At 36.1% G+C, this 144,179-nt stretch overlaps 3 protein-coding genes across 4 annotated transcripts in view; all 3 read right to left on the reverse strand.

The window, feature by feature from the left end:
- Positions 1-38,601, reverse strand: part of LOC136030360 (uncharacterized) — a 74,034-nt gene extending 35,433 nt beyond the window's left edge. Inside the window, exons 1-2 of one of the 2 annotated variants that reach the window (XM_065709282.1) lie at positions 38,550-38,595; positions 10,480-18,533 (exon numbers count right to left, since the gene is read on the reverse strand). In XM_065709282.1, the coding sequence (XP_065565354.1) occupies positions 15,135-15,974 (840 nt within the window). In that variant the 5' untranslated portion in view covers positions 15,975-18,533; positions 38,550-38,595 and the 3' untranslated portion in view covers positions 10,480-15,134. Of the gene's footprint in view, positions 1-10,479; positions 18,534-38,549 lie in introns of both variants that reach the window. The other variant, XR_010618262.1, reaches the window with a different exon arrangement.
- Positions 38,602-45,950: 7,349 nt separating this feature from the next.
- LOC136030361 (uncharacterized) lies at positions 45,951-57,502 on the reverse strand. Its single transcript, XM_065709283.1, has 3 exons — positions 55,989-57,502; positions 51,267-54,564; positions 45,951-46,166 (listed from the first exon to the last, which is right to left on the reverse strand). The coding sequence occupies exons 1-3, from the start codon at positions 56,448-56,450 to the stop codon at positions 46,156-46,158; spliced, it is 3,771 nt and encodes a 1,256-aa protein (XP_065565355.1). The 5' UTR covers positions 56,451-57,502; the 3' UTR covers positions 45,951-46,155.
- On the reverse strand, positions 56,732-115,060 carry LOC136030666 (uncharacterized). The gene is made up of 5 exons (XM_065709733.1): positions 115,008-115,060; positions 104,160-104,301; positions 92,378-93,216; positions 71,902-73,162; positions 56,732-58,165 (listed from the first exon to the last, which is right to left on the reverse strand). Exons 3-5 carry the CDS (start codon positions 93,169-93,171, stop codon positions 56,732-56,734), a joined length of 3,489 nt encoding a protein of 1,162 aa, XP_065565805.1. The 5' UTR covers positions 93,172-93,216; positions 104,160-104,301; positions 115,008-115,060.
- Between the last annotated feature and the right edge of the window lie 29,119 nt (positions 115,061-144,179).

The following is a 144,179-nucleotide window of genomic DNA, read 5'->3' on the forward strand; positions in this document are numbered from 1 at the left end:
GTTAAAAATTTTAGAAACGTATGTTTAAACAATTATAAACAAGATCCACTGCACTTCCTCTCAGCACCATGACTAACATGGGAAGCTTTTTTCAGACACTCTAAAGCTAAAATTCCATTATTTTCTAACGAAGATATGTATAACTTCATTGAAAAATGAATAAGAGGAGGTTTATGAAAAGATATTCTATAGCAAATAATAAATATATGAAAAACTTCAATGAAACACACTCTTCAAATTAGTTAATTTATTTAGATGCTAATATTTTATATGGTTGGACAATGTCACAAAATCTACCTGAAAAAGACTGAGCCATTTACGGGGTTTCTTTTTAGAATATCTAAGAGAGTTACACAATTTACATATAGTTTTACCACTAGCTTCTGAACAACTTCAATATAAATGAATTACAACTTTAACTACTAAAATTAATTATGTTGTGCATTATGAGAATTTAAAATTTTATTTAGAACATGGCTTAGTATTGAAAAACGTACATAGAATACGATCATTTTGCTGAGTCACCCTATTTAAAAGAATATATCAATCATAATACTAAATTGAGACAAAAGGAAATAAATGGTTTCGAGAATTAATAGAAAAAGGGCTAATATTGAAATAATCACTATTGATAAACAAAGACAAAAAGTAGTTAAAAAACATATCTTTAGATAGGAAATAATTCATAGCGAGAATTTCTCGGTAGCCAGAATGTCCAAGTCAAAAATAAATCTAGATAAACCATTTATATTGGATTTGCTGTATTCTAAGTTATCTAAGATACTGGTGTATGAATTTCAGTATGATTAAAAGAAACCAAAATATAGTGAACACGTTGTCTTATGTTATATGGATACGGATAGCTTTATTTATGATATTCCAACGGAGTATTTTTATGAAGACATTAAAGCTGACCTCCAACAAAAGTTTAATACTTCAGATTATGGGAAAGATAATCCCTATAACTTCCCTGCAGTCAATAAAAAATTGATATGGATGATGAAGGATGAACTATCTCGAACAATAATGTCCGAGTTTGTAGGTTTAAGATCCAAAGAATATGCTTATTTAAAAGAGGGTGACGATGAACCAAAGCAAAGAAAAAATTGAATGGTATCAAAACGAATATTGTTAAAGGTAAAATAACATTACAAAATTATAAAGATGTATTATTTGGAAAATTGAAAAGCTTATCAGAAACTCAGTATACTTTAAGAGCAAACAATGTTCTTAGTAAAACAAAATAAAAGAGCTCTATGCCCAAATGACACTAAGAGAAAGACTTTGAAAAATAAAGTAAACACGGTACCCTTGGGATTTAATTCTTTGAAGTTATAAGCTATAATCTATGAAGTTCAGCTATAAGCTTCAAAACTATAATCTTCAAATCTATAAGCTTCAAAGCTATAATCTTCAAAGCTATAAGCTCCAAAGCTCAAGATATAAGCTTCATAGTTGAAACTTACTTAGCAGAAAATTGTACCTAGTAAATGGATGGAAAAGCTCCTATCAAAGTATATGGAATGTGTAAAAAATAAAGATATTTTTAAAAATAAACATTTACTAACACCTCAATAGCCGTTTTCACTATGGATTTTTGTTTTTACTTTGGATGTGGTAAAACCAATTTACTTTTGAACTTGATTTATGATTATCTATATTTTCAAAAAATTTATCTGTATGCTAAAGATCTTGAAGAAGATAAATATAAAGATTTAATAATTAGCATGAATGTCTTGGTAGAAAAACTGACATGGATATGTTTTTGTGAGTAATGATAAGTAATATCATTGATGTAGAAGACTTAGATCCCAAGTTCAAAATTTAGTTATCTTTTACAATTTTGTATCAAAAAAAGATTAGAAAAATTGAAGATTTATTCGTGGCAGGTAGAAAACGATATACATCAATAATCTATATTTCTCGGGGCTATTTTGATGCACCTAAAATTATACGATTAAACTGTAACTATTTTATATTTTCGTGGTTCGTAATCCAAAAAAATAGATAGAATAAGACAAAACCATGCATCTGACTTGAAAAAAGGAAAATTTATTAACTACTTTAATGAGGCAAGAAATAATCATAGATTTTTACTAATAGATTTGAAAAGAAATGATGGATCTCTCAAGTACAGAAAGAACTAGGATATTCACTTAACTAGTTTTTTTTTCTACTAAATGAACAAGTTTGGAAGCTTAAAGAGTAAATGTTGGAAGTATACAAGTAACGAAAGCAGATTACTGGATAGTGATGGTAATCATGATTTACAATTGGAACGTTTAACTAATCAAGGTGATCAAAAATCAGAGAAAGATGCAATAAATTTCCAAAACGTGAACCCATAAAAACGAAAATCCAAAAAATGATGCAAATTAAGTTAATCTTTCAACGTTAAACGATTTCAAGCATGAAATTGTTAACCAACAAATTCTTGCAAACATGAAGTTGTTAACCAACAAATTCTTACAAGTCAATATTTAAGTGAGGATATTAATAGATTGACTAAAATGTATAAATTGCCTGACAATATATTCACTAGAGTTGATGACAAAGGACTATTAATAAAAGTTACCTAAAAAGTAACAAAAGAAGATATTCATGCAGAAAATAGAAGAATTAGAAATGTTGCAAACCCGAAAAATGGGGCAGATGCAGTTAATTTTTCAACTGTGTTGGTATACTCGAAGGGCCTTATGCAGTTATCTGATTGTTTAGGCAATTTGAAGAATGTTATTGTAAATATACTTGAAAAACCTCCTGATGAAGTATTTCAAAAGAGAATGAAAGGAAGATTGAAGTAAAAATTAAGCCTATGAAGTTTTTTGAAAAGAGTATTGCGAAAATCTTTACCTTGGTTTTCGATATATAGAAATAGTTCTCTAATAAATGGAAGAATATACAATTTATTTATCAGAATTTCAAAAACAAAAAATTAAAACCTGTTTCGATTCAAAACGGAACTTTAAAGTGCGAATAACGCATAAAAAAGTGAATAAACGAGAACCTGTTAGACTATTACCTCGTAAAAGACAGGTGACTAAGATTGAAAAATATAAAAATGAAAATAAAGGATGCGATATCGATCTATCCTTCTAACAACTACTTCAAAATCATCCAAGATTATCGTTCTTATCTCTTCTAGACAAATTTGAAATCAATAAAAAAAAACCGACTTTATTGAATGCACAATTCATTTATCCGCTCTTCAAAGAGTAAAAATTAACATTTTTTTTTTAGAAAAAAGAAAATTCAAAATTCGTATAGACAATATTCTTATTGTTGGTAAAGAACCTACTAAATTATTTCTTAAAAGAAAACAAACTGGAAAGGAAAAAATTAAGAATAAAGATGCCCATTTAATTATTTCGTATCATCAACTAATTCAAATTTTGGTGTACTTGAAGGTTTAACATTACCGGCGACTTTATCGAAAGGTTGAGGTTTAGAATTGCCAGGTACACACAAAATTGTTGGATCTGAATTGGAAGTGGTTGTTGAAGCTCCCAAAAAACGGGATAGACACAAGAAAATACAATTAAAAGTGGTCAAAGTACCTAAACAGCGTGGAAGACCCAGATAAGTTGCTGAAGCTGAGATTTCACAATTCAAAGAATGCTCGCTTTCAAAATACGGAGAACTTAAGAAAAAATCAAAAATCATATGATACCGTTGACAAATATTGATATATCGAATGAACTAGGTCATCTATATATATAAAAATAAGTTGTCTGTGTGTGTGTCGAGTGACGTCATGTTTGTGTGTCGACTGACGTCATGTTTGTTGATTGACGAAATTAAACACCGGGACATCGGGACACAAATGACGACCGGGACACTGGGACATAGGGAATATAAATGACAACCGGGACACTCAAAGAGAAAGCGACCGGGACACAAGGAACGTTCGATTAGCAATCACCATCAACAAAGCACCGGGACACAAATGACAACCGGGACACAGGGAATATAAATGACGACCAGGACACTCAAAGAGAAATTACAGACCGGGACACCGGAACACAAATGACGACCGGGTCAAAAATGACGACCGGGACACAGGGAATATAAATGACGACCAGGACACTCAAAGAGAAATTACAGACCGGGACACCGGAACACAAATGACGACCGGGACACAGGGAATATAAATGACGACCAGGACACTGAAAGAGAAATTACAGACCGGGACACCGGAACACAAATGACGACCGGGACACAGGGAAACAACAACAACGGGGACGCCGGGGGGCACAGGGGGATATATAAATGACGACGGGGACACAGGGAATGTTCGATTAGCAATCACCATCAACAAAGCTCAAGGGCAATCATTAGAATAATGAGGTATAGATCTGAATACAGATTGTTTTTCCCATGGACAATTATATGTTGCATGTTCAACTTCAACTTTCAACTTTTTCTTTATTCAACTAAAAAAATACACAAACAATATTATGCCCCAACAGAGAGCAGAGCTCGTAAGGCTGGGACAGTGCAAAAACATAAGAAAAAACATCAACATATCATCGTAATAATGATTTCAAATTATAATACGGTAGAAGACACACAAAATAGAAAAAAAAAACTCATAAAAGATAAGTAAATATATAAATATCGGGCAGGAGGGGCGTGGGAGGCCGTCCCAGACACAGGGACACAAAAACAAACAAACAAATAAGAAGATCAAATAATTTAAATTCAATTTAAATTTAATAATTCAAGAGTCGGTAAACCTGACAATCTATTTATATACACAGACAATGAGACAGCCAAGAATGTTGTATATTCGCAAGTTTTCCGTAGTTAAAAATATATATATATCTATCTATATTAACAGGTGGGACACAGGGACACAACTACAATGGCGCGTAACGACTTACGCGCGCGGGGGGCTTGGGGGGGCGCGAAGCGCCTCTACCAACCAGGTGTTGGGGTGGCGCGAAGCGCCACCCCAACACCTAGTATTCTATGTAAACAAAGGGGAAAGCCCTTCTCTCAGGGACTTTCGGGGATCAAGTTCTCTTCAAAGACATAGTTATTAGATTTTTCGACTATCTTGAACAAAATGACTATCTCAAAATTAATCCAGCGAGTTTTGGAAAAAAATGAGCGTGGTATGAGAAATGAGCGTGTTGCCTAGTTGCCCTCCAGTTTTTTGGTCACTTAAATAGGGTACCAGAACTTTTAATTTCCATTAGAATGAGCCCTCTCACGACATTCTATGGCCACTGGGTCGTTACGATCATTCCTTGGAAAAAACCAACAACAAAAAACAATTAAAAATATATCCGTAATCTTTCTTCTGGTCAAAAAAAAAAAAATCAAAATTCCACATTTTTGCAGATAGGTTCTTGAAATCTCTACAGTAGGGTTCTCTGATACCCTGAACCTGATGGTTTGATTTATAATAAAATTGTTTTACTTTCAGTGCGTGTTTTCTCTTTCTGCCAGGCAAATTTTGAAGATTCTATGACTTTTAGAGGATGTTCCTCCCTGCTTTCGAAAATATAGAAAATTTCCTCAGAGTTGTAACTTTTGATGGGTAAGACTAAAGTTGATCAAACTTACCTATTTAAAATCAGCGTAAAAATCGTACTCTTTTGATGTATGTATTGGTATAAAAATTTAGCTTTTTAGAGTTTCGGTTACTATTGAGCCAGGTTGCTCCTTACTACAGTTCGTTGCTACAAACTGTTTGATGAGTAATCGGACAATTCAGATGCTTATGAAAACTGTCTTTAACATAGTGTGCATTTACGTATCATTTCAGGCAGGATAAGACTTTCTATAACTGCTTAAAACACTTCAAACAGTAATAGGCGGTAAATACAACAAAAATTCGCAATTTTTTCCTTTTTTCAAATATTTGTTGTTGTGCTAGAACCAAGTGAATCAGTGCTTGACCTATATCAGTAGGCTAATCATTTGAAATAAAAGCTTCAGATGCTCATCGAGTTCAGACGCACTTGCGTACAGACGCACTTGCGTTTTGAAGGTGTTACGACGTGATACCGTCTAACTACAGGGAGCTTTGCGACGCCTGACAAGCCTGTCACCCTGATCATCACTTTTAGAAACAAGAAACATGTTACATTTATGCAATAGAGGGCCAAGTCTACTTTTTAATAAGGCATCACTTCTAGTGTTTAAATTCGAATCACGGGAGCCAAACGTAGGAGAACAGTGGCGAAACCATTATTCACTATTTATTTTTTTTTTTCTAGAGGCATTTCATATGGAAGGGATGGCTGTATAAAATTTGGAGAAGGCTCATTCGATTAGAGAACCCTTCAAAGCTTTTTTACCGAAATGCATCCGATAAAAAATATAAGGTAACCATTTTGTCCACAAATATTTTAAATATGAGATAAAACAACTCTAGGGTTGACACAACCCCGGAGAGCCCGAGGCTGGCGTTGTAAGATATGCCCTAAAAAAGAGATCAAAGAGCAATTAGATCCCCCCTCAAAACATATCCGAAAGAAAAATTGTGATAGCCATTTTGTTAAAAATAATTCAAACATTAAATAACAAAATCTCTGGGGTTGACACAGCTCCCCAAATTCCGGAGGCTAGTGCTTTAAGTTATGCTCAGTAGGAATGTAATGTTTTATAAACTTCAGAGGTGGCGCGTTTTATTAGAAATCGAAAGCTCTGGTTACTTTTATATGAGTCGAAAGTGATTGGAGGGCATCTACTCTCCCCCCATATGTACACCCTTTTTCCCCCAAAAGCATGTGAAAAAATTTGAGATTCTCATTTTGTTTGAAATAGTCCAACGATTAGGTAACAAAAACTTCGGGTCATCATAACCCCCCGTGCCGAGGAGAAGGGTTCTAACTTATGCCCCGGGGTATATGAGATTTTTATGGAAGAGATCGTCGTATAAGCTTCAAATGGGATTCAAATGATTAGAAATTGAAATTTGGGATTCCTTTTTTAAGAGTCAAAAGGGATCCAATGGCAACTTGCACAATCCCCCCCCTACCGTCTTTTATCTGAATGCGTCAGATCAAATTTTGTCTATAGTCTTTTTGTTTAAAATAAACCAAAGATCATATAACAAAACTTGAGGGATAACATAGCTCCCTCTCCCAAAAAAAAGCAAGGGGCAAAGGTTGTAATTTATGCCCAAGGGTCATATAAGGCTCTTATGAAAGAGGTAATTGTGTAAACTTTGGAGGTGGCTCATTCGATTGAAACTCGGAATTTCTAGTGCCCTGTCAAAAGTGATGGGAGGGCAACTAGCCCCCTAGCCAAGGCCATTTTTTCTCAATTGCTTCTGATCATAGTTTGAGATAGCTATTTTGTTAAAAATATTTTAAAGGTCAAATAACAAAAGCTCTGGAATCGATACAATTCAAAGAGCCCGGGGGGCAAGTGTTGTAAGTCGTACCGTGGGGACATATGAGGTTTTATTTAACGCATGGTCATATAGACTTCAGAGATGGCTCATTTGATTGATTAAACAAAAAGTTTTTATTAACAGCAAGTAAGAAGCGACATTGAAACTTAAAACGAACAGAAATGATTTCGTATATGAAAGGGGTTGCCCCCTCCTCAACGCCTGGGTCTTCACGCTACATTTATCCTTAAGAATCACCCCTGAATCACAAAGGCCGTAGAATAAATAGTTGAAATAACTAATAATGCTTTAGCGTAAAGAGTAAGGTATTGTGGAGGAACCCCCTTATATGCGTAATATACGTGGAACCCCCTTATATACGTAATATTTTATGTTCGTTTTAAGTTTTAATGCTGCTCATTATTTCCAGTTGAAAAAAATTATTTATTTTCTTATTGTTTTTTTTTTTAATAATGCTAGAAAATCCTGCGCCCCCTTCATGGAAATTCTCTTCCCTCATGATAAATTCCTCCATGGAAAGATCCTCCCACTTAACCCCCGACCCATCCCCACCCCAACGCGAAAAAGTCCCCCCTAAAACGTCTGTACACTTCATAATAACCATTACTATATGTAAACAATTGTCAAAGTTTGTAACTTGTAGCCCTTCCCCCGAGAAATGTGGGGCATTAAGTTGTCCCCAAAGACATAGTTATTAGGTTTTTCGACTACGCTGACACAGAGTGGCTATCTCAAAATTTTGATCTGGTGACTATGGTGGAAAATGTGCGTGGGAGGGGGTCTAGATGTCTTCCAATTATTTTGTTCGCTTAAAAACGGTACTATAACTTTTAATTACTGTTAGAATGAGCTCTCTCGCGACATTTTAGGACCACTGGGTCGATACGATCACTTCTGAGGAGAAAAAAAACGAACAAATAAACACGCATCCGTTATTTGTCCTCCGGCAAAAAATACGAAATTCCATATTTTTGTAGATAAGAGCTTGAAACTTCTATTGTATGGTTTTCTGATACGCTGAATCTGATGGTGTGATTTTTTAGGGGGTATTTTCCCCTATTTTCTAAAATAAGGCAAATTTTCTCAGGCTTGTCACTTTTGATTGATACAACTAAACTTGATGAAACTTAATATTTAAAATCAGCATTAAAATCCGATTCTTTTGATGTAACTATTGGTATCAAAATTACGTTTTTAGGGTTTCGGTTTCTATTGAGCCGGGTCGCTACTTACTAGAGTTCGTTACCACGAACTGTTTAAAAACTGAAAGTTCTAATTACCTTTTTAAGTGTCATCAAAAGTGATCAGATGGCATATATCCCCCCCCACTCACACAGACGACTTCCCCCCTTACTTTTCCCTAAATGTATCCGATCCAAACTTGGAGATAGCCATTTTGTTTGAAACAGTCCAACGATCGTACGACAAAAGCTTTGAGGTTAATTTAGCCCCCCCCCCCCCCAAAGCTCAGGGAAGGGTTTTAACTTATTCCCCGGGGTCACACACGGTTTTTATGGAAGACGTGTTCGTATAAACTTTTTAGGGAACTCAAATGATTAGAAATAGAAAGTTGTACTTCGCTTTTTTCAGTCAAAAGCAATCTTAGGGCAACTAGTCTTCTCTCACCAAGCCTAAGACCATAAGGCTCCAATGTCGTTGTTTTTTTTCCAGAGCCACTCCTTATAGAAAGGATGGTCGCATAAACTTTCAAGGTGGCTCATTCTATTGAAAATCAGAAGTTGCAGTGTCCTTTTTATGAGTCAAAAGTGATCAAAGGACATTTACCCCCCCCCCCCACACACACCCTTTTTTCCCCAAATGCACCCGATCCAAGTTTTGGGATAGCCATTTTGTTTGAAATATTCTGACAGTCAGATGACAAAAACTTCGGGGTCAACATAACTCCCATAGAACCCTGGGGAAGGGTTGTAACTTATGCCCTATTTAATTTGTATTATACAAGACTGTTGAAAACATATATAGTTTTTACTAAGCTTCAATGACGCCGTAGGTTTTAGACTTAAAGGGAGAGGAGGCACAACCCAAACTGTTGTTTATAGTGATTTCTGTTCGTTTCAAGCTTGCATATTTGTATTTTCAATTTAAGTTTTACTCGTTTCAAGATTTCTTTGTTCATGAATAGTACTATCTATTGTATATTGATTTGTTATGATTATTTATTTTTAATTTCTGTTCGTTTCGGGTTTTATTTATACTTCAATAGCAAAATACTTGTGTTCGTTTCAAGCTTGATTTGTATATTATTATTCATTTGTATTAGTACATATTGTATGTTTTTTGCTACGATTGTTTCTTTAATCTCTGGTCGTTTTGAGTTCGAGATGTTGCAGATTTCTATTTCCTCTGACTTTAAGTTTGATATGATCTTTACTTTTCTTTAAAAAACTTCTTTTTCGGAAAGTTTTTTAGTTAATATAATGAATTATCAACGAGTTGTTGATGAAAGAAAGCAGATTTTGAAAATAACTGAATTGTTATCCAAGTATTATCAAATGTTAAAGTTTATCAAACGTTATTTTAAAAACAGTTAAAGCCAATGTAATTGACAAAAACAAAAAATTTTTAAAGTTCTTTTCTAATATGTAAAGAGTGTCTCTAGCATATATTCTATTACACCTCAAACGAAAGTCTGGCCTGTAGTCACTAGGACTACTAGGGGAGTTGATTTAACGGGGAAGTAGCATGGTGGTGTCTGTATTGTTCTTATTTGTCCCGCACACAGTTTGTTAAATTTTCATCATTTGTAATCAGACGTTAAGGCTAATATAAATTTACAGACTTTAAGATAACAACAGGAGTTGTGTTTTTAAAAGACGATGAAATTTTCGACATTCCTCTTCAAGGCAAATACTTTATAAACACCCCTTCCGTGACAGTCTGGAGGCTGATTTTCCTGCCTGGCTTTTGGGGAGTAGTAAAGTACCTCTACCCTTCCCGAATTCAAAATTTGAGGTCTATTTGAGCCCCTCACTGAATATTCAACAAAAGTTGCATATCCTTCTTAAGCCCAACCCTCGGCTAAAGTGCGATAAGATAGTATTTGTTGGCTTAAAAACATGTTCATTCACCAAAGTAGCGAATATGTGTACCGTTAACATGAATTGTGAAGATCCTTGACTCTTTTTAACCTAACATTTCTCTTTTTAGGAGAGAGTTATAAATACTCTAGAGTCTCACCAGCTGCTGGTAGTCGATGAAGTATCGAGTGTTGAAGAAAACTGTTCTATGTTTTTGAAAACCATCCCGATTACATTTCGCACCAGTTCTTATACAAGTGGTAAATCAGTCGCTGATGCATAAGCGGAACTTTGTGAATTATTGGATTTTACTGTCGAAAATGACCCAAACCTCAGGATTTGGTCGCGTCTTCAACTACCTAGAAAGACTGAAAGATCAAGTTGGAAACTTATTGGTTTGTCGTTTGGTAGTTTTGTGAATGAGCAGACTTTTGAAGAAGCGGTTATTCTTCAGTATCCTGAGCTTGAAATGATGTTGTGCATAGATAATAATCGAACCTTGGAAATCAAGATCGATGGAAGCGGATATAACTGAAAAATCATAATCAGCTTATCAGGTATTCTGGACTTTGCGTTGCTAGATTCGACTAAAAAAGGCATTAGTAAGCTGTATCTACCATATACACAAGTACCAGCTTTGATGTCGAATGGCAAAAAATTGAGCATTTGAATTTAGATTTCAGATCCGGATTGGAACCACGTGATAAAAAGACTCTCCGTGCTTTTGTGGATAACGTAGTTTTAGCCCTTTCGTTAGAAGAGAACAATTCTAAAAAAGATAGGAGTTGCTCACTAAGAGCCATTTTGAATAATCCTAACAACTTTCCATTTAGAGTGTACGATTCTTGTGTTAGAGTAGTGTCTTGTGACCATGACGATGCGTACGACTATGACAATAATCTAGAAGATCAAGATTATTTATGGGATTTATTTTTGACAGCCTCTGCAAAGACCAAAGATGTTTTTTTCGCTTGCTTGGAATTTTTCTGTCATCATTAGTCAAAAAACTGCTGCTCTTTCAAAAACAGCTCTGAGAAAAATATTGGTAAGTTTGGCTAGTAAAAACTATTCAGAAGAAACTCAAATGGCATTGAATTTTCATCTGTTCACTGAAATGCATTTATGTTATTGGTTTGACTACGATTCCATACTAAAAACAAGCGGTGATATTGTTTTAGATAGTAGCATAAGAGACATTCTGAACGCCAATAATTTTCTCGTTGGCAGTGTTGCTGTAACTCCAACAAGAGCAGTGTATTATCCAGTGATGCCTGTTAAGATGAATAGACTGTTTAGAAAATTTTCCGATTACGAATTTGTTATTGTTAACTTTCGTGATGAAAATCTAAGGAAGCTTCAAGGTGAAAAATCATTTGACTTCGTGAACATTGTGTTAAATAATGGACTTGAACTAAATGGAAAAGTATATTATTTTTTTTGTGCTAGTGCCAGTGAGCAAAGAAGTCACAGGGCTCTATTTATAGATTGCAACAGCATAGAAGAAGCTACTAAATTGAGGAGTCAGATAATTCTGAACCAACATGAGTTTGATTCCGTTCCCCAGTATTTATCTAGACTTAGCCTTTTTTGCTCTGCAGATACTCCCACCTTTGATATACTTCCTGAAAAATGGGCTTTTGTTGAAGATGTATATGCAGAAAACGGTGATTGTCTTACAGAGGGTGCTGGATTGATCGGATTTTCTCTCGCGTGCCGAATCGCTGATCTACTTCAATGTAGTGACATTCCCTCTGCATATCAGATTCGAATTAGTGGCGTGAAAGGTGTTCTTTTAGCTGTGGATGATGCGTTTTTTAACAAAGTGGCAGGAACCGATAAGGATATTTTGGAGAGAAAATCTATGAAAAGATTTGAAAGTGATGATTATAACTTAGGTGTCGTTTCTTATTCCAGATTCCTTCCAGCTACACTCAATCGTGAAATTATAACTCTTCTGGAATCGATTCATTCTGATGTTGTTGAGGAATTGCATGTTTTGCATGAGAGAGTACTTTCTAGAAATATTGAAATGCTAATAGATCCAAGATTAGCTGCTAGAAAACTAGAAACGCTGCAAATTTCCTGGAAGGTTAAACAAGTTCAGCAATATTTTGATCTGCTCAATGAACCATTTTGGCTGCGGGTTTTGAAAAAGCTTTTTGAAGTTAACTGACATTGTCAAAAAGACCAAGATACCCTTAAAGGATGCAGCTCTGGTCCTTGGCGTTTCTGATCCATTTCACATCCTTGGCCAAGAAGAAGTTTTTCTTCAAATTCAAAGAGATGAGGATGAAAATTCAAGTGTTGTAGATGGATTGGTAAGTCTTGTTGTTATTCCAACTCTTTGTATAGCTGGTGTCCAATTTTGTTTATGCGCATTACATCATCAAAACGTCACACAACCTAATGTGACCTTCTAATAACGTCCCAATTTTTAAGAGGACTGGATTCTGCGATCCTGATTCATGGCCTCTAATACGATAATAATACGGACAATGCGACCAGAAGCTCATTTTTACCCTTTTAAGGCCTTTGTGTGGTATCATGATCTTGTCACCTAATTTGTTGCCTCTTTTTATGGCCCTTTATATTTACCAAGTGACAAATAGCGATCTCAAATTCTGTCGGTCCTGGTTTTGCTAGTTTAGGCATTTCCAGGTAAGCTAGGACGATGAAATTTAGCAGGGGTATCAGGAACCAGAGCATATTAAATTAGAAATAGTTGTTTCCCCGATTTGACCATCTGAGGGGGAGTGGGGGGACGATTAATTCGGAAAAACTAGAAAAAATCAGGCATTTTTATGGGTGATTGGATCTTATTGAAATTTGATATTTAGAAGGATATCGTGTCTCAGAGTTCGTGCAACCACATAACACTAAGTAAATCAATGGAGTTACCCTTTCTAACAATCGTGGAATAAAAACTTTTGTTCTAAAAAAAATTCAAAAACAACTTTGAGTTGCGGTCAAGACGTATTTCCTTCATAAATGGTAGGAAGGGCAAGCATTTGACAAGTGCCGAGCATAAGTTTCATTCCCGAACATGAACAAGTTTCTTCTTTTTTTTTACAAAATTGACATGGCCATTTTTATTTTACAAAGCGTGGCACGGCATCAGAAATAGCTTCACATAATTCTAAGGAAGAGATAAAAACATGGCAAGCAAACTTCCGAAGGCCAGAACTATTTTTTGCAATAACAACTTCTCTAAGTTTTTATCATTAAAATGCAAAGTTAACTTGCACAATGGATTTGACAGTAATGTGTTTCTTCCCTGGTATGTAGTTCCTGAAGATACAGTCGCCCAGCAGTTTTCCTTTACAAAAGATACACTTGATTTAAAATGTAAAAGTTGCCTAGGCGAGTCGTAATTTTAAGGGAGTCAACTAGACAACGATTGGAGGCAGGAAACGAGGCGAGTTGACATAGTAGGTGAGAAACGAAGTTTTCTAAGGCTACTTGCTTCCAATCAGCTAAGAACGTATCACAAGTAAGTTTAAGTGTAGATCTGGCATTAAGAGAATGAGTTAGCTCAAACGGACCATTAGAATTTACAACTTTATTTGCAAGCTTGAGGGGTCTGCATTACGAACGATGAATATATCCGAGTTTTTCATATGGTACTTGTTCCGTTTCACTCGATTAAAATGACAGTTATTCCTCATGGTATGATTTAGATTTTGTATTTCTTCATATACCCTAAATATTTCTGAACGCGTTCCGAGGGCATTCAGTGTCAGCTGAACTTGGCTATCAGTCTTATGTAGAATCACTTCTGCACCTGTTTGGTCTTTAAGCCATTTGGAATGAAATGATAAAGAATCATGCAAAACCCTGCTTAGACTGAACGGCAGTTTGATGCAGGATCGGATCATAATGCTTGATTGACTTCCAAGTGTTTTAATCAGAAATGAGCAGCTTCTTGAAGAAATTAGTCTGTAGTATGCGTGAAGATTTATCCAGGCAACTTGTTTCATTATATCTGCATTAATTGTATTACTTGGAATCTCTTGGTCCTTCCAAATAATTGTGAAAGATTCGCTGATCTTCGAAAGTTTCTTGAAGAAACCTACAACATACTGTCCAATGATTCCATAATCCGTGGAAGTCATGTGGCTGATGGAGTCCACAAGATCACTGTGCAACTCTATTAAAGGTATTTCCGTTTGTTTCTTTGGAAAACCGATTTGAAGCAAAGAGATAACTAACCCATAAAAATCTCCTGTAGCCATTAGAGCGAAATACGCTTGAATTCGATTGTCTTTCAAGATACCAGTGATTTTTGCCCACTTAGTGAGGAACCAAAATACTGGCAGTATGTTCGGTTGCTCAATAAAGATAGATTGAATTAAGGAAGTTTTCAGCAAGCCAACTGAGTTAACTGATATGTCCACGTTCACAATTCCTTCATTGTCTAATACTGAACATTTGATGTGTGGTACCTGAGAATTCGTAAGGTCTACAACTGATTCAGCTTCATTACTTAAGGATGGCATGGCATAACAATTGTACGAAGATAGTGCGATGGCAAGAATTGCTTATCATTTGAATCATTCACAATCAATGACAAATCTACATCAGAGTAAAAATTACACGTAAATATAGTCACTGACCCAAATGGTCTAATTTCAATTTGCTCTTTATAAACTTTTGTGGCGTAATCACGAATCACAGCTGTGAGTCGGTTTCCAATAAGGATTCTTCGAGCAATAGTAGCGCTTAAAATGTCAGCAGTTTCCAAGAAAGTTTTTTACTTGCTCACCAATTTCCAAGAAAACCGCGTTTTCACGAACACGCTGAACATCAGAATCCTTTGACAGTTTAATTTCACACAAAATGTCTGAGACTATCCAGGCAACACTACGAAAAGTTACAGAATCAGGCACAGATTGATTGTACGCAACGTAGTACCAAGCGGACGCTTTCGCTTTTTGGTCACTTTTATCAAAATCTTGGAAAAACTTGGAAGTCATAAGCTTTTTGAGCTTAAGGAACGAATCCTCAATTAAATTAGATGAGTTCTGTGGGTGTGAAATCGTAAATTTCGAACATGACGAACGTCCAAGAATAATTTCGCATTCGTCTTGAAGTCCATATTGATACATTATCTGTTTCATATACATGGAATAAATTAGATAATCTCTTTTAGCTGCTGGAATAAACTTCTCATCGCCACTAACAATCAGCTCTGGGTCAGCAAAAATTCGGTTTGAAAGCAAGACTTCACTACCTAAAGATGAGGCATTACGATACAGCTTTCCAAGAACTTTCCTTGAAGCATATGATAGTCTTTTGTTCTTTTCCATAAAGTCAGGATAACCAGAAGCTGCCACTATAGCAAAAGCATCTTTTGGTACATTTGGTGGTATGCCTGTTTTTGGAAAATCAACAGCGACAGCTTGTGATTCAGCAAGTTTCATTGCAAGTGGATCACAAGCTCCTTTTTCCATACGGTCACATAATGCAACATGTAGATGAGCAACTTGTCCAAGTGCATCACTACTTAGAGATTCTGCATAAAAGTTAGAAAGAGCCTCATGTTTGCAAGGGTTAGGGTGTTTTGGCATACCGTGCTTCAGTCCTGAATAATCAAGAGGAGGGAAAAGAGATAATTGAGGTGGAACCAACTTGGGATTCCACACCACCGAAAAGAGGTCTCCGTCCAAGTCTCCGCCACTGCAAGCTGTCGAAAGAGAGTACTTGCAACTAGAACTAGCAGGAAATATTAACACATTTTTGTAGTTTCTAAACTCGGGCTTGTCAATGGCCCTAATACTACGCACATCACCAGGATGAAGACATGGGTTGCGATATATTATCACCTAAAAGAAAAAACAAATGCATTAGGAATGCATGTCTAAACATAAAATAACGATGAAAAAGTAAAAAAAAGTGAAAAAAAAAACAATTTTCATTTTCTTAAACATAAAAGAGAACCGATGTCTTTCTTACCCAATTCTAAAACTTCGAACAATTCTAAAACATTATTTTCTCTACTTGCAAAGCCATAAAAATGCGTTATCGACCCCCCAAAAGTTTAAACACGAAGAGAGATCTAGGTAAGCGAAAAAATAATATTCACGCTACATATCCGCCACTACACTGAGCAATACATATTCAGAGATAGCTAGAGTACAGCAAATTATTAAAGTTAGTGGGTTTCTAGATTGTAAACATTGCAATGAAAAGTACTAACTATTCTTTAAAAAATTAATTTTTTTGTGTTACGGCCCCTGGCCCTAAAGATCAGATAAATACCCTTTTTGTAAACTTACTTTCTTTCTTCTCTAATTTTGATATGTCAACACCAGTTCTACCTATTATTAAATATCTTTTTGTCCTGATATTATTTTTCTCTAGGTTAACTGAATATGACACATGTTGAAAGATTTTGTAAATTAGCTAGACTCTGAAAAATGTAGGCAACGGGGGACTCATACAGGAAACAAAATACAGGAGACACATACATACTCATACAGGAAACACTAATTCGAATCTGATATGCAGAGGGAATGTCACTACATTGAAGTAGATCAGCGATTCGGCACGCGAGAGAAAATCTGATCAATCCAGCAGCCCTCTGTAAGACAATCACCGTTTTCTGCATATACATCTTCAACAAAAGCCCATTTTTCAGGAAGTATATCAAAGGTGGGAGTATCTGCAGAGCAAAAAAGGCTAAGTCTAGATAAATACTGGGGAACGGAATCAAACTCATGTTGGTTCAGAATTATCTGAATCCTCAATTTAGTAGCTTCTTCTATGCTGTTGTAATCCATAAATAGAGCCCTGTGACTTCTTTGCTCACAGGCACTAGCACAAAAAAAATAATATAGTTTTCCATTTAGTTCAAGTCCATTATTTAACACAATGCTCACGAAGTCAAATGATTTTTCACCTTGAAGCTTCCTTAGATTTTCATCACGAAGGTTAACAATAACAAATTCGTAATCGGAAAATTTTCTAAACAGTCTATTCATCTTAACAGGCATCACTGGATAATACACTACTCTTGTTGGAGTTACAGCAACACTGCCAACGAGAAAATTATTGGCGTTCAGAATGTCTCTTATGCTACTATCTAAAACAATATCACCGCTTGTTTTTAGAATGGAATCGTAGTCAAACCAATAACATAAATGCATTTCAGTGAACAGATGAAAATTCAATGCCATTAGAGTTTCTTCTGAATAGTTTTTACTAGCCAAACTTACCAATATTTTTCTCAGAGCTGTTTTTGAAAGAGCAACAGTTTTTTGACTTATGATGACAGAAAAATTCCAAGCAAGCGAAAAAACATCTTTGGTCTTTGCAGAGGCTGTAAAAAAAAATCCCATAAATAATCTTGATCTTCTAGATTATTGTCATAGTCGTACGCATCATCATGGTCACAAGACACTACTCTAACACAAGAATCGTACACTCTAAATGGAAAGTTGTTAGGATTATTCAAAATGGCTCTTAGTGAGCAACTCCTATCTTTTTTAGAATTGTTCTCTTCTAACGAAAGGGCTAAAACTGCGTTATCCACAAAAGCACGGAGAGTCTTTTCATCACGTGGTTCCAATCCAGATCTGAAATCTAAATTCAAATACTCAATTTTTTTGCCATTCGACATCAAAGCTGGTACTTGTGTATATGGTAGATACAGCTTACTAATGCCTTTTTTAGTCGAATCTAGCAACGCAAAGTCGAGAATACCTGATAAGCTGATTATGATTTTTCGGTTATATCCGCTTCCATCGATCTTGATTTCCAAGGTTCGATTATTATCTATTCACATCATCATTTCAAGCTCAGGATACTGAAGAATAACCGCTTCTTCAAAAGTCTGCTCATTCACAAAACTACCCAACGACAAACCAATAAGTTTCCAACTTGATCTTTCAGTCTTTCTAGGTAGTTGAAGACGCGACCAAATCCTGAGGTTTGGGTCATTTTCGACAGTAAAATCCCATAATTCACAAAGTTCCGCATATGCATCAGCGACTGATTTACCACTTGTATAAGAACTTGTGCGAAATGTAATCGGGATGGTTTTCAAAAACATAGAACAGTTTTCTTCAACACTCGATACTTCATCGACTACCAGCAATTGGTGAGACTAGAGTGTTTATAACTCTCTCCTAAAAAGAGAAATGTTAGGTTAAAAAGAGTCAAGGATCTTCACAATTCATGTTAACGATACACATATTCGCTACTTTGGCGAATGAACATGTTTTTAAGCCAACAAATACTGTCTTATCGCACTTTAGCCGAGGGTTGGGCTTAAGAAGGATATGCAACTTTTGTTGAATATTCAGTGAGGGGCTCAAATAGACCTCAAATTTTGAATTCGGGAGGGGTAGAGGTACTTTACTACTCCCCAAAAGCCAAGCAGGAAAATCAGCCTCCAGACTGTCACGGAAGGGGTGTTTATAAAGTATTTGCCTTGGAGAGGAATGTCGAAAATTTCATCGTCTTTTAAAACACAACTCCTGTTGTTATCTTAAAGTCTGTAAATTTATATTAGCCTTAACGTCTGATTACAAATGATGAAAATTTTACAAACTGTGTGCGGGACAAATAAGAACAATACAGACACCACCATGCTACTTCCCCGTTAAATCAACTCCCCTAGTAGTCCTAGTCAGGGCTTCCACTCTCGAATCTCAAAATTCGAGGACAAGTTTAAAAAATTCGGGGAGTTTTCGGGGACAAGTCTTCAAGATTCGGGGAATTTTCGGGGGCAAGTTCAAAATGGAATTTTATTACCAAATTTGGGAGCCAAAATTGGTTACAGCTTCTTTTTCAGGCTCAAGTAGGGCTTGGATCCGCGTACTAAATCAAGTTTTTAGCAGAGTAGGTTCTAGAGCTAGAGTACAGGATTGGACCCCATAGCTAAAAACGATTTTTGTTGGCACTGCAGACGAAACCTCAGAACTATTTTTAAATAAATTAAAAAAAATAGGCTGAATGACACTCTGGAACTTTGTTGCTTTAGGTTCTATATTACCTTTGCTGCTTTATTCCCATAGCCCGAAAACGAGATTTTTATGTCATTTATTTTCAGAAAGACGACGAAAATAAAGTAGCCTGTAGAAAGGTCCCATACAAAGCAAAAACATGTGCAATGATTTCTCGAAATAAATGAATATTCTTCGGCAAGCAAACATGAACTTACACCAGAAATTTAATTTTAAAAAATCACCTGAAAGCAAGGAACATAATTAAAAATTAAAACGAATAGAAACGATAACATAGTAAGAGGACTGTTCCCTTCTAAACGCCAAACTATTCATGCTGAAATTTTTTAGTACTTAAGCTTCTCATTTTCCAATTGTTTTGGAAGTTGTTCTTACAGAATCGGGACTAAATATGAACTTAAGTATAAAGAAAAAGGGGGCTATCCCCTTCAAATATATAATATTTTTTGTTCATTTTAATGTTGCTCCTTGGGCGTACTTTAATTACGGAAAGAATCTTATTTTATTTCCAACAGTTTTTTTAAAATGCCAGGAAATCCAGCTCCATCTCCACAGAAAAATTATTCCTCATCCCGGAAAAATCGTCTAGACAATTCAATACCGTTAAAAATTTATCCCGGACAAATACCATAAAGGTCTGCACGCGTAAGATTCGGTTTACAAAGATAAACTTACAATAAATAAAAAGAATTTTGTTTAGGAATCCTGGCAAATCCGTTTTTTCTACAGGTTTTATTTTCTTGACTGGTGTTTCAAAAGCCTTTTCGGTCCGGCGGTTCTACCTAGCTTCAAACACTTAGGCCTGCTTAAATCCTAGAGTGGAAATCAGCTTTTTCAATTTCTTCTGCACCAAAAAGGCAGTATTTTGGGATGGGAAAGCAAAAAGAATTTTTCGAATGATCCAACATGTATTTGCAACAAACCTTGTTTGTACTAGACTGTGCAGGAAAAAATAAAGTTTCAATTATATAAAAAAAAAAAAAATATGTAATTGAAAATTGCCACAAAGAGGCTCAATATCAGCTAAACCAAGCACACTACCTACGACCTAGGGAGCCACAAAACCAGAAATAAGCGTAGCTGCTTCTTCAGCAGTTGTAGAAGCCTTAACATTTGACAGAAGCTTTGCCATTTCACGGTCATGGACAAGAGAAGAGGAACTGAGAATGAGTCTCTTCATTCCCACTTAGGTCTGAAGACTACACGCAACCGATATTGTCGCCAAACAGTTTGTTTATCTGTTTTCAAATCTTTGAGGGCACTGAACAAGCGTTCTGCTGTAGCGTTAGAAAATGGCAGTGTACACGTGTAATTATTATTATTAATTTATTACCCGTCAAAAACGGAAAAGACGGAGTATATAAAAGAAAAAGAAAGAAAAGCACAAAAATTTAAATAGACTTCCACTACACATATTATAAAATAGCACTAGTCCAGGGTGATTGGCTCTTAAAACATTGGTACTGAATTTTGAGATTCTTCTCTCTATGGCCATGGAAGGGTTGGTGACCTCATATTTCCTGGAGATGTCGCCATTGCTGTGCCACAAAGGGAGACGCAGGAGAAACTTAGCATATCTGTAAAATGCGCTGCAAATGGCTTTCTTTTCGGTAGCTGTGAATATTTTCCTGAAGGGAACCAGAGCAAGCAGATGGGGGGTAGTAAAAGCATTGCATAGCCGGGCAAGGAGAGGACGGTTGAAACGATACTTATTGGCAACAAGTAATCCGTAAGACGCTCGTAGACGGGAACAGAGGTGGTTTGTCAGTGCTGAGCGTGTTTCCTTCAATGTAGAAGAAATAGGAAGGCCAAGATACGTAAGGGACTCACAAGGCTTAATCAGAGTTTTGCCAATTTTAACGGAGAGGTTAATAGAAAACTCATTTTTTGAACCATTGAAGAAAATAAGTTCTGTTTTAGATTCGTTGAATTCAAGTCCGATCTGCTTGTATGCCGCTGCAAGTGAGTCGTAATTTTGTTGAAATAAAGATATCGAACGAGAAACATGAAGAATGTCATCAACAAAGTTCAGCAGCGAAAGAATAATCCCACGGAAAAGGCACGATGGCTTTATTACTTGCTGTGCTTCGATAATAGCGTTATTAAACAGTGATGGAGAAGTTTTGCCACCTTGACGTACGCCTCTCTTGACACTCAGCGTTTTTTTAGAAGGAAAAATGCCGGACGGAGAGGGGATCAGGATGACAGCCGAGAGCTTGTTGTACATACTGTAAACAGGGGAAAGGATGCAAGAGGAAACACCTCGCTGAAGGGCTTTGAGCAGGATATGGCCATGGATGCCAGAATAGAAGGCTCTACTAACATCAAGTCCTCCAAAGACGAGAAGATCACCATTTTTATCTGCATCAATAAGAAGATTTGCAAGAACGCTGTGAACGTGTTCCCGTCCTGAGTGTTTTTTGAACCCAAACTGGTCGTCCAGAGTAGTGCATCGAAGTGCAATTTCATCAAAAATAAGGATATTCAAATAGCTTACAAAAAAACAGTTGAAACAGTGATCGGACAATATGAAGCGCACTGGTCAGCTGGTTTACCTTTTTCGAGAATAGGATGAACCAATCCAACACCAAAGCTGTCTGGAACAATGCCAGTAACGAAAATCATTCGAAATAGCAGAGAAAGGTGCTCTAGGAGAAGATTGCTGGCAAACCTTAAATGAGTACCAGATATACCATCGATGCCCTTAGATTTCTTTTTTTTAACTTATCAATTTGGGAACGCATCAAGGACGGAGTGACCAGGACACCAATATCCTTAACTGTAAACTGAAGCTCCTTATCGAGGGCCTGGCAAAAGGTGTTATCTAGGTAGGAATTAGGGGCTGAAAATTGGTCTCTGAAGCAGTCGCACCAGTCTTTTTCTGGCATGCAGGGCGGGCCATTGGAAGATTTGTTCTTAGCTCGAAGATGCCATAAAGCAGGAGGCGAATTATCGACAATCTTGCTGGTACGGGCAATTTCGTTATCCTTATGCTGTGTTATGGCTTTTGAAAATTTACGTTTCGTGTAAATACGAACAGCGTTGACTACTCCGGAGCGCGGCTTCCCACAATCTGCCCATAATTGTAGCCAGAATTTTGCTGAATCACATGCGGCCAGGAGATTAGGATTATTCCGCCAGTTACGCACTTCCGTGCCGTGGCGAATTTTGCGGACCGAAACTGGAATTTTCTCAGCTGTATGGATAGCATGCGTTATCTCAGAACAGTAGATGTTTAGTAGGATTTTTTTTTTTCTGAGTCTGCTGTCATGTTTGGACAACAGAAAAGTGCGAAAGGAATTCGGATCTTCGACAGTATGTAGTCACATGAACTCTGGTACGAATCAATGTTAGCAGCTTCCCAATTGAGGCTGAACAACCATTTAGGTGGGGAATTTGTGGGTGAAATTTGCGGCAAGGGCTTTACTTGAAAAGAATTACAGATAGGCATGTGGTCGGATATGGAGTAATCAAAAAGAACCGTTGTATTAGAGGTGGGTTTAATCATAGAAGAGCAATAGAAATAGTCCAACTGAGACACGGAGCCAGACTGATGGATGTACGTAAAATCACGATCATTTCCAACATAGGTGAGACTTGGACAAGCATGGAGCAAGATCTGAGATCTATTGTTTTCAGCGTCAGACAGTTCACAGTTAAAGTCACCAAACAGGAGACAACTTAGGCCTTCATGTTCATATTTTGATACTAGCTTGGCAATAGATGTACATGTGAGAGAGAACTTCCTCTCAGACATATCATTACAGTAATTAATAAGAAAATAAACGACGAATATGACCACATTCGAAACTTCAACCACAAGGAAACTGTCAGACTTAGCAACTAGATTACCAAGTAGCTCTTTCCGTATCATCAGGGCCAAACCACCTGAAGGCCTACCGCAAGTGGACTTAGCATGGTGGAAAAACAGATTATGAGAAGACGTGAACTCCAACAGTTGACGACTATTGCTTGACAAGAAGTGTTCCTGAAGACCCACCACGTCAAACCGCAAGCAAAGTTCAGAAAGTAGGTGATGTTTCGGTAGAACTTTCCCATTGATGTTCCACGATCCTATTTTTAAGGTTTATTCAGGTATTGGAATTCTTTAGAAGAGACTGAGTGACAGGACATTTAAAAGTGTAATATGGGTGGTCGGAGGAATTGCAAAGAGCACACTTAAGTGCCTTGGTACAAGGATTATCTTTGGTTGTGGAGTGGCCAGCCTCAACACACCTGGAACATTTTTGGGTACCTCAGCACGCAGACGTAAAATGACCATATGACTGGCAAGAAAAGCATTGGGGTGGCAAGCGTTAAAATATACTAATGGGGAGTCTTTCGTACCCTATGATGGGTGGAAAGCGAATAAAAGGCTCAAGGTCGTCTTTAGACTCAAAAAGAAACTTAAACGAACGGGTGTTTCGGATTTGAGTTGCTTTCAAACAGTTGGCAATCAGATCACATAGGCTATTTTAATGCAGATCTTCAGGAACATAACGGATAATACCGAAAAGGGAGGGGCATTGGAGTTTGGGCTCGACTTCAGGGTTATTCCCGGTTATGCGTGACATAATAGATTCGGCACCACTTTTATCCTTTGTGACTTCTTTCCAGGCGTCTCTACTAGGACGAAGCTCGATTATATTCCCACTAGCTTCTCCACAAACATGCTCCAGATAAGCTTTACGGCAGTCAGGCTTTTTAAGGTCTAAGGGGGACTTCTTGAGAAGAACTGCATAGCAAGGCTTGGCCGGGGGAGTGACTAATTGATTCATGGATGTAGCAAGTTTCTCAGCTGCACGGGCTTTTTTCTCACTTTCAATAAAATCCTTCAAATTATTGGAGATTTCTGTCACTTTTTGAGGAACAATAGCACCCAATTCACCAGGCGTAGTTGGGACCTCCGTAGGATCAAAAATTACGAATTTCGGCAATTTGATCCGGTTAGTCTCACATAACTGAATCAGTTTCAGCATATCTAACACATTATCGGCAATCTTTTGGCGAGCAACGTTGCGACTCGAAGTATTTGAATAGTGCCAAAGTGTATCCTTAGCTCTTATAATCGTATCCTTGTCATATAATCCCACTGCCTTTTCGCAAATTTCATCAGTCTTATTTGCTTGGAGCGCTCGCGATAAATAATTTAGCAAAGCATTATGCACAAGTCTTTCTATCACATTATGCTAATTTAGAAGTCCAGACACATTCAATAGGAAAAAATAACTGGTTACTTTTTGCACGCGACAAGAGCTCATTAGTAATCTAGTACTATAGTCAATAATCTAGTAATCAGTACTAAAATCAGTAATCTAAAACCTTTCTTAGGTTTTCAAACCTCGGCTTTCCACATGGGTATGTCTGCTTACAGATAAACTTCCAATACTTCTCCACGGATATCGTACATATGTCTAAACCCGCCAAAGAAACAGTGCTCTGTTCGCGCCATTCCTAGTCAATTAGAGCCTTGTTCCACGAAGGCAACCCACGACTTCTTAGAAAATTTGCTAAGGTAGTTGGGTTCAAGTTTAGAGCATTGACACGATCAAGTAGACTTGTGAACTCATAAACGTCACATTCAAACGTAAAGCGTCTCTGTATCTGGATAATGGCCTCCTTGTAAAAGTCTCTTGCTGTTATGTAGACCTTCCTCACCTCCAACTGTGAGATATCTGGACTAGACGAGACCAAGGATGCCAACTCCTCTTCTGCAGTATACCAGAGATAGGCCTTCTGAACGTCAACATAATGGCTCTCGTCTGTTACGTCAAGAGCCAAAAGATCAGTACAGTTTCTGACGTAGGTTCCATCCATATAGTTTATAGCCAAGGTTGCAATAAGCTTAAGTATTTCCGTATTCAGCTTATAGAAAATTGGTGACTTCGATTGAAATAATACATTAAAGCAGTTCAAAGGGCCTAGAGCGTAATCAACAAACATCATTAGAACCTTCATAAGAGGATTTTTCAGAGCACTAAGGCCAAGTTCGTTGCCATGGGTGGGGTAATCAAAATTGGCACTAGTGAACGAGGGACAATGCGCTCCACTGTTCAAGAATTCTTCGCACACATGCATGGAGGGACAGCCACCGGGTTTGTCCAGGGGCTAGAATTTTGTGATCTGGTGTAGCCGAGAAATCTTGAAATTCTTTCTGCAACTCGCTTAGCGCTCATAGAGAAATGACTATAAACGTGGCGACATAAGTCTTCCAGAGTTTTGGTAAGCTTCTTGCAGGCATACGAAGCGCAAAGATGAATGGAGTGGTAACTACACTGGACAAATACCACCCACGGATAATTGTCACTGATCAGCTTTGCTACCGAATTATGACATCCCATCATTGAGTTTGTTGTGTCGGCACAGAAACCAGTCCAATTTCACAGAGTCACTTGGTTTTCTATTGTTTTCAATGGGCACTGGTCTGATTGGTGTTTCTCTGAGCACCTCAAACAGACTGACTGACTCTTTAGCTCTGCATTCTTTTTGAGTGTGTTCATATTCCTGGGACTTATAACACTGAAGGACTCTGCAATAGTACTGATATACAATATACCTCCCTCTTTCTTCCAAAGCACCAAACATTTGGTGCTTGCGTATATATTGTTGCACTTTGTCCTTTAGGGAGGATTCCAAATAGAGGTTGAGAGTAGGGGGGATGGAAATTTTGGGTGGGACCAAGTAGACCCTGGTTAGGTAACTGAAGCATTCAGCTGCAATCACAATTGTCTAAAGTGTAAGTATGGTAAAATAATCAAGGAAATACGAAGAATCACCAATACTCACGAGATAATTATAACTTGAAGCAGAAGATATTATATCCAACCGGTTAATTTTGAACTTTCCAATGCTTAGAAGATTTGAATTTCCAAACTATAAGCTCAATTCCGTTTTAAATTTTTCAAAATCATACGTTCGCCAGCGTACCATAGTATAAAGGTGCAAGACAATATTAAAATTGTGGAACAAACAGTGAGCCTTCCACTAACTCTATTTCGGGTAGATCATGGGAAAAGAAAGATTTTCGGGGAGTTTTCGGGGATTCGGGGAACGACATTTTTTTGGGGGGATTTTTCTCGATTTTCGGGGAAATCCCCGAATATTCGGGGACAATGGAAGCACTGGTCCTAGTGACCACAGCTTCCAGACTGTCACGGAAGGGGTGTTTATAAAGTATTTGCCTTGAAGAGGAATATCGAAAATTTCATCGTCTTTTAAAAACACAACTCCTGTTGTTATCTTAAAGTCTGTAAATTTATATTAGCCTTAACGTCTGATTACAAATGATGCAAATTTTACAAACTGTGTGCAGGACAAATAAGAACAATACAGACACCACCATGCTACTTCCCCGTTAAATCAACTCCCTTAGTAGTCCTAGTGACCACAGGCCAGACTTTCGCTTGAGGTGTAATAGAATATATGCTAGAGACACTCTTTACATATTAAAAAAATTTTTTTAATTTTAAAAGTTTTAGCACAATCAAGAACATAGTGCTTTGATTGTGCTCGGCATTCAACATTTCCTTAAGTATCACCTTGATCCCCTCAGCCTCAAATAGACCTTAAATTTTGAATTCGGGAGGGGTAGAGGTACTTTACTACTCCCCAAAAGCCAGGCAGGAAAATCAGCCTCCAGACTGTCACGGAAGGGGTGTTTATAAAGTATTTGCCTTGAAGAGGAATGTCGAAAATTTCATCGTCTTTTAAAAACACAACTCCTGTTGTTATCTTAAAGTCTGTAAATTTATATTAGCCTTAAAGTCTGATTACAAACGATGAAAATTTTACAAACTGTGTGCAGGACAAATAAGAACAATACAGACACCACCATGCTACTTCCCCGTTAAATCAACTCCCCTAGTAGTCCTAGTGACCACAGGCCAGACTTCCGCTTGAGGTGTAATAGAATATATGCTAGAGACACTCTTTACATATTAAAAAAAAACTTTTAAAAATCTTAAAAGTTTTAGCACAATCAAGAACATAGTGCTTTGATTGTGCTCGGCATTCAACATTTCCTTAAGTGTCACCTTGATCCCCTCAGCCTTTTTGGTGACCTAGTAGAGCCATAGCCCCAAGGACTGGAAGGGTGTCAATGCCGGAGGCATAGTTAACTGACCTTTGGACTATTCTGAACAAAATGACAATCTCAAAATTATGGATCGAATATATTTGGAAAAAAGAGCGTAAGGGGAGGGGGGAACTGAATTCCCTCCGATCCCATTGACTCTTAAAATATGCAAGAAACCTTTCAACTCCAATTGAATGGGCCCCTTCCAAAGTTTATATGACCAACCCTTCCATAAAAAACCTAACATTTTAACAATGGACTACTTGTGTAACTTACAGTCCGTGCCTTTGGGGCTGTGGGGGCTTTGTCAACCCTGAAGGCATAGTTATATGACCTTTGTACTATTTTGAAAAAAAATTCGGTAAAATTCTAGTTAATTGACTTCTTGCTATCTCGGATAGGATTTAGGTTAGTAAAATGAAACTTTTAGGGATGGATCTACAGGCTAAAGTATGTCCCGTGAAGGTATTTTAAAGTACCCACCTCCACTCCTTCTCCCTCTAGAGGGCCCTGAAATTTGCCTACATGACAGGTCTATACCTATTGAAATTGTGACAAAACAACATTTTACCTCAATTTTCAGTTACTAGTTGCTTTTTCTCTGCCTTTAGTTCTGAAAATGCAATTCCTGTTATTTGAGTAGAATTCTGAGCCATGTCAACATTTACCAAACCTGTCATTTAGTCAAATTTCAGGGCCCTCTAGAGTGAGAAGGGGTGGAGGTGGGTACTTTACAGTACCTTCCCAATATATACTTTAGCCTGTAGACCCATCCCTGAAAGTTTCACTTTCCTAACCTAAACCCTTTCCGAGATAGCAAGAAGTCAATTAACTAGAATTTTACCAAAATTTCATCTCAAAATTTTAATCTAACATATTTGGCGATCTGAGGGGGGATCTGGTTGTCATTGTCTATATGCTTTGTTCGCACCATGTACTATGTTTGCAATTTTTGATCTTGATTTTTACATGACTGCATTTAGATTTCTTGTTTGTTCAGCAGAGGATAATTCAGACTAATCTTATTCAGTAGGGAATCCTCTCTCCACCTTCTAGCTCTTTGCAGGTATAAGTGAGAATATAACCTTTTTTCTTACACAAAATATCATCTTGTTGGTATTCTAAGGTGTTTTAATTTCTGCAACATAAACTTGACTAGCCTACTACATTGTGGATTATGAGGATTTCTGGGAGGTGCTGAACATGACTAAAGAACTCGCACTGAGGACTAATTGAATGTAATTCTACATCAATAATTTTTTTTAGAACAAGGCAATGGTTTTACTGAAAATTATTGGGTATGAGCAAAGGTAAATGACCTCGTTCAAACACTGCTTTTTACTGTAAAATAAACTTTGATCAATAGCTTCTTGCCTACAATCAACATTTAAAGTGAAAAAACAAAACAAAATAGGAATTATTTTGAAATACAACACAAAGATAGACAAAATATCTAAGAAATTCACAATAATTTAAAAAAACAGGAAGTTTATTCTTGGAAAAGTGTGCCTTTTTTTTATTTTAAGAAAAAAATGAATAAGAAAATTATATATTTTTTATGTATCTCACATGCTTGAGGCATGCAGCAGAATGAATTATAGTTGCACATTTTTTTTTGCTGTTTTTTCATCCAGAGGGGACAAACTGCTGCTCTTGTCTATCTTATATTTACACTGTGACAAAGTTTGAGTCTGCTATGTTTTGAAGTACCTGAGCAAACCATTCATGTAACCTACTGCAGTAGACCAATCCCCAGGTCTAATTGACTTGCTAGCTAGACACACCAAACTTAATGATGCTTGCAAGACCCTGTTAGTCTGTTGCTTCATTTCAAGCATGCAGAAAGACAGTAGAAAATTATTTTAAAATTTCTTATTACAAATACAAAAACTACAAAGATATATAGAACCGGGAATACTATTTTGATTTTTGGTAATTATGTTTGAAAGCAAAGAATGAGCTGACAAAAAAAAATTACTTATCATTTTATTTTTCCCTTCTAGGTGGAAGATTTTCATTTTGTCAAGTCACACACTTTGTTTAAGATTTTTAGGTAAGTTTGCAGTTTTCAATATAATTAGTTAGGATGAAAGTGGATACATCACTAAATACCTTTTCATTAGTTCGGTTATTGTTTCTGGGGCAATTTTTATTTTGAAACCTTAATGGGACCCCAAAAGGTTAAAGCAGTCTATAGCAGCAAAAATAAAATAAATCTTTAAAAAACTGGCTAGTGAGAAAGAATTGTCATATGTAGTTCATTCACAATAGGTAATTATTATTTTCTGTAATCTCAATAGGAAAATGTTATCTTGAAAATGAACTTGTATGAGTTCTTAAAAAGAGCCTAAAACCCCTTGAAAATATTGTCACAGCAAAACTGACATAGTTTCTTGGGGGTTTCTAGTTCTTTTTAGAAATTTATTTAAATTGGATGTCAAGATAACATTTTACTACAAAAACTAATGAAGATAATAATTACCACTTCTGATTCAGCTACAAATGACAATTTTTTCTCACTAGCCAGTCTTTTTTTTTAAGAAACATACTTTTCAACTGGTTACTATGGGCTGTTATAAGCCCTTTAAGGGCTCAAAATGTAATTTCACCAAAAAGCAATTACTGAATTATGAACAAGTGTAAAAAAGACAAGAAGTGATAAATTACTATCATTCTAGCTAAACTAAGATGTAAACTGAAAATTTACCAATTTTTGGTGGCCTGAGAATTTTCAGTTCTATGATTTTAAAGCTTTTCTATCAATCCATTGAGATGCTTTTGAATACTATAAACAATTCAGCTGGCTGGATTAAAACAGAGGAAGACATGGTCTACAGTTTTGTGCATAGGCAATTGATTGAGGAAGGAGGTCATGATCAACTTGAAAAATTCATGAAAATAGGTTAGAACAATAGGAAAAAAAATTTCTAAGAAATATGTAGAGCCATTAGTCCATCTTAAATGTGCAAAAAATATAATCTGTCAAAAATCTTTAGGATTCTTAAATTCTCAAAGAGCAAGAACAAACTTAAAAACTTGAAATGCAATTTGTATACAAGCTTTGAATCTAAGCTTGAAGATCAAGCTAAAACAAACCCATAGAAATTATGGCAATATGTCTCTAGCCAAGATTATAATAGACAAGGCATCAGGAAAGTGGTGTCAGAGGAAGATGAAGATATAACTGACATCAACAAACTTTCAAACTTACTAAATCAGCAATTAGTTTCTGTTTATACTACTGAGCCAAATGGTCCTTTACTTCCTACACCAGAACAGATTGTAAAAACCCCAATGGATAGCATCACTTTATCACTCACAGAGATTCTCAGACGCTTAGAGATGTTAGATACTAACAAGTTGCCAGGACCTGATAACCTACATCCCAAGCTTTTTGTAAAAGAAACTGCAGCAATCATAGCAGAACCACTTAGGAAAATTTTCCAGAAATCACTTACTTCTAGAGAGCTGCCAGCAGACTAGAAAATAGCCAATATTACACCAGTTTTCAAGAAATAAAACCATTCAAAGCCTGAAAATTATCAGCCTATTAGCCTGACCTCAGTTGTAGTCAAAATACTCAAGCACATATATCCACTGTAGGTATCAGTCAGGCTGTTGTAGACTGGTCAATGAAATTTCTTACAAATTGCAAGCAGAAGGTTTGCTTATTTGCAACAGATGACTAATTAATTTACTCTGACAAGGCCCAAGTAATGAGCAGAGTACCACAGGATACTGTACTGGGTGCAACTCTCTTTCTGATTTACATCAATGACATATTTAACCATATGAACAATGGCATGCCCCTATTCACTGATGGTGTCAAACTCTTTGGTATTGCATACCCCCAAAGCATCCAACATGACATAGATGAGCTACAAGATTGGACCCAAGACTGACTTCTCCAATTTAACACAGGCAAATGCTCTGCATTACACTTTGGACCTAATAACCCAATGGCTAACTATACAATCTATAATCCCACCACAAAAGTAAGAGAGCAGAGCAGAAGAAAGGGATCTTGACATGATCATTGGTGATAAGTTTAAATTTCATAGCCATGTTCAGGATGTTGTTTCCTGTGCAAGCTCTAGTCTTGGATTACTAAATGGACTATTAATAGCAGACATGGATCTATATTTAAAAAACTATGTAAAGCTCTTGGTACAATTATAGCAAACAGTATTACTGGCTTTCATATAAAGTGAATATACCACTCAATGCCTTTTTTTATGCTCTTTACAAATATAATAGTCGCTTCTATCGGAAATTCAGATTTGAGCACTTTTTGACCTTTTAAAAATGACCTAAATATGGGGTATAAAATGGCAAAGAAAATTGGTCTCGAACCTTAAATACCTTATAACATTGATCTCAAACTTACTGTTTCATTATAAATCAATTTTTTTTAATGTTATATAATCCACAAGCACTGATTTTCCAATATTAATTTGGATAAATTAATTTTTCAAATGTTATGACGTTTTCTTCTTCCTTGACATCAAATTTTAAATAAAAGCATGCGTTTTTGGTCGAAAATATGAAAGCCAGCTATTATGAACGCCAGTTATACTGTTTGCTATAAATTTAACTATATTAAATGCAGCAATGGTTAGTTTACGGATTTAATATATGCTATGCTTTACCCCCACCCCCTGATGTGCAAATATATAGCCCAAATTTGTTTCTAAACTATTACAGATTTGCAATTTCAAATATCCTATCATTTTGTAAAAAAACGACCAAAAACGCATGCTATAATTGAAATTTCGGTGACAGGGAAGAAGAAAATACCATAACATTGATAAAATTTATTTATCCAATTTAATTGTGGAAAATCAGTGCTTGTGGATAATATAACATTAAAAAATGGATTTATAATGAAACAGTAAGTTTGAGTTCAATGTTATAAGTTTGAGACCAATGTTTTAAGCCTTTTTTATACCCCATATTTAGGTCATTTTTAAGAGGTTAAAAAGTGCTTAAATATGAATTTCTGGTAGAAGCGATTATTATATTTGTAAAGAGCATAAAAAAGGCATTAAGTGGTATATTCACTTTATACGAAAGCCTGTAATACTGTTTGCTATAATTTTACCAAGCTCTTGTCAGACCCCATCTCAATTTTGGCTTGTGTCTTGCTGGTTCTTCTTATTGACAAGATGTGAGGCTCATCAAAAATGTACAGAGACAAGCAACAAAATACATAAAAAGTCTTACATCAACCTCATGTGAGGACCACCTCAGGTACCTTGAACTACCCACTTTAGTTTACAGATACTTTGCAGCAATATGATACATACTTACAAGCTGCAGATTGAAAAGTCAGCAATTTTTGACAGCAATCTCAGTTCCAGCCAGCATAACACAAGAGGACAATCCAAAAAGCTACCAAAGTCAAGCTCCTGATCAAGAACTTGCCAATCATTCTTTTTGAGAAGAGTCATAAACCACTGGAATCAATTAAAAATTCAACTGTCAGTGCTCTCTCCATCCAGTACTTCAAAAAACAACTTGAAAAGGAGTAGGAGAAGAAGCAGTGGAGATTCAATGGGCAGTAATCAACACAAGAGCACTAAAGGTCTGGAAGACCTCAAAGCTTTCAGACAGATTAAGATGAATTAGGGATTTCTAGACCAAAATAACAAATTTATTAAAACAAAAGTGAAGACAGATAGATACATCAGGAGGGAGGGGGTCAGGGTCCTCCTAGATCTAGTTTACCAGTGGTCTGCCAATGAATTCTAAAACAACAAGAGCAGGACATTATTGAAAATGGAGATTATTTTTTCAAATATTTTTCAACTGAACCTTATGTCAGGGTTTACCTTTAGGATGGTATTAAGATGACTCTTCATCCAAGAATAGAGGCAATTTCTTGGAACTAAGTCAAGTTTTCTTTAAGTATAACACACATTCTTGAATTCACTTTGAAAAACATCTGAATTTTCATAGTCAAGATAACCAAATTGAGATCATTGATTTGACAGTATGTTTAACTATAGAGGTAATTGTGAGCTTTTCTGCTAGGTTTAGGAAGATATCATGCTTTGTGTGAGAGTATGCAATAATATCAGTTAAACAAGGTTTCACCAATGCACCCCTTATTAAATTGATTGATAACTTCTAAAGTTTGTCAACTTCACTAAAAAACTTCAAATCTTAAATTGGATGGGCCTTGCTAAAAACTAAGACCACAATATAACTTTCCACCAGCTGGTTGGTTGCCTTGGACTGCCCTCATCCTATACCAAATATCCTTAGCAATGTTAATGTAGGCCCTATATATGCCAATGTCAATGTAGGTGAGTGACATGCTACTCACATTTAAATTTGTTGACCAGCCCCAAAACAAGCTCTTTAACCAGTTACCCAACAAAAGGCTATTCAAGAAGTTTCATAGGTATGGTTTTAACTGTAGAATCAGATAAGACTTCTTTAGCCAAAGGGTCATCAATGATTAGATCTGTTTAAGTGAGGAGACATGAGACTTGAAAAAGAATGGGAAGCCAAACCTTTAATATACAACAGGAGACATCATGTCTCATAAATAGTGATTAACATATAGACCTATGTAGCCTGGAATGAAAATTTGTGCTAGGATGCTGATGCTGCTTGTCATACCCAACCAACTCACACTATCAGAAATTGATGTTGTGCCTACTCTAAACTACATAAGATGGTAAAATTCTAGTTAATTGACTTCTTGCTATCTCAGACAGGGTTTAGGTTAGGGAAATGAAACTTTCAGGGATGAATCTACAGACTAAAGTATGTCCCGGGAAGGTATTTTGAAGCAACTACCTATACTCCTTCTCCCTCTAGAGGGCCCTGATTTTTGATGACCTTTAAAAATATGTGTGTTATAAAAGTGAAACCTTGCATAACCTTGCTCAATTCCATTTTATAAGGTTTTAAAGATATGCAAATACATTTCCTAACTTTTGAAAAAAAAACATTGATATGACTCCAAATTCTACTCAAATAACAGGAATTGCATTTTCAGAACTAAAGGCAGAGAAAAGCAACTAGTAACTGAACAATAAGGTAAAATGTTGTTTTGTCAAAATTTCAATATGTATAGACCTGTCATGTAGACAAATTTCAGGGCCCTCTAGAGGGAGAAGGAGTGGAGGTGGGTACTTTAAAATACCTTTCTGGGCCATACTTTAGCCTGTAGACCCATCCCTGAAAGTTTCATTTTCCTAACCAAAACCCTTTCCAAGATAGCAAGAAGTCAATTAACTAGAATTTTACCCAGAAGATAAGAATAATAAACTACAGAAGATACTCTAAACTACAGAATGGTTCCCTTTATAATCCCTATCTGTGGTCACTATTACTAAGTGGGCTTATATTGCATCTATCCTAGCACACTCTTAATTGAAAGGCATGGCACTGAGCTGGAAGCACAAACAAAGTCAAAATGCTGTTCTTTCATATTTTGGGTAAAAAATTTTGGTAAAATTCTAGTAAAAAAAAAAAAAAAATAAAATTAATTCCACCATAGCCGGTTCCAAGTCTGGTTGCAAAAGGAAGAGGGTTGGGGCGATAGGCTTGCTACCTGTCCCTGCAAAAAGAAATCAGCAACTGAATCATCAACTTTAGCCTCGGATATGACTACTACTTCCCTAACAACCTCAGCATGCCCCCAGACCCAATTTTTGACTACAAAGCAACAACTGAAGCTCGGATTTTGGAATGTGAGAACAATGAGCCAGATCTCAAAAATTGAACAGATACTGAAAGAAGTGATACAGTACAATATAGACATAACAGCAATTAGTGAAACTAGATGGCTTGGTAGCAGGATGGAACCCCTACAAGATGGCTATGTCCTTGCATACAGTGGACATGAAAACAGACGCCAAGCAGGTATGGGTGTACTGATGTCACCTGCAGCTAGGCGAGCAATGCTAAAATGGACACCTGTAAACAAAAGAATCATTTACACACAATTTTGGTCAGCTCATGGAAAACTCTCAATTGTTGCCTGCTATGCACCAACTAACAAAGCGGATGAAATAGAGAAAGACAACTTTTATGAAACACTACAAAGTGTTATTGCAGAAATTCCTAGACACAATATCATATGTGTCGTAGGTGATCTCAATGCAAAAGTAGGATCTTGTCACAATTACTGTTTTGAAGTCATGGGACAACATGGAATAGGTGATATGAACAAAAACGGAGCACTACTTGTCGACTTTGCCCTGAACAACAACCTTGTCATAGGAGGTACATTGTTTCAACACAAGACCATTCACAAATATACATGGACTTCACCAGATGGCCGCACGTGCAATCAAATTGATCACCTCTTCTTTTCACACAAATGGCAGAATAGTCTACTCGACATGAGAGGCTACAGAGGCGCTGATATACAATCAGACCACAACCTCATGGTTGCTAAGATCCATTTAAAGTTAAAAGCAACACAGAAAAACAATAAACTGACAACACAAAAACCCTTCAATGTTGGGAAACTAACAACAAGGGAACAGCATGAATGTTCCAATTAGAACTTTCAAATAGATTTGAAGCTCTGCAATTGGAATTAGAACCAAGGGCTGATGTCACACGCAAGTGAGAGAAACTTAAAACCACGTCCAGAGAAGTTACAGAGGAGAAATTAGGCTATAAGAAGAAAAAGAAAGAAAGATGGATTTCTGAACAAACCTGGAAACTAATTGATGTAAGAAAATCAGCCAAACTTTCCATTCTGGCGGCCTCAGACACATCTGAATTAATTGTTCTGCAAGTCTCATAAAGAGAAATAGACAAACAAGTAAAGAAGAGTGCCCGGACTGACAAGAGGCAATTTATTGAACAGAAAGCAGTTTTGGCAGAAGAAGCAGCAAAGAAGGGAGATTCAAAAACAGTCCATAGATTAACCAATGAGATGATTGGAGTCAAACCTAACAGGACTAATCTAGTAAAGGACGAGAATGGAGCCCTTTTGACAGACCCTTTGATGATTGACAAGAGGTGGGCAACCCACTTTGAGAACCTACTAAATAAACCAAGATCTAATTCCTGACACTCCATTTATGATTCTTAATGTAAATGAAGAACCACTGTCTTCAGAAGAAATCATAACCACTGTTAGAAAGCTAAGGAATGGAAGAATGCCAAGAGTAGATGGCATTACATCTGAGATGCTGAAAACTTCAGTCTGTGACTGCATGACAGTTTGGGTTGAGCTACTAACTCAAGATATGGAGTGAACAGAAAATGCCCAGTGACTGGACAAAAGGAACCATTATTAGGCTCTTCAAAAAAGGCAATGCACTTGTTTGTGGCAACTGGAGAGGTATTAACATAATGTCAATACCTAGTAAACTTTTGTCAATTATTATATAAGATCAATTAAAGCTGCTATTTGATAAAATCTCAGAAAAAGCCCTAGAGGTTGGATTGTTGATCAACATTGATAAATCAAAAAGTATGTCCACATCTGGCTCCCCCTAACTCTTCAATGCTCCAATAAATCTGTTGAACAGGTCCAAGAATTTAAATACTTAGGAAGCTGGATAGAAAATACTGGCAATGTAACATTTGAAATCAAGAGAAGGAGTGTAACATTTGAAATCAAGAGAAGGATTGGACAAGCATCAGGCACCTTCAACAGAATAACACAAATTTGGAGAAGCAACAAATACTCACTTCATTTAAAATTGCACCTGTTCAACAGCAATGTGTTGTCTATATTGATGTACGCCAGTGAATGTTGGAAACTCAACCAACAACTTGAGAAATGTATCCTTGGATTTGAAAACATTTGCCTTTGAAAGATCCTCAAAAGCAGTTGGCATCAGAAAATTACCAATAGGGAAATGAAACAAACCGGAAACTGGCTGAAAACAAACTATCCCATAGTGACCAAAGTTTTGAAGAAACAAAGATGGACATATTTGAGTCATGTTTTACGCATGCCCAAAGACAGACTTCCCTCTAGAGTGTATCAATGGCAGCCGGAAGGAAGACAAAGATGAGGCCAACCAAAACACACACTGCATAGGCAGCATGATCGGGACCTAAAAAAGGCAAAAACTTCCCTCACTCTGCAATGGGAAGATATCACTGCAGCTGCACAGCTTCGTGATGGATGGAGAGACTTTGTTGATGCCCTATGTGCCACTGATGGCTCAGAAGGGTCTAAGGTAAGGTCTAGTTAATTGACTTCTTGTTATCTCAGAAAGGGTTTAGGTTAGGAAAATGAAACTTTCAGGGATGAATCTATAGGCTGCAGTATGTCCCAGGAAGGTATTTTGAAGCAACTACCTCCACTCCTTCTCCCTCTGACCTTTGATGACCTTTAAAAATATGTGTGTTATGTAAATGAAACCTTGCAAAATAGATCTTCTGCTTAATTGAAGTACAACAAAATTGTTTTCAGCTTCATAACTTTGCTCAATTCCATTTTATAAGGTTTTAAAGATATGCAAATACATTTCCTAAATTTTGAAAAAAGAACATTGATATGGCTCAGAATTCTACTCAAATAACAGGAATTGTATTTCCAAAACTACAGGCAGAGAAAAAGCAACTAGTAACTGAAAATTGAGGTAAAATGTTGTTTTGTCACAATTTCAATAGGTATAGACCTGTCATGTAGGCAAATTTCAGGGCCCTCTAAAGGGAGAAGGAGTGGAGGTGGGTACTTTAAAATACCTTCCTGGGACATACTTTAGCCTGTAGACCCATCCTTAAAAGTTCCATTTTCCTAACCTAAACCTTTTCCAAGATAGCAAGAAGTCAATTAACTAGAATTTTACCAAAATTTGTAACTCACACCTCAACAACAGATCAAACATTGGACCTTATTCTGCTCTAAGTGCAAATTAAGGTAATATAACTTGGGCTACATAGTTGTATATTAGATGGAGGGAGTTAAATTACAGTGAACTTGCAGTCAAAATGTGTTAGTTACAATTAATCTGCAAGTTTTATTTTCTTAACATGTTTCCTTCTCAATATCATCTAATCTAGAACCACTTTCATCCTAGCTAATTTATAGTGTCAGCTACAAATTCAAAATGTAAGTAGCCCAGAGATACCAATATACTTTCCCCGGGCATAATTTAGACTTTATTTACCATATCAAACAGTGCACAGTAGGAATTTTAATGTTGTATCTTCCTTTTCTTCTTAAGAAGTTCAGGTGAAAATAAATAATTGTCCTCTTCCAATAATCACCAAACGACAAATTAGCTGTGAAATTAATGGTTTACTAGACATTTCTGTATCTATGAAACTAATCAATTAATAAAGTATTATTTATGCCTAATATTTAGTTGTTAACTCAAATATATTAAAAACTAAAATTCTCATCCTTATTAATTTAGGCATTATCAGGCTTCTAGAAAGTCCACGTCAGTTCAAAAATCCAAAGATAGTCTAGTAGAGATTGTTAAAGGAAATTAGGGTAAAATTCTAGTTGAGTGACTTCTAGCTATCTCAGAAAGGGGTTAGGTTAGGAAAATGAAACTTTCAGGGATGGGTCTACAGGCTAAAGTATCCCGGGAAGGTATTTTAAAGTACCCACCTCCACTCCTTCTCCCTCTAGAGAGGCCTGAAATTTGCCTAACGACAGGCTGAAATTTGACAAAACAACATTTTACCTTAATTTTCACTTACCAGCTGCTTTTTTGTTGCCTTTGGTTCTGAAAATGCAATAGCTATAATTTGAGTAGATTTCTGAGCCATATCAATGTTTTTTTCTTCAAAATTTAAGAAATGGATTTGCATATCTTTAAAATCTTATAAATTGGAGCGAAGTTGTGAATCTGAAAACAATTTCGTTGTACTTCATTCAAGCAGAAGATCTATTTCGCAAGGTTTCACTTTTATAACTCACATATTCTTGAAGGTCATCGAAGGTCAGGGCCCTCTAGAGGGAGAAGGAGTGGAGGTAGATACTTCAAAATATGTTACCAAGACACACTTTAGCCTGTAAACCGATCCCTGAAAAGTTATTTTCCTAACCTAACCCCTTTCCGAAATAGCAAGAAGTCAATAAACTAGACTTTTACCGATATTAGCGCCACGCCGAATTTTTGTGTATGAGCAAACCCCCCTCCCTCCCCCTTAGTATATTGCCCATGTTATGTATTTTCCATCTGTCACCGTTTTGTTTCCACTTGACACCCAGCAATTGTATCAACGTTGATGAAATGAAAAACAGGAAATTGCTGTGTAAAGTATTTTGTGAATCTCTATCAATTTCCAAAGATATTATTGTCAAATGTCCAGTCACTTAAAAATAAAATGGCAAGATCGAATTTTGCTAGAAAAGTAAACAATTTCTTGTATTTGTGAATTGTTGTCTGTGGCTGAGGAGTTAGTTGCACTTGGCAATTAAACTACCTGTTTCCGTCCAATATTAATGCCTGATAGTATTACAGCAATGCATGGTTATAGTATTAGTATCATTTGTGTATTATGAATAAAAAGCAGAGTTCTTAATTTTAATAATATACAAATTAAACACGGTTTTGATTGTTTGCTAATATCTACGCTTTGCCAATTATCATCGAGACCTAGTAACTTGTGAGTGTACTTGCACGTAATTTTTACTTACAACAATGCACAGACAATGCATGATCCTTGTATTTTAATTCTGGTACAATAATACGAGTTGACTTTACCGATTTAGATCCCAAACGGCTAAGCCCTTCTTTGTTCCTTAAGCCAGTTGTCAATATGCCAAAAAAGGTAATCTTATATTGAATTTCATATTTCGCACCTGGCCCAAATATTACAATAACCCATTTACAATCTCGAATTCACTTCTCAGAGCATGGAATTAGTTCCAAGTTGGAAAATTTGGAAAATAGGGTTTGAAAGGTGATCGAAACTTTCATCGCTTCAAATTTTTAGTGCATGCTTCAGCGTTTAGACGGGATGGATTGTGGAAATGCTGGGTAATAGAGGAGACAAAAAACTGTCGATAAAAACTGGACTATAATGGAAGGCAGTAAAGGATGCAAAAAGAAAGAAAAGCAAATTAGGTGAGACTGAAGGAGAGCGGGGATTCGAAAAGGGAGGAAAACGACACAGGATTGCGATTAATGGATAATTCTTCTGGGCTGGGTCTGTTTAGACGGGCATTTTCAGGCTGAAAATCCTCTTCTTAGCTAGTTTATCTACTATAAGCTGCCTCCCCGTAGTCGCATAATATTTGTAGGCATGAAAACATAATGAGAAGAGATAATAGGTTTGAGACTGTCTGTTCAAGATTTCAACTCTTGTTGATAGAAGAGCATCGCCAAGTGCTGAAAACAATGTTGTGACCAAAGGGGGCCTAGGTTCGCGCAAGACCTCCATTCTTCATACTGGAGGTCTCAGAGGCTTCTTGCTTTCTGGTTTTTAAGCAGGCTTAAGTACTTCGACATAGATTTGAGAAGAAATGTGATACCCGTCCTGCACTGGTATCCGAGATCATTGCTTTTCTCGAGGCCAAAATAACTTAAATGTTTTAAAGAACATGAACATTGGAACTTGGTATGCTACCACGTTAAAAATAATTACTGTATCGACATTTTGACTGACGAATACAGACGATTCGAACTGGACTTATTAGGAGTTTCAGAAAAACATATGCCACATGGGTACCGTGTTGGCCTAGAGTGGATTTGTGCTGTGCTGAGTTGTTAGTAGCGGTAGAAGTAATAGAAGGAGAGAAGAGGAGACTGAGAATGTCAGAAAAGGACTCTGAAAGGCAGAATAGCCCTATCGAAATTAAAAAAAAATGTCAGAACAGATTAAAGGAACTTGGAAGCCAGGAAGGAAGTAGAAGAGGACTTAACGCAGCGGAAGAACGTCAAAAAAGGATTATGAGCCTTAGATTATCCTATGGGAGGGAGGAAAGAAATAAAAACAGTCTGTAAAGATGAGAGAAAGCTGAAGGCAAGCAATTATATTGAATGGAACCAAAGGAGGCTCAGAGGAACAACTAAAAAAGGATTATGAAGGATAGAACAGCATAAGGGAGTTTTTAAGCCCCTGCAACAATATTGTTCTTCCACCTTAAAGTTACTCAAAGATATAATACCTACCAAACATCTCATCCAAATCAAATGCTAGTCAACAATCCTTTCCAATATCACATTATTACAGGTAGTATCTACACATAAAATTAAATGATAAAGTTAGCATTTTTGGTTGGGGGAGGTATCTGGCTAAATATGACAGGGTTCTTAGTATAACGAATTAAAGAAAGATACAAGATATTTAAAAATCCAAGCTAGTTGATAAAAGATCAGAGAAGGTGTGGCCTCCACGAGATACTTTTATGTGTTAAACTAAAACTTTTCTGAACAACTTCAAATGCAACAAAACAAAAATATTATGTGCATTTATTGTCCTTGAATGGTTAGGGAGAATCGGGCCTGAACAAGACCAATTATAATAAATCAACATTCTTTAATAGGGTAGGTCTTATGCAGGTAGACCTGCAGTATGCACCTGGAAGATGCATTACTAGCTAAGCCAGGTTAAGAAACCACAAAATAGCCAGTGTTGTAGATAGTACTACGGTACTCTTGGCGGACGGGACTCTCAACTGTAGCCGATGAGCTCGGGAGTTACTCAGATTAAAATATTTTGTCGTCGGAAGTGACACCTTTTGTGTCATTTGATTTGGTGTTAACCTTTGTGCTAGTTTATGCGCTCTTTGGACTTTTTAGATGTTCATTCTGTCTCTTGATTTGACACAAGATGCCCCTCATTTGATAACCTAGACAATTTTCGTCATTACTGATTAGTTCAACACCTCCAAAAGTTTGAACTTAATACCCTTACCATTTCCTGAGATATTGCAGATAAACCTTTTGACATCCCAGGTACTCGCAATATCGTTAGATTTATTTCAAGACTCTTTCAACATTTCCCAAAAGTTCCAGCTTAATGACTTTAAACCTAATCCTCAGTTAATTGTAAACTTAATACTTTTAGCCGTTCCTGAGGCATTGTTGATGCACCTATCTGACAACCTGGATGCCCACAATGTCTTTTGATTTAGTCCGTCAGCACAGAAACTGACAAATTATTACCCTAAGTTGTTACTGATATATCGCAGTATGGCCGAATCAAGAACATGGATACACATACTTTTGTTTGGTTAATTAAAACTTTCCTAAGGTTTCAATTTGATACCCTTGGGTGTTAAGTTTGTATATACTTAAATATACTTGTATAGCACGCCATGCAGTAATTGATTCTTAACTATCATATTTCTATCTGATATTTTGTCTTTTAGGGGTCCACTTCTAATCTTAGTAATGGACCATTCTATTCTCGTCACCATTAATCTTTGCCAAGATAGGTTACCTCATGTTCATCAAACTGGTCGGAACTAACATTAAGCATCCTAATTGTGCTTTTTGGGGTCTAAATCTTTTCAAAATTTTTTCAAAAACTTTCCAAATAGTAGAAGGGATAAAATTATCTATATATATAAAAATAAGTTGTCTGTGTGTCTGTCGAGTGACGTCATGTTTGTGTGTCGACTGACGAAATTACAGACCGGGACATGGGACACAAATGACGACCGGGACACCGGGACATAGGGAATATAAATGACGACTGGGACACTCAAAGAGAAAGCGACCGGGACACAAGGAATGTTCGATTAGCAATCACCATCAACAAAGCACCGGGACACAAATGACGACCGGGACACAGGGAATATAAATGACGACCAGGACACTCAAAAAGAAATTAGAGACCGGGACACCGGAACACAAATGACGACCAGGATAAAAATAACGACCGGGACACCGGGAATATAAATGACGACCGCGACACTCAAAGAGAAATTACAGACTGGGACACCGGGACACAAATGACGACCAGGACACAGGGAAACAACAACAACGGGAACACCGGGGGGTACAGGGGGATATATAAATGACGACGTTGACACAGGGAATGTTCGATTAGCAATCAGCATCAACAAAGCTCAAGGGCAATCATTAGAATAATGAGGTATAGATCTGAATACAGATTGTTTTTCCCATGGACAATTATATGTTGCATGTTCAAGAGTCGGTAAACCTGACAATCTATTTATATGCACAGACAATGGGACAGCCAAGAATGTTGTATATTCGCAAGTTTTACATAGTTAAAAATATATATACATCTATCTATATTCACAGGTGCAATGGCGCGTAACGACTTACGCGCGCGGGGGGAGCTTGGGGGGCGCGAAGCGCCCCACTAACTAGGTGTTGGAATGGGGCGAAGTGCCACCCCAACAGCTAGTATCAGATAAGAACAGCTGTCAGAGAAGGATTTTCATGTTCTACCAGTGTGGGATGGTTTGACCTATTTGGCAGCAGAGGAGAGGCGCCCCAGAGTTTTCCCTGGGGTGCACGAGAGCTAGTCTCTTTATTGTCTTTTACAACCAAATTCTGTTCCAATTTCCGTGAGGGGGGGGGGGTGAAGGATACAAGTCTTTTTTGTTTTCTTAATCAATAGGTGGGTTGGCAGGAATCATAAAAAAAAACAAAACAAAAAAACTAGTCGACAGCTACAATCATGGTCTCAGGTGTCTATACTCAACAAGACCTCTAAGAGAATTAAAAAAAAACAAAAAAAACAAGTGTTTGTAACGGTAAGTAAGGAGCGACATTAAAACTTAAAACGAACAGAAATTACTCCGTATATGAAAGGGGCTTTTCCTCCTCAAAGCCCCGCTCTTTACGCTAAGGTTTCTTACTGTTTTAAAAAGTAGAGTTAAGAGAAAGGGTCAAACTTTAGCGTAAAGAGCGGGGCGTTGAGGAGGAACAGCCCCTTTCATATACGGAGTAATTTTTGTTCGTTTTAAGTTTTAATGTCGCTCCTTACTTACCGTTACAAAAACTTGTTTTTTTTATTTAATTTCTGGACGTTTTTGAATTAATGCATGTTTTGATCTTGGCTCTCCGCACATAAATGATTAAAACGAAATTTGCATATTAATTAATTGCAATTAATCGAAAGATTTTGAGAAAAAAGAAGCGAAGGAGGAGGCCTAGTTGCCCTCCAAGTTTTTGATTACTTAAAAAAGCAACTATAACTTTTATTTTTTTACAAACATTTTCATTGGTAAAAAATATACGTAACTTACAAATTAACTTACGTAATGAACTTCTATATTCGTATACTTTTATTGCGTATATGAAGGGGTTCAACCCTCGTCGATAACTCGCTCTTTACACTAAAGCTTAGATTGTGTGCCAATTCCTTAAGAATGACCTCTGAATAACAAAGGCCGTAGAATAAATAGTTGAAATTACTAAAAATACTTTAGCGGAAAAAGTGAGGTATAACGAGGAAGTAAACCCCTCATGTGCGTAATAATTTTTGCTCGTTTTAAGTTTTAATGCTGCTCCTTACTTTCAGTAGAAAAAAACTTTTCATATTTATTTTTTCATTGTTTTTTTTTTAAATAATGCTAGGAAATCCTGCGCTCCCTTCATTGAAATTTTCTTTTACCATGAGACGTCTCTCCATGGAAATATCCTCCCATGTAACCCCCCCCCCTAAACCCAAAAAATCCACCTGAAAACGTCTGTACACTTCCCAGTAACCATTACTATATGTAAACACAGGTCAAAGTTTTCAACTTGCAGCCACTCCCACGGGGACTGCGGGGGATTAAGTTATCCCTAAAGACATAGTTATTAGGTTTTGCGACTATGGTGAATAAAATGGCTATCTAAGAATTTTGATCTGGTGACTTTGGGGAAAAAATGAGCGTGGCAGGGGGCCTAGGTGCCCTCCAATTTTTTGGTCACTTAAAAAGGGCACTAGAACTTTTAATTTCCGTTAAAATGAGCCCTCTCGCAAAATTCTAGGACCACTCAGTCGATACGATCACCTCTGGGAAAAAAAACAAAATAACAAGAAAACAAATAAACGCGTATCCGTGATCCGTCTTCTGGCAAAAAATGCAAAATTCCACATTTTTGTAGATAGGAGCTTGAAACTTCACCAAAAAGGTTCTCTGATACGCTGAATCTGATGGTGTGATTTTCGTTAAGATTGTATGGCTTTTAGAGGATGTTTCTCCCTATTTTCTAAAATGATACAAATTTTCTCAGGCTTGTAACTTTTGATGGGTATATCTCATCTTGATGAAACTTGTATATTTAAAATCAGCATTAAAATGCGATTCTTTTGATGTAACTATTGGTATCAAAATTCGATTTTTTAGAGTTTCGGTTACTATTGAGCCGGGTCGCTCCTTACTACAGTTCGTTACCACGAACTGTTTGACAACCACATTCCCGTCGCCTTCAGTCATAAGAATGGTCTATTGGAGCCCCATTAAATTTGATAAGAGTTCACTGCTAGGACTTCTCCGACCGTAGACTGTTTGATTCTACCGACAGGTATTAGCCAAAATTATAACTCAAGTTTCAACAGCCTGTCACTGGGCCCTAGCCACAAAGGTCTAGTAATTACTGCCTTAAAGTTGAAAACAATAATTTTTTAGCTAAACATAAGGCTTAGAACAGTATTTTAATCAAAAAGTACAAAATCAGGTATTTTCTTGTAAAAAAGAGAGGAAATAGAATATCAGCATATAATGTCATGTATATAAAAACAACTTTTGGGCACAAATCGACAGTTAAGTTCAAATTGCCAAGATCCATTTCTGGCTTAAAAAACTCTACGAATAATTTTCCCAGATGGAGCCACGTTGACATTCGGTCAGGAATTACCTGTCAGTTACATTACCAGTTAAGTAAATAATCAATTATGTATAATAATGCTATTATATCAATGTTAAAATAGTATAATTACTTCCTGTCATTTTTCAAAGCTTTCAAGATAGAAAATTTTCGAGAGGGGAAAGTTTCCAGGATGAGAGGTTTTCTATAGCCTCATGGGCTTTATATTATCTCTTGGTAAATTTGTTTAGATGAATCATGATGTCCTGGTTAATGCAATTTTGTACGAAGTTCGATTGAGCACTTTGCACATTTGATTGGAAGAATTCGGAGGATTTTGGTAGGGGGTCTACAAACTTCGCTGGAGTCAGGGAACATCCATTTGTTAAGTGTGGATGGCTTCTTCCAAATTGATTGGATAAGAAGCATCCTTACATATGCAGTATGCAAATGAATATGCATATTGAGCATATAGAGATATGGAGTAATATTATGGATCCTTCTTTAGATTTATTATTCCCTAAGAATTTCTTTTTATTAGCCAAAGGATATTAGTACTGAAATGTTGCTTAAGATGATTAGGCAAGAAGAAATATTAAAATAGTTCGGTAAACTCTATGAAGTGAGACTGATTTTTTTTTCTGTTGCGGGGAGGGAGCAAGCATTCAAAATAACAAATTTTGGCGCAAAATCTCAGAAAATACAATTTTCGCTTGGAAAAATCTTTTCAAATTTCCATTTCAAATAAACATGGTTGACATTATTTTTATTTTCTAGTTGAATCAGTATAATCAGAGTATAAACTTCGGGAATAATTCCGTAAAAAACTGTACTCGCTCTTGGATTCATCTTTTAATATAATGGCCTTCATTTTTAAATGAAAAGTCAAAAATATGCATGGCATTATCTTGCTAAGGTTTTTGAATTGCATATGACATATTTTGGTTTTAAAACACATTACAATTTATCATATTCTTGCATTTTAAAAAGCAAAACGAAAATTAGGATGTATATATTAACATTTCACGCTTAGAATAAGCGGGCCTCCATTTAGATGCATCTGCTTAGGAATCTTTTGGAAGTTGTAATGATGGATGGCAATAAGCTTACCTAAGGGATATATGAGATTCCTTGCAGCTGTGGTGATACCTATATAGGCCGTACCATGAGACCTCTACATCACCAATTAAAAGAACATGCTTGATTCAATTGATGCCTGCCTTAAAGACAAAGCTAAAGGAGGAAGATAATTTTTCTGCATTGGCCCAACATATTTTTGAAAACCCTTCTTACTCCATTAAGTTTGAACCGGCCCAACTTATTGCTATTGTCCCACAGCCCTTAAAACAAAAAATCGGATAAGCTCTAGAAATTGCTAAAAATAAACAAGCCATCAATAAAGACAATGGTGAGTTCCAAATTAGCGAAATTTGGGAGCCCATCACCCACAGACTGAAAACTCATAAAAAACTCCACCCCTCTCCTACAGGCCCAACCTCTTTAAGATCTACTAGGATAGCGGCCATCAATACCTCTACCAAAATTCGGGCCATGGCACAACAATAATCCCAGGTTTGGCTCATTATTAGTGTTGTTCAGTTTTTAGTTTTATTCATTTAGTAATTTTACTTTCTGGCACGAAATTTGAATTTAAACCTGATGACAGGCGCAGGTCCTGTCGAAATTATTGTTCGAAAAATCAATCACATGAAATCCATAGCTTAGATAAGCTTATTACTATCCATCTTACTATGTATGAGAGTCCGGTTGGCCTCAGAGAATATACTTTTGGAAGTTATACCAGTCATCGGTTCCTAGAACGCCTCATTATCAGCAAATATACATAAAAAAGATCATTTAATTTCCTGTGACCCCGTTTTGACATTATGGCTTTTGCAGAAATCATCTATGCCAGAAAGAAAGAAAAATAAAGAGAAAGGGTTAACCAGGTCTTTATAAACTATGCAACTAAAGGCCTGACAATACATTCTCCTTATGTGAGTAAAAACTAGGACAATTTGAACTTGGCTTAAACACTCTTCAAATACAACCAGTAAAATAAAACATTAAAAAATAACAATAAAGCAAAATCAAAAGATAAAACAGAAACACTGACAAAGTATAATTTGAAAAATTGCATAGTAAACTACTACAAATATAGTAATTTCAGTATACCTAAAAGTTAATGAAATACAGTAAATCTAGACTTAGACTGGTGGGCAAACTTAGCTCCAGCAGCTAGATTTAAAGATGTCCAATTAAAAATGTCTTAAAAGGATATATTCAGCTGGCTTCTAAATTCAGACCCGAATCAAGAATCTGTTTTCCGTCCAGTACCATAGTTTTTTTCAATACATGACGGCTCCTAGTTTAAACCAATTTAAAAATGTACTGTAGGGAGACAAGTACATAAAAAAGGGGGGGGAGGTTCGAGCCAAGTCTTACTGCAAAATCTTAATTTTTCCCATTTTTTAGTCATTTCTTAATCAAATAATATTTTTTTTTATTATACCCCCCTCCCCTATTAAAAAGGCCATGAATACATGGCTGACAATTAGTGTTCCTTTATATATGTAATCTTCTTCCGAAAGATTTCCGAACCAAGGAATTGCTCTTTCAATCAGAGAGTGATTTTATGAATATTTCCGTTTCACGAAACCTGGTGGCACATTTTCACGGAGTACGTACAACATGATTTGAAACCTTTCTATTCTTTGCCGCTAAAGGGGCCATTTTAAAGATTTCCTGCAACTCATTGAATAATTGAGTAGGTTGGGTATAGGGGGAATATAACTTACAATCTCAACCTTACCCTTAAATCAACCCATAGCCTTGTTTAGCAAGCATTTCGATGAAGTTTTTCTTTTAAAGCAGTTTGGAGAAATATATTTATGCATTCTCTAAAAAAAAGAAAAAAGGAAACAAAAGGACACCGATGTCAAAACGTGAAATGTGTCACCCAAATTAATACAGTGAAACTTTTGGTTTTTTACACTCGACAAGACTTTCCATCTTCTGCTGGAACTTAACTAAACATACTTTAATTAATAAATGAACTACAGACTTCGAAGATCAATAAGGAACTTTGGGATTCAAACGAAGTACAAGCTCTTTAATAGTCATATACACATAAAAGTCAGGTGGTAAGAAAGTAAACTCCATTTGAAATTCTTCCTTTGGGCATCATTCCATTAGGCCTTTTACGGAAAAAATTGGAAAGCGAATCAACACGGCGAGGAGAAGTTTTATCAGTTTCATTGGTTTATTTAAAATCAACTGAGAAAAAAATTACAATTTACAATTATTTAAAGTATAGTTTACAATTTTTAATTATTTACAACTTGATTTACAATTATGTAACACGTAAGTCCCTTTGCTCCTCTTCAATATAACTATTCAGATAACTTTTATTATTAACTAATTAAATTTAAGTCTAATTCTAAAAATTATGTAATTAATATTAATCATTTAAAACCTGAGGGCTCATCCAACCTAATGCAAAAATAGATGTGGTCCTGTTCTATATCAAAATAAATAATAAATAATAATTAAGATAAAAGCCATCACCCAATTTTTCACCACTTTTGGTTGATAGATATTGAAAATCTTTCACTGTATTTCTAAGGTTTCAGAAAAAAAAAACTATTTTTATGACCAAAAAATACATTTCTGTTGTTTTTGAAACGGTAAAATATTGTTTTTTCCCTTTGCTCCTCACCAATATAGCTATTCATATAACTTTTATTATTAACTGATTAAATTTAAATCTAATGCTAAAAATTATACAATTAATATTCATCATTTAAAACCTGAGGGCTCATCCAACCTAATGCTAAAATAGATGTGGTCCTGTTCTATATCAAAATAAATAATTAAATACTAATTAACATCAAAGCCATCACCCGATTTTTCACCACTTTTGGTTGATAGATATTGAAAATCTTTCACTGTATTTCTAAGGTTTCAGAAGAAAAAAAACTATTTTTATGACCAAAAAATACATTTCTGTTGTTTTTGAAACGGTAAAATATTGTTTTTTCCCTTTGCTCCTCACCAATATAGCTATTAATATAACTTTTTCATTAACATTAACTGAAGGGCTAAATTTAATATCTAATTCTAAAAATTATGCAATTAATATTCATCATTTAAAACCTGAGGGCTCATCCAACCTAATGCAAAAATAGATGTGGTCCTGTTCTATATCAAAATGAATAATTAAATAATAATTAAGATCAAAGCCGTCACCCGATTTTTCACCACTTTTGGTTGATAGATATTGAAAATCTTTCACTGTATTTCTAAGGTTTCAGAAAAAAAAAACTATTTTTATGACCAAAAAATACATTTCTGTTGTTTTTGAAACGGTAAAATATTGTGTGATTTTTAGAATATGTTTGATATGAATATTCCTGAAATTAGGATTCGAGCTTACTATCAAAACTTTTTCTGAAAAAACTACACAAAACAGAACAAACAAAGCACATGTTACTAACTCTTTCAGTTGGTGGGGTTACAAGAAAAAACATTGAATAGATGACAAATTCCGTAAATTACAGAAAAAAGGCTAGAATCTTGGGATTAGTGAATTTACTAGCATTTTAAATTTATTTTTAGGGAGAATTGTTTTTAGCCTTCATATATCTGAAAAAACATTATTTTTACAGAAAAGCTCCAATATCTTTCTATTTTTGAAAAAAGCAACATCTATATAACATCTTCTACAGAAAGAGTATATATATTCAAATATATGAAACACTAAATATGGCAACCAAAATAACACTAAGAAAGTCAATGGAGTTACCCTTTTTAACAATCGTGGAATAAAAACTTTTGTTCTAAAAAAATTCAAAAACAACTTTGAGTTGCGGTCAAGATGTATTTCCTTCATAAATGGTAGGAAGGGCAAGCATTTGACAAGTGCCGGGCATAAGTTTCATTCCCGAACATGAAGAAGTTTCTTCTTTTTTTTATTACAAAATTGACAAGGCCACTTTTATTTTACAAAGCGTGGCACGGCATCAGAAATAGCTTCGCATAATTCTAAGGAAGAGAAAAAAACATGGCAAGCAAACTTCCGAAGGCCGGAACTATTTTTTGCAACAACAACTTCTCTAAGTTTTTTATCATTAAAATGCAAAGTTAACTTACACAATGGATTTGACAGTAATGTGTTTCTTCCCTGGTATATAGTTCCTGAAGATACAGTCGCCCAGCAGTTTTCCTTTACAAAAGATACACTTGACCCCTTTTGAATAATAAAACGAATTTTATTCTTAACATGGTCTTCCAAACGATTACTTATCACAAGACTCTTAGCGTTTAACCCTAAGTCCTTGAATTCAAGAGGACAACGGCCGTCAGGAACCAACTGTTTTATATACGAGTCACTAAGGGGATCGCTTGTGACACATGAAATACGACCATCAACATTTTCCATTATCTTTAATTTAGTTGACGGCCCACGTCCGTGCAAAATGTAACAGTTAGCCCATCTTAAGTCTCTTTCGCTGGCTCCAATAACATTCATGTCTCTATCAAATGAAACTGAACCTTCAACACTTTTTGACATAATCGCCGATATCAGGTACGCATATGTAGGCTGGTAGTTTGGTTCTGTGACGTAGTCCAGTTTTTTCAAAGCCTCGAAATAAATTAGTTCAATTACTTCTAAGGCATCTTTATCTTTATTATTCTCTGTGTTCATTCCAACACAAAATGAAGAGGCCAACCTTGTTTTCTTCTTCTTGTTTCCCAAACAAGGTTTGAAATGTTCTCTCGTTAATGGATGATGAATATTAGGATTGAGCGTAACAAGCTCCATTTCTTTTTCCAGAGGACTTTGATCTATGCTTTCGTCATTTTCTTCGAAACAATAATCCTTTCTCTTTGCTCTCAATGCCAAAGCATATTCCAGCTCAGGCAGCGATAGTGAAGTTCTTGTTTCGGGCAGAGCAGTTGATGCATTTAAAATGTAAAAGTTGCCTAGGCGAGTCGTAATTTTAAGGGAGTCAACTAGCCAACGATTGGAGGCAGGAAACGAGGCGAGTTGACATAGTAGGTGAGAAACGAAGTTTTCTAAGGCTACTTGCTTCCAATCAGCTAAGAACGTATCACAAGTAAGTTTAAGTGTAGATCTGGCATTAAGAGAATGAGTTAGCTCAAACGGACCATTAGAATTTACAAACTTTATTTGCAAGCTTGAGGGGTCTGCATTACGAACGATGAATATATCCGAGTTTTTCATATGGTACTTGTTCCGTTTCACTCGATTAAAATGACAGTTATTCCTCATGGTATGATTTAGATTTTGTATTTCTTCATATACCCTAAATATTTCTGAACGCGTTCCGAGGGCATTCAGTGTCAGCTGAACTTGGCTATCAGTCTTATGTAGAATCACTTCTGCACCTGTTTGGTCTTTAAGCCATTTGGAATGAAATGATAAAGAATCATGCAAAACCCTGCTTAGACTGAACGGCAGTTTGATGCAGGATGGGATCATAATGCTTGATTGACTTCCAAGTGTTTTAATCAGAAATGAGCAGCTTCTTGAAGAAATTAGTCTGTAGTATGCTTGAAGACTTATCCAGGCAACTTGTTTCATTATGTCTGCATTAATTGTATTACTTGGAATCTCTTGGTCCTTCCAAATAATTGTGAAAGATTCGTTGATCTTCGAAAGTTTCTTGAAGAAACCTACAACATACTGTCCAATGATTCCATAATCCGTGGAAGTCATGTGGCTGATGGAGTCCACAAGATCACTGTACAACTCCATTAAAGGTATTTCCGTTTGTTTCTTTGGAAAACCGATTTGAAGCAAAGAGATAACTAACCCATAAAAATCTCCTGTAGCCATTAGAGCCAAATCCGCTTGAATTCGATTGTCTTTCAAGATACCAGTGATTTTTGCCCACTTAGTGAGGAACCAAAATACTGGCAGTATGTTCGGTTGCTCAATAAAGATAGATTGAATTAAGGAAGTTTTCAGCAAGCCAACTGAGTTAACTGATAAGTCCACGTTCACAATTCCTTCATTGTCTAATACTGAACATTTGATGTGTGGTACCTGAGAATTCGTAAGGTCTACGACTGATTCAGCTTCATTACTTAAGGATGGCAAAACAATTGTACGAAGACAGTGCGATGGCAAGAATTGCTTATCATTTGAATCATTCACAATCAATGACAAATCTAAATCAGAGTAAAAATTACATGTAAATATAGTCACTGACCCAAATGGTCTAATTTCAATTTGCTCTTTATAAACTTTTGTGGCGTAATCACGAATCACAGCTGTGAGTCGGTTTCCAATAAGGATTCTTCGAGCAATAGTAGCGCTTAAAATGTCAGCAGTTTCCAAGAAATAGTTTGTTACTTCCTCGCCAATTTCCAAGAAAACCGCGTTTTCACGAACACGCTGAACATCAGAAGCCTTTGACAGTTTAATTTCACACAAAATGTCTGAGACAATCCAGGCAAAACTACGAAAAGTTACAGAATCAGGCACAGATTGATTGTACGCAACGTAGTACCAAGCGGACGCTTTTGCTTTTTGGTCACTTTTATCAAAATCTTGGAAAAACTTGGAAGTCATAAGCTTTTTGAGCTTAAAGAACGAATCCTCAATTAAACTAGATGAGTTCTGTGGGTGTGAAATCGTAAATTTCGAACATGACGAATGTCCAAGAATAATTTCGCATTCGTCTTGAAGTCCATATTGATACATTATCTGTTTCATATACATGGAATAAATTAGATAATCTCTTTTAGCTGCTGGAATAAACTTCTCATAGCCACTAACAATCAGCTCTGGGTCAGCAAAAATTCGGTTTGAAAGCAAGACTTCACTACCTAAAGATGATGCATTACGATACAGCTGTCCAAGAACTTTCTTTGAAGCATATGATGTTCTTTCGTTCTTTTCCATAAAGTCAGGATAACCAGAAGCTGCCACTATAGCAAAAGCATCTTTTGGTACATTTGGTGGTATGCCTGTTTTTGGAAAATCAACAGCGACAGCTTGTGACTCAGCAAGTTTTATTGCAAGTGGATCACAAGCTCCTTTTTCCATACGGTCACATAATGCAACATGTAGATGAGCAACTTGTCCAAGTACATCACTACTTAGAGATTCTGCATAAAAGTTAGAAAGAGCTTCATGTTTGCAAGGGTTAGGGTGTTTTGGCATACCGTGCTTCAGTCCTGAATAATCAAGAGGAGGGAAAAGAGATAATTGAGGTGGAACCAACTTGGGATTCCACACCACCGAAAAGAGGTCTCCGTCCAAGTCTCCGCCACTGCAAGCAGTCGAAAGAGAGTACTTGCAACTAGAACTAGCAGGAAATATTAACACATTTTTGTAGTTTCTAAACTCGGGCTTGTTAACGGCCCTAACACTACGCACATCGCCAGGATGAAGACATGGGTTGCGATATATTATCACCTAAAAGAAAAAAACAAATGCATTAGGAATGCATGTCTAAACATAAAATAACGATGAAAAAGTAAAAAAAAAGTGAAAAAAAAATTCATTTTCTTAAACATAAAAGAGAACCGATGTCTTTCTTACCCAATTCTAAAACTTCGAACAATTCTAAAACAATTCTAAAACATTATTTTCCCTACTTGCAAAGCCATAGAAATGCGTTATCAACCCCCCAAAAGTTTAAACACGAAGAGAGATCTAGGTAAGCGAAAAAATAACATTCACGCTACATATCCGCCACTACACTGAGCAATACATATTCAGAGATAGCTAGAATACAGCAAATTATTAAAGTTAGTGAGTTTCTAGATTGTAAACATTGCAATGAAAAGTACTAACTTTTCTTTAAAAATAAATTTCTTTGTGTTACGGCCGCTGGCCCTAAAGATCAGATTAATACCCTTTTTGTAAACTTACTTTCTTTCTTCTTTAATTTTGATACGTCAACACCAGTTCTACCTATTATTAAATATCTTTTTGTCCTGATATTATTTTTCTCTAGGTTAACTGAATATGACACATGTTGAAAGATTTTGCAAATTAGCTAGACTCTGAAAAATGTAGGCTACGGGGGACTCATACAGGAAACAAAATAGACTAAAAAGCCCAGGGTAAGTTTTGTACTTCAATTGGCACAGACACACATTTAAAAATTTTCAGAATTACCCCCCCCCCCAGCTCCCCCAAAGAGGACGGATCTGTTCCAGTTATGTCAATCACGTATCTGGGACTTGTGCTTATTTTCCCACCAAGTTTCATCCCGACCCCTCCACTCTAAGCGTTTTCCAAGATTTTAGGTTTCCCCCTAATGTCACTGGATCTTGTCGGGATTTGAAATACGAACTCTGAGACGCGATATCCTTCTAAATATCAAATTTCAATAAGATCCAATCACCAATAAAAATGCTTCATTTTTTCTAATTTTTCCGAATTAATCGTCCCCTCACTCCCCCTCAAATGGTCGAATCGGGGAAACAACTATTTCTAATTTAATATGGTCTGGTCCCTGATACTCCTGCCAAATTTCATCGTCCTAGCTTACCTGGAAATGCCTAAACTAGCTAAACCAGGACCGACAGAATTTACGATCGCTATTTGTCACTTGGCAAATATAAAGGGCCATAAAAAGAGGCAACAAATTAGGTGACAATATCATGATACCACACAAAGACCTTAAAAGGGTAAAAATGAGCTTCTGGTCGCATTGTCCATTTTATTATCGCATTAGAGGCCATGAATCAGGATCGCAGAATCCAGTCCTCTTAAAAATTGGGACGTTATTAGAAGGTCACATTAGGTTGTGTGACGTTTTGATGATGTAATATGCATAAACAAAATTGGGCACCAGCTATACAAAGAGTTGGAATAACAACAAGACTTACCAATCCATCTACAACACTTGAATTTTCATCCTCATCTCTTTGAATTTGAAGAAAAACTTCTTCTTGGCCAAGGATGTGAAATGGATCAGAAACGCCAAGGACCAGAGCTGCATCCTTTAAGGGTATTTTGGTCTTTTTGGCAATGTCAGTTGCATCAACTTCAAATAGCTTTTTCAAAACCCGCAGCCAAAATGGTTCATTGAGCAGATCAAAATATTGCTGAACTTGTTTAACCTTCCAGTAAATTTGCAGCGTTTCTAGTTTTCTAGCAGCTAATCTTGGATCTATTAGCATTTCAATATTTCTAGAAAGTACTCTCTCATGCAAAACATGCAATTCCTCAACAACATCAGAATGAATCGATTCCAGAAGAGTTATAATTTCACGATTCAGTGTAGCTGGAAGGAATCTGGAATAAGAAACGACACCTAAGTTATAATCATCACTTTCAAATCTTTTCATGGATTTTCTCACCAAAATATCCTTATTGATTCCTGCCACTTTATTAAAAAACGCATCATCCACAGCTAAAAGAACACCTTTCACGCCACTAATTCGAATCTGATATGCAGAGGGAATGTCACTACATTGAAGTAGATCAGCGATTCGGCACGCGAGAGAAAATCTGATCAATCCAGCATCCTCTGTAAGACAGTCACCGTTTTCTGCATATACATCTTCAACAAAAGCCCATTTTTCAGGAAGTATATCTCCAGAGTAAAAAGGCTAAGTCTGGATAAATACTAGGGAACGGAATCAAACTCATGTTGGTTCAGAATTATCTGACTCCTCAATTTAGTAGCTTCTTCTATGCTGTTGCAATCTATAAATAGAGCCCTGTGATTTCTTTGCTCACTGGCACTAGCACAAAAAAAATAATATACTTTTCCATTTAGTTCAAGTCCATTATTTAACACAATATTCACGAAGTCAAATGATTTTTCACCTTGAAGCTTCCTTAGATTTTCATCACGAAAGTTAACAATAACAAATTCGTAATCGGAAAATTTTCTAAACAGCCTATTCATCTTAACAGGCATCACTGGATAATACACTACTCTTGTTGGAGTTACAGCAACACTGCCAACGAGAAAATTATTGGCGTTCAGAATGTCTCTTATGCTACTATCTAAAACAATATCACCGCTTGTTTTTAGAATGGAATCGTAGTCAAACCAATAACATAAATGCATTTCAGTGAACAGATGAAAATTCAATGCCATTTGAGTTTCTTCTGAATAGTTTTTACTAGCCAAACTTACCAATATTTTTCTCAGAGCTGTTTTTGAAAGAGCAACAGTTTTTTGACTAATGATGACAGAAAAATTCCAAGCAAGCGAAAAAACATCTTTGGTCTTTGCAGAGGCTGTCAAAAATGAATCCCATAAATAATCTTGATCTTCTAGATTATTGTCATAGTCGTACGCATAATCATGGTCACAAGACACTACTCTAACACAAGAATCGTACACTCTAAATGGAAAGTTGTAAGGATTATTCGAAATGGCTCTTAGTGAGCAACTCATATCTTTTTTAGAATTGTTCTCTTCTAACGAAAGGGCTAAAACTGCGTTATCCACAAAAGCACGGAGAGTCTTTTCATCACGTGGTTCCAATCCGGATCTGAAATCTAAATTCAAATACTCAATTTTTTTACCATTCGACATCAAAGCTGGTACTTGTGTATATGGTAGATACAGCTTACTAATGCCTTTTTTAGTCGAATCTAGCAACGCAAAGTCAAGAATGCCTGATAGGCTGATTATGATTTTTCGGTTATATCCGCTTCCATCGATCTTGATTTCCAAGGTTCTATTATTATCTATGCACAACATCATTTCAAGCTCAGGATACTGAAGAATAACCGCTTCTTCAAAAGTCTGCTCATTCACAAAACTACCAAACGACAAACCAATAAGTTTCCAACTTGATCTTTCAGTCTTTCTAGGTAGTTGAAGACGCGACCAAATCCTGAGGTTTGGGTCATTTTCGACAGTAAAATCCCATAATTCACAAAGTTCCGCATACGCATCAGCGACTGATTTACCACTTGTATAAGAACTTGTGCGAAATGTAATCGGGATGGTTTTCAAAAACATAGAACAGTTTTCTTCAACACTCGATACTTCATCGACTACCAGCAGCTGGTAAGACTCTAGAGTGTTTAAAACTCTCTCCTAAAAAGAGAAATGTTAGGTTAAAAAGAGTCCAGGATCTTCACAATTCATGTTAACGGTATACATATTCGCTACTTTGGCGAATGAACATGTTTTTAAGCCAACAAATACTGTCTTATCGCACTTTAGCCGAGGGTTGGGCTTAAGAAGGATATGCAACTTTTGTTGAATATTCAGTGAGGGACTCAGATAGACCTCAAATTTTGAATTCGGGAGGGGTAGAGGTACTTTACTACTCCCCAAAAGCAGCCTCCAGACTGTCACGGAAGGGGTGTTTATAAAGTATTTGCCTTGAAGAGGAATGTCGAAAATTTCATCGTCTTTTAAAAACACAACTCCTATTCTTATCTTAAAGTCTGTAAATTTATATTAGCCTTAACGTCTGATTACAAATGATGAAAATTTTACAAACTGTGTGCGGGACAAATAAGAACGATACTGACACCACTATGCTACTTCTCCGTTAAATCAACTCCCCTAGTAGTCCTAGTGACCACAGGCCAGACTTTCGCTTGAAGTGTAATAGAATATATGCTAGAGACACTCTTTGCATATTAAAAAAAAAACTCCTAAAAATTTTTGTTTTTGTCAATTACATTGGCTTTAACTGTTTTTAAAATAACGTTTGATAAACTTTAACATTTGATAATACTTGGATAACAATTCAGTTATTTTCAAAATCTGCTTTCTTTCATCAACAACTCGTTGATAATTCATTATATTAATTAAAAAACTTTGCGAAAAAGAAGTTTTTTAAAGAAAAGTAAAGATCATGTCAAACTTAAAGTCAGAAGAAATAGAAATCTGCCACATCTCGAACTCAAAACGACCAGAGATTAAAGAAACAATCGTAGCAAAAAACATACAATATGTACTAATATAAATGAATAATAATATACAAATCAAGCTTGAAACAAACACAAGTATTTTGCTATTGAAGTATAAATAAATGACCGTCAGAATATTTCAAACAAAATGGCTATCCCATAACTTTGATCGGGTGCATTTGGGGAAAAAAGGGTGTGTGTGTGGGGGGGGGGGTAAATGTCCTCTGATCCCTTTTGACTCATAAAAAGGACACTACAACTTCTGATTTTCAATAGAATGAGCCACCTTGAAAGTTTATACGACCATCCTTTCTATATGGAGTGGCTCCGGAAAAAAAACAACGACATTGGAGCCTTATGGCCTTAGGGTTGGTGAGAGAAGACTAGTTGCCCTGAGATTGCTTTTGACTGAAAAAAGCGAAGTAGAACTTTCTATTTCTAATCATTTGAGTCCCCTAAAAAGTTTATACGACCATGTCGTCCATAAAAACCGTATGTGACCCCGGGGAATAAGTTACAACCCTTCCCTGAGCTTTGGGGGGGGGGCTAAATTAACCTCAAAGCTTTTGTCATACGATCGTTGAACTGTTTCAAACAAAATGGCTATCTCCAAGTTTGGATCGGATACATTTAAGGAAAAGTAAGGGGGGAAGTCGTCTGTGTGAGTGGGGGGGGGATATATGCCATCTGATCACTTTTGATGACACTTAAAAAGGTAATTAGAACTTTCAGTTTTTAAACAGTTCGTGGTAACGAACTCTAGTAAGGAGCGACCCGGCTCAATAGAAACCGAAACTCTAAAAAGGAATTTTGATGCCAATAGTTACATCAAAAGAATCGCATTTTAATGCTGATTTTAAATATATAGGTTTCACCAAGTTTAGTTTTGTCAATCAAAAGTGACGAGCCTGAGAAAATTTACCTTATTTTAGAAAATAGGGGAAAATACCCCCTAAAAAATCACACCATCAGATTCAGCGTATCAGAAAACCATACAATAGAAGTTTCAAGTTCTTATCTACAAAAATGTGGAATTCCGTATTTTTTGCCGGAGGACAAATTAATAACCGTATTTTTTGCCGGAGGATAAATTAATGCCGGAGGACAAAAAAATAACGGATACGTGTTTATTTGTTCGTTTTTTTCCTCAGGAGTGATCGTATCGATCCAGTGGTCCTAAAATGTCGCGAGAGAGCTCATTCTAACAGTAATTAAAAGTTGTAGTGCCGTTTTTAAGCGACCAAAAAAATTGGAAGGCATCTAGGCCCCCCACGCACATTTTCCACCATAGTCACCAGATCAAAATTTTGAGATAGCCATTCTGTGTCAGTGTAGTCGAAAAACCTAATAACTATGTCTTTGGGGACAACTTAATGCCCCACATTTCCCGGGGGAAGGGCTACAAGTTACAAACTTTGACAATTGTTTACATATAGTAATGGTTATTATGAAGTGTACAGACGTTTTCGGGGAGACTTTTTCGCGTTGGGGTGGGGATGGGTCGGGGGTTAAGTGGGAGGATCTTTCCATGGAGGAATTTATCATGAGGGAAGAGAATTTCTATGAAGGGGGTGCAGGATTTTCTAGCATTATTTAAAAAAACAATAAAAAAATAAATAATTTTTTTCAACTGTAAGTAATGAGCAGCATTAAAACTTAAAACGAACATAAAATATTGCGTATATAAGGGGGCTCGTCTCCTCCACAATACCTTAATCTTTACGCTAAAGCATTATTAGTTATTTCAACTATTTCTTCTACGGCCTTTGTGATTCAGGGGCCATTCTTGAGGATAAATGTAGCGTGAAGAGCCAGGCGTTGAGGAGGGGGCAACCCCTTTCATATACGAAATCATTTCTGTTCGTTTTAAGTTTTAATGTCGCTTCTTACTTGCAGTTAATAAAAACTATTTTTGTTTAATCATTCAAATGAGCCATCTCTGTAGTCTATATGACCATGCGTTAAATAAAACCTTATATGTCCCAACGGTACGACTTACAACACTTGCCCCCGGGCTCTTTGGGATTGTATCGATTCCAGAGCTTTTGTTATTTGACCTTTAAGATATTTTTAACAAAATAGCTACCTCAAACTATGATCAGAAGCAATTGAGGAAAAAAGGGCCTTGGCTAGGGGGCTAGTTGCCCTCCCATCACTTTTGACAGGGCACTAAAAATCCCGAGTTTCAATCGAATGAGCCACCTTCAAAGTTTACACAACCACCTCTTTCATAATAGCCTTATATGACCCTTGGGCATAAATTACAACCTTTGCCCCTTGTTTTTTTTGGGGGGAGGGAGCTATATTATCCCTCAAGTTTTGTTATATGATCTTTGGTTTATTTTAAATAAAAAGACTATAGAAAAAATTTTATCTGACGCATTCAGATAAAAGACGGTGGGGGGGGGATTGTGCAAGTTGCCATTGGATCCCTTTTGACTCTTAAAAAGGAATCCCAAATTTCAATTTCTAATCATTTGAATCCCCTTTGAAGCTTATACGACCATCTCTTCCATAAGAATCTCATATACCCCGGGGCATAAGTTAGAACCCTCTCCCCGGCACTGGGTTATGATGACCCGAAGTTTTTGTTACCTAATCGTTGGAGTATTTCAAACAAAATGAGAATCTCAAATTTTTTCACATGCTTTTGGGGGAAAAAGGGTGTACATATGGAGGGAGAGTAGATGCCCTCCAATCACTTTCGACTCATATAAAAGTAACCAGAGCTTTCGATTTCTAATAAAACGCGCCACCTCTGAAGTTTATAAAACATTACATTCCTACTGAGCATAACTTAAAGCACTAGCCTCCGGAATTTGGGGAGCTGTGTCAACCCCAGAGTTTTTGTTATTTAATGTTTGAATTATTTTTAACAAAATGGCTATCACAATTTTTCTTTCGGATATGCTTGGAGGGGGGGATCTAATTGCTCTTTGATCTCTTTTTTAGGGCATATCTTACAACGCCAGCCTCGGGCAAAAATGGCTACCTCATATTTTTTATCGGATGCATTTCGGTAAAAAAGCTTTGAAGGGTTCTCTAATCGAATGAGCCCCCTTCAAATTTTATACAGCCACCCCTTCCATATGAAATGCCTCTAGAAAAAAATAATAATAAATAGTGAATAATGGTTTCGCCATTGTTCTCCTACGTTTGGCTCCCGTGATTCGAATTTAAACACTAGAAGTGATGCCTTATTAAAAAGTAGACTTGGCCCTCTATTGCATAAATGTAACATGTTTCTTGTTTCTAAAAGTGATGATCAGGGTGACAGGCTTGTCAGGCGTCGCAAAGCTCCCTGTAGTTAGACGGTATCACGTCGTAACACCTTCAAAACGCAAGTGCGTCTGTGCGCAAGTGCGTCTGAACTCGATGAGCATCTGAAGCTTTTATTTCAAATGATTAGACCACTGATATAGGTCAAGCACTGATTCACCTGGTTCTAGCATAACAAAAATACTTGAAAAAAGGAAAAAATTGCGAATTTTTGTTGTATTTACCTCCTATTACTGTTTGAAGTGTTTTAAGCAGTTATAGAAAGTCTTATCCTGCCTGAAATGATACGTAAATGCACACTATGTTAAAGACAGTTTTCATAAGCATCTGAATTGTCCAATTGCTCATCAAACAGTTTGTAGCAACGAACTGTAGTAAGGAGCGACCCGGCTCAATAGTAACCGAAACTCTAAAAAACGAAATTTTGATACCAATACATGCATCAAAAGAGTACGATTTTTACGCTGATTTTAAATATGTAAGTTTGATCAACTTTAGTCTTACCCATCAAAAGTTACAACTCTGAGAAAATTTTCTATATTTTCGAAAGCAGGGAGAAACACCCTCTGAAAGTCATAGAATCTTCAAAATTTGCCTGGCAGAAAGAGAAAACACGCACTGAAAGTAAAACAATTTTATTAAAAATCAAACCATCAGGTTCAGGGTACCAGAGAACCCTACTGTAGAGATTTCAAGAACCTATCTGCAAAAATGTAGAATTTTGATTTTTTTTTTGTCCAGAAGAAAGATTACGGATATATTTTTAATTGTTTTTTGTTGCTATTTTTTTTTTTCCAAGGAATGATCGTAACGACCCAGTGGCCATAGAATGTCGTGAGAGGGCTCATTCTAATGGAAATTAAGTTCTGGTACCCTATTTAAGTGACCAAAAAACTGGAGGGCAACTAGGCAACACGCTCATTTCTCATACCACGCTCATTTTTTTCCAAAACTCACTGCATCAATTTTGAGATAGTCATTTTGTTCAAGTTAGTCGAAAAATCTAATAGCTATGACTTTGAAGAGAACTTGATCCCCGAAAGTCCCTGAGAGAAGGGCTTTCCCCTTTGTTTACATACAGTATTGGTAATTGGGAAGTATAGACATTTTCAGGAAGATTTTTTTTGTGGTGGTGAGGGAAGGGTTACTTGAGAGGATCTTTCCATGGAGGAGTATATCATGGGGGAAGAGAATATCCATGAAGGGGTGCTGGATTCTCCAACAATATTCAAAAAACAATGAGAAATTCGATAAAAAAACAAGTTTTTTCAACTGAAAGAAAGGAGCAACATTAAAACTTAAAATGAACATAAAATTATGACGTATATTGGGGTTCGTTCCCTCCTCAATACCTTGCTCTTTACTCCAAAGTATTTTTAGTAATTTCAAAAGAGCTATTTTATTCTAATTAAACGGCGGAATTCGAACTTCAGTGAAAAGAATAAGGCATTGACGAAGAGGCGAACCCCCTCATACACGTAATAAAAATGTACGAATATAGAAGTTTGTTACGTAAGTTAACTTGTAAATTACGTATATTTATTAAAATAAAGAAGTTCGTAAAAAAATCAAAAGTTTTAGAGGTATTTTTAATTAAACAAAAAAATTGGAGGGCAACTGGCGCCCCTCCCCTGCCCCTTTTCTTAAAATCTTCTGATCAAAACTTTGAAAAAGCCATTTAGCCAAAAAATTAAAATGCAAATTTCGTTTTAATTATTCACATGCGATGAGCCATTCACATACGATATCACCCTCTTCTCAACCCCTCCACCAACCAAAAAATCCACCTGAAAACGTCTATACACTTCCCAATACCCATTACTATATGTAAGCACTGATCAAAGTTCGTAACTTGTAGCCCCTCCCACGGGGACGGTGAGGGAGTAAGTCGTCCCCAAAAACATAGTTATAAGGGTTTTCGACTACGCTGAATAAGATGGCTATCTCAGAATTTTAATCCGTTGACTTTGGGAAAATAATTAGCGTGGGAGAGGCCTAGGTGCCCTCCAATTTATTTGGTCACTTAAAAAGGGCATTAGAACTTTTCATTTCCGTTAGAATGAGCCCTCTCGCAACATTCTAGGACAACTGGGTCGATACGATGACCCCTGAAAAAAAAAAATAAACACGCACCCGTGATTTGTCTTCTGGCAAAAAATACAAAATTCCACATTTTTGTAGATAGGAGCTTGAAACTTCTACAGTAGGGTTCTCTGATACGCTGAATCTGATGATGTCATTTTCGTTAAGATCCTACGACTTTTAGGGGGTGTTTCCCCCTATTTTCCTAAATAAGGCAAATTTTCTCAGGCTCGTAACTAAGTATGTCGCAAGAGGGCTCATTCTAACGGAAATGAAAAGTTCTAGTGCCCTTTTTAAGTGACCAAAAAAATTGGAGGGCATCTAGGCCCCCTCCCACGCTCATTTTTTCCCAAAGTCAACGGATCAAAATTTTGAGATAGCCATTTTGTTCAGCATAGTCGAAAACCATAATAACTATGTCTTTGGGATGACTTACTCCCCCACAATCCCTGGGGGAGGGGCTGCAAGTTACAAACTTTGACCAGTGTTTACAAATAGTAATGGTTATTGGGAAGTGTATAGACGTTTTCAGGGGGATTTTATTTTGTTTGGGGGTGGGGCTGAGCAGAGGGGGCTATGTTGGAGGATCTTTCCTTAGAGGAATCTGTCATGGGGGATGAAAAATTCAATGAAAAGGGCGCAGGATTCTCTAGCATTACTATAAGAAAACAATGAAAAATAAACATGAAAACTTTTTTTCAAATGAAAGGAAGAAGTAGCATTGAAACTTAAAACGAACAGAGATTATTACGCATATGAGGGGTTCTAAAAATACTTTAGCATAAAGAGCGAGGTATTTAAGAGATAAATACCTTGCTCTTTATGCTAAAGTATTTATAGTAATTTCAACTATTTATTCTACGGCCTTTCTGATTCAGGGGTCATTCTTAAAGAATTGGGAGAAAAGTTAAGATTTAGTGTAAAGAGCGAGGTATTAACGAGGGTACAAACCCCCTCGTATACATAATAAAAATATATGGTCATGAAAGTTTGTTACGTAAGTTAATTCTTAAGTTACGTATATTTTTTACTAATAAAAACGTTCCTTAAAAATTAAAAGTTCTAGTAGCCTTTTTAAGTAACCGAAAAATTGGAGGGCAAATAGGCCTCCTTCTCCACCCCTTATTTCTCAAAATCGTCTGATCAAAACTAAGAGAAAGCCATTTAGCCAAAAAAAGAATGAATATACAAATTTCATTTTAATAATTTATGTGCGGAGAGCCAAAACCAAACATGCAATAATTCAAAAACGTTCAGAAATTAAATAAAAAAAAAACTGATTTTTTTAGCTGAAAGAAAGGAGCGACATTAAAACTTAAAACGAGCAGAAATTACTCCGTATATGAAATGGGTTGTCCCCTCCGCAATCCCTCGCTCTTTACGCTAAAGTTTGACTCTTTGCCACAATTCTACTTTTTAAAACAATTAAAAGCTTTAGCGTAAAGAGCGAGTGATTGCGGAGGGGAAAACCCATTTCATATACGGAGTAATTTCTGTTCGTTTTAAGTTTTAATGTCGCTCCTTACTTTCAGCTGAAAAAAAATCATTTTTTTTTTATTTAATGTATTTAAAATCAGCAGTAAAATGCGATTCTTTTGATGTAGCTATTGATATCAAAATTCCGTTTTTTAGAGATTCGGTTTCTATTGAGCCGGGTCGCTCCTTACTAGAGTTCGTTACCACGAACTGTTTGATTTATTATGCGTTAGGTCTTCTGTTCATTCGCACGATACAAGGGGTAATGTTGATTTAAGTGTACCTAGAGACATTTCTCCCCGTTCGTGCTTTTCTGTTTTATATGGAGGTACACTGAAATGGAATAGTTTGACGAGTAATATAAGGAGTATTGGAGAACCTGTTATATTCCAAAAAACCGTTAAGGGACTGCTTTTTGTAGATAATGAGTTTTGATTCATTCGTTTATTTTATTCATTGTGGGGGTTATGATGATATGTAGTTCCCAGAGGAAAAGTAAAGTAATGATATTTTTTTCATATTTATAGTTGAGTGTGGCGGTATTAGTGGTGTCAGTGGCCTAGTGTTCTTTTATATTATGTATTTTGTTTTCTCTATCTCCCCCTCGGACAAGCTTTGTTTTTAAGGGGAGGTAGTAACCATTTTTTATTTATTACCTGTTTAATTAATAAATCTTTCCCTCTCTCTCATAGTTTTAATCGGACGATTTTGATAAAAAAAAAAGGGTGGGGGAGGAGGCCTAGATGTACTCCAATTTGTGGTTACTTAAAAAGGCAACTAGCTTTTTATTTTTTTAACGAACGTTTTTATTAGTAATAAATATACGTAACTGACAAATTAACTTCAGTAACGAAATTCTATATTTGTATATTTTTAATACGTATATAAGGGGGTTCTCCCCCTCGTCAATACCTCGCTCTTTACATTAAAGCTTCAATTTGGTACAAATTCTTTAAGAATGACCCCTGAGTCACAAAGGCCGTAGAATAAATAGTTGAAGTGACTAAAAATACTTTAGCGTAAATAGTGAGGTATTGTGGAGGAGATGAACCCTTATATGCGTAACAATTTCTGTTCGTTTTAGGTTCTAATGCTGCTCCTTACTTCTACCGAAATTTTTTTTTTCTCATTTTTTTTTAAATAATACTAGAAAATCCTGCGGCCCCTTCATCGAAATTTTCTTCCCTCATGATAAATTACTCCATGGAAAGATACTCCCACGTACCCCTCCCCCGACCCCCTATGAAGTGGAAAAGTCCCCCTGAAAACGTCTGTATACATTCCAATAACCAGTGCTGTATGTAAACAATGATCAAAACTTTTAACTTGCAGCCCTTCCCCTGGGACTATGGGGAATTAAGTCGTCCCGAAAGACATAATTATTCGGTTTTTCAACTATGTTGAACAAAATGGTTATCTCAAAATTTTGATCCAGTGACTTTGGGAAAATGAGCGTGGGAGGGAGCCTAGGTGCCATCCGATTTTTCGGTCACTTAAAAAGGGCGCAAGAAATTTTAATTTCAGTTAGAATAAGCCCTCTCACGACATTCTAGGACAATTGGGTTAATACGATCGCCACTAAAAAAAAAACAACAAATAAACACGCATCCGTGATCTGTCTTCTGGGAAAAGATACAAAATTTCCAAATTTTTGTAGATAGAAGCTGGAAACTTCTACGATAGGGTTCTCTGATACGCTGAATTTGATTGTGTGATTCTTTGACTTTTAGGGGGCGTTTTCCTCTATTTTCTAAAATAAGGCAGTCTCGTAACTTTTGATGGATAAAACTAAACTTGAAGAAACTTATATATTTAGAATCAGCGTAAAAATGCGATTCCTTTGATTCAACTATTGGTATCAAAATTCCTTTTTTAAGACTTTCTTTACTATTGAGCCGGGTCGCTCCTTACTACAGTTCGTTACCACAAACTTTTTGATTTAACGCTATAGCGTTGCCTCGAACTTCCATTTTTTAGCGTTTCAATTATATTGAGCCGTGCCGCTCCTCACTCCAGTTCGTCACCACGAACTATTTGATTGTCGTAGTTGTGTTAGGGTTAAACTTGAAAAAGGGCTTCCATCTGGACTATGCGTCTTATTAGGACTCAGGAAAGGGGGAGGGATCTATATTAAGTCCTACTATGTTTGACATTCTTACAACCATCGTAACTAGGACAAATGGGTGGAATTTATAGTGGCATTTGTGATATAAGTTTGATTTGCAATGCAGCTGATGCCCTGTTTATCAATTTGAGTATTTCTACTTTACAGGCAAACTTTGATTCTTTGATTTCTGGTTTTAACCTCCTAGGACTTAATGTTAATGCTGCTAAGACTGAATTTCTTTCTCAGAATTTCCAGGGCAAAGCTATATCTTGTTTATCTGTAATTGAAGCAGGAGAGTTTATTGGAGTCTTCTTTACTGAAATACCCCTCGTTTATGGTCCAGACGAGGGTAATAATCGTGGCTGCGGGAAAACTCGAGATGGGTTGAGTGAGTTGAAGGAAAGACCTATGAGTTTATCAAAGATTCTTTCATGCATGGATAGAGAAGATAGCATACTCACGGTTATCTTGTTAATAATTTACCTCGAACAAATACCTTCATCCTGGAATGATTGTGACTAAACCAACAAAGAAGTGTTTGAGAACGGCATTCTAAATTGTTGTGGAATTATAAGTAGTTTAGCAAATATTCCAACATTACTTCCCGACCATAAGATTGATGTATTCAGTGCATGTGAAACGTTTTTAAATAAGCAATCTTCAAAGTTAGATCAAAGTTAGAAATGGGCACAAGTCGTTGTCTAAAAGTAGAATAGGTAGACAGAGAGGAGGTTTTTTTTTATGATATTATACCTGTAAGAGAAGTGAATAATTGTGATTACCTTTATGAAAAAATGTCATTTGAACTTTTTGCCATTGAGCTAGATTTAAGTCCTTCGAAAGTGTTATATTGCACCCTATATAGGCCGCCAAGTTTAACTGCTAAACAATTTGTAGAAAAATTTGATGAACTTAGCTCGCTGATTAACCGGAAGAAAATGTAAAATAGTAATAATGGGTGACTTTAAAATTGATATCAGTAATGTACACAGGGAAGTGTATTCTATGCTTTCAAATAATGTTGCCGTTGACTTTGTAACGAGTTGTATGTCTGCGGGTTTGATTCCAAATGTCGGATCCGAACGAGAATCCCGGAGTCACCAGCGGCGTTAATCTATATATATATATAAATTAATATATATATATATATATATATATATATAGATAAGTTGTCTGTGTGTCTGTCAAGTGACGTCATGTTTGTGTGTCGACTGACGTCATGTTTGTCGACTGACGAAATTACAGACCGGGACATCGGGACACAAATGACGACCGGGACACCAGGACATAGGGAATATAAATGACGACCGGGACACTCAAAGAGAAAGCGACCGGGACACAAGGAATGATCGATTAGCAATCACCATCAACAAAGCACCGGGACACAAATGACGACCGGGACACAGGGAATATAAATGACGACCAGGACACTCAAAGAGAAATTACAGACCGGGACACCGGAACACAAATGACGACCGGGACAAAATGACGACCGGGACACCAGGACACAGGGAATATAAATGACGACCGCGACACTCAAAGAGAAATTACAGACTGGGACACCGGGACACAGGGAAACAACAACAACGGGGACCCCGGGGGGCACAGGGGGATATATAAATGACGACGGGGACAAAGGGAATGTTCGATTAGCAATCACCATTAACAAAGCTCAAGGGCAATCATTAGAATAATGAGGTATAGATTTGAATACAGATTGTTTTTCCCATGGACAATTATATGTTGCATGTTCAAGAGTCGGTAAACCTGACAATCTATTTATACGCACAGACAATGGGACAGCCAAGAATGTTGTATATTCGCAAGTTTTACGTAGTTAAAAAAATATATATATCTATCTATATTCACAGGTGGGACACAGGGACACAACTACAATGGCGCGTAACTAATATGGCGCGTAACGACTTAAGCGTGCGGGGGCACTTGGTGGGCGAAGCGCCCCCACCAACTAGGTGTTGGGGTGGCGCGAAGTGCCACCCCAACAGATAGTTGATAATATTTTCCCTAATTTTGAGACACTGGGTCATGACGCTATAGTTGAAGATGCATCTGACCATTTTATGATCCTGTGCGAAATTCAAACTGGAACCCCCCTTTGAAGATAAGAACACTGGAAGCTGCTTCGATTGATAAACTAAAAGTGCTGTCCCAAGTCGACTGGTCTCCCTGCCTAGTATGTGACGACGTGGACAAAAGTATTGAGTAGTTCATCGATCAGCCAAAATAGTACTTAATAAAGAATGTCCTTTATCAAGCCGGCAGGCTAGGCGTTATTTTTAACGGAACAAACCATGGATTATAACTGCTGTTCTGTCTTCTCTCCAGACCGAAAATAACTTCTTCAGGAAATTCATGGCAGATACTACACATAAAAATCAGGCCAAATTTTGGCAGTGCAGAAATTATCTGAAAAAAAACTATGCGACAAGCGAATCAGTCATACTATCTTCGTGAATTTCAAAATACTGAAGGGTCCCCGGAAAAGAATTGGTTGAATCCTTTTTCTGAGGAAGAAAGCTTTTTTTCTGAAGAAGCTATAGTGATGACAGTGATCAAATATGGCTATGAAGCATGGGATTTCATAAAGGCGTATGAAGATTTGCAAGATGTTTCCCAGAGAAATTGCCTACAGATCGTTTTGGGAAACCCGACTGACTGAGCATGTTTCAAACAGTAGGCTGTTCGTAAAATAAGGTCCTAACCCACTTCCACGAAGCTATGGTGAGAGAAAGGTTGAGATGGCTTGGGCACGTTCTGTGGATGAATGATGACATATTAATGAAGATTGTCCTTTTTACCAACCGTCAAGAACTAAACAGAAAGTAGGTCGTCCGTGGTTGAATTGGGAGGATGACGTAAAGAAAGACATAAGAGAAATGGGAACTTCCTGGGGGTGTAAAGAGGGAGGCTGTGAATAGATTGGGATGAAAGAACGTGCATAGCTGTGTCGGCCTCAGGTGGCTTGGTGTTTCGGTGAGTTGTTAGTAGTAGTAGTTGAGTTAGAATTTAATTGACCCATGTGTCTTGCCCCCCCCCCTTTTTAAAGACCAAGGAACTATCATAGAGATTAAGAAGTGAATAAATAAAACCTAAGATGAAAGCTTGAATTTCAATGATTTTTCGTTTGAAATTTTTTCGAAAGGGGTGGGCATAAACACACATAAACTCTTACTAAGGGATGCCTCCATTTAACATACGACTCAAAATAGTAAAAAAAAAAAAAATCGAAGTCACTAAGCAATTATATGAAACGTATTTCTAACATTGCTAAGTTTTGTGGTTCAATTATTCAAAACTGATTGACATATTACCAATCATTAAATCTGACGGACCATTAAATGACTTATGTTTAACGAATGATTTGAATACTACACACATATCCAAAAATTAGAAATTTGCCAGAAAACTAAAACATAGGGGTTCCAAAACAATCAAAATTTAAGTCCCCCCCCCGTGTATCTTGTCCCCCCTTTTAAAGACCAATGAGCTATCATAGAGATTAAGAATTGAATTAATGAAACCTAAGACAAAAGCTTAAGCTTCAAACAATTTTTCCGGCCGTGATATCTAAATGTATAAAGGGAAAGGGTGGGCAAAAGCACACATAAACTCTTACTAGGGGATGCCTCCATTTAACATACGACTCAAAATAGTAAAAAAAAAAAATCGAAGTCACTAAGCAATTATATGAAACGTATTTCTAACATTGCTAAGTTTGTGTGGTTCAGTTATTCAAAACTGATTGACATATTACCAATCATTAAATCTGACGGACCATTAAATGACTTATGTTTAACGAATGATTTGAATACTACACACATATCCAAAAATTAGAAATTTGCCAGAAAACTAAAACATAGGGGTTCCAAAACAATCAAAATTTAAGCGAAAATTTTTAACTTTTGTGAAAATAATCAGTATTATAGAAAAAAGACAATACTCACCTCAAGATTTTGTAGGTTTACATCTCGATTGCAATGAATGACCAGTCTAACTAGGCACGTTAGGTCTTCTTCCTTCCTTTTTTGCTTTTTCCTCAAAGCAGTTGCAGATAAAGACTGATCTATCTTTATCAACTCCTGAATGATATCACAAGCCTTTGGTGAAGGTAAGCCAGTCTCGGAACATAATTCTTTCAGCAGTTCATCCAACTGCTTTTCATTCTTCTGTAGTTCTTCAAATCTACACACTTCATCTTCATAAGCAAAAACCACATATTGGCTATTTGCTTGTCTAGCTCTCCCTTTGCTTTGTATGTTCTGTATTATTGAGAAAACATTTGAAAATCGAATCACCAATCCACAATCAACAACATCAATCCCCTCTTCAAGTATTGATGTCGAAATTATCAAATGACTATCTCCTCTTTTAAATTCTTCGGATATATTCGTCTGCTGTTCTTCCCAGGCCATGCCATCTTGACCGCCATATCCAACAACAACCAATGGATTTAATTCAGGAAACTCCTTTGATAAGTGCCTCCACAGTTTTCTACATACTTCTCTGGTGTTAACAAACACAAGAACTTTAGACCCGTTGCAAGTTCGGATACGTTTAGAGAGTTCCATTATCTTTGGGGAAAATTTCTGACAATTTTTATACCGCAAAATGAGATCCTGAACGCCAGGTAACACAGAAGCAGAAGTAGTTGATAACATAGAAACTGCTTCTGGAATACCAATGTCTCGGCATATTTCAATTGATCCTAATAAACCAAAAAGCCCTTCAATCTCTTCAGATTTGAAACCATAGGCAGCATAGCTGTCATTAAAAATATTGTCTTTCACAGCCCGTAACTGGCCTTTCACTATGTGCGTGTTCGAGTCAGTTAGCATTTGAAATTCTTTTCTATACGCTTGAATTTGTTGCATAAAGGAGTTAAACTGAATTTGGGCATCTTGAATGTATGATCGAATTTCGTCGGGTATCTTTAATGTAACAAGACTCTCCTTTCGCTCATGCTTGTATGACAGACAAGGACGATAAATCACAGCCGGTTCTAAATGTTTTAAGATTTTGGGCAAAGAAACGGTGTGACTTTTATTATTCGGAACAAGTGAGGCAGTAAGTCCAAGAATCCGTGGCCTTAATTGTTCTGGACAGCTTCTGACCATTTCTAATATATCTGAAAAAGCATGACCACCAGAGGCGTGATGACACTCATCTATGACTATGCACGAAAAGTCTGTCATATTCAACGCTTGCCTAAAAAAGAACATCGTATAGTTTTAGAAAAGTTCTCAGAAAAAAAGTTCTAGAAAAGAAATTGCTTTTCTTTGAACAGGATTGCTTTCGACATGCAAAACGGGGATGAAATAAGATACAACGACAGCCTGAAACCTTTCAGCTTAAAGCAGTCAAGAGAGAAGTAGTATCAGTATAGTAGAATAGGTTAGTAGCAGTATTGATCTTTGTAAGTGTACATCAAACGAAAACTAAAACCCAAAGGTCATTTAAAAGAGTGGAAACTATACCACTATTGAAAGCTCAAATTAACATTTTTGGTAAGTATCGATGGTTACCATTACAATATTTGGTATCAACGCTGGTTACCATTACAACAATTGGCGGCAGCAACTAAAGGGAATCACCTATCAGGCAGACCTTTAGTAAAAGAATCCCCATTTTCCGAAAAGACTATTTAATTTAGGATATATAGTAGCCTAGTGTGATTAAATATAAAAATTGCGGCAAACAGACATAATCAATTAAAACTATTACAAAAATCTGAATGGGCGTAGCCTAGTTGGAATATATAAGATTTTACGACTCAATACATCTCGCAACTCATTTGCGTGGGAAAATAATCGGCTAACTGAAATGTAGCAATTTCTCACGAGAGACCAGAAGTTTGAAAATACTTCATGTCAAACTTTTCACGAGAAAATTTTTCTTGTGGATTGTAAGATTTTGAGAATAAAGTGAAATTAACGGAATAATTAAGTCTTGAGTTCATATTGGGGGATTCTCTTCGCATTAAAAAGTATTACAGGGTGTAAAAAAGGATAAGAGAAAGTGAAAGTTGGATTACTATTTATATGAATCTGCGGATATGGAGATAATCTTTCAGTAGCGAAAGTATAAGTTTACCGAAGAGAGCAAATTCTGAAAATTTTTCGGCTTTGAGTGCACATTTGACGAGGAAGGTGAGAAGCACCTGTCCTATTGAGTAATCGGAGTAGGTGGGGATTACGGTTGAAGTACCAGTATTCTGGGTGGATATCTGATTTGTTTTGCAGCGTAGTTTCCCTATTTGAGTTTTAATCCAGCTAATCCATAAGTGGAATATTCGTGCGGTTATTCATTTTACTTTGATCGCTTCAAAGTTGAATTCATTTTAATATTTTTGATAGTCTGACTACGTGATTTTTAGCTGGATGAAGATAAGCAGGTGTTGACCAAAGAAAGGATTTCTTATTATTATTGTTATTTATATTAATTCAAATTTTTTTTTTTAAATTCAGGCAATACTTTATAAGTACCTCCCCCATAATTTGATAATCTTGTAATTCAATAGTCAATTCTACGACTCTTTTCAAATTGTAAGCCTGAACTGTGTGTATTCTCTGTGACTAATGTATGTATATTCCAGTGATTATTATTTAGATGACTTTGTTTGATGTCACTATTTTTATTAACAATCCAGGAGCAGCTATGGTAATGAATAGGTTCGAGTTCTTCATTATCCATCTGAGAATAAGATATTACTCGTGCTGTAAATTAAACTATGTTAAATTTACTCTATCATTCTCATGAATGGATGAGCAGTGCTCATCCAGACTTCATCCAATTAACACCAGTGTTGAAACAGGACTATATTTTGAATTATTCAGATAGTGATTTCAGTGTTACGTAACACAGAAAAATTGTACTTTGTAAAAGTACTGGATTTAATTATTCAGTGACCAGGAAATTGTATTTTTCCATGATACTTTTAAAGTACTTATTGGAGTGTATCAAGATAACTCATTTGGGTAAACTGTTTATTGGATAGATATCCGAAAACTTAGATTTATGGTTTATTAGAGGGTCTTAAAAAAACCTCTCGGCAGTAAGTCTGTTTAATATGGCTTTATAGGACTAAATTCACACGGTGTCCTCTATCGACCATCAAAATTATAGACTCCATGAAGATATTATCAGGCGGTTAGACATATTTGGTATATTGTTATGGGTCCTAAGATCAGGAAACCCACCAGCGGCACCTTATTCTTAACACAGCTCGTGAGAAATATGGCAACAAGTGTGTTTGGTCTGATCAAGTGCGTATTTTTGTCCGCCTTCCCAATGAGAGTACTCCACGTAGACTATAGTCAATCGAGGACATGTTTAGTATTTATCAGTATCTGTCTTTTTTTTTTCTTTTTCTTTCTTTTCTCTTTGTTTTCTTTTTTTCTTCTTTCTCTTTTCCTGTCTATATTAATAATATTAAATTTGAAAAGTTTTCGTTTTGTGAATTATTTAATCATGTAGATGTGATTTATGAAATGAAGACCTTTTGCCTTTGCCAATAATAATAAAAATAATTTATTTATAACCCACAAATACATAAAACTGTGGAGTAAACACAGAAAAAAAAAGAAAAAAATTAACAATATAAATAACATAACAGCATAACAACATACAGCATAAATAAATTACCTCAGTTCAGAAAATGGCCACAGAGGGTCAAAAACACCAATAATTTGCTGAGTTTTAAGAGATTTATCTTCAGATAAATGTTTCAGTCGCGAGGGCACATCAATGATGTCAAATTTAGAAACGACTGTATGATTACGATACCACCGAGGCAGACGCAGCAAATACTTGCAATAATGAATATATCCTAAGCGTATTTTCTTTGTATCCTTCTTGCAAAGGAGGAAAGCAAAACCAGAAAGATAAAAAACAGCAGGGGCACAAAACTAGAATAAAGACGGCATAGTCCTTTTCGGTTATACCGACCACGATTTGGTGTAGATAACTTCGAAGACCACACTGCCTTTCCATGACGAAAGTAAAAAGTTCAAAATAGGGATGATACCTTTTTATTGACAGTGATTAGATATAAAATTATTTAATGAACACTGTATATGTGTTCGAAATATCCAGTTAAATAATTTTATATCTATTCACTGTCAATAAAAAGGTATCATCCCTATTTTGAACTGTTTTACTTACGATTTGGTGAAATTTTTCCGTAACCAACCCGCATACTTTTCAGCACGCTGGACGTAATAGCGAAGCAAGTAGACGAAAGTGACGTGGAAAAAGGGAGACCCAACCATTTAATACTTGCTGAACATGGTATAGTTGAAGAACCCAAGCAAAGAGGTAATGCTGGTGGAGGACTTCCAAAACAACAAAAACTCACATTTGGAGGCATTAACTGAAAGGCCTACTCTGGATAGTGCGGTTGAAAGCCGGTCAAATTTGGTAATTAGACTATGTTTTGTCCGGCTAAGAAGCAAAACATCATCAGCATATGCAATGTGACTAATGCCTAAATTATCAAGGAGGCACACTCGTGCCTCTTTAAAGAGGCGAACCACGACAATGTTAAGCGATCGTTCCAGTGGTCGCAGAGGGATGCATTTCGTAGCCCGAGCTCCAACTAAGAAACCTGCCAAATTTCATCCCCCTCCGGCTTTTCCTTCATGGGGAAAATCTGGCCGAAAGTTTCGACCCCCCAACCCCAGCCCCCCTTTAACGTTGTCCGATCGGGCTGAAATTCACAAGTTAAGGTCCCCTAGGGCCCAGGAGCTTATCCGCGAAATTTCAGCTCGATCCGATAACTCCTTCCCTGTTTTCCAGAAACCACGCATAGCCACTTAATGTTCATGTTCTTTTTTTTTCGCCACGCCTACAGGTCACAGCCGACATCGGATCTGGGTGTAAGAAGACTCATCCGACGCGGAATTATCCGAGTAATTTTCCTGGAAAGTTTCGTCGGAAAATCTTAACCCCCCGATTTTCTAGCTTAGAAAAACCTATTTCCCCATAAGAGCCCATGTTAATTTTTGAAATTCTTAAAAGTTACGAATATCAACATTCAAGTACATCAAAATAACATTCCCGGTTAGCTCAGTCGGTAGAGCGTGGGACTTTTAATCCTAAGGTCAAGGGTTCAATTCCTTATCGGGCGGTTTTTTTTCACAAAATATGAAAAAAACTTCGTTATCTTAAAGAGTTAAAGAGGCTGCGTCCCAAAGTCGAACCTTAAAACGTACAGGAATTAGGAGAGGCAGTCCTAATTCCTGTACGAGGAGTACAGGAATTATTAAATTACATCCACCATGGATTGTAGAAAAAAGTACAGAAATAATATGAAAAAAACTTCGTTTTCTTAAAGAGTTACAGAGGCTGCGTCCCAAAGTCGAACCTTAAAACGTACAGGAATTAAGAGAGGCAGTTGGGGGGCTGCCGCCCCCCAATCCCCCCGCTTTTACAAACTCTTTTGTACAGGTTTTTTGTTGTGGGGGGCTGCCGCCCCCCTAATCCCCCGCTCTTGGCTTCGGAAAGGCCCTCTTTTAATTAACAAAAAATGGAATGAATGAATAATGGAATAACTTCGAAAAATGTTAAACACAAGAGGACAGGAGAACCATTGCGCCGAAACTAGTAATTAGTAACAATGAAGTCCCCCCACAACAAAAAACCTGTACAAAAGCGTCTTTAAAAGCGGGGGGTTTGGGGGGCGGACGCCCCCCAACTGCCTCTCCTAATTCCTGTACGTTTTTAGGTTCGACTTTGGGACGCAGCCTCTTTAACTCTTTAAGAAAACGAAGTTTTTCCATATTATCATTGTAAAAATTGACGGTTGAAGACGCTGGAGACACGAATCTTAAACAGCATTTAAATATGTTCGGGGATAACACGGCACCTTGTCTAACGCCTTTTTTAACAGGAATATACTCCCCTACAGTACCATTCCACTTCACCCTAACTGAAGAATTATCATACCAATACTTAAGCACGGAAAAAATAGAAAGGTTAACACATGAGGCTGCTAAAGAAAACAAAGCATTTGAATGAATTACATTGTCAAAAGAACTAAATATGTCCAGTCAAACAATACAGGGGACTTTTTTGAGCAACAGCTTGTTTCATTAGCCGACCCACAATATGGTGAGCTTGAACGCAGCCCATACTTTTCTAAAAGAAGCTGGAAGGGCGTAAAATTGCACTTGGAGCTAATGGCCGGTAGCAATACATATTCAAATAGCTTACTAACAAAACAAGACATAGTCATAGGACGGTAATTAGAGCAAGCACTGGGGTCCTCACCCCTCTTGACTATGGGAGATATACAACCGGACAACACACTATCTGGCACAACGGACTGTGCCAAACACACCTGAAACAATAACTGCAAATGCTTCAGCAGTTCAGGACAGTCATAATCAAAAAACTTGAAGCAAAGACCATCACTATCGAGAGACTCAGACTTATTCACTTGCTTAAGAAATCGGAGTATAATACCAGATTCCACCGATAACACTTCAGATTGGTTGATACAAATTGGGAGGATTGAGTTGACAAGCTTTGTTAAATGAGTTTGGTGATTAACATTAAATGAAATAAAAATATTTCTATAATGAGAAACAGGCACATAGCCGAAGAGATGTATTAATTGGAGGTGAACACGTTACACTGTTTATAACACGATCCCAGGATTTCTTGTCACAGGGACCATCCCAGGCATTCAGTCTCGCTCTACGCAGGGAATATTTGTACTCTCGTTTGGTTTTCTGTTTTATTTGATGTACTGAACCAGAAGGAGGACGATCACAGGCTATCCACATACGGAGCCAGAACTTAGCTTTTTGTTTAGCCATCTGTTACTTTAGGATCAACTTTCCAAAAGGGATTGCGAGTACCCGTTCGTACGCGCTCAGAGAGGACAGCTTTTTTAGCGGCAGACTTGAGACAGAACACTATTTGCTGATAATACGAGTTGATATCTATCCGAGTTGAAGTTGTACATACAGATGTTTGCAATAAGTGGAAAGGCACTTTAGTAGATGATAATAACTGGGACAATGTCAATACATAAAGTGGAACATTGGTATTTTCCCAATTTAACTTTGAGAACCACTTGGGAGAGTTACGTTGCACAGAGCTCGCCATGGAGCAAGATAGTTGGCACGTGATTGGTAAATGATCGTCGTCAATTTTAGAGTCGTCCACATGAACTATTGATGAAAGTAGAGTTGAATCTGACACAATTACATGATCAATGTTGGAAGTAAGACCACCACAATTGTGAATATAAGTAAATAGAATATCTTTATCAGCAAGATGGAATCCTCCGGGTAGTGAATCGAGAAAGATTTCAGATCGGTCAGAATTAGATAATAAGTCAGTATTCATGTCACCGGCGAGAACCCATTTGGTATTTTGTTTTGAAAGGTCGCTAAGTAGCGTTCAAAGGCAATTACATGCTTGTGAAAAACTAGACATTGACTGCAAAGTCTTTTTATTACAGGATAAATAATTTTTTTTTAATGCGGTATCACCACATTTTATTGCTAAGGTGTTAGCGTCATTTTGCAATAATATCGGCTTAGTCTTGTGTCTGAAATTGATAGCAAGACCTCCTGATGGTCTACCACGGGTTTTCTGGGCGGCTCTCAAGAAGGTATAATGGGTCCGAAAACGCTTTAGGCTATCAACATTCACTTTAGAGAGAAGGTGCTCCTGGATAAACACAATATCATTTTCAAGCAGCTCACTAATCAGTAGATCCTTGTCTTTTGTACCATTAATATTAAGGGACACAACGCTAAACGAAGTTTGAGTATTCATTTATTAGCATTGTTGAGAGCCGATCGGAGAACTTTGCATTTCAGACTAAAACTTACGTGTTCCATAGTGCAATTTGCACATTTTGACGAGGCTTGGCAAGGGTTTTCCTTGGAAGTCACATGAGGGCCAGAACATCTGGAACACTTGGGATATGCTGGTGACCGGGGACAAGCTCCAATCAGGTGATCAGTACTTTTACAGCGAAAGCATCAACGCGGAATGGATTAAAAGGGCCTAGCGCAAAAAAAATTTCGTACCCAATACGGATTCCCGACTCCAGTACCGCGTTCAGAGCGGCTTTGTCGATAAACTCGAGGCGAAAAGTGCGAGAATTGCCGATTTGATATGCACTAATAAGTCCCTCTACTGAGGCCTCTAAATCAGCTCTTGAATAGTTATGGGGTATTTCACCGACAACTGCTAAAGGCTTATTATCAATTACTTTGGTTTCAACATTTGGAATGGAGCTAGTAACAGCTGCAGCCAGCGTGTCGGTTGAGCGCTTATCACGTACCATCAAAACCCAGCTTCTGCTGTGTGGCTTAGATTTCAGAGTCACGATCCCGTCGTGACCATCCAACGTTTCGAGCTTCTTCGTGCGAAGGATAGGGTCACTGAGCTCCGGGGGTGGGTTTCTTACAACGACAGCGTAGGACAGTTTTTCCGTATTTTGAGTGGGGGCTACGAGCTTAGACTGTCCCTCAGTAACCCTGGGACAATTGAAGAGATTTATGTATGATCAGCTTCGTATTTTTGTGATAGACATGTTTGTACAACTCATTGCGTCAGTTTGGAATCTTAATTCTTTGCTATTTGAAAACGATTTTACTTGGTGGTCTCATGAGTACATTGTTGCAATGGAGCTTAATCGTTATTAAATTAGAACAAGAGCTAAGAGCTTATACGGCACCTCTGATGAGGTCGGAAGAGCCAAGAGCCAACAGCTCATATGGTATGAGCTCTAGCAAAATTCTAAGAATCAATTGATTTAAAAGGAAAGTCAGAGGCTTAATGCCGGTCAGGATTTAAAATAAGAGCTCTGAGTCACGAGGTCCTTTCTAAATATCAACATTTATTCAGATCCGATCACCCACCCGTAAGTTAAAAATAACTCAATTTTTCCTCTCCCTTCAGCCCCTCAGATGGTCGAATCGGGGAAAACAGCTTTATCAAGTCAATTTGTGCAGCTCCCTGACACGCTTACCAATTTTCATCGTCCTAGCACGTCCAGATGCACAAAACTCGCCCATGCACTGAACTAACTCCCCCAAAGAAAGCGGATCCCGGTTACGTCAATCACGTATCTACGACATTTATAAGCGTTTTCCAAGATTTCCGGCTCCCCTCCAACTCTCCCCAATGTCAACAGATCTGGTCAGGATTTAAAATAAGAGCCCTGAGACATGAGCTCCTTCTAAATATCAAATTTCATTAAGATCCGGTCACCCGTTCTTAAATTAAAAATAGCTCAATTTTTTTTAATTTTTCCAAATTAACAACCCCCAGCTCCCCCAAAGATAACGGATCCGTACCAATCATGTCAATCTCGTATCTGTAACTTGTGCTTATTCTTCCCATCAAGTTTCATCCCAATCTCTCCACAGCGTTTTCCAAGATTTCGGCTTCCCCCCTCCGACCCTCTATGTCCCCGGATCCGATTCGAATATAAAATTGAGCATCTCAGACGTAAGATTCTTCTATATATCAAGTTTTATTAAGATTCGATCACCCATTCGTAAGATACCTCGATTTTCACGTTTTCCAATAATTCCGGTTTCTCCCTCCAACTCCGTTCAATGTCACCGGATCTGGTCGGGATTTAAAATGAGAGTTCTAAAGCACAAGATCCTTCTAGATATCAAAACTTCATTAAGATATGATCACCTGTTCGTAACTTACAAATACCTCATTTTTTCTAATTTTTCCTAATTACTCCCCCACCCCAACTCCACCAAAGAGAGAGGATCCGGTCGGGTTATGTCAGTCACCTATCTTGGACTTGTACTTATTCTTTCCACCAAGTTTCATCCTGATCTCTCCGCTTTAAGTGTTTTCCAAGATTTCCTCCCCCCCCCCTAATGACACTGGATCCGGTCGGGATACAAAATAGGAGATTTGAGTTTCGAGATCCTTCTAAATTTCAAAGTCAGGATTTAAAATAAGATATCTGAGTTAAGAGGTCTTTTTAAATATGAAATTTCATTCAGATACGATTACTCCTGCGGAAGTTAAAAATACCTCATTTTTCTAATTTTTCAGAATTAACCCTCTACCCCAACTCGTTCCGATTAGCGGAATTCAAAGAGAGCAGATCCGTTCCGATTATGTCAGTCACGTATCTAGGACTTCTGCTTATTTTTCCCACCAGGTTTCATTCCGATCCCTCCACTCTAAGCTTTTTCCAAGATGTTATGCCCCCCCTCCAATGTCACGAGATCTGGTCGGGATTTAAAATGAGAGCTCTGAGACACAATATCCTTCCAAACATCAAATTTCATTAAGATCCCATTACCTGTTCGTAAGTTAATAATACTTTATTTTTTCTATTTTTTTTTTCAAATTAACGGGTCACTTGGTAAATACCAAGTGCCATAAAAAAGGATTTTTTTTAACTGAAAGTAAGGGGCGACATTAAAACTTAAGATACAGTCCCTTTCAGATATGGAATAATTTCGGTTTGTTTTAAGTTTTAATGTCTCTCCTTACTTTCAGTTGAAAGTAAACTTGTTTTTATGCCACTGTGTATTAACCAAGTGACATATAGCGATCGTAATTCTGTCGGTCTGTCTGTCTGTCCCGCTTTCGCTACTTTAGGCACTTCCAGATAAGCTAGGACGATGAAATTTGGCAGAGGTACCATCTGGGGGGGGCGGTTAATTCGGATAAAACGAAGTATTTTTAACTTACGAAAGGCTGATCGAATCTTAGTGAAATTTAATGTTTGGAAGGATATCGTGTCTCAGAGCTCTTATTTTAAATCCCGACCGGATCCGGTGACATTGGGGAGAGTTGGGGAAACCCTAAAATCTTGGAAACCGCTGAGAGTGGAGTGATCGGGACGAAACTTGGTGAAAAAATAAGAAGAAATACTAGATACGTGATTGATATAACCGGAACGAATCTGCCCCATTTTGGAGGAGTTGGGGGGGGTATATTCTAAAAAATCAGAAAAATGAGGTATTTTAATTTACGAAGGAGTAATCGGATTTTAAGGAATTTTGATATTTAGAAGGACCTCGTGACTCAGAGCTCTTATTTTAAATCCCGAGCGGCATTAAGCCTCTGATTTTCCTTTTAAAGCAGCGAAAATTCAAACGTGGTGAAACATGTGACTTGCTCAAGAGAGGTTAGAAATTTTTTTAAAAAAAACTGAAGCAAGCATATAATTGCTGGTAAGTAAAAGCTCAAGCTGTTTTATGACTTGTAGTCTACAGGAGTATGCAGAGGTACGACCTGGATAGTAGTTAGCAGCAAACTATCTGATCCTGATCTGATTTGCTGCTGCTTAATCATTTTTTGGACGAGGGTGAACCTCATTTGATTTTCTGGATTTAGACATTAGGCTTTTGGTAAATATGCAGTTTAGGTTCATATGTATTTGAGAGGGTGGACCGTGTCCCATATGGGTACAGTCTAACTCACTAGAAAATTCTCTGGTAACTGTCAAGATCATGTAACACTGTCATAGACTGAACATCACATCCAGTGTACTAAGTGCTAATTAACGAAATGTGCTTTTTTGCCTAAAGTGATGAAAGAATGCAAGAACGGCAGTGAAAAATGTTTTGTTTTACATGCTGTAACCTGGTGGACTGTCTAGAGAAGAAACAGAGGACTATTATTGAAACCAACCAAGCTGGACCTCTGAATAACGCTTCTTATTTGGAATCCGACTCTGCTCACTTTTCGGAAGCCTTCATAACGTGAAATGCACCGTATGTGAAATCCAGCACAGTCTTTCCCTTGTAAAGGTCTCTTCATGCTGTCTTAGAATTTCGGTTTTGTCCATCTTGAGCCGCGAAGATGGCAAAGGCCTAGCTCAAAATATTTCAGATTTGCTTAGACATTTGTTGTGCAACATTCTGCTTTTGGTGAAAAGGATTGTGATTAAATAAGCCTTTCCATTGTCTTTTACAGATGCCGTCGACCTCTTCTCAGAAGAAAGAGAGTAGGCAGAGAGAGAAACGGTCCTCGAAAAACCATAGCTATTCTTGACACCAAAAAGCCTTTTTCTTTGGTTTTCAGTGCTTTTTCTTTTTTTTCAACATTTCATTTAGCACATGTAATATTTGTCTTGTCACTATTTGCAAAGAATGCAAAGAAACTATTTGCATATTATTGCGAGAGCAGCGTTATCAAACGCATTGGCGAAAGCCAGGTGAAAAGGATGTGAAGCACGTTCCAAGCCAAGCGCGTTTCGCACGCTTTTTGATATCAATCTGCGGGAAATGGTCGACAGAAATTTTGCAGAAGATATGATATGCTACTGAAGGAAAAGAGGGAGCGAAGGCAATTAAGCCGTGTCGGCAGCGACAGACATCGTATCTGTGGTGTGCTGGCGCAAATCTTTTAAGCCCTGTCTTCATTTAGGCGTTTTCCGGCCGAGGCGGCTGGGGAGGCTCATAGTGAAGACAGGTTTTCTCGCTGTACAGAGTAGACATTTTGGCTGAAAAAGTAAAAACTAAATAACACATTTTTTCATTCATCTTAGTTGTACTCCAACTTTAGTTTGCATTCCTGTAACACCACAAACGCAGCAAAAATGGTTCAGAATCTTCTGCAGTTATTATTATTATTTAAGAATTAACGACGCTTCTCGACTACTAAGGTCCCTGCGTCGGCCCTGCAGTGTATTCCTGCAGTATGATTCGATCTCTGGGTCCCGTATTACCAAGCTAAGGTCAAACCCACTGCGCCACCACAGGACATCTTCTGCAGTTCCTGAAATAAGACTGCACTTTCGAATTTTTTGCCAATAACGACGAAAATGAAAACGATCGTCCAAAAAGCGGAAAAGCCGGCTCTGGTGCCGGAAAACGCTATAATAAAAACAAGACTTTGCTGAGTTTTCAAAAGAAGAAAACTAGTACAACGGAAGGTTCGAGAAAACCCCAGAAATTGTACTGAATTCTTTTTCTTCTTCGCGTATTAGGCGATTTGAGGTTTTACATGGGATTTTACTTGTTTGAAGAACCGCTTTGCTTTTACTTGAAAAAGAAGAACGTAAATCTGGCCCTGGAGTGGCGAGAAAACCATTTAAAGATTTTTTTGTCAACTTTTAAAGTATATTGGCTAATTTTCTAGGAGGACACTAAAAGTGTCCCTTTTTTGCTGAATTTGAGACTTTAGTCCCAAAACGTTTTGGCAACCCTATTCATACTATATGAGCTCTTGGCTTTTCCGATCTCGTCACAAGTGCCATACGAGCTCTTGGCTCTTGTTTAAATTTAATTTCTGAATGTTTTTGAATTAATGCAGGTTTCAATTTACTTTATTTTAACTAATAATAACCATGTAATAACCTAAGTTTGATTTTTGTTCGAGTTATTTAAGAATGACTTTCGTATTGAGTTTTGATGTTGTCCCTTACTTTAAGTAAAAAAAAATTATTTATTTATGTACTTGTTCATGTTTTTTTTTTAAATAATGAAGTGAAATCCAATTCCCCATCCGAGGAAAAATCCATTCCTCCAAGGGAAATTCCTCCATGGAAAGATCCTCCCACGTAACCCACACAGGCTCAGGGGATCCTTACTCCCTTGATTGGCGTTTGCTTCAATTGCGAAGCATCCAATTAGATATTTGAGCATTGTTAATAATTCTATTGGTCAAATTAAAAGAGATTCTGTAAATATTTCCCAATCAATTACTAAGAAGTATGTTTCTGATTTAAAGTTGGCTTCCAGACGGAATGATCATTTTTTCGTCCTTCAACTTAATATTCAGGGTCTATGTTCATCGACTGATCAGTCGAGGTAGATAATTTTTGATGGGCAACCTGATGTTGGACTTTTCTTAATTCTAGCAATGAAATGCTTTTAGATATACCTGGTTACAAAATGAAGCGACAAAATTGTAAAAGATGGTAAAGGGTGGTCTAGTAATGTATATTTCTGATGTGCTTTCCTATTTTGTTCCAAGTGATCTGTCAAAGAATGATGAAGGGGTTTTATAATCCCAGTTTATTGAACTAAAATTACATAATTAGGTTTTGATAATTGGTAATGTTTATAGATCTCAAGGAGGATTCACCCGTTCTTTTCTTCAGGTCCTTGCTGAGGTCTTGGATTTAATAGGCAAACGTTCGTGTGAACTTGTAATTATGGGTGATTTCAACTTAAACCTAATTGATATGGCGTCCTCTACCCAGTTTCAAATATACTCGCTGTTGGTGTTCTAACAACAAGCTCTATTCCGATAACGTTTAATTGATACGTCAGCGTCTTTAATTGACAATATTTTTTCGTCTTTTAATTTGGTTCGGAATTCTGTTGTAGTGAGCGATTTTTCAGACCATCTTCTTGTATTTTCCAGATTTGGCCTTGAAAAAACGTTGAGTAGAAAAACTTAAGCATCTGCTTCAGTTCTTTTTAGATTTTGACTGAATGAATTGATCCGCATTTAGCAAAAAAGATAACGATTTTTGAAAAGCTTGATTCCTGAGAAGATGATATAATGATTTTTGTTCAAAGTTTGATTCCTTTTATGAGTCAGTGAAAGAGTCTATTTTTGACGTTTGTGCTCTGTCCTCCTCAACTGCAAGGTCAAAAACATATATTCCTCTTAGCCCTTGGAGGACCCTTGGCCTTCAAAAGAGTTAGAGAAGAAAAAATAATCTTTGGAAAGCTTTTAAGTCAGCAAAGCCATCTTTAAATACTGCAAGTCTTCAGCAACTCAAACTCTATAGAATGTTTTTAACTCTTCGTTCCTTTATTTTTCAAAAAAATTCTAAGATTGCGAGAAGGATATTCGAAAAACTCGGTAAGTGATCAATTCCGTCCTCAAACGTTCTTCTCAAGCTCCTTCTATCCCCTAAGTATTTTAGTTGGTGATGTGGCTGTTGAGGTTGTTCAGTTAGTTCTTGATGCATTTACATCATATTTTACCAATATTGGGAAAACCACTGCTCCTTTTAACAGGTGTTCGCAGGCTACATTATATTACATATCTTATTTTCGGCTGAATTGTCTCACGTCGATGGTGTTGTATCCTTCTTCTGAGGTTGATGTAGCCAGGATTATAAATAGCTTGAAAGGTCCGTCGTCATCTGGCCCTGACTGCATTCAAACTAAAGTAGTTAAGTTCATTCTTCCTTCAATTATTTCTCCATTGACAAAGCTTATAAATACTTATTTTGAAAGTGGGATTTTCCTCACATCTCCTAAGCAAGCTAGAGTAGTTGTTTTACATAAATGTGAACCATGAAATGATCTAGTCAATTATCGCCCTATATCTTTGCTATCTGTTTTTAGCAAAATTTTCAAAAAGACCATGCTTTACCGTCTACTAGCTTTTCTAGAGGTTAAAAGATTTTTTCATGATTTTCAGTTTGGCTTCCGAACTAAACATTCTAAGTAGCAAGCGTGTGTAGCTTTTTTAAATTTTCTCTATGCCGTGCATGACTCTGGTTTGATTCCTACTGCTATATTCCTGAATATCCATAGGTCTTCCTACGGACATAAATTACTAGTAGGTTTTCCGGCAGAGCATTAAAATAACCTGGGAAAATCAGCTGAGCTTTAAGACTACCTGAAACACAGAAAATCGTTGGAATGGGAAACGATGCAGTTCTTAAGAAACGTGATAGACCTAAGAAAAACTTGTTGAAAACATTGAAGTGCGTAATAAACGTGGAAGACCTGAAAAACTTGCTGATATTTAAGTTTCATCTTCTTATAAAAAAAACGAGAAGCGCATGAAATAAGAAAAAAATCAAATGATACCCTTAACAAATATTAACATAACTGCTGAATTACATTACATTGCTTACTTTAGAGGTGTATTTTCTCGAGATACGTTACCAAACAAACTGAATAAGAAAGGATGTAGTGTGATTAATTATGATTCAAGTGGGTCACCTGGAACTCATTGGACTTGTTATTTCAATGATCCTAAATATCTATTCATAGGATTCTTTGATTCGTATGATTTTCAGCCATGAAATGAAATAGCACACCTTTTAAAGACTTCAAATAAATCAATTGCTTATCATTCTGTTCAAACACAAAATTTAAGTGATCAATTGTGAACATTTATGTGTATATTATATAAAAAACATTGAAGGGAGTGGAATCCCAGAATTTTATCTAAATTTTATTCCTTATATAAATCAAAGATAAATTAGAGTAACAATTATTTGTTTATCTTAGAACTTGTAAATAGTATGGAAATGTTAGTACCACTCTCTTAGTATCTAAATTTATGTTTAGTGCTTCAAGTTTATTTGCCTTCACTATGTTACCCCTTGCTTCTTTAAATCCTGGCAGAGTTGCAATTGAAATACCTGAAAAATAATCTAAGAATGGTAGAAACAAATCTGAGTATAAAACTGCTTATTCACTCTATTTAGAATTGTTTGCTATGTGCAAATCGGGTGAATTGACTAATGTAAAAATAATTAAAAAAGAAAACAAATTAAGCAAAATATTACAGTTTATCCTCGTGAAAAATAGATGAAACATGTGAAGTTAAATGGTTATAAATATTGCATAGAGTCTGTAAAGATTAATACATAAATAAAACCCTTCTCACTTTCCAACCAATACAATTGCTTGTTTCATAAATCGCTGTAATTGTGCTCATTTTCTATTCGCTTCATCCTATCATTAACAAAAGTCACATTGTTTATTTTCGTATTTCGAGCAATGATGACGTATATAGCTTGCTTCTCTACACAAAAATAACAAAGCAATTTATCGCGGGTTTCTTGGAAATTTATTCATGATTCAATTAAGAGAAACTAAGAAAAGTAAAAGAATTGTTAATATATTTCTGATCTTTGCTTACTATTTCATTATTAATGCATGAAATAGTTTTAGTGATAAAAACCCAAAACGTAGATAATGAAATAGTATAAATAAGTTATCTATAATAGAATAAAAAATAAATTAATTATTAGATATGGCTAAAAAAAATTTCTTAAATGATCCAAATATTTATCCAAACAAAACTTTAAAATTATTAGATTCAAATAATACTGTAAAATTATTGGAGTCAAATAATACTGTAAAATTATTGAATCTAGTAAATTCTTTATGTTTTTCAATGGATGAATTAATAGAATATATAAATAAACTGAAAATTAAATAATAATAAAATTTAAAAAATCTCCAAATCCCTCCTTCGGTCGTTGGACCAGTCGCGTTACCAATTATGTAATGCTGGCCTGTAAGAAGAGTTTTTACAATCTTTTCATGTTTTATTTGACATATAGGATCACTAAAAAAAATTGCCTGCTAATACGCTTGAACCCGCAACCTTCAGGTTCCGAACGAAGCGATTTAACCAGTTTTGCCAAAGAAGGCTTGTCTAGATTGACTAATAAGACATGACTATTGGGATGGTAATAAAAAAATTATGGTTTATAAAATCCATCTAATAAAATCACCACCAAATAAATGGAGAACCTTTTAGAGAAATTAAAATTGAAAATAAATACAATGAACCGTTAAAAAAAGAAGACATGTATCTAAGAATACGAAATTAAAGCAATGAAACGTGTTAAAACTAAATATGGAAAGAAACTAGTGATTAATATTAGTTTTAAAGGTGAAGCGGTTGATACCTTTTCGCCAAAACGATTCGATTCTACAGCACTTGAGTTTGAAAAGAAATTTCAAAAATTAGATAAAGGTAAGATTTCAAAGGCTATTGAAAGAAAAAGGAAAGACAATAATTATCTAAATGTTGATATCTACTACTACTATAAATAATAATAATGGCTCACTGCAGCCCCAAGACGCATGAGGCCAACCTAGCTACGCAAGCTCCTCCTCCAACCTAATCTATTCAAGGCCTCCCTCTTTACAACCTCCCAGGAAGTTTCCATTTCCTTTAAATCTTTATTCATGACATTTTTCCACCCCAGACGAGGACGACCTGCTTTCCGTGTACCACCATATGGTTGGCCAAAAAGGACAATCTTCGGCAATTTGTCATCATTCATCCGCAGAACGTGACCTACCCATCTAAACCATTCTTTCATTATAGTCCTAGAAAGCGGGATTGAATGACATTTTTCGTAAAACCTACTATTTCAAATACGGTCAGTCGTGGGTACCCCGAACAATCTGTAGACAATTCTCTGGAAAATATCTAGTATATTTTAATCCGCTTTTTGGAGCGCCCATGCTTACTTGACCACTGTCATCACTGTAGCTTCTAATGTTCTAATCTTGGTTTACAGACGCATCTTCCTATTCTTCCAAATTTTGTAAGTGTGAAAAAAACACCCTGAGCCTTAGCTATTCTACTTTTAAAATCTTCACTACTTCCACCGTCTTTACTAACAATACTACCAAGGTAAGTGAAGCTGCCAACCTGATCAATCTTTTCGATACCCAATGTAACCTTTTTATCTTCACTTATTCCTAGCCTTGCTGACTTAATCTTCTTAACATTAATTTTCAAACCTATTCTAGCCCCCTGAACTCGCAAAATCTCTAAAAATTCATTCATTATGCTCATACTTTCATCTAATATGTTTAAATCATCAGCATAATCTAAGACCAGAAGAGTTTTTCCTCCCGATTCGATTTCGTGGTCTCCAATTACCTTTCCTGTGCTCCTTAAGACGAAGTCCATCAAAGTGATCCATATCAAGGGGGATAGAACATAACCCTGCTAAACACCTAATATAATACAAAACCAGTTGCTAACTATATTTCCTACCTTAACCGCAGCAGTAGTATTCTCGTATATAGCTCAAATCACTTTAATATATTTGTCTGGTATACCATATAAGGATAAGACCTTTGCTAAAGCTCTTCTATCAACCGAATCGAACGCTTGCTCATAATCTATCAAACTGAGGACCAAAGGTGTTTGACAAAGAAGGGACTTCTCAATTATTACCCTAAGAGTGAAAACTTGGTCGGCACATCCTCTGCCTTTTCTAAAACCGCACTGTTCTTCTCATAAAACTTTGTCTACGGCATCTCTCAGTCTAAAAAGTATCATATTACTAAGTAATTTGCTACCTACAAAAAGCAGACTAATGCTTCGATAATTACGAAACTCACTCTTATCATCTTTCTCATACAGCGGTTTAATTAATATTTTCCGAAAATATTAGATACTTCCCCTTTTTCAAAAATCATATTAATTGTCTTCAGTAGCTTATTTATAGTCTCAGAGCCATCATATTAAGGAAACTCATGAATCACACTATCAGCACCTAGATCCTTATTATTTTTTAATCATTTTAGTACTGTCACTAATTCTTCTTTGCAAAACAAATCTTCCTTCATATCCAAGGTATCAAAAACTTTTTCATTTTCGTCTGTATCTTTTCCTGCAACTGTATCCCGGTTTAGCACGTACTCAAAATGTTCCGTCCATCTCTAATTGACTCTTTCCTTATCACTTATTGTGGCCCCATTCCTATCTTTAACTGGGATTAGTCCGGATTGACTAGTCCCTCTCAATTTATTAACATGCCAGTATAATATTTTACTATTATGCCGTCTAGCTGCATTTTCCAGATCCTCAGCAATTTTATCCATGGCCTCCACATCTCCTTAGTTCATATTTTAATGTTTTCTCCACTTTCTTTACATTAATTTTGTTTTCATGTGATTTATCACTCCGATAATTCTTGTACAGACCGCTTCTACTCCCAATTAAAAAAAAAAAAATTGACTAATATACCTAGCTGCAGTCTTAACCGTCTTCCCTAAGACACCATCAGCAACTTCACGAATTGTTGGCCCTTTCTCTTTGAGCCGCAAGCCTGATTTTGCGTTGCTCTGGTGTTTCCCCCTGGTGCTTCCTTTTTGATGACATTGTAGGATAATTATACACGCATAACTTTTGTAATACAGCGACACGCCTTCTTTTTTTTACTATCTCTATCAGCCGCAAGCCTGGTTTCGCGTTGCATACACGACATCATTTATAGAGTTTTTATCTTTTTTTTCAGTTTTTCCCCTTTTTTTCCTTATTTTTAGTTTTTTTTCTGTTTTTAGTTTCTTCTTTTTTTTTCTTTTTTAGTTGTTTTCTTTTTTTAATTTTTTAGTTTTTTTACGCTTTTTTTTATTTATTTTTATTTTTATATATTGACGTCATACAAAGTGACAGATAGACAGTGTAACGATAAAGATAGTGTAATGGACAGACGGACGCTACATTTTTTATATATATAGATATATACATATATACGTATATATATATATATATATATATATATATATATATATATATATATATATATATATATATATATATATTTAATAAAAGCAAAACTGAAAAGTGAAAAAAACTATTCATTGACAAAAGCTAAGCAAGAGTTTGAATGAGGATGAACCTTTAATTGAATGACCAGAGTTGAGGACAAACAGAGAAAAGCAATATACTAATTTTCGATCAAAAGCAAAACATAGGATATATACAAAAGAATATATTTATGATACCTACCTCCGAAGAGAACTTATCAAAGCTCCAGCTGTGCAAACCAGTCCATCAAAAGCTCCACCTTGCAGCCGTTGTATCATTCGTGGTGACTTGTTTTCTCCACACATTCGGCACATTCTTAATCCTGAGTCAATTTCAATAGCTTCTGCTTGCTGAAATACTAATGGTACACGATCAACAACAAATAACACCAGATGGTCAGGGTTCAGCTGTCTCATTTTTCGCAATAACATTGTTCCAACTAAAGTTTTCCCAGCACCTGTTGGAATAACAACTATAAGGTCCCGTAGCAAGGATTCGACATAGCATTGTATTTGATAGTCTCTGGGAACTTTATCACACTCGGGCATATACCAGCCGAAATTGTCCGCATTCTTAGGATCCGCAAACTGTATGGTTTTGGCATATCCCTTCTCTTTTGAAACAGGAGGAAAAACAAAGGGGGTTCCAAAGAACTGATTCACACTTCTTACTTCGACTTCGGGGAAACAATTCATGCTTGTATGCCATGTTGACCTTGATGGTAACTGTCTGTTTATCAAAACGACTTTATCGATGCCAAAGGTAACAAAAAGCGCACTGTTTGGACCGTAGGGGAGCTCTTTGCCAATGGTTTTGGAACAGTGTTTGCAATTCACATTGGTAAATTTTTTTCCTTTGCTATAGGTCAAAGATTGATGTTCAACAGCGCTTCGACTTTCAGGTTTTAATGAAAGATGGATCTGGTTTTCTTCCTGTTTATAAAAAATGAGAACATTTACAGCAAATAGTTGTTTTTGACAGGTCTTGCATTCCATCTTGGAATTTGAACCAAATCTGAACCAAAGGAATTTTAACCAAATCTGAAAGAATACAACCATTTGGCAAAGTATGAATCAACAGATGCAGATATTCAACTCAAATCGGAAAAAATATCACAGTCCTCATATCACATGTGATATAATACGTGAGATTTGGTCAACATTTCTTTCGTGTGAAATTTTCAACAGACAAAACATACCTTAGAGAAGTCTCTAAAAGACATCTTTAGTTGAAAAGATATCACGAAATGAAAAAAAAACAGTATTTTTATTTAAATCTTAGACGCATTTATCCATTGTATCATATATCCTAATAAACTACAGGTTTTTTAGTCTTTACAGTGTCTTAATTAATTTTTTCGTCAAAATTCATCACAGGCTTTATTTATAATTATAACGCATAAAGAAGTCATAGAATAATTTAGATTTCTTCTTCACATTTTTAATACTAATTAGAAAAAAAAAAATCCCAAAAAAGTATTTTAAAAGATAAGTGAAAGGCTAAGTTTCACATGTTAATTGTAATATACTTTTCTACACCATTCATAACTACTGGTGGCCATCATCCGGATGAAGACCTAGTCAATAGAGCTTGAAAATAGTAGATGCCATGAGGTATCCGTCCAAAGGGCGTTGCAATTCCTTCCAAGCAGCCTCTGTCTCCTCCCCCAAGATTCTATGCTGAAATAATGTAGGTGCTATCGTGGTTTTCAGTTGCATTTAGGAATTTTGTTTGGGGACGCGGACCTGCTAAAAGCAACCATAAGTCTCCTTTTAAAGCTATTTATTACTATGCAACTAAAACATGTTAAAATTGAGTTCAATTAACCAAGTTGAAGACATTTAATCTTGACAATTCTTGAGTCAGGAGTATGCTAAAGATAGGTACTAAATATACACCCTTATTTGGGCACTAAGTTGTCCCTATACTCTGACGAGCAAACTTTATTGGGCACTAAAGCTTACCTATACTATAGATTCTGCGCCTGAGGCTTGTCCTAGTTAAATGTCAGATAAAAAAAGTTGAAAAACAAGAATTTTGGAAAATGGATCATTGACACAATTTTGGTATATAAGGTTCCTCTCTCATAAGGGGAAAAACTCCTAGTCACATAACTATTAGAAGTAATTATGAATAACATCCAGGAATAGCCTTTTTTCGATACATCCTTTAGGATGACTTACTAGTTTCATCCCGTTTTGACAGTCAACGATCTTATCATATTTGTCAGCGGAACTAAGTTAAATTTAATATGTTACATAGATTATTTCTCAAGTAGAAAAAAATGATATTTTTAGGGGGGTGAAGTCAATGTTAATATGACAAGCAAAATAGAAAACATATTAGTAAACAGTAACAGCATAATCAAAGGGGGTGAAAATTGAAGCTTAGTACATATCGTTATAAGAAATTGGAAAAGCTTCAATAATCAAATATCATTGAACAAAAATCAGTATGAAAAGACACTAGATTACGTAAAGAGCAAAAAGTTGTGATTGAAAAAATACTTGCACATATAAAATATAATTGCATATATAAAATATAAGTTTGGAGCTACGTAGAATTCATTGTTAGAAATTGAACACCGCGTGCCGAGTCCCAAGGCCTGGTGGTTGGCAATTGCAAAAATATGTGTATATTTTTTAACCAGCTATTAAAACAATTCAAAAAACCTTAAAAAAGAAAACCAAAAGTTTGAAGCTTAGTAGATATCTTAGTTAGAAATCAGACTTTCTTACTAATCAAGTATCTTTGGCATAACTGCTGTATGTGGTCTGAAATTAAAAAAAAAGGTTTTTGAATACTACGGAGGTATGAAATTGATTCTGAATAAAAATATTGATAATGAAAATTGAAATTGGAAATTTACAAGAAATTGGAGGAAAGAAATTGATTGGTTTACAAAAATGTGAAATATCTAGGCTTATGAACGCAATGCGAAAAAGTATAATTAAAATAATTGGAATGAAGGACTCTGACTATTGTTGAGGTAAGAAATTGGTATAAGGGTATACACAGGCCTGAATAACCTAGGTTTAGGAGTAAGACATGGGAAAAATTGGTCTGAAATTAAAACAAGTAAGGCTTCTGAATGCTATGGAGGAAAAGAAATTGATACTGGGGTTTCTAAAAATCTGAGAAATCTAGACTTAAGGACACAATGTGGAAAAGTAGGATTAACATTATTAAATGAAGGCCTTTGAATAGTGTCGTGGTAAGAAAATGGAATGTGGATGAACACAAACCTGAATAATCTATGTTTAGGACAGCAACATGCGAAAAATTGATCTGCTACTTTACAAAGGAAGGCTTTTGAATACTATGAAGGTAAGAAATTGATATTGGGTTTTCCAAAAATCTTAACGATATAGGCTCAAGAGCACAATCTGGAAAAGTAGGGATAAAGTTATTAAAAGAAAGGCCTCTGAATAGTATTTTGGCAGGAAATTAGTATTTGGATGTAAACAAACCTGAGTGATATAGGTTTAGGTGTACGATATCAGGAAAAAGCTGATCTGGAACTTTGAAAAGAAGGCTTCTGAATACAATGGATATAAGAAATTGATATAGGGGTTTCCAAAAATCTGAACAATGCGCTTTGCTGTGGAACAGTCTTTTTGGCTTAAATAACTGTCTACGTTAACAGTTATTTTCTACGACTACATGCACCTTTAAAACCGAATTTGCAACCGTACGGCATTACTGTCTCTGAAACTCAAGGGGCTGAAAACTCAAAAGGTCTTAAAAATGATTTAGAAATGATGATGGATACCACGAGGGGGGGGGGGGGTCAGCAGCGTGATGTCAAGGTGGCATGAAGTGTTTTGGAGGCGTCTCGAAAGGATTTGTTCAAAAACACGAATCAATAGACTCGAAGCATAATTTTATTAATAAAATATCCCAAAAGTGTCTTAAGGATGATAATGCGTATCATAGGGTTGTTTACAGGCAGCATTATATTGCCGTGGTGGCGTGTGAGGACCATCACATTGAGGGAGGCGGAGAGTGCCGTGTGCCATGACACGGGTTGGGAATTGTCGAAAAATATCAGCAACAAGAATAAAAATATACATATTGCGATATACAAGTGTCAGAAAACGCTTAAAAGATGATGACGGGTGCCGCAAGGTGTTACCATGCAAGCAATTTTTACAAGATCATTTGAAATAAGGAGAAGGTTCGTTCAAGATGTGTTTTAAATTCTATATGGTGTTAATTGCCTTGGACTATCACATTCTAGCAATTTAATGCTGAGTCCCGCTGTTCAAATAAAAACAGTATTAAATTTGGATATACTTTTATGGAAGCTTATTTGTATGGAATAAGGTTGAAAAGCCTTAAGAGATGATGACGGATGCCAAAGGGGGGAGGGTGCAGCCGTGTGTTGCCGTGGTATTTTGGGGGCATCACAAAAGGGTTTGCTTACGGAAACATGAATCAATGGAGTTAGTAGGACATTTATTAAGAGTCTAGATACATGTGTGAAGCCTTTTCTGGGGGATTTTACAGCATGCAATTATCCGATCAAGTCACTGCCCAATTAATAACCCCTTTTCTGTCAACTTTTACCCTCTTTGTAGTAATTAGCGATTGTACCGTTATTTTTTTTTTGTAAAGAGTTTGCTTTCCACAGCAAAATAGAATTATCCTTGGTATTAGGGCGTTTATCCCCCCTTTTCAGGATAAAGTACAGCTTTTAATGGATCAATTTTGGAAACTATCATTTTTCATTAAAATCGACGTTTTCGCAATAGAAGAACTACCCCCCACAGCACCCATATTGCATTATTAACCCTAAAATTTCCCTTTCAGTGGGATATAATAGATTAATCACGGGTTCTAAATCGCTATGAACATAATCTTAGCCTAAAATGTACTTTTGAGGTTTCAGTCTCCTCCTCCCCCCATCCGCTACAATACTACAGATTAAAGTTAATCTTTATTTTCCGATATACGTGCTTTTTGCATTTGTTTAGTTACTAAATAAAAAAAGTGCCACTTTATATCTGTTGTTTCGAAGGTTTCCCCCCCCCCCCGAAAAAAAATTCCTGCGTACGGAATTTTGCCTGATATATATATATATATATATATATATATATATATATATATATATATATATATATATATATATATATATATATATATATATATATATATATCTATATATATAAAAATAAGTTGTCTGTCTGTGTGTCTGTCTGTGGATCAGGTAACGTCATGTTTTGTGTTGACTGACGTCATGAAATTAGTTGTCGTCATTTTTGCTTTGACGGTGACGTCATTCAAGATATTTAAGACATATGTTCACGTAGAAATCTATTAATGTTTAAGTTTACAATGACTGATGAACTTACCATGGCAAAAGCCGATGAAGATGCTCAAAGAGTCTATGCCAAAAAACTTGCTGCTGATAGAGAAAGTCAGAAAAGAAAGCGGGCCGAGGAATCAAAAGAACAGCAAGGAAACAGGCTTGAGGCTGATAGAGAAAGAAAGAACAGAAAGCGTGCCGAGGAATCAAAAGAACAGCAAGGAAACAGGCTTGAGGCTGATAGAGAAAGAAAGAACAGAAAGCGTGCCGAGGAATCAAAAGAACAGCAAGGAAACAGACTTGAGGCTGATAAAGAAAAAAAGAACAGAAAGCGTGCCGAGAAACTACCAGAGCAACGCGGAAGCAGACTTGCTGCTAAAAGAGAAAGTGAAAAAAGAAGGCGTGCCGAGGAATTACAAGAACAGCAAGAAATCAGGCTTGCTGCTGATAGAGAAAGTAAGAAAAGAAAGCGTGCCGAGGAATCACAAGAACAGCAAGAAATCAGGCTTGCTGCTGATAGAGAAAGTAAGAAAAGAAAGCGTGCAGAGGAATCAGAGCAACCTGAAAGTTATCGCCTGGCATTCAGGTACAACCCAGTCGATGATTATAGCTTGAGTAGATGTGTTCAAATCGGGACAATGTCTAAAATTTGTCCCTATTGCAAGGCCTTGAAATTCAATGGTGAAACAATTTGAATGTGTTGCGCCTCAGGAAAAGTTAGACTTCCTCTATTGCCTGCACCACCAGAGCCATTGAAAACGAATGAATGCTTGCCTGAAAAATTCTAATTTATGGGCACACGTAAAAATATTAAAATTAACTACAAATATGCGTGCCAGATTGCAAAACGATGACTCTGGTAAAACATTTTCAGATCAATTGCTGACAATTGGAAACGGAAAGCTCCCAGTAGACTCAATTTCAGGACGTATACAACTATCTGCTGATTTCTGTAATTTAGTGACGTCCAAAAATGAATTGATTGAAAAAGTATTTCCGAATATTCTAAAAAATTATAAAAATAATAAATGGCTAAGTGAAAGAGCGATTCTCGCACCCAAAAATATAGACGTCCACGAAATCAACAATATTGTTTTGACCAAGATTCGAGACCAGGCAGTCCTTTACAAGTCAGTCGACACAGTTTTGGAACCAAATGAAGCGGTTAATTATCCATCTGAATTTTTAAATTCCATAGATCCTTCAGGGTTTCCACCACACGTGCTACAACTAAAAATAGGCGTACCAATAATACTTTTAAGAAATATCAACCCACCAAAGCTTTGCAATGGCACGCGACTTGCCGTAAAAAAAAACAATGGAAAACCTAATAGAGGCCACAATCTTGACAGGGCCTTATGAGAGTGAGGCTGTTCTTATTCCTCGCATTCCCATGATTCCAACGGATCTGCTTTTTCAATTTAAAAGATTGCAATTCCCAATTCAATTAGTATTTGCAATCACCATTAACAAAGCTCAAGGTCAATCATTAGAAAAATGTGGTATAGATCTTAATACTGATTGTTTTTCCCATGGACAATTGTACGTTGCATGTTCGAGGGTCGGTAAACCTGACAATGTATTTATATGCAGCGACAATTGGACAGCGAAGAATGTTGTATATTCGCAAGTTTTACGCAGTTAATTTGTATTGTATCTATCTTTCTATCTATCTATATAAAAACGAGTTGTGTGGATGCATGTTTGTTTGTTTGTAAAAAGAGCGTTTGCATATGACGTCATTATTAGTACATACGGCTTTGTATATGCACAGACAATGGGAAAGCCAAGAATGTTGTTTATTCGCAATTTTTACGTAGTTTGAAACACATATATAAATCTATCTATATTCATAGGTGGGACACAGGGACACAACTACAATGGCGCATAACTAATATGGCGCGTAACGACTTACGCGCGCGGGGGGGGGTTTGGGGGGTTGCGAAGTATATATATGTATATGTATATATATGTATATGTATATACATACACACATATATATATATATGTATATATATATATATATATATATATATATATATATATATATATATATATATATATATATATATATATATATATATATATATATATATATATATATATATATATATATATATATATATATATTTCTAGTCAGTACAAAAGTTCTGAAACGGGTTAGATCTTACCTAAATTTGAAGTATTATTTGAGGTTGTGGGAGGGATGACCCAGAGGCGCTATTTGGGGGGGGGGGTCAGCGGTGGGCAAATGCTCACCCCAGATTTTCCAGGGGGGCCCAAGCTTCCACCACAAAGGGCCCTTTGCCCTTTGTAGGCCAACGCCACCATAAGACTCTAAAGACGAGAGCACAGAGAGAAGTAGAAGACTTTGCATCATTAAGCTAATTAACTTTTTAGTTAGGTAAATATAAAGGTATTAATAGCCATTAGCATCAAAACTCAAAAGATCACCAAGCATCTGAAACAATTTGTGACAGCTTCAACGCTAGGAAAGAACTTTTTCCAATCTGGAAATTGGACTACTACTTTGGTGGATAAAGTGAAGCCTTTCGACTGTCTACTAGCCGAATTTGACCGATAACTTGCCAGTGCTGAGCACACTCGAAGCCTTGGGTCCAAGCTCGACCAAGTCTATGGAGACAGAGTTGCTCAAGCGTTTCTCTGCTCTTTATGGCAAGCTGGATATTGATGACATTCTTCTCGAATCTCAAGCTGGTATTGCCAAGCATTTCTTGCTTGATGCGGAGAAAAAGCCGAAAAACTTCCTAGACATTGTTGACCATCTTCAGGCATTAGCAGTGGCTTACTCAGAAGTAATAAAGTACTTTGTATTGCTGCCACACTTCCTGTGATAACAGCGAGCAATGAGCGTTTGTTTTCTAGCCTAGAAATAGTGAAAAAGTACCTGCAGTCTACAACAGGAGACGATTGTCTCAGTCACTCCTTTTGATGTTTGCAGAGAAGGATTTAGTTAAAAATTGGAATACAACCAGCTTATTGACGATTTTGAAAAGATGAAGCTTCGGCGGTTCCCTTTGTTACCTTGAGTGTTGAAATATTTTTTTCTCTTGTTATGTTTTTCCTTTTTGGAAATATATTTGATCTGAAAGATTTCTGCTGAAGGAAAACCAAGATTTTGGTTACAACCCTCAGCATGTTAATGAAGATTACTTTCACTGACATATTGTTTACTTAAACAAGGAAGTTTCTTACTGAGGAAGGCCAGCCTGTAGTCTGGTTGAATTTTCCACTTTAAGTTTAATCACTTAGCCTCGTTGATGTTAATTGTGACCGAGTCCGTTGATTTTTGAATTAAAAAAAGGGAATAGTTGTGGGAAGAGTTAAATTCATGGCCGATTATAGAAAAGGCCAAGACAGATTGTCCAATTAAATGGGCATCAAGTACAAGGTTAATTTTAACCCTTTGATTGCCGTTGTTACTGTCTCCCACTTATGCTACACCTCTCATGCATGTTACTCAACAATGCCGAACTAGAGTCAAGTAGTGACCAACAAGCCGTATCGATGCCAATTTCATATATATAAATTGAGGCCAAACTCTCGCTTGGTTACAGTATATTTCCAAGCAACATATGGGTGCTGAAAATGCGTTTCTACTTAGAATATTCGACCGGTGTGCTGCCCAAACTCGCATTGTTTCTTACGCGACACAAAGTGAGTCAGGGGGGACCAAGATGGAGTTCATGCCCACCCAAGATTTGGCTGAAATGGCGCCTCTAGGATGACCTAGACTACATCAATTTACTGATGTGTATTTAGTAGATTTCAGTTTCACAGCAACCACATCAAAATAGGCGTTTGTTGATATGACTTTAGGAGCTTTCTCTTTCACAGCAAAACAACAAAAATTGAAGGTAGATAAAATAAAACAATGAAATTAAAAGAATTTTTCGTAGCTTGATCAAAAGAATTTCCAGCAAAAATGAAGGTTATACTTGGATTCAGAATGAAATCCGGCTTAAAAAGGTTTGAGTAACAAGTAACAGTTGAGTAACAAGTCTACTTTTTTTTGCTTGTAGCATGTTATTAACAAGAAAGTCAACTGAGTAAGTTCACTAGGCTTTTGCAAATAGAACAACATTTGGCAATAAATTTGACGTTGCTATAATGTAAGCCATGCAAGCACTTAGGAATAGACCAGTAGGTTCAAGAAGGTGGGACCTGAAACAGTCAAAACATTAAAGTAGGCAAAAACTATCTAGACTAAAAAAAATGAACCATTTCGTGAAAATTTTACACCTCATGTTTCCTTTACAAGAAAAAAATCTAGCCAAAATGTTGCATCTTCATCTATGAAGCAGTAAGTAATCAGATAAATGACAATTATTGACTACTAAGGTCCTGCATCCTTCCTGCAGCATGTTGCCACAGCAAAGATTGATCTGTGGGTTCCATATTACCAATCTAAGGCCAAACCTACTGCACCACTACAGGGTACCTCATCTTTGAAGTCAAATTATGAGTTGTCAAAGTTTGAAGTTCTTGCCAGAAATACTTTGTAGATATCAAAGAACAAAGAATTAAGAATGATATTTTTGAGTCAACTTTATAGTGAATTAAGAATTATTTATTTATCAAAAAAAATGTCAAAGTTAACTGAGAATAAAAAAAAGCTAATCTACTTGCTAGTTAACTAGTAGAGTAAATTAAATGGGCTTAGATTAGGGGATATTGGGATGGAAATGCGATACGAAAACAACTAATCCTTTGTAATATGCAAAATATTTGTAGCTAACACATTTTGCATGCATTCTATACTTTATCCAATCTATACATTAGCTATACATTAAGTCAAAGTATGGGGTATATCAAGCTTGAACTTCTCGCCAGAAATCTAAGAACAAAGAATTCTAAATGATAGTTTTGTAGTCAAGCTTATAATGAACTAAGAATCCATTCAGCAAAAAAATGTTCAAATTTAACTGGGAATCAGAAAAAAACAGCTAATCTACTTATTACTTAACTAGAAATTAAAAGGGGTTAGATTGGGGGATATTGAGATAGAAATATGTTATGAAAACAATTAGTAGTTTGTAATAAGCAGAATAATTGCAGCTAACAAATTTTCCATGCAGCTCTGCTATACTTAACCCCCCTCCATGTACAAATATGTAGCCAAAACAAGATATTTCCAATTAATTTACCCAATGTATCTCTCAAATATTGATCCATGTACCTATAAATATAATCAACTGTGATAAAACAAGAAAGATACAGAGACACTATAGCAGGGGGGATGGGTAAAGTATAATTGCCTTGCATGCAAAATGTGATAGTTATAATTATTCTGTATATTTTCAAATAAGATTTTTTTTTTCTTAGCCTGTTTTCTTCCCAAGAGCCCTCAATCTGGGGTAAATATGGAGCATTTTAAAATACTAACCTAAGAATAAGGTGAACTTACCAATATATTAAATATGTTAGTTGCTTAAGCCCTTTTTGTTCCTTGAAGATGATAAATTCGGTAAACATTGAGCCATTCATATTATTGACTTATAAATAAAGTGAACATACCTCTAGATGTCATTTTTTATGCTCTTTCTGAAAATATTTTTATTTTCTTGCACAAACTCAGTTTTAAGCCTTTTATGGTCCCTTGAAAATAACAGTTTCTTTCTATGTTTTTTGGTGTAAAAAGGGTTAAAAGATTGGTTTCAAATTTACTATCTCCTTATAAAACCAATTTTGTTAAATTTATATAATCTGCAAGCATTGATTTATCACAATTAAGTTGGATAAAAATTCAAAACAATTTCTGCATTTTTTCATCGTCCATGTTTCTTGTGTCATCTTTGATATTTTCTGACACATAGGTGAAACAATACTTCTTAACACCCCAACATAGTAAGAAGAAAACATGGCAGATTTGTTCAGACTTTTTTGTTAAACATAATCTTGACAAATCAATGTTTGTGCATTATAGAACTTCGATTATCAAAGGCTCACATATTATAAAACCAAGAAATCAATAGAGAAATATAATTTGATAAGAAATCAAATAGAGCTTCTATATAAATCAAATCACCTTCTATTCTCCCCACCTTCTTGTGACTGGTAAAAAGCAACTAACCTATTAAAACCAACAAAACTACAACCAGTTAAAAAAAATATTTTTTGAAAACTCACAGTGCCTCTTTACTTGTCTCTTTTTACTTTGTCATTTTTACTAACATGGTGAAAACCTAAAAAAAGAGAGTTCACTGGCCTTCAGGACCAATGATTCGATTATTCTTATTAGAATAGTTTTGTCAATTGTTAAACAAGGGCAATCTGAGAGAATGTGATCACTTGTCTCATCAACGTTTACACACCTATAAAACGGGCCAGGCTTACTATTTGTCAGATGATATAATGCTCAAATCACCTTCTATTCTCCCCACCCTCTTGTGACTGGTAAAAAGCAACTAACCTATTAAAACCAACAAAACTACAACCAGTTAAAAAAAAATATTTTTTGAAAACTCACAGTGCCTCTTTACTTGTCTCTTTTTACTTTGTCATTTTTACTAACATGGTGAAAACCTAAAAAAAGAGAGTTCACTGGCCTTCAGGACCAATGATTCGATTATTCTTATTAGAATAGTTCTGTCAATTGTTAAACAAGGGCAATCTGAGAGAATGTGATCACTTGTCTCATCAACGTTTACACACCTATAAAACGGGCCAGGCTTGCTATTTGTCAGATGATATAATGCTGGAAGTGATCTGGTCATTGCATGTCCAGTTCTCAGACGGAAAATAGCGTTTACAATTTTCCTACTTGGATGGATAAGATGATATGGGATACAATGCCCTGCAAAAGATAAAATCATTTATAATAGTTGCTGCAATACAGGTGCAATAGTTGCTGCAATACAATAGCCTTCCAAGTAATTGACTGGTGAATAGACTGTTTTGCCAGATCATTTTCAGTTGAATAGCCTGAGAAGACACTATTTTCTGAATCTTTTCGTGTAGATGAACAGTCATTGGAATAACTTTTCTTTCCCTCTTTTTTAGATCAGAAAGAACACTTTTAGAAACAGAGAAGGATAACAAAAGCACCTGATCCGGCTTCCAGCACAGTATCCACCGCTTTTTTGGAGACCAGAGCATTCTGCATGGAAAATAGAAGTTTCATCTGAAACTCTAATTTCAACTGATGGACCTTTCCATTCAGAAAAAAATGCCTATGGAAGCTTTTCCATCATTTCAGAGTGGTCCATCAGTAAATATATTTTTCCAATTAAAAAATTCTGCCATTTTAGCTAATGTTAGTTGACAGAGGATTTGACTGTTCATTTTCGTCTTAGGACAATCCATGCCAGGAATATTTATATTTATGGTATTATCTATGTTGTTGGAAGGATTGGAGGAAATCTGAGTCTGGCAAGAAAAGATTAGATTTTCAGCAACATCAAACCATCCAGCAAGGAAGTCAACTTGACAATGGCTGGACTACTGTATGGCTTCCACTTTTCACAGGAAAATATACAATTTGTGAGACACTCCTTGAAAACATGGTGGTTTTGATTGGTGTTAACTTTCATAAAGTAATTACAGGAAAGTTTCGAGAACCTTTATTCTAAAGAAGGGATATTAACCTCGTTGAACATTGGTGAAATGGATGCAGTTTTTAGTGCACCTGTGATTAGTTTCAGGCCATGGTGTGCTATTGATTCTATTTGAGAAATTAACTTTTTGAAGCTGAGTAATATACAGGGAGACAATATTCAATCTTTCCCTATATTATGGACATGAATAGTTTTCTAAGTTCATCTTGGCTAGCACCTCACTTCTGCCATGCAACAGCATGTATAAAATTCAACAGTTAACCAAGTGCATCAATCGGACAAGAAATATGAATATTCAATTTTAACTAATTATCAAGCCAGACACCAAGAAACTTCACACTCCTGTCAAAATGGTTATACTTGTTATACAGAGTCTTGAGGACAATCTTGTCTATGATCATTTTTCCTTAAAAAAAAACATGCCAGTACCTTTAGGGATAGAAAAAAGATAACTTTGTTTTATATCAAGCCATATTGACAGTTTACCAATTACTTCCTGGAGCTTGGGTTGACAAGTTTTAGAAGAAAGGTCTTCAGTCTAAAGGGCTAAGTCATCTGCATATAAGGCAAATTTTATTGAGGGCATATCAGCTAAAATAATATCATTAATCACTGTGTTGAAAAGAGGAGGATTCAAATCTCCCCCTTGAAGAACACCTAATAAAATCAATTTAGCATAAAAACTTTCTGATCCAACTCTACTTTTAATGGATCTATTAAGAGCACTGCCCTGCACCAATTCAACATTTTTTTTCCAACATTAAATTTGTGAACCTGCCAAACGATTGCAAAGGGGTCCAAACTATCATAAACTTTCTTTATGTTAAAGAAAACTGCTGGTACAACTAACCTTCTTGTAAAAGCTTTCTTAATATCATACTCAAGTTGAATTAAGTTATCAAGAGTGGATCTAACTTTTGAAAAGAGTGCTTGTGCAGCAATAAATATATTATCAAAATGTGATTCAAACCTGAGCTTAATCGTTTTCTCATAAGAGTTTTGCTATGCATAAGGTTAAGACAATTAGACAATATGATGAAAGACTATAACAACCTCCTTTACCTTTATATATTGGACTAAAATTGAAGAAGTCCAAGTTATTGGAACAGAACCATAATGCCAAAATCTATTAAACAATTAAAGAAGAGGGACCAGAAAAGTTAATGGGAGAGCTCTAAGGATTTTTTATGGACCAAATCTTTGCCCATTGCTGAGTTAGTTTAATTAGTCATTAATTAGTTAACTTCTACTGTATTGTAGAGGTTAACTCATACATATCAAAATCTTCGTCAAGATTTGGGACAGACCCTGGGGGAAACTGAGCTTCCATAAACAAGGAGGTATTATAGGTTCAATTATTTAAAGATTAACCTGCACAATGACCATTCAACATCTCTGCCACCTCATATGGCTTGAACTTAAGTGAACTATTATTAGACTTAATCCCTTGAACAGACTTATCTTTACCAGTCTGTTATTTTTACTGCCATTATCCTGAATTTTTTTTTATATTTTTCCAGAAGGTTTTAGTAGAAGTTGACTGATTATATTGATTTTCATAAATGTCTTCCCAAGCTACTTTTCTTTCAGCTAGGACATGTTTCTTAAAAATAGCTTTAGTCTTTCTCATTTAAATTTTTTTTTATTAAGGTTCCTTTTATCTGAAACTCAGATTTTTCTGGTATTACACTTATTTTGTTTTATTGATTCTAATCAATTATTCCAAAAATTTATATTTTCTTTTCTATTTTTTACTTATTGTGTTTGGAATTTGAAAAAAATGTTTGAAGCATCAATGATGCTTTTAGTGATATTATCATTTAAGTCATCAATATCATTACTGATATCAGGGACCATACTTCCCAGTGTAACTGCCATGGCTTCCAATTATCCACATTGAAAATTTATCTAGGAGAAATATTGAATTTAAAAAAGAACTGGTTTTTAGAAAGTTCTGCAATAATTGGATAGTTCTGACTGCCAAGGTTATCAGTAAGCCTAGACACCTACTACAGAAAAATAGTTTGAACCAAAAAAAAAACAAAGGTCTTTGGTTGGATTTTTACCATTGAAGAAGTTCACACAAATTCCCAAATTCTTAGGTGTAATAAGCATGTTGAAATGCTGACTGATAAGAGATTGAATCCAATAGCAGTGATGATTGGGGGTCTTTAGCGTGGGTTGAATCCCACAGAGGATGGTGAAGATTAAAATTGCTGAGCACTAGTTGGTTTGTTTCTATGTATTAACAACTGACAGATGATTCCATAGATGACTGGACATAAACATTAATCACAGAGCTAATCAAACCATTTCTCATAAGTGTGAAAAGGCCTCCACCTTTTTGAGATGAAAGATTAAGGATCATATCTTCTCTATGTATTGTATAATTTTTAACATTAAATTTTTGACCTGAAGACAAATGAGATTCTTGGATGCAAACAATTTCTAGGGATTCAACATCCAAAAATACTCTCAACTCAACCAGATAATCAATGTTGTGTTAAACTGAACATTTTTCATTCCAAACTCTTAATTGTCTCGGAAAATAAGGGTTTTTTCCATTTGTATTTAGTTACTGTTTGTTTTGAAATAGTTAAGAGTGTACTTGCATTGCTTTTGAGGAATTGATTTTTTGTAGAGGAAGGTTTTTTTGTGATTTCTGGTGTTGGTTTTGAAGATGAATTTGAGATTGGGACAGAGTCAATTGATTCCAAGTCATCCTCAGAAACAGAATGATTTGTGGTGGAATATATAAATGTTTTATTAGATGATGTATGTAAAAGAGTATAGATGGTATTCAGAAAGAGCATAAAAAATGGCATCTAGTGGTGTATTCCCTTTATTTGCAGGTCAATAATATGAACTGCTCAATATTCACCATTAATTAATTTTTTCCAAAGCAATTAAAAATTGGAATTTGCCTTCAAAGCAATTAGGCCTACTAAACTAGGAAATACCATTAAAAAATGCATCAATTGATGTACTCACATTCTTCCCAGCAACCAGAGTTCCCAACCATTATATCATATATCTCTTTTATTCAAAATATAGAATGGTAAAATTCTAGTTTAGCTACTTTTTGCTACCTTGGAAAGGGGCTAGGATAGGAAATATAACTTTTTGTCATGGGTCTACAGACTAATGTATAACCCAGGGAGGTGTTTTGAGGTGCCTACCTCCATCCATTCACCCTTTAGAGGGCAGTGACCTTCAATGACCTTTATAAATCCTTGTGTGGTGAAAGTGAAACATAAACAGATTACAAAACAGATTTAATGTTGAAATGAAGTAGCCTGCAAGAAAACTGCTTTTAGCTTCACAGCTTAACTCAATTCCTATTTATAAGGATTCAAAGATCTATAATTGCATCTCCTAAATTTAGAAGAAAAAAAACCATTAATATTACTTAAAACTTTGCTCAAATGACAGGAATTCTACTCACAGAACTAAGGCCAGAGAAAAAGAAACTGATAACTGAAAGTTGAGGTAAAATACTGTTTTGTCAAGTTTTCTATAGGTGTACACCTGTCAAGTAGGCAAATTTCTAAGATTTAGAAATGAGAAAAGGGTTAAGATGGAGGCTTGGCAATACCTTCCCAGAGTAGGCCTAGGGTAAAAGACCTTTTTTTGGGAAATACCACTTTTCTTGGGCATTCCTGAAAAATAGCAATGGGTTTTTGGACCCCTGTTTCACAACAGCATGGTGCGATTTCAGGCCCGCAACAAGAACCACACCTACTTGGTCAAATTTTCACCAATAATTTGTCAGCATAATTTAAAACGTGATTTCTGTTTTGACAAGCAATTGAAAAGAAAAATTATATGCAATATTTGTGATTTATAGAAACAATATCAAGTAGGCCAATTAGTTACACTTATAGATTCAGAGAAAAATCAGCTTTCTGTTAATATGCGAATAAAGTGATTAAAGACAAAGAGCCTTTTGCAATTACTGTTGACTTTAATGCAAGAAATTTAATGGCAAATATATATATATATATATATATATATATATATATATATATATATATATATATATATATATATATATATATATATATATATATATTTGCCATTAAATTTCTTACATTAAAGTCAAAAGTAATTATAAAAAGCTCTTTGTCTTCACTTTTTTAAATATGTCCTCTGTTTGTGGTTCATTTCCATCAGGGTTATATACATTAACAATAAATATTGTATCCTTCTTACCCAGGAATACTCAGCAAGCTACCATCTTAATTTTAGAACTTGCAATTTCTTCTACCTTAAATTACCTTAAATCACAGCTTGGAGCAATATAAGAATTTTCCATTCTTGTGATGCTCCTGTGATGAAAAAATTCACCTGGTGTAGGTTGTAGTTGTTGATCTAGACTCTTGTGGAGGACTCTGCAGCTTCCCAATTGTAAAGGAACTCCTGGCAGAGCCATTCTTTATCAAGGTGAGACTTTAATGTGTCGGTTGAAGCTGCAGAAATTGTTTCTTCAGACAGTTGATTCCACAGATTGATAACTCTTTGGCTAAAGAAATGACTTCTATGTCTACTTGTTGAATGCTGCATGGGAAGTTTCATTGAATGTCTTCTAGTACCAGAATGTAAGGGTTGCGCAAAGAGACTGGGAAGGGTGTTTTTAGAAAGAATTTTTTTGGTCAAAATCATATCACCCTTTTTCCTTCAGAATGTCAGTGCTGGCAGCTTGAAACAACATACTCTTTCTTTGTATGGAAGTTTATTCATGCTGCTAACCATCTTAGTGGCACAATGCTGGACATCCTCAAACAACTTCTTATCTTTTTTGAAAAAGGGGGCTGCCAAAGACATTCTGATCTCCAGACATGGTTGAACAAGCGCTTTATATAACTTCATAAAACTCTTGGGTGTTGGCTGGAGATGGTTCTTTTTATGATACCAAGGGATTTATTTGCAGAAGATGAAATAGTTAGTATGGCTGCTAAACTTTAATTGGTGATCAACAATAACCCCAACATCTCTTTCATTGGAAACAGCAGAAATGAAATTGTCTTGAAGGAAATACTTATGATGCTTGTTGTGTTTGCCAAAATGGATGACATGGCATTTTTCAACATTAAAAGCCAAGAGCCCATCTTCTTAGACTGTCAAGATCTGTTTGAATTGATTGCTGGTCAGAGGGAGTAGTTGCTTTTCCAACTAGTTTTGAGTCATCAGCACTTAATACAGTTGTGAGAGAAGAGAAATGAGGAGTTCCTTGTGAATAAAAAAAATCTAACACTCTGTGATCTTTCAGAGAGGAAGCCCATAATCCACTGTACAACACCTTCATTGACACCTGCAGCCTTCAGTTTGATTATGAGGAATTCATGACAAACCTTGTCAAATGCTTTGGACAGATCAAGAAGAATCATGTCAACAGGAAGACCCTTATCAAGCAGTGTAATTACCAATTCATATGTTTGAATAAGGTTAATGTCCACAGATCTACCAGATCTGAATCCATGTTGTGATGTGGAGAGGATGTTATTGACCTCAAGATGTTTAATTAGAGCATTGTTAACAAATCTCTATGGCATCTTAACAATTGCAGAAATGATGCTTATAGGATGGTAATTTTCTGCAGTCTCTTCATTCCTTTTTATGGATTGGGGTTACATAAGATGTTTTCCAATCATGTGGTAGTTCTCCATTTTGGAGAGATAACTGGAGCAGCATCCACAGGGGGTAACTGAAAGCTTTTCCACACTCCTTAAGAAGGCATGGATGAACAACATCTGGTCCCTTTGACTTATTTACAATAAGCTTCACAAGGTTATTGAAAACCATTACTTCACTTACTGATAAATCACACATGGGTAAAAGCACTTCATACAATGGAGGATCTGGTGAGGAGGTACCTGAGTTTTGGGTGAAGGCAGAAGCAAATTGTACATTAAGAAGGTCAGCCTTATCTATTGGAGATGAATGTAGAGCACTGTGGTCAACAAGGTCAGGAATAGTACGATTTGGGTATTTAGCAGACATGTCTCTAGAAAGATTTAGGGTTTAACTTAATTTTGGAAGCTAATTTTTCCTTGTAAGCAGTTTTTTGAAAGAATTTGTTACATGATTCTGTGCTGCCTTGTAAATTGAAAGGGGCTCCTGGTTCCCCTTCTTCACATGCCATTTCCAAGCTCTAGATTTCTGGTTAATCAGCTTCTTAACTTCCTTAGTGAGGAAGGGAAGGAATTAATATTCCTCCACTTGACTGTTCTGCTCTATCTTCCATATTTCCAAGTCTACATGAATACTGGGGTTGTAACCATGTTTCTTGAAAGCATCTAACATCAATTTGGTCTGAATAGCAATCTAATAAATCCTTTATGCCTTTCAAAATAGATCAGATGTTAATAGACTACACCTTTGTTCTGATTTAGCCTATTTGCTAGGTTCCTAACTTCTTCAACATTAATTTCAACTTCAAAAAGTGAGTGCATAAGATGACATAACTTACTAATCCTATCTTTCATTTCTAATTCCTTGATTTCTATCCATTCTGGCAGTTTAGATACAAATAACACTAGCTGTCAAAGGGTCTTTTTAGGTTCAAGGAAGGATTGCTCTTTCACAGCCTTCTAATTCAGTGCATCTGCATAACTCTGGTATGCCCTAGCAACTTTTTTCATTGGTAAATTTTGGGCAACTTAAACTTTTATGATTTCATTGTTTTATTGGCAGGCTGAGCTGCTACCAGAGGTTGTTGAATGGTTTTTCCCACAGTTAGAACAAACATACTTTTTGTATTTTCCAGACTCTTTTGTTTCTAGTTTTAAGGGACATTCTTTAGAGGCATGTTTGTTTGCATATCTCAAGCATACAGCATGTGGTGACCTACATTTTTCTTTGAGTATGGCCATACTTTTGACACTTGAGCTTTGTATCATTGGTTGGTTGTACCTCTCAATATTCCTTTTTCTTCCATAGAGGCAAATACTCTGGGGAAGAGAGTTGCTCTCAAAAGCAACACAAACAAACAGGCTATGTTCTAATTTTTTGGTCCCTTGATTGTATCTTTTCAACCTCTTTAATTCCTTAATCTCAATATTAGTTTCTGTCCTGAGGTCTGTCAGCAGTTCTTCCTTTGTGTAATCTAGTGCTATTTGCTTGATCACACCATAGCTGACCTGTCTTTTCTCTTCAGGTGCTACATCAACATTGTCAAAGTTCTTCATTTTCATTAAAGTATCCAATACAGTTTGTTATTGAACATATACAGATAGTCTATTCCTATCATAGTTTGAGTAAAGGTCAAACTTTTCTGTTTGAAGAATATTCTTTAGGGTAAATGTTTACTTTTGTTCTAACCACTCTAAAGTGCATATTACTGCATATAGCAAGATTCTGATGATTGCATATTGTTTTTTTTTTTTTTTTGTCATTATCAGAGAAGTGTATCCATTTCTGGTTGACCCTCCTCCTCCATTGGGCATAGTAAAAGTGTGTAAAGTGGGCTTGCTTACAGGCAACAATACCTATAGAGTAAAGCATATTTGTCCATGAGCCCTGCAGGCAGCAGGGCAAGGTCTGTATATATATATATATATATATATATATATATATATATATATATATATATATATATATATATATATATATATATATATATATATATATATACTTTTTTTTAGTTTTATCACTCTTTGTTGAATAAATATAGAATACAGACCTTGTCCTATAGCCCACAGCCTCATGGACTAATATGCTTTGCTCTATAGGTAATGTTATCTGGAAGCAAGCCAACTTTGTGCATTTTTAGTCTCATTGGAGGGGGATTTTATAAACCTGAAAAATGGATTTGCTTCTCTAATAATGACAAAGAACTCTAATAATGACAAAGAACCAATATGCAATCATCAGAATCTTGCTATATGCAGTAATACAGACTTTAGAGCACATGGAACAAAAGTATACATTTACATTCTTTAGTCATAGAGTGGTTGCTCTGTCAATGGAAATTTCAACTGTGAGGTGAAAACCACTGATTCACTACTTCTAAAATCACTAGTTGCCTCTATTCTATTATTCCTTGTACTGAATTTGGTAAAATTCTAGTTCAGTGACTTTTGGTTATCTTGGAAAGGGGTTAGGTTAGGAAAATGAAACTTTCAGGGATGGGTTTCAAGGCTAAAGTATGTCCCAGGAAGGTATTTTAAAGTACCCACTTCAACTCCTTCTACCTCTAGAGGGCCCTGAAATTCACCTACTTGACAAGTCTATATGTATTGAAATTTTGACAAAAAAGGCAATTCCTGTTATTTGAGTAGAATTCTGAGCCCTATCAATGTCTTTTTTACAAAATTTAGGAAATGTATTTGTACATCTTTAAAACCTTTTAAATTGGGATTGAGCAAAGTTGTGAAGCTGAAAACAATTTTGTTGTTCTTCATTCAAGGCAGAAGATCTATTTTGCAAGGTTTCATTTTTATAACACACATATTTTTAAAGCTCATTAAAGGTCAGGACCCTCTAGAGAGAAAAGGAGTAGAGGCAGGTACTTCAAAATACCTTCCTGGATATACTTTAGCCTTTAGACCCATCCCTGAAAGTTTCATTTTCCTAACCTAACCACTTTCCAAGATAGCCAAAAGTCAATAAAATAGAATTTTACCCTGAAATTCTCAAAAAATCTTTATACTAGGCTATAGGTTTTAGTTTTGGTAAAATTCTAGTTAATTGACTTCTTGCTATCTCAGAAAGGATTTATGTTAGGAAAATGAAACTTTGAGGGATGGGTCTACAGGCTAAAGTATGTCCCAGTAAGGTATTTTAAAGTACCCACCTCCACTTCTTCTCCCTCAGGAGAGCCCTGAAATTTGCCTACATGACAGGTCATACCTATTGAAATTTTGACAAAACAACATTTTACCTTAATTTTCAGTCACTAGTTGCTTTTTCTTTGCCTTTAGTTCTGAAAAGCAATTCCTGTTATTTGAGTAGAATTTTGAGCCATATCAGTGGTTTTTTTTTTTATTTAGGAAATGTATTTGCATATGTTTAAAACCTTGTAAAATGTAATTGAGCAAAGTTATGAAGCTGAAAACAATTTTGTTGCACTTCAATTAAGCAGAAGGTCTAATGTTTCAAGGTTTCACTTTTATAAAACACAAATGTTTATAGGTCATTGAAGGTCAGGGCCCTCTAGAGGGAGAAGGAGTGGAGGTAGTTGCTTCAAAATACCTTCCCAGGACATACTTTATTCTGTAGATTCATCCCTGAAAGTTTCATTTTCCTAACCTAAACCCTTTCTGAGATAGCAAGAAGTCAATTAACTAGAATTTTACCTTAGTTTTTTAGTTTTGGTTTTAGTCTTCTTTCTTAAGAGGTGAGCCACTCCTCTTACCATTTCTTTTTAGTAGCCTATATCACTAATCCATTGAGCCTCCAAAGGATTTACAGCATTTGTGATGTAATCTTCTACTTCCTGGGGGAGGGGAGGATAATCAACTGATAAGCCTGAAAATCTATTATGGACACTTAGGCTATTGAAGGTACAAATTGTACATTCTGGGTTGAGATAAAACATGACACAAATGACCTTGATGACTTGTGTATGGCAGAGTTGCATAGTAAATCGTGGGGGGACCTTGTGTTTCCTGATATGTTGACTGAGGACATTGTAAGTGAAAATTTTTAGGTGGGTGATGGGGCTGTCCAGAGTATACTAGAAATGACTGGGTGTGAGGTGGTGAGTAAGCTATACGTAAGGTGAGATTGATGTTTGCGAAGATGAGAATCCTATTTGTGTTGGTGTTTACTCAGTTTTTGGTTATATGGTTTGTCTGTTGTGGATGGATAGTAACCACTGTGATACTTTCCCCACGGGGAACCCATTATTAAAGGGTTGTAATTCATTAATGAATTCTAATTCAAGCATTCTAAACACTCTTACCCAAAATAAAAAAGTGGAATATCAATAAATCTAAAAGTAAACCTGGTCAAAAGTTTATTTTTCAGTTTCACCACGTTGGTTTGTTTCGGTAGACCACTTGAAATATTTAAAGAACATTGACCAGGGTTGTCACTATACATGCCTTATACCCAAAAGTCACATTTCTATGTAGAATATGTAATGATATAAGAAGGCAAATAAGGGCCACATTTTAGAAATTTGGAATATAAAAAGGACATATTTTGTATATTTTTCAATAAAATGAAACTTTTCCCTACTGGATACACATTTCTTATCAAAAATGTCACTTTTCAACCAAATAATGCTCAAATTACTTATAGAGTACTAAATCTACTAATTTTTTTCATTTCACACAGTGTTTTCCAGGAATGCTTGCTCTGTCCCAAGGACAACTATCTGTAAATACTATTGAACTTCTTTGTAAGTTTGTATTTTTTCATCTATAAATAATATTATTTTTTCTTGTTTCAGACTACACTCAAGATAAATGACAAGCAGTTACCTTTTTTGTTAACGCTCACCTCCGGCTTCCGATGTTCGAGTAGAAACCTTTATTAATTTGCAAAGTATTATTAACTGAAAATAAACAGATGAAAAAATGAAACAATAAAATTATTGATGGCATAGAATAAAATAAAAACTAAGGACCCAGGGTAAATTTCATCAGTTTGAAAATTTTCAAATAGTTCCTGGTTACATATTGTAAGTAAGGAGCAATCCGGTTTAATTGTAAACAAAATTATTAAAAACAAGAAACAAATATCAATAAATATTTCATCAAATTTAGTTTATTATGCTGATACCAAATACATAATATTCATTAACTTTTGTGTTAATCTTCAAAGGCTATGAGTGTGAGAAAATATGCCAAGTTTTCGAAAAAGGGGGAATATCTTCTAAAAATCAAAAGAGCTCAATGAAAATTAAACCGTGATGTTCAGCGTATTTGAAAGCCCCATAGTAGAAAGTTCAAGCTCCTATCTATAAAAATGTAGAATTTTGTATTTTCCACCAGAAAAGGAACATGGATGCGTGTTTATTTGCTTTTTTTCTATGGGGGATTGTATCAAACCAATGTACAAATGGTATTAGAAAATTGAAACAGGACTCATTCGAACAGAAATTAAAAGTTTTGGTACTCTTTTTAAGCGAATGTAGAAATTGGAAGGCAACTAGCTTCCCTATCGTGCCTTTTTCCCAAAAGTTATCTGAACAATATTTTGAGATAGGCATTTTGTTTAATAGAATTGATAGGTTATATAGTTATGTCTTTGGAAATGACATGACACGTCAGAACCACAGGGAGAGGGGCTGGTAGTTTGAAATTTTCCAATTGTTTAAAAATAATATTTGTTATGGACAAGTATATCAATATTTTCAAGGGAGAGGGGACATTTTCAGAAGACGGATTTTTCACAGTGAAAACTTCCTATCGGGATGGAAGTTTCCGTGGGTGAACTCTCAAGAGATATTTTACACGGTGTCTTTTGCCAGAATTGATATAGAAATTGAATTATTTGTCTGACTTTCTTGTTGACGATCCCATTTTACGTGTGGAGGTGCTTTACTACTACTATTACTAGCAACTCACCGCAGCTCCAAGCTGCTAGAGGCCAACAATAATACGCATGCTCCTCCTCCATCCCGATCTATTCAAAGCCTCCCTTATTACTACTTTCCAGGAAGTTCCAATTTCCTATAAGTCTTTTTTATGAATTCATTCCACACAAGACGAGAGCAACCTGCTTTCCGTTACGGTTGGACCCCTTAACGGTTGGAAAAGAGCAATCTTCGGTATTCTGTCATCTTTTATCCGTAAAACGTGCTGCAATTATCTTAAACTTTCTTTCATTATAGCCCTAGAAATCGGGATTGCACCCCATTCGCACAGCCTACTGTTTGAAATACAGTCAGTCAGCCGGGTACCCAAAACAGTCTGTGAACAATTTCTGTGGAAAAAATCTAGTAAAGCTTTTAAGAGTGGCCGTTAATGGTAAATTCTTTGTTTAATTTATATGTTTTGGACGAAAGTAAAAAATGTCTATGTCTATGTCATTCGCTCTTATGAGCGCCTAAGCTTCAGAGACAAATTTGACCATTGTCAAATATGTGACCTAGTGACTTATTTTTCTTAACACCGATTTTCAAACCTATTCTAGCATCCTGAACTCGCAAAACCTCAAAAGGTTCATTTATTTTGCTCGCACTTTCACCTAGGATGCTTAAATCATCAGAATAATCTTAGTCCGGGGAATTTTTCCCACCAAAATTGATTCCTTGGTCTCCCATTTTCTTTCTTGCGCTCCTTAAGACGAAGTCCATCAAAATTATTCATGTAAAGGGGATAGAACACAACCCTGATCAACTCCTGATTTAATACAAAACCAGCTGCTAACCTCATTTCCTACAGTTACCGCAGCGGTGTCATTCTCGTATATTTCGGGTATTTCATACAAGGATAAAAAAGATCAGAAATTGAATAAAATTTAATGCATTTCTTAAAATTAAAGTATGATAAGGAGTATTTTTCAGGCAAAATCGTAAGCAAGAAAATTTCTTGGGGAGGCATATCATATTCATAGTTGATCTGCCAGCTTTTGCTTCCATTTCTTGTATTTATTCTGCATCAACTGGCTCGCCTACTGTTTAGTACTTGTCATTTTACAGTGCAATATCCAATTAATTTATGACAGTTCATTTAAATGACTTACCAATAAAGTGAACATACCACTCGATACATTTTTTTTATGTTGTTTACGAATATAATAATCGCTTCTACCGCAAATTCAAATTAAAGCTCTTTTTAACCTAAGCTAACCTTATTATACATAATTTTAGCACTGAGAAAATGTAGCATTATTTTTTCAAAAACGACTGAGAAAAATGGTGCTGAGAAAATGTAGTATTATTTTGTGGAAAACGAGCAATAACTGACACTTTAATTGAAAAGATGTCTTTTTAAAGAGCTCAAAAAGTACTTAAATTGGAATTGCGGTAGAAGCGATTATTATATTTGTAAAGAACATAAAAAAGGCATTGAGTTGTATGCTCCCTTTATTGGTAAGTCAGTTGTATGAACTGTCATGATTTTTTTTTAAATTCATCATTTTTAAGAGCTCAAACAGTGCTTAAATTTGAATTTACGGTAACAGCGATTATTATATTTGTAAAGAACATAAAAAAGGCATCGAGTGGTATATTTACTTTATGGATAAGTCAGTTATATGAACTGTCAAAATTTTACCCAATACCCAACAATATTCCTAGTTCTTTGGTTCTCACTTATACTAGTTCTGCATCCTCTTGGGCTGGAGGAGGAACATGCGTAGCTGTGTTGGCCTCAGGTGGCTTGGTTCTGGGGTGAGCTATTAGTAGTAGTTAATAGTATCCTTTTGGATTCCTAGCTCTCAAAGAATGAAGTTTCTTAGTTCTAATGTTAATAGCCTCGCTGATAACTGTTGTTAACCACATCAGGTGTGTTGTTTATGGAGAAGTTGGCCCAACAGCGTCGGGCCTAGCTTGGTTTCTTAGGGGACACAATCCTTAGGTCATTTTTTTCTAAACTACAGTTATAGTCTGATGCCGCGTTTTATTTGGTTTTGCTTCAATCTAGTTTCAGTCCTGTTTCCTTAAAAGGTTTTTTTTACATATTTAGTAAGCTCAAAGCCGTTTTATTTGCAAATTTCCGTGAGGGAATGTACCGTTTTCCGTAAAATCGAAACTTGTTCGTCCAGGCAGTTTCAGCCCTTGTTTCATAAAAATGGCGTCAGAAAATATTTACCTGGCGAAAGTATTTTTACAGATATGTGTAGGGCACTGTTTTTCTATGCTTACTGTAAGGTATGCTCTTGGATTTAGCAAATTACAGTACTTGCGTCTTTTTAAATCCTAAATAAAAGCCAGACTTCACTTTCAACATTCCCAGTTTGGTGAATGTATGATAGTTTATATTATTGAATTACCAATAAAGTGAATGTACCACTCGATGCCTTTTTTTATGTTTTTTACGAACATAACAATCGCTCCTAATGCATATTCAAATTTAAGTACTTTTTGACCTAACCTTATCTTAGAAAACTAGTAACACTCCAGTAGCATTCACAGATTTTTAAAACTTTTGCTAGTAAGCTCCCTAGCTCTTTTTTCAGAGTTTTATTTGTCAAAGGCAATACTGAAACGAAACAAAACGAAGGCTCAAGTAAAACGGAATCAGGAGAAACAAGACTGGAAACGGTAGCCCAAACTGAAACTATCTTTTCTCAATGAAAACGCGACTTGAGATGTATCAGATAGAAAGCTATGAATGCACTGGACAACATCACTGTATATCTAATGCTAATTTCACACACATATGATTTTATAAGAATCCTGTAGCAAAATCCTTAAGGTTCCTAAATAATCCTTATGGTTCCAAAGAAAAGTGTTCACACGCAAATAAGCGTCTATACGCATAGGGTAAGCACGAATTATTGCCGAAAATATTTTTGATGGTGGAATATTTGAAAACTTTGAACATGGATTCGGATGGATTCGGAAGAAAAGAAGGGAAGAAAAGAAGAAATCAATTGATGAAAAATTTATATTATTGATTTCATTTATTTTCTGAGTGAAAGGAACTAAAGCTCTTGCTACTCCTTTTGTTTGAGAAGTATTATTTTGCCTTTTCATATAAACCTATTGCGTGGTTAGAGTTTCTGGAATTTCCCTTTCCTGAACCCAATGTTTCCTAACACTTCTAGCCCCCTCAGGGAAGGGGGCCAAGCATCTAATTGGTTATCAGAAGCTGGTATTCCTATTGTTGTATCTCCAATATCCAATGATGATAGCCTGAATGAAACCATGATTACTGTCTCTGAAACGGACAACCTGCTAAATGAGGATTTTCAGACAGTAGGCAGAAAACAGAAACGAAAAAAACCTTCTATGAGTCCTCCTGAAATAATGGGACTCTCAAACCCAAATCCAGCTGTGGAGATAAAGGACAAATCCATTATCCTTTTTACTCCAACAGTAAAAGATCAATCTTTCTCTATCAAAAATATTACTAACATTAGAATGAATCTTTTCAAAACTTTTAGATGCAGCTTCACTGTGAATGTAAACAGAGATGGTTCACTAATGGTTATGTTTCTAGACAGAAATGAAGCCTACAAAGCACTTAGCCTAAATAAAATTGGCAATATCCCTGTTACACCTGAATGGTGGAAACCAACCCTGAAAAATTCTCAGAAAATAGTACTGTACAACATACCATTGGAACTGTCAAATGAGGACTTGAAAGATGGCCTTATGAACAATAAGGGGGAAATGCTGGAGGTTCTGGATGTTCATTGTATGGGCAAACTAGATTCTAAGGGAACAAGAAGTAGTAAGAGTGTCCTCTTTATCTTACCTGCTAGTTCCCAATTTGACTCGGTATTCCTTTTTGGTCAGCAAAAACCTCATAAAATATACCAAGAAAAACCTCTTCAATGCTCAAAATGTTTTAAGCTTGGTCACTCATCTAAGTATTGTTCTTCTTCTGTGCCAGGGTGCCCTAATTGCCTTGGTAATCACTCCTTGTCTACAGAAGGTAGATGCACTGAAGTACCTAAATGTACAAACTGTGATGGTAGACATCAATCAACAGATCACAATTCATGTCCTAAATATGTTCAACGAGCTAAAAGTTTTAAAGATTGCTCTTCAAGAAAATGTTCCTTTCCCAATAGCTGCAATGGAGCTGGCCAAGCTGTCCAAAGTACCATCAGGTCCAAGAGTTAATGAGGCCAAAGAAGGGAATTTAGCCCTTCCTCAAAAACCCTGGCTACAGGTCCACAAGAACCACCCAAATCAGGCACTCATACCTCCTACTGAGACTTCTTACCCTCCATTGGCTAAGGAGCATCCCAAGGTGGCTGAAGCTAGTCCATCCCTCAACAATCCTAAAACTAATCCTAAATCTTGGTCTGAAAGAGTGGCAGCTTTTCCTAATATTTCTACTCAAGCCATCACTATGCAAGATAGAGTTGGACCTCATATTACTAATTTAATTAAATATGTTGCATCAGTGGACCTAATATTACAATCAAATATGGCTAAAGATAAAAAAGCCAGTATAACAAAAGAAATTGCAGAACACTACTTTTCCAATTCTATTTTCAATGAAATAGGAACAGAATTATCATCCATTCTCTCAAAATATCATGCATGTCACCTATTCAACCCTTCCTATGTTAACTAAGCTGCAGATCCTATAATGGAATTGCGTCTCTTTAAATTCAAATAAACCAAATAAACAACAATAAATCCAATTTGCAAATGATAAGAGAATTGGAATTATTTGTCTACAAGAGACTAATCTTCATCAGTACAAGAAAATCAAAATGCCTGGGTACAAGTGCTACAGGAAGGATAGATCAACTAACAGAAAGGGAGGGGGTGTGGCAATTTTCGTTCATGTTTCAATCCAACACTCCCCTCAACCCTTAACTATCTACAGGGATGAAATAGATGCTGTAGGCATATTAATTACCTTAGCCAATGGTAACCATCTTGCCATAAAATCCTTTTATAATCCATGTGGGAGTAAGGACATCCAAAGTATCTTGGAAACAGAATTATCAGGTAATAATACCTTTATTTTTGGTGATTTAAATGCCCACAGTCCTCTCTGGGAACAATCAGAAGGTAGCAACAAAGCAGGAAGAGGAATAGAGTATATATTGTCCAATTTTCCTGGTACCTTGATTTTCACTCCATTTGACTTTCAGACCAGGTATAATATTTCTTCTAACTCTTTCTCAACTATAGATTTGCTTCTAGGTCCTTCTTCATATTATGATTTAGTTCAGATGGTAAAGGTGTCGTCTCTTCAATCTGATCATTGTGCAATTCTTACATCATTTCAAGATTTATGCTACACTCCCAAACCCTACGTCCCTACATTTATCAACTCCAAAGGTAATTGGTCCCTTTTTCGTGAGATATTAAATGAAGTAGATTTTTCCTTTGTTTCTCCTAATTATGATATTAATGCCAGTGAGTCTAATTTGAGATCAATCCTGCTGGAGTCAGCTAAATCGGCAATTCCAATGACTAGGGTACGTTTTTACAATGGCTCCAAAAGACCCAAGAATTGGTGGAATGATGAGTGTAGGGTTGCAGTTCTGGCAAAAAGAAAGGCTCGTAAAATGTTTCAAAAGCACCCATCTCAGTCAACAGCAATCTTTTATAAGCAGTCATGTGCTAAGGTGAAACTAATTTGTAGGAGAGCTAAACAGAGTACATGGCTGAATTTCAGCTCAAGTATCAGTTTTAGAACCCCAATTTCAAAGGTCCATAATTTCATTAGCCAACTAAATAGTGGAAAGCAGCCTAATGATGACCGTAGATATGATATCATTCAGGATGGACATCCAATTGTATCAGATAAAAAGAAGGCAGATCTGTTTACCAATGTTTTTAAAAACGATTGCTCAGATTTTCATCCCAGCCGACCTCCTTTTTGTAATCTCCCTCTTACCTGTTCTTATAAGGGTACTCTGATGAAACCTTTTTCCCAAGATGAATTTTGTGTAGCACTTAATTCTCTTAACATCAAGTCTTCCCCAGGTTATGATGGTATTTATATGAAGTGGATTCTTGAGTCCCCAAAGGTGTTTCATACAGCCCTCTTAAGTCTTTATAATCTTATCTGGTCAAGTCAAAAGTTCCCAGATGCCTGGAAGATTGCTCAGGTATTCCCAGCTTTAAAACCTTCTTATTCATCTAATGATCTCAAGTCTTACCGTCCTATATCAGTATTACCTTCCTTTAGTAAAGTTTTGGAACGGCTTGTCTTATCAAGAATTGAGTGGTTTTCTGAAGTCAACAATCTCTTTCCTAGTGAACAAACAGGTTTCAGAAAAGGACATTGCTCTTTAGATAACATTACTCGGCTAGAAATTGATGTTTGTAACTCTCTCAAAAAAAGACATGTCACAATGGCTGTTCTGTTTGACTGGTCGAATGCCTATGGAAATGTAGTCCACAATAAATTATTGGAAATCCTAATAAATCTTGACTTCCCGTATCCTTTTATAAGTTTTATAAAGTCTTTTCTAACTGATAGGTATTTTTACGTTCAAGTAAATCAGTCTAGAAGTGAGCAATGCCCCATTACGAGAGGACTTCCTCAAGGTGCAATATTGAGTCCTCTTCTATTCAACTTGTATGTTTCTGAATTTCAAGTATCTCATGCATCATTTGGCCTTTATGCAGATGATTTGATCATTTGGAAGTCAGGAAGGGATATTAGCCGTCTTCAAAGCCTTATTCAACAGGATATAAGTCTAGTCCAGAGATTCTCTTTAGCATTTGGCTTCCCAATATCAATCAGTAAAATTAAAGCCATTATATTTACGAATGGTAATCTAGATCCTCCTAATCCACTGACAATTTTCTCAAGGGAGATCCCATATTGCAATTCAGTGAAGTTACTTGGTTTATTAATGGATTCTAAAATGCAGTGGCATGAACATATTATTTCTTTGAAATCTCTGATTATTCAGAGACTTTGTATTCTAAAAAGACTTGCTGGAAGTAAGTGGGGATGTCACCCAAAAATTATTTTGGATTTTTACAAATTATATATTCGTTCAAATATAGAATATGGGATTCAAATATTTTCAGCTCGTCCCCCATCCTCATTCAAAATCCTTGAATCTTTACAAAATTCTGCTATTCGAATAGCTTTGGGTGTGCATAAGCATACTCCTCTGTCAAAGTTAAGAACACTGTCGGGATTGGTGTCCCTAAGTGAAAGAGCATCTAGTCTAAGGATAAAGTATTTCTCGCAAATCCAGGCTTATGGAGCCAAGCATGCTGTATATGCACATACCTTTGCTGAGAAGTCAGCCTGTCCCAATGCCCATTCATCATGGAATCAGTTTCAACTGGAGGTCCCAAATTGGAATCAACATTCGCTTTATGCATATCCCTTTACTGAGTCCCCCCCATGGGAAATGAGTCCTCCAAGCTGTCAAGTAGAACTTATCTCTATTAGTAAAGATTTGATTCCTAATTATGAGATCCATACTATATTGGCTGAACACATCTCAAAGGCTTACCCCAACTATAGAAAAATTTATACAGATGGATCCGTCCAGAGGGAAAGAGCTGGAGCAGGAGCATGTATCCCATCCCTGAATTTGAATATTTATTCTCCTCTCCCATTGGGATCTTCTATCTTGTCTGTTGAAGTATGTGCCATCCGCCTGGCCTTGGATGCTCTTATAAACTATAACATTGAATCTGAAAATATACTCTGTCTCTCCGACTCTAAATCAACATTACTACTGATCCAAAATATTAATAGAATTGCTAATGACAAAGATTTATATAACATTAGAAGACAGCTTCTTAATCTTAAGATCAAGGAAAATGAAGTTTATTTTCAACATCTTCCTAGTCATAAAGGTATAAAATATAATGATATGGCTGATTCTCTAGCAGCAAAGGCTTCCATGTTATCTCCTAGTCCTTCCTCTGACCTCAATTCACGAGATATAATCAGGCAAAGATCCAAAGTTAATCACAGTACATTAATGTTATCTCCATTTCATACAAGATTAAATACAGTGCTATATTACCGGCTGAAATCAGGTGCCCTACTTCTAAATAGCTTGTTATTTAATTGGAAGCTACATCATTCCCCTTTATGCCGAATCTGCTTTTCAACAGAGGAAACAACCCAGCATATTTTATTTGATTGTCAGGCTCAGAGTGAGGAGACTGTTGCTCTTAAGCGTTTCTGCTCCTTGGCTAAGATTCCAAATACTTATACAGCTATCCTGGATTCTAACCTGCCATGGGAAATTGATCGTAAGATATTTAAGGCAGCAATTGATACTTTAAAGAAGAGAAATATTGTTTAATAAAGATTAAAGCTTGAAGATGTCAATTTTTAAATGGACACGATTTATCCATAGTTTTTGATTGTGCAGAAGAGAGCGGGAATGAGTAGGAAGAGCCGTATTGGTACCGGCCGGCCTAGTGCCTTAAACTGCTGGGGACAGGTAGCTCAGGTACTCGCACTTCCCACAATCAATAACAGTGTATTATTGTTCATAATCGTATATATCCATTGTTTGCAGACTGGAGGAGAATAGCGCTTCCAGTAGCTAGTTTTTTTTTCTGAAGAAGAAGTCAAAGAGGTGAAAGGACTTGTTGTTAGTCCATATACCTCCCTACAATTTTTGGAACTGGAACTGGAACTGGATTCAAATCTGGAAGAATTGGCGATTGTTTGGCCTAATTCAATTTTTGTGGTCAGAAGTATAATTTTAAGATTGTATATTGTGGTTTTCATTTGTCTTTTCATAGTCATTCCATTCAAATTACCCTGGATGTTTTTCATTGTGATAGGTTGTCGTAAAGCTCTGCTGAAAAAGGAAAAATATTTTAATTGCAAAGGATAGGAAAATTTCAGTAGGCTAATCAAATAAAAGTCCTAAACTAACCAGGGAAGTGTTTATTCCACTAAAAAATCACAATTTATCTTTTTTCCCTCTTTAGCCTGCATCCAGTTCCTGATTGCCATTTAAATTTCATTTTGTCTGTTAGTTACTTATTTCTTATCCATATTACTGAAGGGTCATAGCTAAGCACTAGAGAAGTTATTGTTAAATAAAATATGCTTAAGTATATAAAGCTTGTTGCTACTTATTTTTCTCTGGGTATGCAATGTTTGGTGTGGTATAGGGTAAGCCAAAAGAAGAACCTTTAGACCTATAGAAGAAGTTACTGTAAAAAAGGGATTCTTTATAATTTACATATTTATTATAGCTAATAAATTCTACATGCAGCCCTGCTCTACTTTACCCCCATCCCTCCTAATATAGAAATATATTGCTGAAACTACATATTTTCCATTGATCCTTCCAATCTATCCTTCAACCCTAGTACCTATTAATTGAAGCAACTGTGACAAAACAAGAACTAGAAAAACAAGTAACAGGTAGCAGAGTACCCTGGAAATATATAATTTGGGCTATATATTTGCACATTATACAGGTTGGGGGTAATTTTTTTGTTCTTCATATTTTTGACTTACAAATAAAGTGAACATGCCACTTGATGCCTTTTTTTATGTTCTTTAGAAACATAATAATTGCTTCTATTGTAAATGCAAATTTAAGTTCTTTTTGACCAAACCTAAATAATATTGGCCCTGAGAAAACATAGTAAATTATTTTGTCAAAACAATCACATATGCATACTTTAATTTAAAATTCTGCACCAAGGAAGGTGAAAACAGCTTAATTTTGTAAAATGGATTTATCAACTTAATTATGGAAAATCAGTGCTTTTGGACAATGTAACATTAAAAAAAAATAAAAAAATGCATTTATAATGAAATAATAAGTTTGAGACCAATGTTTGAATCCTTGTTTTGTACCCAAAAACTAAAATGTATGGTCATTTTCAAAAGCTCACAAAGTGCTTAATTTGAATTTGCAATAGATGCAATTATTATATTCATAAAGAACATAAAAAAGCATCAAGTAGTATATTCACTTCATTTGTAAGTAAAAAATATAAGCAACAAAAAATTACCAATTCTTAGTATGGAGCTGCATGATCCAAGTCTCCAGGAGCATCTTCTCCCTGCTTCAAGTTTGAATTTTTTGTGTCAAAGTCAGCCTCATACTGCATTCCTGAGTCCAGCAAAAGTTACTGGCAGTCACCCTTCTGGTGGACTAGCCTGTGTCTGTAAATGGGACATTCATCTACCCTCCCTAGTACTCTTCTACTCTGACAATTTTTTTGGCTGTGTGTGTTTGCAGCATTGTATTCATAAACTCTTATCTCCCATATGAAGGATACTTGATCAGATCCTTGACTAAATTTGCAAAGGCCTGTGGTCTTCTAAAGAATCTTGTGAATCATGTACTGTCAAACTCTCTACAGTATATAATAATTGGGGACCTTAATACTGATATTAATTGATATTCTGTGAGAAGTGATTTCCTTTTTGAGTGTCTTCCATTGTAACATGTTGTGCCCAAATCTAACAAATTTTTATATGTTCATCACTCTGAAAGTACAAGTGATATTGACCATATTATTGGCTTGCCTGGTATTATCTCTTCTTCTGCTTCTGTTCATTTTAACAAGCAAGATTCTGATCACATGCCAATTTCAGTGACATTTACAATGGACATTGATCTATCAGAAACAAATTGCTTGCAAGAAAAATTGAAGTAGTTTGAAAAAAGTAACTGGAGCAAAGCAAATATACTGCACTACATCTCTACCTTGACAGCCCTTCTTTCTATATGTGCTATACATGTTCCTTCTTTCTATACCATACATGTTCCATATCATCTTCTTCAGCACTAGATACCTATGAATGGTAAAGCCAATATTGACTGTTATTACAACCAACTTGTGATGTATATGAAAAAGGCAGAAGAAGCTGCCATACCTCAGCAGTGGATTCATAAAAGAATAAAAAAATCTATTTGGTTTAAAGTCAATAAAAATAAAGCAAAACTATGGCTCCAGATATAGAATGAATGTGGCTGGCCAAGTTTTGGGTGTGTGGCTGATCTCAAGTGTAAAACTAAAACCAAATATAAACGTTATCTCAGATAATACTATGACAAGTAATTGCCTTCCATGTTCAGCTTGGTATAAACATTATTCTTTGATTTTTTCAGTGATTAACTATTCAGTGCATTCTGTATATACTTGCCTTCTTGCACCCCTCTTTAGTACAATGCTTTTGCAATGCCATATAGTTTCACTGTTTCAATTCAGAGTTCAAGGTGAATGCATCTATCTCAAAATCAGATATTTATGGACAGAATCAAACAAGTAAGCTTTCTCAGTGATCTTATGGATATTGAATTTTAATCCCAGTGAAGCCAGTAGGATTTTGAAAAATTTGGCAAAAGATTGGTTTTAATTAAAACTTGTCAGACCGGTTTACTCCAATTCCATTGCTGGATAAAAAGATAAATAAGGAATTAATTAGATCTTTGATTAATCAATATTTCTGAACAAAAAAGAGAAAGAAGAGTACATAAAGAGAGAGAGTTTTTAACTTTGGGAACAGTGGAACGCGATAATAGTAGATTACGCGATAATAAGCGAGCAGAAGAGGGAAGTTTTCTTGTCGCAAGGGCTGTTGTACCTGCCGGGATTGGATTCTCCCTTAAACTGCAGGGATCAGGTAGCAAGAAACTATGCTTCCCTTGCTTATTATTTAATTTCCATCGCTCATGATTTAATTTGCATTCAAGATTGCAATCACTGTGAGCTGCATTCAAGTTATTTCACTGTTTTCAAGTTATTTCAAGTTTTCATTAGTTAACATGCACAGAGGTGATAAGGACAATTTGAATTATTCTCTGGTGTTAAATTTTGTTCAGCAAAATGTTGAAAAAGGAATTGATGATGAGATGATTAAGAAGTTTGGTACAGAATTTTTGACATCCATCATATTGTGAATGTGAAGAAGTGGCTTGGTTCCAAGCTGTATCCAGATGCTTTATTTCAGAAGCAAACTGGATTGAAAGTGCCACTAAGTCATTTAGGAGATATACTGGATTTTATCAAGAAGGGCAATACTGATGATTTTGACATCCCGGTATTTTGTATATTAAGCCCTAGTGAAGTCCCATTGATACCAGCTACAGCTTATTCTGCTCTCTTTTTGGGAGTGAACGAGCTGCGTATCCAGCTAAAGACTATTTCTAATCAGTTTGAGGCGTTTTCCAACCGTTTCCTGCCATTACCACAGCCTGGAGCCAGTGCCTCGAAACCTGCCAATAATCACTCTACTATTGTTGTCTCTAAATTGCCACCATCTATTAGAGATCCGACAAGCCGCAAAGACTTTATTGATCAATTAAGTGGTCATGATTCGGTTGCTAGTATTCGACTGGTGGGAGATAAACAGTTCATGAACATTGAAAAATCGGTAGCTTCCGATTTCTGTGAGTCTGTGAAGTCTGTAGTCTCGGGTATTGGTACGAAGATTCTGCAGAAACGTTACCTTGGAATAATAAAAGGAATCCCGCTGTCATTTAATGCTTCCAAATTCAAAATGCACTCAGGAGTCGTTGACGCAAACCGAATTGGTTTGTCCTAAACTGTCAAGCCAGACTTTTCAGATTCGTTTGCAAAACGTGACGCTATCAAGAATGGAGTAAAAATAGGTTACGAGATTTTCAGAATTTATGATTTTGTAAGTGTATCGCAATGTTGCCTTAAGTGCAGGTCTCCTGATCACTTTGTCAACAATTGTACCAGTCAGGTGGAAAAATGTGCGCGCTGCGCCGAAAATCACATTTTTTCGAAAGATGCGCCCTGTAGAAATAGACCTAAATGTGCAAACTGTGGCGATTCTCACACTTCATATAGTCTATTATGTCCAGTGCTCAAGTCTCGTATCGCGACCGCTGTGAAAAAATGATGTCGCAAAAATTCTTGGTTAATTCGTACAATGTAAATGGATCACGTCAAAAAGAGCACATCATTGACAAACTTTCGAGCAACTATGACATCGTTTGTCTTCAAGAGCATCTTTTATCTTCAGATAATACCAACTTGTTGAAATGGAGTGCAAACCATATTACTTTTGTGAGTGCTGCAAGATCTACGTTTGGTAGACCTTCCGGAGGCCTTGCCTGTATACTGAGACGTAGCTCCTTTTCATCCACGACGCCTGTGCTGTTCCATAGTGACGAAAACCTCTTGGCCGTGCGAATTGCCGATTTAATACTTATTAATGTGTACTTTCCTTGTGATTGTAAGTTGGTTCAATCACTGAATTAGTTTGCCAAGACCTGTAGTGTTTTTAAAAAGTGACATAATCCGTATCATCTCTTGGTTATCAATTTGTTGTCGCCAGGGATTTTAATGCTGATTTACTGAATTCAAATATTCGGTCTGATATGGTTTTCGATTCTTTATCTGAGTTTAAGCTAGTAGATAAGAATCGTCTGTTTTCTTACATCCATCATTCTGGGAGCCTTACTAATATTGATCATGTTCTTTGCTCTCCTAATCTATCTGTTTCGACTGTTTCTGTACATGAAATAGAAAGCAATATAGACCACCTACCAATTCCCTTCATGCTTAGTATTTCTCTGTCGCAAGATAGTTCTATTAGACGTGGGAATCGTAGATGGTTTACCAGACGAAATTGGAATAAGGCTAATTGGGCTCTTTATATTTCTACCCTTACAGCTTTTTTGTCTAGGATAAAAGTTCCTTTTCAGCTACTTCAGGTTGGATCTAAATTTGTAAATGATAAGAATTTTCTGAATAAATATTATTTTGATATTATATTATTTTGATATTATGCATGAAGGAAGCTGAGAGTGTGGCTGTTCCCGAAGAACGTGTTAAATCTAATACGCGGAAGCCTGAATGGTAATGGGATCCGGGTCTAAAATCAGTGAAAAATAAAGCCAAATTTTGGCTATGTATTTGGGTTTCTTGCGAACGACCACGTAGCGGTGTAGTATTTCAGCTTAAACAGAAAACTAAATTAGAGTAGAAAAAGTATTTACAGTCTGCAAAATCTAAAATTTGCAAATTCCCGTCAAGTAATATAGATTGGAAAAATCTGGTAAGTATGTGGCCATTATGAGGAAATCCTTAAAAGATTTTTCCAAAATCCTATGTATGTGAAGTTGGCATAATATGTAGACAGCTTTATCCTCAGGTAAGAATAACCTGATTCGAGAGATTTGAGTCTCCTCTTGACAGCAACATCAGCTGAAACTTCTTTGTATATGACTAATTTTCTTTCTTCTCAGTACTTATCCATTAGCTGCAACTACTTTCAATGCAGCAATTGTTATTTCATCTCAGCTTCAAACTAGAAAGAACAAACATTCTTTCTCTCTACAATTATCACACTAAGGACTAATACCTTCATGTCTCAACCAAAAACGGAAAATTAAGCAACTATATTTTCTTTTTAATATACTGTAATTTTTCATATCAAAACCAGGTTTTTTTTCTGAGTAAGAGCTATATTACTACTATTATCCCTCATTTCCTCAAAATGCTTTTGGTAAATCATTCTAACTATCTCTCTAATCTGTTTATATGGTTCTGTAGGAGGTTTAAGGAATAAATTTTGTGCTGCCTTATTGGTATATTTATCTGCTCTTTCATTACCCACCACCCCCACATGGGCTGGACACCACAAAAATTGTATCACTAATCCTTTCTTAACAGTCTTCAGAATAGAGCTATAACACTTATGGTCCTCAGCCTTTGGTTTATTTGGAAAATTCTTTAGGGACTGGAAGGCTGATTTTGGGGCACTGCATATGAGGAATTTATTTTGGTTTCAACCACTTCACTCATTTTTTCAAATACCCATTCTAGTGAACTTTCAATTGCTTTTATTTCTGCCTCAAAAACAGTTGATTCTTTGCTAAGTGGCTTTGTTATCTCTGTATTGAATTCTGGAACCACTGCTGAGCAGCCCACTCCTAAACCATTTATTTTTGACCCATCTGTATATATTTTTACATATTCTTCATACTTGCTATTTAATACTGAGAAGAATTTATATTTCATCAAAAGGGGGTTGTTTCCTGTTTTTCCCATTTAACCAATCTCAACTCAAATCCAAGTGGGAGTTTTTGGTGGTTTTTGTAATGTAGCGTTTGGATAATAAGTACTTTTATACCTTCCTGACTAAGTAGTTCTTGTAATTTTTCAAAAGGATTCAGATGTTTCCTTTTCCTATGGTGATTTCTAGTGTGGCTCAGTCCTGGTTTAATTATCAGTGTCTTAACTGGGTGATTGAGATCTGTTTTCCATAGATGGTTCATGTACACCATAAGCATTTTTTCCCTTTTTGTGTTGAGTTTCTCCACTCCAGACTCGCCCAGGAGAAAAGGGATTGGGGTACTCTGGTGAGCTCAAAATGCTAATCCTAGTGTCGTATTCTGTGTAGAATCAAGTTTTCTGAGAGTGGATTCTGGGGCAGTACTGTATATCAAACTCCCATAATCAATTTTAGGTCTTATGTATTTTATATAAAATTGTCTTTCTGTAACTATGTTGACACCATGCTTCCCACACAAAAGCATCTTTATCAAGTTCAGTTGGTTTGCACAGAATTCTTTTAGATATTTGATGTATTGTCTAAATTGAAGTTTATTATCAATGTGTATTCCAAGGACTTTATGACAATTGATTACTTTCCTCACCAAATAGAGTAAGCTGAGGAAGTCTAATATTTCTCTTCGATGTGAACAACATAACTTTAGCTTTAAATGGTTTAAAATCAAGATGTATTCCTAGTGACCATTAGCTTACTCTATTTGATCCAATGTTTCTTGGACCACTTTTTCTGCTTCTTCTACTGTGTTTTGGACTGTCCAAGTATTATTATCATCTGCAAAGATTCCTCCTTTGCAGTTATTGTCTTCTAGAAGGATATCAAATTCTCCAACGTCATAATAGTCTGGCCCAAGAACACTACCTTGTGGAACACCTCTTTCTACTCCTATTTCTTCTGATCTTTCTTGTCCTACAGTCACAGTTATTTTCCTATCTGACAGGTAACTCAGTGTAAATTTCATCAAATTTCCATTAATTTTTGCTTTAGACAAACCTTCTAGTATCTGTCTGTGAACCAAATTATCAAAAGCTCCTTTAACATACAAGAACATTGCAACCATTACTTTACCATTATCAAGTGTATGAATGATGTGTCTGCATTCTGATCAGGTTATCTACTGTATTTCTCTCCCTGCGAAAACCTGTCTGAATATCCAGCTGCAGGTTAGCTTCCTCTGTTGCAAATCTCAGCCTTTCCTTTACTAGTCTTTCGTATATCTTACCTCCAACTGGAAGGAGAGTTATAAAATGATGATTTTCTAGTTTGTTTGGCTTTGGGATCATAATGGCTGTGCCATTCTTTTAAATTGTAGGGAAATTGCCCTCCTGCCACAACTTGTTGATAAGTTGTAGCAAAATAACCTTCCTTTTATCAGACAACCTTTAAAAGAAAACCAGATGTGTTGTCACAGCCTGTTGAAGTTTCTGGTAGTTTCTTTTGGACAAATCCAAATCTTGCTTTTGAGAAGGGTTTATTGTAATTTGATTGTGATTGTTCTATAGAAAGTTTTCTTGCTTAAATGAAAGTTTTTGATTATAGGCTGGTTCCTTCAAATGGATCTTTATTATCTATGGTCTGGTGGAGATGACTTGCCCCTGCTTCAGATTTCATTTTGTTATCAGTATTCACTTGTCCTTGATAGGTTGTTGGCCCTTATGGATAGTGTTACAATTCTCTCCTATTCATCTTTCTAATGAAGCCGTACACTTTTTCAAATTGATCTCTGAAGGTGAGATTCTCAACAAATTGTTTCCAAGATTCTTCTTTAGCTTCTTTTATCGTTTTTCTAAATTCTGCCTGGGCCTGTATTTTCCTTCTACAATTTTCTATTGTCAGAATCTTGTTGTATTTGTTAGAAGCTTGGTTGAGTTTCTTTTTAATTAAGGGACGCAGTTCATTCCACCATAGTGGTTCATTTCTAGTCTTGTTGCCCAGTGTTTTGATAGGGATAGTCTTCTTAGCCACTTCCAGCAGCATATCCTGTAATCTCTCAATTTTCTTCTCTATAGTCATTACTGCTGCCAGTTCTTCTTCAAGACTTATCTTTGTAAGTTCTTCCTGGAAGTAATCCCAGTTAACTTTCTTCAATTTAAAGGTAGGGTGTGTTAATGGGGTTTGATTTCTAGGTATAGATTCTTTATATTCAATTATCACTGGCTCATGATCACTGGTTAGTGTTGGTTCAGGAGTTAAGCTAATATTTAGTTGATTGATTATTGCTACTGCTGAGAATGCCAGATCAATGGTAAAGTATACTCCTGTCATTGGATTTCTTCTAGTTTGGAGTCCAAGTGGGGTCACTAGGCAAATATCATCATTTTTATCAAGAGCACTTAGGATACCTATACAATTACGATTATGAGATCCACATAAATACCAGGCATCTGGATGGGCATTAAAGTCACCAGTAATTATAAAAGGCTCTTTGTCTTTAATCACTTTTTTCACTTTATTAAATATGTCCTCTGTTTGTGGTTCATTTCCATCAGGGTTATATACATGGACAATAAGTATTGTATCTTTCTTACCCAGGAATACTCGACAAGCTACCATCTCAATTTTAGAACTTGTAAATTCTTCAATATCTAGTTTTCAAAACATTAATGACTGTTTAATACAAATCAATATTCCTGCTCTTGACTGGTCTGCTCTATCTTTTCTTATAACTTCATAGTTTCTAAGTCTCCGTGAATCCTGGGGTTGTAGCCATGTTTCTTGGAAGCACCCAATATCAATTTTGTCTTTTTCTTAATAGCCATCTAATAAATCCTTTTTCTCTTTCAAAATAGATCGGATGGTAAAAGACAGCACCTTCAATCTGATTTATTTGCTAGATTCCAAACTTCTTCAACATTGATTTCAATTTTGAACTGCCTTTCATTTCTAATTTTGAACTATCTTTCATTTCTAATTCCTTGATTTCTATCACTTCTGGCACTTTAGATACAAATAACACTATCTGTTGAAGGGTCATTTTGGCACTTTAGATACAAATAACACTAGCTGTTGAAGGGTCCTTTTAGGTTCAAGGAAGGATTGCTCTTTCAAAGCCTTCTTATTCAGTGCTTCTGCATAACTCTGGTATGCCCTAGCTTCTTTTTTCAATGGGCAACTGAAATTTTTATGATTTCACGCTTTTATTGGCGGGCTGGGCAGCTACCAGCTGTTGTTGAATGGTTTTCGTCACAGTTAGCACAGACATACTTTTTGTATTTTCCAGACTCTTTTGTTTCTAGTTTTAAGGGACACTCTTTAGAAGCATGTTTGTTTACGCACCTCAAGCATACTGCATATGGTGACCTACATTTTTCTTGAGTATGACCATACTTTTGACACTTGAAGCATTGTATCATTGGTTGGTTGTACCTCTCAATATTCCTTCTTCTTCCATAAAGCCAAATACTCTGGGGAAGAGAGTTGCTCTCAAATGCAATAGAAATGCTCAGACTGTCTTCTAATTTTTTGGTCTCTCGATTGTATCTTTTCAACCGCTTTAGTTCCTTAATCTCAATATTAGTTTCTGCCCTGAGGTCTGTCAGCAGTTCTTCCTTTGTATAATCTAGTGCTGTTTGCTTGATTACACAATAGCTAACCTGTCTTTTCTCCTCAGTTGCTATTGTCAATCAGTTGAACATTGTCAAACTTCGTTATTTTCATTAAAGTATCCAATGCAGTTTGAATTGAACATATACATATAGCCTATTACTATCATAGTTTCAGTAAAAGTTAAACTTTTCAGTTTGAAGAATTTTCTTTAGTTTTAGAGGGATTGCTCTGTCTGATGGAAGTTTTTCCTGTGAAGTGAAAACCACTGTTAGATTAGCCACTGATTCACTGCTTATAAAATCACTAGTTGCCTCTATTCTATTATTCCTTTTACTGAATTTCTCTAAAAATCTTTCCACTATAGGAGGTTTTATAGTTTTAGAGGTTTCTTGCTCAAGGGGTGAGCCACTTCTCCTACCATTTCTTTTTAGTACATCACTATTCCCTTCAGGCTACTTAGGATTTACAACATTTGTGATGTTCTCCTCTTCTTCTAGGGGGAGGGGAGGATAATCAACTCATAACCCTAAAAATCTGTTATGGACACGTACTTATGTACAAATTGTGAATTCTGGGTTTGGGGGGCATGATATAAATTACCTTGATGACTTGTATATGGCAGAGGTGCATAGTAAAGTGTGGGGCCCCTTGTGTTGACTGAGGATATTGTAAGTGAAAATTTTTTAGGTGGGTGATAGGGCTGTCCAGAGTATACTGGAAGTGACTGGGTGTGAGGTAGTGAATATGCTATGTGTGGAGGTGAGAATGATGTTAGTGGAGATGAGAATCCTATTTGTGCTGGTGTTGACCCTTTCGGTTAAATGGTCTGTCTGTTGTGGATGGCTAGTACCCACTGTGCCCCCGGGGGAACCCCCATTAAAGGGTGGGAATTCATTAATGAATCCTAATCCAATTATTCTTAATGCTTCTACCCAAATTAAAAAATTATAATACCGATAAATCTGAAAAATAAACCTTGGCAAAAATGTATTTTTCAATTTTCCCACGTTTGTGCTTTTTTGTCCGTATCCCTTCAGTTAAGAATGATTTATTTTTTATCAAAGGTCTTAGAAAACCAAAAGACAATAAAATCCTGCTCCACTAAGTCTATTATATCATCAATCTGTTAAAATCACAGGATTGTGTTACAAGTGTTTTGATGCACATACCTTTTCCGAAGTCATGATAACAACGAAAATGGAGACAATTCTTTTGTCATATGTTCTATAGGTCCCTCAATATATGGTGAAATTCTTAGGCATTCTAGGAAATAAAATTTTGTTCTATTCATCCGAAAAAATTACAAAAACCATCATTGTCCCCTCCCCTACAGTATATTCTTACTAATTTTTTTTTTATATCTTAAGAAACAGAGACTACTGTTGTTTCACAGTATGTATAGATCCTGATGGAAAACCTAGCCCCTCATTTCACAGTAAAAAAAAATAATCGAAGTATCAAATATCAAACTACATCTGATACAATTGCTTTACTGAAAATTTTCATTACAAAAGTGCCAAAAAAAGGTCTGAAGATTGTATTAACATTGTCTATTGCAAATGAATATATTTTTATTTAAATCCGTATTTTCTTTAAATTATTTGAGATGCCACCCATGGGTATAGTGTCAACACAAATGATATATCTCAAATTAGCCAGTGAAAACCAACAGAAAATATAAATTTTATTTTGCTATTATTGTAAAATTAGAATGTCAAAAAGCTAAGCATTCAAAAAGCTTGTTTGTTTCTTTTAAGTAAAACAAACCCTGCTGGAGCTTTGCTGATATCTGACTTGCAATGAATGTGTCTAATTAAAATATATTGTCTATGGAAAAATAGTGAAGATTACAGTAAATATGACTTATCTTCCTTTTATTAAAATCTTTTTAATTTTTTAAAATAGTTATTTTTCTCTTGGAGTGTGTGTTTTTTAGTATCTACACAGTATTTATCATCATTAATTTTTAAAAGCATTTAGACAAGACAAAAACTTGACTTAACAGTTTTGCTTAGGAAGAAAAGAGAACAACATTGACTTCCCCTCTTCTACGGGATCCACAAGACCAGACCAGTGTCCATCCTTCTCAAGTGTCTTCTTTGCTGCTTCCTGTCAGGTGTGTTTCTGTTATTCTTTCAATTGTCCCTTTCTATCTTTTTAATTTTTTATCATACTATACAAAAAGTACAGATATATACCTGCACGAGGAGGGAGACAAGGTCACTATAGATGAGTCAAAAGCTTGCAAACATGATTAGATTTAATTAATTTTTCAGGCCATGCTGACTTTCCATGTAACACAAATGTATATTTTTGTGTTATTGTAGAGTGTATAGATTTTAAAGTCAATACTTCTTGAAAAAACGCTTTTCCCCCTTTTATCAACTTTTTTGGCAATAAACCTTTTCTCATTGTCTGAAAATATGCTGGCTCTTCACCAGGGAGTTGTCCTTTCTATTTACACTTAGTAGGGGAAACTAGTCCTCACTCGGACATGTCCATGTTAGGACAATTTCAGTTTTGAGAAATTAGTGAAGGCTGGGTTGGCAGTGGCAATACTGTCCAACTAGCAGTTGTATGTCTTGTTTGAAGACACCATTGTTTCAGCCACTGTTTACTTCATGCTCCTGACGTACTAAAAGTTTGATTCTTCAGCCCAAAAATTTGGTTTTTCAGAAGTGTAATATTTTTTCTGAGGTCATTCAGTATTCGTTTAAGTTAAGTTTTAATAAATTTTTATTATCTATATATCAAGTAATGTTTTTACTCAACAACTTTTGTATTACTTTGTTGAAACTGGTAATTTATTAGAGATTAGAGGCATTATCATAAGCGTACGTTTGGACAGTCCACTTTGGAACACTGCATTGTTTTGTTGGGTTTTATATGGTCTATCTAATGTTGTCATTTCTTTCAGGTTCTATAGATTACTTTTATTGAGAATTCTTATGATTTTACTCTTATACTTATGATTTTACTTCCATTATCTTATGATTTTACTCTTTATGGAAAAAAGTCGTAGAACCCTAGATGACCCAACCTTATTACTATTTGACAATTGTGAGAGTGAATTGTGTGCTGATATTATTAATCTAACAAAGGCTAGTGGTGTCCATATATTGAAAATTTCCACCGAACTTCACCAATAAACTTCAACCATTAGATGTGACACTTTATAAATTTCTCCAGACATTCTATGATGCCGCAGTGGATCCAAGGATGAGTCTGAACCCTTGATAAAACTGTCAATATTTATAATATTGCTACTTGCACTGGATCTGCCAATACTCGAGGCATGACTCATACTAACATATTATCAGCTTTTTTATCAACTAGCATTTTTCTTTTTGACTGTCATATTTTTACTGATGAAAACTTCTTGCCTTCATCTGTGATGGATCATCCTGCACCTGACCGTTCTTCAACCAATAATGACACAATTTTGTCTTCAACTTCAGTATAGTTTTCAGACCATGCTTCTACTGGATATGTCATTGCTCCACCCGTAACATCTTGCCGCGATACCATTGTTTCAGGAAGTAACTCGAGCATTCCTTTAATTTCTCATATAACTCCAGTTAAAGAAGTTACCAGTTGTACAAGTGATAACACCTATCACAGTCCTGAAGAGGTATTTGATTATCCAAAGGCAGGACCACTCCCAAAGGGCAAGAAAAGAGTTGCAGCCTCATAGCTACAGACAACCCTTAAAAAATGAGATTGGAAGAAAATGCAAGAAAGAGACTATTAAAGAGGGTTAAGAAGATTGGGACAAAACACGCTGAGCCCTCAAAAAAGGTAAAACGAATCTTTTATCATTTCAAAAACGTAAGAGTGAAGGCAAGGAAGACTGACGATCCATTGGCTGATAAAATAAATGATTCACAGGGTTTTTCTTATCCTGACTTGGATGAAAGTTGTCAATCTCTCTCTGATTATTCAACAAATGACCAGACTCTCCAATCTGGGACTTTCATCCTCCACAAATTCAATGTAAAAAACTCCATCTTGTTTTACATTGGTAACATAATTGAAAAACTAAGTGGTAAAGAGGATGGTGACTGCAAAGTTTCTTACTTTAGAAAATCTAAAAAATATGTTGGAAAATTTATCTATCCTTCTGCGCCTGATATGAATATGGTGATACATAACGAAATAGCCTAGTTGCTCTTCTTCCTTCTCCAACTGTTACCAAGGGAACAACCTCCAGTTAAAAAAAACTTTTGAATTTTAATGTCTTGGTAAAAGGTGACATTTGTTGAGGGCCAAACAACTTCTCATTATCTATGTATTTAGACTTGTTATAATTTATTCAATGTCCCAACCTAGGCCAAGGAGTGTCCCAACCTGTGCTTATGGCCTACCCAAGCTGGGAGATGTCGAAAAATGTTGTTTTTATTTTAAAAAAGCTGATTCACTGACAATAAACTTCTCGTTCTGAAGAATGAACGAGTATGCCAGTACAATTATGTTAAGCTAAAGATATTAAGAAAAGGTTGATTAATCGTGAAGTAATGGACTTTTGAAATTTGGTATCCCAACGTGGGCTGGTTTCCTCTAATAATTGAAAAAAATTATGGTCGCTCAAAATATTAAAAATCTCACCTATTCTATGAAATCAAACAAGACATGAATAAAAAAAACCATCCTAGTATATCCATTAAATGTAAGATAGAATTGAACAAAGCTTCAGTTATGAATCTGTTTTCTTTAAACAGACAGCAGGGACAAGTCTCCAAGCTTTGACAAATTCAATCTTGCTTTTGGGGTAATGAATCCCAATGTAGGGAAAAACTTGCAAATGAGCTTCCAGTATGAATAAGTCATTTATAAAATATATAATAAAAAAATGGGCATAAATATTCCTGTAGAAATTAAACAAGACATATAAATAAAGAAAAATACCCCTTTACACCCAGCTTTACATATAATATAGTAATGAACAAAGCTTCAATTCTGCATGAATTTTCTTCCAACAAGATTAGAAATTGGGTCATGTCATGCAGATATATTAAGTTCTTGGTACAAATACTGCTATTCAGGAGAAACTAATTGCTCATGTAAATATCGAATTCCTGATTTCTTTAAAGTGGTGAAAACGAAAGTCCATGGGCCAATTAATTGTCAGATATTACACAGGTACATTTTTGAAAGGTGGGATGTACTTGATTATGTTTAATATCGGCCATATTCAAGATTGTATTTGAACATCATAAGAACAATCTACCACAGAAACAACAGTACTCAGAAGGTTGCTAGATTGATTGATCAAGGCATGTGACTAACCAAACAGACCTCCAGAGTATTGCAACTGGAGAGTATATCACAAGCGAAATTTGGGTCTTTACTAGAAAGCCCTTCAAGAGTGACTTACATAATCTCCTAATAAATATTACAAATTTGGTCAAAATTTAAAAGTCCTAGAAGAAAGAGAAGGTTTTTCATTTCTAAAGGAAACCCTATTTGGATTCTTTTTTTTTCCAATTAAGAACAGAGGCAGTACCATTGTATGAGCAACAATCTGCTACTTACATACCCAGGGGAAAAAGCCAAGCCTTACATACCCAGGAAATATTAGTATCACGATAAGGGAAAAAAGTACATTTTAAATATTCTCACCTTTTTGACATTAATAAAAAAATAATCTTCAAAATTCAAGGAATCAGTATATGTGTATTAAACTGGCAGTCCACGGTCATCTTTTTTTTTTTGGTAAAGTGCAAATAGTCTTCTGATTTTCAGAAGACATGCGATTTGTCAACACTATACGTGTTAATTTTGCTTGTTTTGAGTTATTTACTCAAAATGAGTTATTTATTGCAATTTCCGTTCGTTTTGAGATTAATTTATTTATCGGCGGTGATTTGTGGTAGTTTTACGCTTGGAAGATTATTTGACTTCATTTCTGGTCATCTTTGGTTTAATGGAGTTCTTTACTTTTCTTTGGAAAACTTGTTATGTAGAAATTCGTTTTTTAAATTAATTGCTTTAACAATTCTAAAACTTTCAAGACTTTCAGGTATGAATATCAGCATATACTATGCTGTCAACCCCCTATTCATTTGTTCAGTTCCAGCAACCTTGGTAGTGATGGTTATTTATTTCCCATTTCTTTGATATTTTGAAAAATCTAAACACATATCTGGAAATACAGGTTATTTTCAGTTAAGTGCAAACGGCGTTCTGGTCTTTTGGAGACACAAGTGTTGTTAGCCCCGCTCCTCTTTGGGGTAGTTTATGGACGTTTTGAGTTTGACTTGTTATTAATTTTAATTTCTGTTTGTTTTTGGTTTCATTTATTTATTGATGCGACTTATGGTAGTTTCACGCTTGAAAAATTTATTTGACTTTATTTTTGCTCACATTTGGTTTAGCATAGTACTTTACTTTTCTTTGAAAAACTTCTTTTGTCGAAGAAGTTTTTTTTCAAACTAGTTACCCCAAAGGAACATGTCAAATAATTCAGTGAATCAGACCCAGGAACAGTGACGGAGCCTAGTTTAAAATTTATGTTCACAGCACAAGTTTTTGGTATAAGTGACATCATTATTTTGCCTCAATGAATGGAAAGATCTGAAATTAATAGATCCAAGCATAAAACCATTTTCTCCTTTTTTGTGAAAATTATATATGTATACTTATTGCACAATTGTTGGTTTCAGGATGAACATAAATCTGAACTCTGATAGTGCATTTTATCTGGGTTTACTATAATAAACTCAGTCTTTGAATGTTCAATGGCCATGGCAATATTAGATGCACAAATCGGTATTTAGAATTCGTGAGTCTCAAGTTGATTTAGCTCTTTAATATGACCCAAGCACCTGAAAATACAACAATATAAGCACAAAGGAAAAGCAACACAAAACTAATAAGCAAGCGAGCTCAGCGGGATACTACATCTTCCTTCTTCCGAGCATGCTGTTGTCTCTATAACTTTAACCTGGTTGGTTGGATTATTGTTCTACCCAATCTTGTTTCTTCACTCCGCCTCTGTCCGGGACTGGTCTCGTTTGTTGTTGTGTTATAGCGCTAGTAGGGGGAGGGGCACTATTTCCATTACGTTCGACGGGGGCTTCCAGGGTAGGTGAGACTGGATGCTCAATAGGGCTGACTTCGTGTACCACCTCAGACGGTTGAGTGGCTTCTGCATTTTGGTAGTTTTGTTCTGAGTGCATTGTTTCGTCTTATTTCCAGTGGGAGAGTCCAACTCTGTTGCGTTGGAGCGTCAATCCGTCGTAAGTAGCAAATGTGTAAGATTGTGGCTGTGAGCAAACTTCGACAATAATTCCTCTCTTCCAAGGACAGCTGGGTGTCACTTGGACACTCACTCTTGACTCTACCTAAGTTTTGGGCAGGGATTTAGCGGTCCCGTCGTAGTACTCCTCCTGTCGCACTCTAGATTTCTCTGTGTGTGTCTGGATGCTTGTTTGAGGTAGGATGCTCTTCTCTAGATGCTTTTGCCTGACAGGGAGGACTGATCGCAGCTGCCAGCTCATGAGCAGCTGGGCTGGTGCTGCCATACTATTAACGGGCGTGTTCAAGATTCTCTTGCAGGTATGCACGCATTTCTCGACGAGCCCATTTGCCGTGGGTGATAATGCCTAGACGTTTGATACCCCAGTTTTTCATGAATAGCCTGAATTCGCAGGAACTCAACTGCGGCCCGTTATCAGAAGTGAGAATGGCTGATATTCCATGACGAGAAAAGTGTCTTTGAGTTTCGCAACCAATTGAGAAGTGGTGGTGGAGGTTAGGTTGTCCATCTCAAAATAGCGACTGTAACAGTCGACCGTTATTGCATACTACTTCTCATGCCACTCGAACAAATCACATCCCACGTGCTTCCATGGTAGTGATGGGGTTGGCATGGGAATCATTGGCTCTTTTTGGTTGTTCGACATCGTGTGAGTGTAGGCATCGCACCTTCGGATGAACGTTTCAATGTCTTTTCCGATACTTGGCCAGTAAAGGATCATTTGGGCTCTTTGCTTGGTATTTTCTGTGTCCAAATGAGTGGAACGTAGTCCCTTTAAGACGTCGTCTCGTAGACTGGTAGGAATGAAGATTCTTGAACCTTTGAACATCAGGTCACCGTGCGTTGAGAAATCTTGGCGAATTCGCAAGTACTGGACTATGGTGTTCGGGCATCGTCTTTTGCTGTCGGGTTATCCCTCCAAGATGACAGGCTTCAGCGCTTTGAGTTCGTGATCTGCCAAGGTCCCCTGTTTGATTTCCTCGAGTCTGCTGTCCGTGGCGGGTATGGATTTTACAAGCGAAGGTACGAAAATTTCGATCTCTTCGTCTAATTCTTCGTCAATATCTGGAAGATATAGTTTTGCGAGCGCATCTGCGACAAGGATTTCCGTACCGGCTCGGTACTTGAAAGTCAAGTCATATGGCTGTATGCACATCGTCAGGCGTTGAATCCTTGGTGGCGCTGTATGGAGGGGTTTGATTAGTATGGGTTCGAGTGGTCGATGATCCGTGATGACCTGTCCTTACCTTCCGTATAGGTAGTGGTGGTAATGACGGCAGCCATAGACTATGGCAGAGTTCCTTCTCTAGCTGGGAGTAGTTCTGTTCGGATTTACTCAGCGATCTTGATATGTAAGTGAAGACTTTGCCATTCATGGATATTCCGGCTCCTAGTCCATGTTTCGAGGCGTCAACTTCAAGCTCAAGGGTTGGGCTGGAGCTGTCGAAGAAAGCCAGATTGGTTACTATGGACTATTTGAACTGGTTGAGACATGTGGTGTGGAACTCTTTCCATTCGAGATCGTTAGCTTTAATCAGATCCCCTAATGGTCGGTTCTGTATTGCCAGGTTCGGGATATACCTCGAGAGAAAGTTTAGCATTCCAAGGAGAGTCTGCAGTTCGTGCTTCGATTTTGGGGTAGTCATCTCGTTGATAGAGTGTAGTTTCTCAGAGTCTGGTTTGGTGTCAGCATTGGCAATGATGTGACCAAAGTAGCAGACTGACTGAACTGAGATCTGGCACTTTGATCTGTTGCATTTCACCCCCT

This window comes from Artemia franciscana, chromosome 8 (genome assembly GCF_032884065.1).
Source record: "Artemia franciscana chromosome 8, ASM3288406v1, whole genome shotgun sequence".
In the NCBI taxonomy this organism is placed as follows: domain Eukaryota; kingdom Metazoa; phylum Arthropoda; class Branchiopoda; order Anostraca; family Artemiidae; genus Artemia; species Artemia franciscana.

Coding starts and splice junctions, on each gene's coding strand:
- LOC136030361 (XM_065709283.1), bottom strand. CDS start 56,450: ATGAAAAGATTTGAAAGTGATGATTATAACTTAGGTGTCGTTTCTTAT. Junction 54,565..55,988: donor CAAGTGTTGTAGATGGATTG/GTAAGTCTTGTT, acceptor TTTTTCTTTTAG/GTGATAATATATCGCAACCC.
- LOC136030666 (XM_065709733.1), bottom strand. CDS start 93,171: ATGGAATGCAAGACCTGTCAAAAACAACTATTTGCTGTAAATGTTCTC. Junction 73,163..92,377: donor TTGATAAGTTCTCTTCGGAG/GTAGGTATCATA, acceptor GTTCTTTTTTAG/GCAAGCGTTGAATATGACAG. Junction 58,166..71,901: donor TAAACCTACAAAATCTTGAG/GTGAGTATTGTC, acceptor TTCTCTTTTTAG/GAGAGAGTTTTAAACACTCT.